At 44.8% G+C, this 144,179-nt stretch overlaps 1 protein-coding gene across 3 annotated transcripts; it reads right to left on the reverse strand.

Annotated features, from left to right (window-relative positions):
- Positions 1–45,063: 45,063 nt before the first annotated feature.
- On the reverse strand, positions 45,064–109,005 carry tfap2c (transcription factor AP-2 gamma). Of its 3 annotated transcripts, none has more exons than XM_033041982.1 (7): positions 108,880–109,005; positions 96,786–97,229; positions 94,427–94,478; positions 65,126–65,351; positions 51,175–51,293; positions 49,007–49,148; positions 45,064–48,192 (listed from the first exon to the last, which is right to left on the reverse strand). In XM_033041982.1, exons 1-7 carry the CDS (start codon positions 108,910–108,912, stop codon positions 47,901–47,903), a joined length of 1,308 nt encoding a protein of 435 aa, XP_032897873.1. In that variant the 5' UTR covers positions 108,913–109,005; the 3' UTR covers positions 45,064–47,900. The 3 variants fall into 3 exon arrangements, with proteins under 3 accessions (XP_032897873.1, XP_032897871.1, XP_032897872.1); XM_033041980.1 differs by lacking the exon at positions 108,880–109,005 and adding an exon at positions 107,389–107,552; XM_033041981.1 differs by lacking the exon at positions 108,880–109,005 and adding an exon at positions 100,201–100,408.
- Positions 109,006–144,179: the final 35,174 nt, after the last annotated feature.

The following is a 144,179-nucleotide window of genomic DNA, read 5'->3' on the forward strand; positions in this document are numbered from 1 at the left end:
TGCGAGGATTTTGTTTGTTGATTTTAGCTCTGCATTCAACACCATTGTGCCAGAGCTACTACACTCCAAACTTACCAAGTTGGCTGTGCCTGAACCCCTCTGTCGGTGGATCACTAGCTTCCTGACAGACAGGAAGCAGCATGTGAGGCTCGGAAAGCACATCTCAGATCTGTATCTCATGTGCTAAGGATGAAATCCTGACCTTGTTTGCGGTCCCTGCACTTTGTTGTTATCTGTACTTTCCCTGTAGCAGAGACACTATATTCTGTGCTCGTGTTTATTTTCTCATTTGCACTAACTGATGTACCTATTTATGGCATGATTTGTCGGCATAGCACACAAAACAAAATTTGTAATTGTATCTCGTACACAGGGCCGGATTTACCTATAAGTTAGACAAGCTTAAGCTTAGGGCCTCGAGGTCCAGGGGGGCCTCGCAGAGCCGGATTTACCACTTGACTTCGTAGGCTGAAGCCTAGGGCCTCGGAATCTAGGGGGCCTCCGGCCAGGGCAGGACATCTGGCGTTCAACTCTGGGCGGGCCCCCCTCTCTATCTCTCTCTCTCCATCTCCCCCCGCTATCCGTGTCCGGGCCGCCAGGCTCCGCTCGCTCCTCATCCGCCGGCACGGCAGGCCGCCTTGCACATGCGCATTGCTGCGGCCTGCACGTCCTCCCCCTGCACATGTGCACAACCATGGCCAGCACATCATCAGTCGACCTGTGCATGCGCACTGCAACGGCAACTGGTCGGCGCTGGGCACTTTCTCCCTCGCTTTGAATTGTGGGAGATTTGGCCGCCATGGCTGTCCTGTCGCTGCCTCGCCGCCAGCGCTGAAAACCAACGCGGAGGGAGGGGGCCTCACAAGTGGAACAGCTTAGGGCTTCTCTTCATCTAAATCCGGCCCTGCTCGTACACATGACAATACTAAACCGATCATAAACTCTGAACAGTTTACTGTTCCTCAGATCTGGGCTTATACCTGCTCTTCAGTGCTGTCTGTGTGGATTTTCATGTTCTTCCTGTGACCATGTGGGTTTCCTCCCTATGCTCTGATTTCTCGCCTCTTTACTCATCCAAAAAACCTCTTGGTTGATAAATTGCCCATAGTGTGTAAGTTGGTGGTATAATTTGGCCGAGTTAAATTGTAGAAGAATAAAACGTGACTCCTAAATTAGTATGAATGGGTACTAGATGCATGGCGCAAGCTCAATGGGCTGAAGGGCCTGTTTCCTTGCCCATTCTAAAACTATATTTTTTCTATTGCTATATCTGTACCATAGCTACTGCAGTATTCCAGAATCGCACAAATGCATTCCTTTTCATGAGCAGACAATTTTGCTTAAGGGGCTGTCCCATTTGGGTGACCTAATTGGCGAGTTTAGAAGAGTTTGAAAAAATGGCATGTTGAAGACCTCCTTCGATTATGTAGAAGACCTCCTTCTACCTCCTTCGACTACGTTGAAGACCAGCTTCGACTAGCTACGACTAGCTACGACTAACTTCGGGAAAATTGGACACCGAATAGTGGAGAGTGAAGATGACCTCCTTCGATCTCCTTCGACCTCCCTTCGACTATGATGAAGACTATCTACGACTACCTTCGACTACCCTTGATTACCTATGACTAACATGCTGACCTACTACGACCTACTAAGACTAAACCTACGAGTAAAAAAAGTATCGATTTTTTCCATGGTGATCTTCTTTTACTCGCGGGCATTTTTTAACATATTGATAAAAACACCGCGACCTAGCTGAGGCCTCGAGTGCGCGGAGCCCTCTCTCGAGCATGAAGGAGAGTTATGAAGACCTCCTACAACCTCGTGTCGACCATGCTGCGAGTATGAGTCGAGGGCACACTCGCCAGAACTCGCATATTAGGTCGCCAAAGATTTCCTGGAGTTAGGAAGGAAATGCTCTCCCTTGAGATAGCACGGAGAGGGCAGAGATTATCCTGGTTGAGGGTCAATCTCCATCACCAAGAGGGGCTCAATGGCACCACCCTGGCCCAGAGTGGCCGAGTCCCCGAGACTGGGTAAGAAAACACACGAGAGTAACTTTGCATCATCCTCACTGGCGTGCTGCATCTGAATGCAACTGTACAGATAAGAATGAACACCTCACTTTTGCTGCAAAAGCCAAGACCCATTCTGAGCATGCTTCATTGTGTGATCTGGTCATTCCATCGTGCCCAGTGAGGTAGAGTCAGAAAACACCTGCCAGTTCAAAGCGCCACATCATTGAAGTGCTACAGATTGTATTTCTGCACACAGCCTGCAACCTCATGGTCTGGTATATCCCTTGTTCTACTGCTGCTGCTCGGCAAAGGGATGTATCCTGATCCATTGATGAATATAGAAGTTAAGACCATAAGGGGCATCAGATTTAAGCAAAAACAAATGAGGTGCCAAGCTGTCGTCAGAGCTAAGCCATTCAATAACAAGGGATCTGATGAAACCCTTGACTCTTGCCAGGCCTATCATGTGTGATGGTGAAGTTACCACACTGGCAGTCAGACCTCTGATTCGTTGACCTGGAAACAAGAGTTAAAATCGCACCGGAGTACACAGGCAGTCAAAATATGATCAATTAATTAAAATAACATTAAAATTGTTCTTAAAATTAAAATAACAATGACCATGAAAATGCAGGACTATCATCTGGTTCACTGGTGCTCTTTAGGGATAGGACACCCACCTTCCTTGCCTGGTGTGACCTGCCTTAATGTGTCACCAGAATGTCAATGCATTGATTCTCAATTGGCTCCTCAGTGCAGGCATGATAGAGATAGATAACAAATATCAGTGGCATTCCCATTCCATTCCATTCCCATTCCATTCCAATTCCCATTCCACGAATAAGCAAAAATACAATAAAATGTACCCAACTGTGATGGACATTTTTAGACAATAGACAATAGACAATAGGTGCAGGAGTAGGTCATTTGGCCCTTCAAGCCAGCACCGCCATTCAACGTGATCATGGCTGATCATCCACAATCAGTACCCCGTTCCTACCTTCTCCCCATATCCCCTGACTCTGCTATTTTTAAGAGCCCTATCTAGCTCTCTCTTGAAAGCATCCAGAGAACCTGCCTCCACCGCCCTCTGAGGCAGAGAATTCCACAGACTCACCACTCTCTATGAGAAAAAGTGTTTCCTCGTCTCCGTTCTAAATAGCTTACTCCTTATTCATAAACTGTGGCTCCTGGTTCTGGACTCCCCCAACATCGGGAACATGTTTCCTGCCTCTAGCGTGTCCAAGCCCTTAACAATCTTACTTGTTTCAATGAGATCCCCTCTCATCCTTCTAAACTCCAGAGTGTACAAGCCCAGCTGCTCCATTTTCTCAGCATATGACAATCCCGCCATCCCGGGAATTAACCTTGTAAACCTACGCTGCACTCCCTCAATTTTAAATGCCTAAAGAGAGGAGAAAATGTCAAGAATATCTTCATCCTCAATGGCAGAACACAGTGGAAATGCTAAAGCACCTAAATCTGAGATTTCAAGTATAGGGTCCAGTTTGGCTTCTTTCTAAACTTATTATCGACCCAATTGCCAAACATTCTACATTTAATGAGGAAATATAGTTGGGTGCACTGGATACAGCAAAGCCAACAGGACCCAATAGCACCTTGGTTCCAGTGTCAGAGACTTTTTCACGGAGACAGAGACATTTCTAACTAATCTGTCCCAATAAATTAACAACACTGGAATCTCCCCGACAGTGTGGAAAGATGTACAGATGTGACCAGTCAGAAAAAGCCAGGGAAAATCCAATGTGGCCAGTTTGGCCTCACTCATCAGCCAACTGATAAAGGGTATCATCTCGCAGTACTTCTTCAGAAGCTCATCAATGTGACCACTTAGATTCAAAGTATTCAAAGGTTTTTATTAGTCACATTCACATACACCGAGGTGTAATGAAGTGAAATGCTTTTTGCCATTTTGCAGCACACAAAAAAAGAATACAGACATAACACCAATGAGAGTCTTAAACACAAAGAACATCCCCCCACAATGGCTCCCACCATGAGGGAAGGCACAAAGTCCAGTCCCCAACCCCAGTTCACCCATAGTCGGGCCTATTGAGGCCTCCACAGTTGCCTCTACGGAGGCCCGATGTTCCTGGCCGTTCTCGCGGGTGATGGTGCTCCGGCGTCGGGAGAGTCCTCACAGCGGCATGGGAAACCTGGAACGGCCGCCTCCGTACTGGAGGCCGCGGCTTCCGAAGCCAACAAGGCCGCGCCGGATGGAGCTCCACAACTGGCGATCTCGTCGCGAGATCCCAGGCTCCCGGTGCAAAGTTCAGCGCCGCCGCCCGCAGCTGGCCGCTCCACAGTCCCGCAGTTCCGCGATGTTGTTCCCGGCGGTCTCAGCTCACCGGAACTCCAGCGCAAGGCATCGCCCGCTCCGCGATAGCGTTCCAGCGCTGTGCCGCCGCCGAAGCCGAGGTTCTTGCGGTCCGCGACAGGAAACGCCGCTCCAGGCCCGCTGGTAGGCTGCGAGGACGGGTCGAAGCTGCAGCCCGGAGAAAAGCTGCCTCTCCGACCAGGTAGGGACCCTGAAAGGCAGTTTCCCCCCCTTCCCCCCCCCCCCCCCCCCCCCCCCACCCCCCACACAAAAAAGTCTAGACCTCCAAACAAAACACTTTAACTAACTAAAAATAATAATAAAACGGTGAAAAGACAGACAACTGCTGGCAGGGCAGCCACGCACAGGACAGCGCCCCCTCTCGAGATATCGATCTTATTGCAGTCTTGGGATAAAGAATTCCAGTGGTGAGGGGCAAGTGGCTGTCTTTGGAATCGGGGCAGCTTGTGGTTGGGTCAGAATCAAGTAGCCATGATAGGTAGCCTGGTTTCAGTCATACGTCACTCAATATGGACATCAATTATTTCAGCCACAAGGCATATCATTGCAGGGGTTCCTCAAGAAAAGACCTTGGTCCAGCCATTTTCATTTGCTTCATTAATGACTTCCCTACTATAAGGGCAGAAGGGAAGATCTTCATTAATGTTTGAATAACATTCAGCTCCATTGGCAACTACTCAGATAATGAAACAGCTCACTCCAGCAGATGAGAGATGAGAAATGACAAGTAATACTTGCACACACTAGTTCAAGGTGATGGTCTTCATCAACAATGTCAGAACGCATTTGCATCAAATGGATATCAATTGCATTTCCTCAGTTAAAAGTTTCACCATTAACATCCTGGGGATCATCATTGACCAGAAGCTGATGCACCACAGAATTGTCATGGCTACGAGATCAGGTCAGAGGTGGTGCTGCTGTGGCAAGTGACTCTGGGCTCACAACCTGAAGTCTTTCCACTATTCACAAGTCAGGATTATGATGGAATACTCTGCACAGATGAGCAGAAATCCAAAACCACTCAAGAACCTCCACACTCTCCAGGACCAAGAATTCATCTCAGTTGTCACCCCATTCAATATCCTAAACATCCACCCCTCTGCTACTGGTGCACCATCATTGTGTGCGATCTGTAGCAACTTGCTCAGGTTCCTTTGACAGCACCTCTCAAAACTGTGGTCTCTACCATCCAGAAGCAAAAGAGTAAATGCAAGGAACATCAGCAAATGTAAGCATGCTATAAGGATCCATTGACCCAATTGGAAATATCATTGTCTATGTGGATTCCCACGTTCTATGTTAACTTCCAAGACCTCCGAGCGACACAGTGGTGCAGCGGTAGAGTTGCTACAGTGTGGTTACTACCACACCTTACTGCTACCTTAGAGTGTGGTTCCTACCTTATATGTATGTATTTATGTATGTACTTAATCTATGAACCACTGTTGTATAACATTAGTACCTCCACCAATGTAAAGCACTTTGGTCAACGAGAGTTGTTTTTTAAATGTGCTATAGAAATAAAAGTGACTTGGCTTACTTGCCAGTGCCAGAGACCCGGGTTCGACCTTGACTGCAAGTGCTGTCTGAAAGTAGTTTGTACATTCTCCCTGTGATAGCGTCGGTTTTCTCCGAGTGCTCTGGTTTCCGCAAACATCCCAAAGACATGCAGGTTTATGGGTTAATTTGCTTTATAAATTATCCCTAGTGTCTAGGATAGAACTAGTGTACGGGCAATCGTTGGTTGGCGTGAACTCGATAGATCGAAGGGCCTGTTTCCACACTGAATGCCTAAACTAAACTAAACCAAACTAAATCAAACTAAAATCAAACTAAAACCAAATTAAACTAAACCAAACTAAACCAAATTAAAATAAACTAAACTAAACCCTGTATACGGGTCTGGGACGTTTTATACTCTGACAGTTACAAGCAGGCCATTTATTTCAACGCCGTGTGCACAGACATTTTCCTACTGCCCAGACTTACATCTCAACTAGCCACTATTTGCCACACACTTTCTGTACTTGCCAAACTGCCGCTGTCACTACTGATGGCTGTGATTCCTTGCCCTCCCATCCTCTTTGCCAGAATGGATTCTTAACATCCACTTGCAGAATGTGCAACCAAATACATAGGAGACACGAGGAGCTAAAATCAAAGTACACTCCCTTTATTCGTGTGAAAACCCGTATGTCCAGATTCAGAGACAGTTTCTTCCCAGCTGTTATCTGGCGACTGAACCATCCTACCAACAACTAGAGAGCAATCCTGAGCTACTATCTGCCTCATTGGAGACACTCGGACTATCTTTGATCACACTTTACTGGACTTTTGTTTTCTTTTGTCCCGTTGTTGCAGTTTATTTCGGTTTATTTAGTTGTGTATGTGTGGGGGGGTGGGTGTAACATGTTTTTTTACTCTTCCTTCGGGGGGGATGCGACCTTTTCTGCCGTTTCCCCTGTCTCCGTGTCCGTCTGCGCTGAGGCCTATCGCAGAGCTGGCGGCCTCCAACTGCGACCGACCTCGAGGCTATGGAGGCAGAGCCAGGACTTACCAACGCGAGGCTGGCCGACTTCGGGGCTGTGGTTGCGGTGCGACCCAACTTCCGACCCGACTTTGGAGCCTCGGAGGCTCGGCCGCGGGCCAGCGGACGACATCATCGGGAGCTCGCAGGTCACAGGTGGTGACCTGTTTTTACGGAGCTCCCGCAACTACAGCTGCGTCCGCTGGACTGGAGGGCGGCAGCTTCGGCAGCTTCAACCGCCCTGGGCCGCGGAGTTTGAACCAGCCCGTTTGCGGAGCACGGATTCAGCCGCGGGACTTACTTACCATCACCCGGCGGGGCCACAACATCGGAGGCTTGGATTGCCTCAGTGCAGAGGGAGAGCAAGGAGGGAAAAGACAATGACTTTGGGACTTTAAACTGTGTTGAGTGTTTGTTATTTATTCTATGCTATGACTGCAGGCTAAACCATTTTGTTGCACTGAAAAGTGCAATGACAATAAATTGAATCAAATCAAAATCAAATCAAAAATCTTACACAAACGTTATTCAAGTTATTTCCTTTATCATGTATCTCTACATTGTGAATGGCTCGATTGTAATCATGTATTGTTTTTCTGCTGGTGGACACAAAATGCTGGAGTAACTCAGAGGTAACTCAGCATTTTGTGTCTACCTTTGATATAATCCAGCATCTGCAGTTCTTTTCTACACATTGTTTTTCTGCTGACTGGTTAGCAGGCAACAAAAGCTTTTCACTGTACCTCGGTACACATGGCAATAAACTAAACTCAAACTCAAAACGTCATGGGACTGAGGGAGCAGTGAGTCACACGACATAATCCTTAAAGCAATAACATAATTAAACTAACAATTAAAGTGTCCAATTTCACATGTGCCACATTTGACAACATGTAAAGCAGTTAGTGTAGAAATCTGGCAGTGTGTAAACTTAGAGGCATCTAAATCAGAGTGTTGTAAGCTGGTGTATGTAAATTGACCAGCATGTAATTAAGGTAATATATAAACTGGTGGTGAATGAACCAAGTATAATTAAGACACGGAGTGTACAAAACTGATGTGTATGCAATATGCAATAGTATGCAATATGTGAATTGGAACATGTACGAATGAGACAGTATGATTATTTTTAAACATTGCGGCTGATCCTGCATTAAAGTAGCAATTTCCCTTTTATATTTCCCAGCTATCAGTTCCAGCATGGAATCTGGCCCAGATTGAGGGTACTATCCTGGCAATAATAACATCCGGTGCTTGTCGTGCGAATGAGATAATTGCCGATAGGATCAGCATAGAATGAATACCTGATGTGTCATATGTAAAGTCTACGCTATTTCTGAATCTCGACGACATCTCTTCAGAAAGGCTGCACAGACAGAAACATTCCCACATGATGAGTCAATGCACCCAGCCGTGGCAGTGGCCAAAACCCCTTCCAGCAAGCACTGTGTCTCTCTAATTTGGTGTAATTCGTAACATCCTTTTTTCGGATTCATAATACCCATTCATTTTTTAAATCGTAGCTGGCATTCACACAGCTGGCTCTCTACAATTTCTCCTTGATCTGAGTGGCTTGCTCATTCATTTCACAAGGCGGTTAAGAGGCCATCACATGATCTGGGGCTGCAGGTTTCTGAGTTGGTGGTGAGGGCTGTGTGCCTCAGCTCCAGCCACCAACCTGTGCATAGACAGCACTGCCCGCAGAGAACAAGGTCACCCACCCTGCACTTCCCAGTCTCCGCTTCGTTCCAGCCAGTGTGGCTGATCCAAACCAGATTTCCCAGTTTGCTGCTTACCACAGTACGGGGGAGGTCACTAGTGCTTGGTAGTCAAAGAACGGGGACTTTGTCTGTTTTCCTTGGGCAGAGGGATCCCAGCAACGCATGGGGAGCACATGGGGAGAGACAGACTGCATTTATATTCTGCCTGGGGCTCCCTGTCGGCTAATCTCCCGGCGGGTCGCAGACGGATGCCAAACCCCGATCAGCAGCGGGCCTGGCTCTCCCGCCAATGAATCATCCTACCACAACCAGAGAGCAGTTCTGAACTGTATATCTGCCTCTTTGTGACCCTCGCACTATCCTTGATCGGACGTTACTGCCTTTACTTTGCACTAAAGGTTATTCACTTATCCTGTATCCATACGCTGTGAATGGATTGATTGTAATCATGTATTGTCTTTCTGCGGACTGGATAGCACGCAACAAAAGCTTCTCACGGTACCTCGATACACGTGACAATAAACTAAACTGAATAAAGTAAACTAAAGTGAACTGGAGGAGCCGGCCTGGTATGGGTCCGCGGCTCGTCTCCTGCTCGCCCGAAGACATCGCCCGAAGACAGTCGGCAATTTTCTCACCCTCCAAACCGAGTTTAAAATTCCAGCATTTCCTACAGACTCCTTTACTTGGATACCATTAATTAATCTTGCACACCCTCGTACTCATCTCTCAGCTAACATCACACTGCATAATTTAAGCACGTAAATTGAAATGTTTAAATATAGGCTTAGGTTTAAGGCTAACTAATGTCATATGTACCAAGGCACAGTGAAAGGCTTTGTTTTGCATGTTATCCAAACAGATCATACATGAATACAGTCTAACCCAAGTACAATAGATAGAGTAAGGTGGAATATATATATTCATATTGTATATTTTTATATGTGTATATATTTATATAATGGTATATGGACACACTGATCTGTTCTGTATTCATGCCTACTATATTCTGTTGTGCTGAAGCAAAGCAAGAATTTCATTGTCCTAGCTGGGACACATGACAATAAACTCTCTTGAATCTTGAATCTTGAATCTTGAGATACAGAGTGCAGAATATAGCTCTCAGTGTTGTGGTGCATCAGTTGCATAGACTAAGTCCAATGTCCACAAAGAGGTTGAGGTGAATCGGACAGTACCCTAGCATATTGAAGGATCATTCATACGTCTGATAACAGAGGGAAGAACCTATTCCTAAGTCTGGTGGTGCACACTTACAAGCCTCTGTACCTTCTGTCGGACTGGAGCAGGGACAAGAAGGAATGACCTGGGTGGGGCAAGTGTTTGATTATGTTGACTGCTTTTCTGAGGGAAGGTGAAATGTAGTTGAAATGAATTGTACTAAGTCTGGTCTGTGTGATGGACTGGGCTGCATCTACAACTCTCTGCATTTTCTTCAGGTCTTGTGCAGGTCTGGTCTCCAAATTTGAGGAAGGACATTCTTGCTATTGAGGGAGTGCAGCGTAGGTTCACAAGGTTAATTCCCGGGATGGCGGGACTGTCATATGCTGAGAGAATGGAGTGGCTGGGCTTGTATTTACAAAATTACAAACTTACAAAATTCTTAAGGGGTTGGACAGGCTAGATGCAGGAAGATTGCTCCCGATGTTGGGGAAGTCCAGGACAAGGGGTCACAGCTTAAGGATAAGGGGGAAATCCTTTAAAACCGAGATGAGAAGAACATTTTCACACAGAGAGTGGTGAATCTCTGGAACTCCCTGCCACAGAGGGTAGTCGAGGCCAGTTCATTGGCTATATTTAAGAGGGAGTTAGATGTGGCCCTTGTGGCTAAGGGGATCAGAGGGTATGGAGAGAAGGCAGGTACGGGATACTGAGTTGGATGATCAGCCATGATCATATTGAATGGCGGTGCAGGCTCGAAGGGCCGAATGGCCTACTCCTGCACCTAATTTCTATGTTTCTATGTTTCTATGTTTCTATGTATGCTCTGGGATTTAGAAGGATGAGAGGAGATCTTATTGAAACATATAAGATTATTAAGGGTTTGGACACGCTAGAGGCAGGAAACATGTTCCCGACGTAGGGGGAGTCCAGAACCAGGAGCCACAGTTTAAGAATAAGGGGTAAGCCATTTAGAATGGAGATGAAGAAACACATTTTCACACAGAGAGTGTGAGTCTGTGGAATTCTCTGCCTCAGAGGGCGGTGGAGGCCGGCTCTCTGGATGCTTTCAAGAGAGAGCTAGATAGGGCTCTTAAAGATAGTGGAGTCAGGGGATATGGGGAGATGGGGTACTGATTGTGGATGATCAGCCATGATCACATCGAATGGCGGTGCTGGCTCGAAGGGCCGAATGGCCTACTGCACCTATTGTCTATTGTCTATTGCAGAGTTGTTCCCAAACCGAGCAATGATGCAACCCGACAGAATGCTTTCCATGAAGCAACTGTATACATTGGAGACATGCCAAATTTCATCAGTCCCAACCCGAAACATCACCTACTCCCTTTCATCAGAGATGCTGTCTGACCCGTTGAGTTACTCCAGCTTCCTGTGACTATCTCGGTGTCACAGTTCCTTTCTCTCCAATGGCGACTTATCTCAAAGGCCCCATCAGATTTTACTTGGCGCTGGGTGTCTCAAGCTCCCTTTCAGCCGTCACCAATACCACCAAAAGCAAACTAACCACCGGAGTCTTACTGTGTGAAAAATGGTTGAGGTCCATTTGACAATTACGCTGCACTTATGGGAAGTACTTTGGTGGGGCAGCATTTTGTCAGTACATCATGAGGTGCTGCCCACAAGTTCCTTCTCCGCTAGCCCCACATGAAGTTGGCAGCATGAAAACTTTCAAGCCTGGTGTCTCATGACTAAAACAGAAATCTTTCCTTTCCTTCTTATGAGCGGTAGAATTAATCTCTTTGGGGCCTTTTAATTGCAAGGCAGTTTAAATGATCTCACAGATGTGGCTTGTAGAAGACTGAATTTCATTAGTGATTCCCTTTGATCATCTTTTAAAGCAGTAAATGATGGGATTCGCTCCAACCTCCAATGATGAACAATTCCAAACCTGTTGATGAATAATGAAATAATTAAGGTGACTGCAGCCTCTTTGTCAGCATTTCCTCAGGCTCAGGCTTGCGGCAAATGTTTCTAAAAGGCAAGAGTTGACGGCCTGTTTGGCGTTACCAAGTGCTGCATGTTAATCAGACCTAATTTGCTCGTGTTTGGGACATCCCTGGTTGCTGCTGGAAGTGCAAGTGGTCATCCTCATGTCAGCTCCAGCCGGCTGCAAGGGACTAAGCTTCTCCTTGGTTTACTGGGGCTGTCCCTCAGTCAAGGATGGCTCATTCCACAGAGTTGATTTGTCTAACATCGGTGGCAGCTATATACCAACTGCCCCATGGACTTGGCCCGTTAAAAATGGAATTAGGAAAGGTTAAGAGCCCTCATGCTGTTCAAACCTAACACTTGACCTACACACAGCGCACATACACTTGCTCATTCCTCTCTCGCACACAACAACAACAGCAAAACAAAAAGAAGGCGACGAGAAGAAGAACAAAAGCATAAAGCGAGAGTAGAGAGTCAGCAGAGAGAGCAGAGAGACCAGCGCGCTCCAGCGCATGAGAGAGGATCATCAGCTATCGTCTCCATATCGCGCCTCTCCTCTCTGATAGCTATCGTAGCTCTCTCTCTACTCTCTCTCTGCTCTCTCTCCTCTTCTCTCCTCTCATCTCTCTCTCTATCTCTCATCTCTCTCTCCTCTCTCTCTCTCTCGTCATTCTCTCCTACTACATACCTGCACTCCCTCTGCCACACATACGCCGTGCACCACGTGCACATCATTGCATTGCACTTGCTTCCTTTCTTCACCACAAGTTTGTTTTTCTTACACATACAATTAACCTCTCACTCTCACACACCTGCATGGCACACCATCTTTCTCCACCACACTTTTGTTCTCTTCACCACTCACCTACTCTCTCCCTCCCACCATGCGTGTAGACACACGTGTTCTCTCAATCCACTCAGTGACATGTACATCTCTTACACTCACTCTCCGACACATCCACACGCACACTATCTCACACTCTTTCACACTGACGACCACACACACACACACACAGTGACTTAGTGGAAAGCAGTTTGAGAAAAGGGGAAGGGATTGAGAAGGAGAAAGACTGAGGGAAAAAAGATATAAAAGAAGGGGAACTGGTGAAGGAAACATAAGGGGAATGGGAAGAGTCTTGGAATGTTTTGTGTGTGTGTGTGTGTGTGTGTGTGTGTGTGTGTGTGTGTGTGTGTGTGTGTGTGTGTGTGTGTGTGCGTGCGTGCGTGCGTGCGCGTGTGCGTGTGCGTGTGCGTGTGCGTGTGTGTGTAATGTGTGAATGTAACCCATTGTCGATCAGTGATGAAGGACCAACTTGAACTGCAGGAAGCTGTCAAACAAGAGCTGGATGGGAGTTGAACTTGATGGTAGTCAGCCACAAATTTGATTGAGTAGCCCTGCTTTTTGATGATACTTTGTCACTTCTACTAATTAGATTAAAATGCTCACCATATGGATTCAGTTAAATATAGAGTGGTTAGAATGAAACGTTCTGTCCTGACAATGTATATGAGTGATTTTGGTCCACATGTTGAGACTCATGCCATTAAGATGTATCATGTTTCATCCACAGAGGCAGGGGGATTTGGTAGCATTCAGTTGCCCAGGCCCTTACTCACAGAGTGAACCCAGCACATGGATCTGTGGTAGTAAGAGGCCAAACATCTACATGCTGCCCAGATGCTGTTATACAAGATAGACAAAAGTGCTGGAGAAACTCAGCGGGTGCAGCAGCATCTATGTAGTGTAGGAAATAGGCAACGTTTTGGGCCGAAACCCAGAAGGGTTTCAGCCCGAAACGTTGCCTATTTCCTTCGCTCCATAGATGCTGCCTGAGCCACTGAGTTACTCCAGCATTTTGTGTCTATCCTCCGTGGCAGTCCATGACACGTGGCATGTGATAGCGAACCGTTATTGCGTAAAGAGCTTACAAGCCCGGATTCTACTTCCAGGAATCAAGCGTAAAAGAATGAAATGAAAACATTTTTGAACACATTTTCAGGCCACAGCCGGCGACAGAAACAGAACAAACGACAAACATTTTCCTTTTGATGAGAAATTCTGATTGGAGATTGTAAACAAGCCAGAAACTGCTGGCAACGATGCATCTCACCTGATGCAGAACGAATACTGAAACACAATGATTTCTTCACTGGATTCCCACCAATGTTTATTTCTGTGGCAATTAAAACAAGAAGGGTCTCGACCCAAAAAGTTGCCTATTTCCTTCGCTCCATAGATGCTGCTGCACCCGCTGAGTTTCTCCAGCACTTTTGTCCACTTTCGATTTTCCAGCAACTGCAGTTCCTTCTTAAACATAAAGTATTATATTGTTTTGTCTCTAAGAGTGAGGAGCTTTTCTCTTTCCTCCTCCCTTCTGAACATAGTGACAATTTATTATAATCATAGTCATAATCATACTTTATTAGCCAAGTATGTTTTGCAACATACGAGGAATTTGATTTGCCATACAGTCATACTAATAAAAAGCAACAGGACACACAAAATACATTTTAACATGAACATCCACCACAGTGACTCCTCCACATTCCTGACTGTGATGGAAGGCGGAAAAATGTTCAATCTCTTCCCTTCTTTGTCCTCCAGAGGTCGGGGGCCTCGAACCTTCCGTTGACGGGACGATCTTACTCCCGTAGCCGGTGGCGGCCTCCTCATCGGGCAATCAAGCTCCTGTATCGGGGGGAATCACAGATCCCCACGCCGGGTGATCGGCCTCGGGTCGGGGCTAGTCGATCGTCGTGCGGTTTTGGAGCTTCCCGACTCGGTCTCCGCCGGGCTCCTCGATGTTAAAGTCCGCAGGCCGTAGTTGGAGCGTCGATCCCAGGCAAGGGCTCGGCTCCGATGGGAAGTCCACACCCCGTGGTGGGACTGAAAGTCACCCCCAAGCAAGGCCTCCAGCCTTGAGCGACCGGAGATACGACCCGGAAAACAATCGCATCTCCGGCAAGGTAAGAGATAGAAAAAAGTTTCCCCCGACCCCCTCCCCCACCCCCCACATAAAACAAACTGGTGAACATGAACACAACCTTTTTAAACACACTAAAAATAACAAAAAGACAGACAGACTGTAGGCGAGGAAGGCATAAGGAAAAGGATTGTTTTTTTACAAGGTTCGACATAGCTCTCATTTTACATTGTTAGGCACTGACGTGCAATGACAATAAAAAATATATTATCATTATTGCTTGCATATGTTGAAAGGTGCGGAATGCCTGGAATGCATATATAATCTTAGATAGCACGCACAGTAAAGGGGCTGTCCCACTGCGGTGACCTAATCTGTGAGTTAAGAAGAGTGTCTTCGACCTTCAAGCTCGAGGACACTCATCTGGAAAACCTCAAGCTGGATCGACCGTCACCATTGAAACCGCGAGCTGGATCGACCGACCACACACAAACACATTGCAAAGGCAGGGGGCAAGGAAAGCGGGGGAGCGCAGTCTGAAATTCACACCCACGATGAAGAGGAAGGTAAAAGACGGCTGCACAGGGTACGGTAAGTCCTTTAGTGAGCGCGGCGGGGGGAGAGAAGGGGAGAGAAGGGGAGAGAAGGGGAGAGAAGGAGAGAGAAGGGGAGAGAAGGGGAGAGAAGGGGGGAGAAGGAGGGGAGAAGGGGGGGAGAAGGAATGGAGACACATTTAAGACACCAGACCACGTTTAATAAAGTTTAGCAGGCATTTTACTTACCGGTCGGTTTTCCTTGGTCCTGAAAACTCCAATTAGCCAATTAAAATGTGGGGTCAGCGAAGGAGATTGCCTACAGCTGCCCTCGACTGCCTGTAACTAAATAGCGACCCCACTCCACTGCACTACGAGTTAAAAAGAACCATGCCGACCAAATTTTACTCTCGGAAAAATTTTCAACATGCTGAAAATTTTCCGCGACCTAGCTGAGGCGACGAGTATTCGGGAACTTCCCTCGAGCATGAAGGAGAGTATCAGTGACCTCATAGGACCTCCTAGGACCACATGTCGAACATGCTGCATGTTTGAGTCGAGGGCAAACTCTTCTAAACTCGCAGATTAGGTCGCCGCAGTGGGACAGCCCGTTAAGTATGTATTGTTGGATGTGCGCCTTTTTAGAAAAGATACTAAACTGACAACAGTCAGTACTCTTCAGTACAGAATTCAATGGCCATGGTGTGCTTTGGTCACACCGGACAATAGCAAAGGATGACGTATTAATGAATGTTCTTTATATCTTTCTCTTTTAAAATTCAATTCAGCCTGCAAACTGTAAGGTAAACTATCTGAAGACAAGTATGTGAAGATTTTTAATTCTCTCCCTTTCCTCCTATCCTGAATTTCCATGCACTTCTGTTTAATCCTTTTGGTGCTAGAGTAGCCTGGATGGTCCAGCGTGTGTGTATGAGATTGTGTGTGAGTGTGTGTGTGTGTACTGTGTGTATGAGTGTGTGCATTTTACTGTGTATCTATGTATACTCACAACTGTTCAAATCTGTTTCTGTCCATCTGCATGGGCATATCTTTAGACGACTGTCAAAATCTTTGTGTGACTTTGTGTATCATTGTGTATGTTTTTATAAGGTTTCACAGAATATATATGGAGACAAATTTTCCAATGGCCAAGGTGCTTAGAACCAAGGGCCAAAGTGCATGTTGAAGTGGTTCCATTTTCCAATGCCATTTATCAGATCATGTGCATGTGAAACAGCTGAATCCACTGAACCAGCTAGCCTTGGTGGCCCTTGGTTGCCTTGTGAATACAAACACCCAGAGAAGAGCAAACAGGAGAACTAGCTGGGACAAGAGTGCAAGTGATGGACACCAATGTGCTAACCTAAGCCTTGTCTTTGTTCCGTGAATGTTAACTGAAGCAGGAATTGGTTTTCAGATGGCTCAGTGAAGTCCCAGTCATCTTTGAGCTGAAGATGATGGGCTGTGCAACTCCAAACTCTTCAGAATATAATCTAGGCTGACATGTCAGTGGTGCGTTGTACTGATGGATCTGCTATCAATTGAAATATATCTATTTTGAAAGTTAACTCTTGAAAGATGAGAGATGTGAAAGAGAGTGTAAGAATGGACAATAATTGTCAGGCTTGCTGCAACCATCCATACCAGAGATTATGTAGCTGCTCCACCGCCAGGCACCTTAAGAATGGATATGATACATTCGAGGTTATTTTCAGAACCGGTCTTTCAATGATCTGTAGCCATAACATAAATCACAAATAAATTTGGCAACACACCAACATTCACGCAACTCAAATTATTTAATCTTTATTCAGGGTGGAGTGCATAATTGAGGAAAAAATATGTTTCTATTGTGAAGTGTGGGAGGCATTGCTGTAGATTTAACGATTCAGCAAAAGCTTCACAATTAAATCATTGCCAACAGCCCTGGAAGTAGAAAGCTGGTTAAAATGGCACTGCTTCTTAAATATACATGAGGTTAAAAGCAACGGTTGCTAAAAGAATATAAAAGAGACAATTTAGTGAAGGCTTTTCCATGATATTCTGTAAGACCAACACTCTGCAGACCATTGGCTGAGATGTGACTAGTTTCAATGAATGGTTTCAGTGCTTTGGTCCGATTCCAGCTAAGCAGAGATCAGTCCAATTAAGATTACCCCATTCCTGTTGTGTTTGACTTTTGCAAGTTTGAAGACATCTCCACACATCAGAGCTGGCCATGTTAAACATACGATCATTTGATTGGAATGAAAATGTGAGGTTCTCACTGTATCCTTCACCCTGAGCTGCGTACAAACACAATAAAACAGATTAGCCGATCATTGATTCCCTGCTGTGTGGGAACATGTTGAGTACAAATTGGTTAGTATATTTCTTACATTACAGCAGCACAAATGTGCCCCATGAACTCAAATGCTGCAAGGAAAAGCCTGGGAACTACAGACTAGTGAGCCTCACATCTGTGGAAAGTGCGTTCTTGGAGAAGAATCTGAGAGATAGGATCTACATACATCAGGGATAGTCAGCGCGAGGGAAATCATGAGGGAAGAGTGAGGAAAATCACGTCTCACATTTGACTGCGTTTTTGAAGAGATGTCCGGGAATAATATTCTTGATTAGTATGGATGTCAGGGGTTACGGGGAGAAGGCAGGAGAATGGGGTTAGGAGGAATGGGGTTAGATAGATCAGCCATGATTGAATGGCTGAGTAGACTTGATGGGGCGAATGTCTAATTCTGCTCCTATCACTTATGACTTATGCTCCTATCACTTAGGCTAGATGCAGGAAGATTGTTCCCGATGTTGGGGAAGTCCAGAACAAGGGGTCACAGTTTAAGGATAAGGGGGAAGTCTTTTAGGACCGAGATGAGAAAAACATTTTTCACACAGAGAGTGTTGAATCTGTGGAATTCTCTGCCACAGAAAGTAGTTGAGGCCAGTTCATTGGCTATATTTAAGAGGGAGTTAGATGTGCCCTTGTGGCTAAAGGGATCAGGGGGTATGGAGAAAAGGCAGGTACAGGATACTGAGTTGGATGATCAGCCATGATCATATTGAATGGCGGTGCAGGCTCGAAGGGCCGAATGGCCTACTCCTGCACCTATTTCCTATGTTTCTACGACCTTATGAGGACAGTGTGGTAGTTGTTTTCAACATGGTTTTTAGCAAGGCCTTTGACAAAGTACCAGCTGGTCTGAAATCCATGGGATCCAGAGAGCTAACCAATTTGATACAAAATTGTTTTGAAGGCAGAAGACAGAGTAGTGGTGGAGTGTTGTTTTTCAGACTGGAGGACGGTGACAAGCGATGTACCACCAGGATCATTGCTGGGTTCACAATCTTTGTTATTTAGTGTGCGGCCCAGTGGTGCAGCAGTAGAGCTGCTGTCTCAAGCACCAGAGATCCCACAGTGACTAAGGGTGCTGTCTGCATGGAGATTGTACATTCTGTCTGTGACTATGGGAGTTACCAGGTGGTCCATTTTCCTCCCACGTTTCACAGACATGCAGGCTTGGAGGTTAATTGGCTTCAGTAAATTGTCCCTAGTGTGCAGGATGCGAAACATAGAGCTAGTGTACAGGTGATCAATGGACAGCACGGACTCAAGGGACCAAAGGTCCTGTTTTCATGCTGTATTTCTAAACTAAACCAATATTAATGTTCTGGATGTGAAAGTAGGTGGCATGGTTAGTAAGCTTGTGGATGGCACTGAAGTTGGTGGTGGTACAGTGTACAGTAAGAAAATTATCTACGCTGCCAACAAAACTGGGCCAATAAGCCAAGGAAAGGCAGATCGAGTTTAATTCAGACAGATGCAATGTGCTACGTTTTGGTATGACAAACCAGGACAGGGTTTACACAGCAATTGGCAGGCCCCTTGGGAGCATTGTAGAACTGGGAGACCAAGGGATGCAGGTACATGATTTCATGAAATTGGTGACACAGGAAGACAGAGTGGTGAGGAAAGCGTTTGGCATGCTTGCTTTTATCAGTCAGTGTACTGAGTACAGGAGTTAGGACATCATGTTACCTTTGTACAGTGTAGAAGGTTGAGGGGTGACCTTATAGAGGTCGATACAATCATGAGGGGCAGAGATAAGGTGGATGACTGCAGTCATTTCGCCAGGGTGGGGAGAGTCTAAAACTGGAGGGCGTAGGTCTAATTTGAGAGAGTTAAGATTTAAAAACGATATGAGGGACAACGTTTTCACATTGAGGTTGGAGCTTGGAACAAACTGCAAGGCAAAGTGGTAGAGGCAGGTACAATTATAACAGTTAAAAGGCACTTAGACAGATACCTGGATATGAACGATTTGGAGGAAAGGGCCAGGCACAGGCAGGTGGGATTTACTGAGTTAGTCAACTGGGTCATCATGGACAAGTTGGGCAGAAAAGCCTGTTTTGCTGCAGAATAGCTCTACAATTCCCTGATTCTAACAGCTCTTTGCAATGCTTTGAGACAAAATCAGATCTGCTTGTAACAGATTCCATCACCTCCATCTTCCTTCAGTTTGAGAAGCAGAGAATATGTTGAAATTGCTGGAGCTAATCTCAGGGAAGAATACCTCTGCCCCCTCAGATACCCGGGTTTAGAGATGCTGTGGGATTACCCACTGATACCCAGAGCCACCATCACATTGAAGCTGTAGACTCAGCTCTTGCCTAACCGAGGCGACCCCAGAGCTGGGTCAAGGCAGGGCTGGGACATAACCCACTCTCAAGAATGGCAACAGAAACATTTCACCTTAGTGTGGAGAGAGAAAGCATTTAGTCAAGAAAGTCTTTCTCCCCAAATCCAGCTGCATTGAAGCACTAATTACAGGTTACCATGGGGGAAGGTAATTACAGTTGCAGATAGACTCATTGAATAGGATTTAAAACTTGCACCAACTGGCCGGGCTGGATAGCTCCATGGTTAAAATATTCTTGTCACTGTTTCATAAAAGATTTAGAGGGGCCCTGCAGAGGGAATAGAAATAAATACAAGGATGGTACCAGAAATGCAAAATGAGTTGGCTGAGGAGTGACCATATAGAGAGCTCTAAAGAACAGCCACACAGAGTGTTTCCACTATAGGGAAGAACAAATCATGAACCCAACCATATAATATAACGGACAGGGAAATTCAAACTGTCTTTGCCCGGAGAGGAGCTAGAATGTTACTGCAGCGCCATATTGAGTGTGATGGAGGAATACAGCACAGAAACAGGCCCTTCAGCCCATCGTATCATTGCCTTTCTGAACACCATGATCTACATAACCAAGAAAGACAAGGCAATGAATGCTTGGGAACATGTAGGAAGGTGCTGCAGATGCTGGTTTACACCGGTTAGACACAAAATGCTGCAGTAACTCTTCATACTGAAACATAGAAACATAGAAACATAGAAAATAGGTGCAGAAGTAGGCCAATCGGCCCTTCGCGCCTGCACCGCCATTCAATATGATCATGGCTGATCATCCAACTCAGTATCCCATCCCTGCCTTCTCTCCATACCCCCTGATCCCTTTAGCCACAAGGGCCACATCTAACTCCCTCTTAAATATAGCCAATGAACTGGCCTCAACTACCTTCTGTGGAAGAGAAACTCCACAGATTCACCACTCTCTGTGTGAAAAATGGTTTTCTCATCTCAGTCTTAAAAGACTTCCCCCTTATCCTTAAACTGTGACCCCTTGTTCTGGACTTCCCCAACATCGGGAACAATCTTCCTGCATCTAGCCTGTCCAACCCCTTAAGAATTTTATACGTTTCTTTAAGATCCCCCCTCAATCTTCTAAATTCTAGCGAGTACAAGCCGAGTCTATCCAGTCTTTCTCCATATGAATATCCTGCCATCCCAGGAATCAGTCTGGTGAACCTTCTCTGTACTCCCTCTATGGCAAGAATGAAGTAGGGTCTCGATCTGAAACAACCCAATCTTTCTATCCAGGTATGCTGCATGAATTGCTGAGTTACTCGAGCATTTTGTGTCTATCCTGAGTGCTTTGGAGCAACAGCTGGATATTCTCCTTCAAATCACAGTCCATCTTGTCTTGCAAATATATCGCAATTCTTTTGTCAATACTGGGTTGGCCTTGAACTCCCATCATAACTGCACCATAGGGCTTCCTTGACCAGAACTAAAATGATTTTAATTCTTCGAGGCAGCTCACCCCTAACTATGCAAGGCCAATTAGAGTTAGCGATTATATGCTGATGTTGCTGCCAATGCTTGGGTTATAAATATGAATAAATTAATAACAAATCCCGACCAACAGTCCAATGTGGACTGGTTGGGTCTACGGGTCAGTAGGGTCTCTACCATACAGGAGGAATTCCACATTGATAGAGGTGCCCGCTTACAGATGAGCTATCAAAGCAGGCTGACGCACTATCCTGCATGGAAAACACATTTTGGATCATACTTCACCACTGGGTCTAAGTCCTGGAATTACCCCCACAAGAGCATTGCAGGAGAACTTCCACCGGCATGATTGCAGAGGTTCAAACAGGTGTGTCGCCACCTCAAGGGCAACTCGCGATGGGAATTAAATGCTGGCTCGACTGGCAAAAATGCAGATCCTGAAAAATAAATGAATAAATGATTAAAAAGAATGAAGAAATTCTGATGGTCCCTGGGAATCTGGTGCACTCCAAACAATAGATATTTTTGAATTATTGACTCATTGCATTGCTGACAAAGAAAGCTTTTCCAGCTGAAAAACATTGATGTGCTAGAAATGGAGGGAAATGGATCACGTGCAGGCAGAGGAGATTAACTTGGCATCATGTTTGGCACAGACATTGTGGTTGGAAGGGCTTGTCCCTGTGCTGTACTGTTATATCTTCCATGTTTTATGTTCTATTTCTATTCCTGGATTCCTGGATTCTCCATGATGTCACACTGATGAGCTGCTTCCCCCCCTCTGATTTCAAACAACTATCCATGAAATTCCAAAACCTATTTTGTCTTCTGGTGAAAATAAAAGATACATCACCTTATCTGTGAAGATTAAGGATTTGAAGATGCTGAAATCTTGCATAGAACACAACAGTGTCCTTGTTCATCAGTCACTGAAATTAAGCATGCAGGTACAGCAGGCAGTGAAGAAAGCTAATGGCATGTTGGCCTTCATAACAAGAGGAGTTGAGTATAGGAGCAAAGAGGTCCTTCTGCAGTTGTACAGGGCCCAAGTGAGACCACACCTGGAGTATTGTGTGCAGTTTTGGTCTCCAAATTTGAGGAAGGACATTCTTGCTATTGAGGGAGTGCAGCATAGGTTCACGAGGTTAATTTCCGGGATGGCGGGACTGTCATACGTTGAAAGAATGGAGCGGCTGGGCTTGTATACACTGACATTTAGAAGGATGAGAGGGTATCTTATTGAAACATATAAGATTATTAATGGATTGGACATGCTAGAGGCAGGAAACATGTTCCCGATGTTGAGGGAGTCCAGAAACAGTGGCCACAATTTAAGAATAAGGGGTGGGCTATTTAGAATGGAGATGAGGATAAACTTTTTAACCCAGAGAGTTGTGATTCAGTGGAATTCTCTGCCTCAGCAGTCAGTGGAGGCCGATTCTCTGGATGCTTTCAAGAGAGAGCTCTTAAAGATAGCAGAGTCACAGAGACATGGGGAGAAGGCCGGAATAGAGTACTGATTGTGGATGATCTGTCATGATAACATTGAATGGAGGTGCTGGCTCCAAGGGCCGAATGGCCTACTCCTGCACCTATTGTTTATGTATCTATGTATCTATGTAATGCTGGAGTAACTCAGCGGGTCAGGCAGAATCTCTGGAGGGCATGGATAGGTGACATTTTGGATCGGAACCCTTCTTCATGCTGAAGATGTCTGACATCTCCAGAGGTTCTTCAGACTTCTCCAGCACTTTGTGTTATGTCACCTTATCTGATTAGGTGACAAAATACACATCTTTGAGATCTTCTATATACAAGGCCATGCTCTCAATGGCAGTGTAAGTTTCATGAGGTATGCCACACACCCAGGTATCATTTACTGCTCCAAGGCATTATTAAACCAACATAACCAGAATACACATTAACCAGAAAGATAAGAATAATGCTGTGGTTATTACTGGAGCAGATTGAATCAACATGTTTTTTATTTAATAGACTAATTTACTGGTTGATTTGCATACTCATTGTTTGGAGAAGAGATAACATCTTTCTTAAAAACTTCTTTGTTAAGACTGCCACCTATGATAAATTGGCTTTACTAAGCTTTTCATTTCTGAATACATTTTTGGTTCATCTAGATGAAAGCCATTCGGCCCTTCAAGCCTGCTTCATATTCCATACGATCACAGCTGACCATCTCTCTCAATACCATTTTACCATGTACTTCCCAAACCCCTTGATGCCTTTTTCATCCAGAAATGTATTTATCTCTTTACTAATTTTACATGACACTGCAAATTTTTCTGGAAGACAAGAGAACTGACTTACAAGTAGTACCATTGCTGCGTCTCCTTTGCTGAGAGTTCATGTAAGTTATTGTCGTATCCCCCGACTGTGACTACTCACTGTATAGAGAAGCTTTCACTCGCTTCACCTGGACCTCTTATGATCACTTTAATTCTATATCCATTGGACTAGAGTGCTCGAGCCATATAGCATAAATACATCCTTTGGTGCATTGAATCCATGCCAACTTTCCTTAGTAACTAAACCTACACTAATCCCATTTTGTTCACTTCACATTTCCATCAGCTCCCCCAGATCTACCACTCACCTCCACACTAGAGGTAATTCACAGTGGCCAATTAACCCACTAACCTGCACATCTTTAGGATATGGGATGAAACTGGAGAAACCCACGTGGTCACTGGAGAATGTTGCAACTCTAGAGAGACAACACCTGAGGTCAGGATTGAAACTGGGGTCTTTGGCACTGTGAAACGGCAGATTTATTAGGTGTGCCACTGTGCCTTCTGCTAATTATACAGAACCAATCTAACCACACCTAGATTTTAGACATATCTATGAAATCTTCTCTGCTGCAAGAACAAAGTTAAATTTGTTACTTGTTTTACCCTGAAGAATAATGCACATAAAACAATACTTCCTATTGTTCAGTTTAGTTTATTGTCACATGTGAAAAGCCTTTTTTTTAGCAGGCTACACAGTCAGCATGATTACAATCAAGCCATCCATAGTGTACAGATACAGGATAAAGGGAATAACATTTAGTGCAAGAGAAAGTCCAGTAAAGTCTGATTAACGATAGTCCAAGGGTCTCCAAAGAGGTAAATAGAAGGTCAGGACCACACTCTAGTTGGTGATAGGAGAGTTCAGTTAGCTGATAACATCTGGGTAGAAATGTCTCTGAATCTGGAGGTATGTGTTTTTACACATCTGTACCTCTTGCCTGTTGGAAGATTGGAGAAGAGGGAGTGACCATATGAGACTCATCCTTGATTATGCTGGTGGCCTTGCCGCGGCAGCGTGAAGTGTAGATGGAGTCCATTGGAGGTTTATTTGTGATGAGGTGTAATGGTCTGGGCAATGTTCACAACTCTCTGAAATTTCTTGCGGGCTTGGTGGACCTGTTCCTGAACCATGCTGAGATGCATGCCCATAAAATGCTTTCGATGGCGCATCTATAGAGGTTGGTGGAAGCTGTTGGGGACATGCCAAATTTCCTACATGTTTTCTAAGGAAGTAGAGGTCTTGGTGTGCTTTCTTGGCCATTGCTTCAATGTGGCTGGTCCAGGACAAGTTGCTGGCGGTATTTACTCCGAAGAACTTGAAGTTTTCAACCATCTCTTCTTCAGTACTGTCCATGTATGTATGCATTAGTATGCAGCAGTATGTGGACTGCTTCGCTTTCTGAAGTTGATCACAATCTCTTTTCTCTTGCTGACATTAGGGAAAGGTTGTTGTCTGAGCACCAGGTTACAAGGTTCACAATCTCCTTCCTGTACTCCGTCTCATCATTATTTGATATCCGGCCACTGTTGTCTGTGAATTTGTAAATTGAGTTGTATTTGTATTTGGCTGCACAGTCATGGGTGTATAAGGAGTAACGAAGGGGGCTGAGAACGCACCCTTGTGGGGCACCAGTGTTGAGGATTTTTGTTGAGGATGATTTGTCCCCTATCCTCACTGACTGTGGTCTGTTGGTCAGGAAGTTGAGGATCCAGTTGCAAAGATGAGTGCTGACTACAAGTTCCATGAGTTTGAAGATGAGCTTGATGGTTTAATGGTATTGAAAGCAGAGCTGTAGTGTGTGAATAGAATTCCGACGTAGGTGTCTCTCTTATCCATGTGATTCAGGGATAAGTGGAGGGCTATGAGATGGCATCAGCCGTAGACCTGTTCTGATAGTAGGTGAACTGCAGTGGATCAAGGTTGCTTGGTTGACTGGATTTAATGCGTTCCATAACCAGCCTCTCAAATCACTTCATGACACTGGATGTAAAGGCCACTGGATGGTAGTCGTTAAGGCATGAAACCTTGCTTTCCTTCGGCACTGGGATGATAGTGGTCTTCCTGAAGCAGGTTGGCACCTCAGAACGGAGTAGGAAGAGATTCCAGATGTACCTGAACACTCCCGTTCGTTGGTCCATGCAGCTTCTCAGGACATGGTCAGGGACTCTATCCAGGCCAATTACTTTCCATGGGTTCACCCTCAGGAAGACCAATCTAATGTCGGCAACAGTGACCTTAGAAAAAGACCCATTTGAGTCTGACGGAACGGATATCATCCACCATTGGCCTTCTGCTGAAAGTGATCATAGAATGCATTAGGTTTATCAGGTAGAGCCTCACTATCACCGGCGATGTTGCCTGAATTCACTTTGCAGCCTATTATAGTATTCAGGCCTTGCCAAAGACTGCAAGTGGCTGAATGATTATACTGGGACTCAAGTTTGACCCTGTATTATCTATTTGCATTCTTGATGGCTTTGCAAAGATCATAGTGAGCTTTCTTGTACTGCTTGGGATTGTTTGACGTATGTAGCGGGCCTGGCCTCCACCTGTGAGTGTACCTCATGGTTCATTCATGGTTTTTCCTGAGGGAGCGCTCGGATTGTCTTCTTCAGCACACCTCTCCGCACTGGCTGATGAAGTCAGTCACGGGAGTGGCGTTCTCATTCAGGTTGGCTGCAGAATCCCTGAATATGGACCAGTCTACGGACTCAAAGCAGTCGCATAAGATGTCATCCGTGTCCCCCGACCAGCATTGAGCAACTTTCTGGACCAGATCCTCCTGCTTCAGTTGGTGTTTGTAGGAATGTGATGCAATGCTTCTGCAAACTCTGGGTATTGTTGCAACCTGCCATGTTTAGCCATGATTCATGCTGCGTACACAGAACCAATTCTTGGTAATGAGCTGATAGCCATGAATTCATCCGATCCACTTCTATTGAATGCAAGGACACCCACAATTGAGAGAAATTGCACTGCTGTACCACACTCCATTTGCTTTCAATGAGTGCGCTCCTTGGGAAATATTATGAATAGTTTTAAACACTGTCTGACTGCGCTTTGCTTACTAAATTTGCTTTTCATTCTTGATCGTATATTTCGTGTATTTCACAGAATGTGGACTGATGCAACATCCCTTTGAAATTAAATGGCAGTTTTTTTACTTGTTTAAAAGTCGATATATCTTTTGTTTAGTTTCGCTTACTTTATTGTCACGTGTACCAAGGTCCAGTGAAACGCTATTTTGTTGCGTGCTATCCACTCAGCGGAAAGACTATACATGATTACAATCTTGTGTAGGAAGGAACTGCAGATGCTGGTTTTTAACCGAAGATAGGCACAAAATGCTGGAGTAACTCAGCGAGTCAGGCAGCATCTCTGGAGAGAAAGGATGGGTGACATTTCGGGTCGGGACCCTACTTCATACTGAAGAACTCAGTCCGATTCTGACTCTGAAACATCACCCATCCTTTTTCTCCAGAAATGCTGCCTGACCCGCTGAGTTACTCCAGCACTTTTTGTCTGTACTTGGTATTTACCAGCATTTGCAGTTCCTTTCTACCAGATTAACTTTGGACCTGTTCTCCATGGAATCTGTAACATCTTTTAAATTTTTAAAAGAAAATGGATGGGCCTTTCCAATCATCTCTCCTGACCTAATACACTATCATCTCCAATAGAGCAAAGCAGAACTGTGCCCAAATCTTAACACTTCTGCTATCCAAGGGTCCCAGCACAAACCCAGACAGGGTGAGATGATTTAGAGACAGATGTAGGTATTATGAACGTTCTCGATATTTTTCTATATTTCTCTCTGAAGTCAAACTCTAACAAGTGGTCAGCCAACCCAGGGGAGCTATTGAGCATCCAGTGAAGAGGATGGAGTATGTGAACAGAGTGTTGTAGACATAAGGAACTGCAGTTGCTGATTTGCCAAAAAAAAAGGGCACAATGTGCTGGAGTAAGCGGGTCAGGCAGCAGATTTGGAGAACATGGACAGGTGATATTTTGGGTCTGGTCCCTTCTTCAGAGTAGGGGGAGAAAGCTGAGAACAGTCTTTCACCCTGAAATACTTTAGTGTCTGCTGCCCTCCCAGGTGTAAGTATAGGATACAATTCTATCGTACAGTTGAAAGGACCCTTAGGACAATCAGACACTCCTGCACTTTTAATTAAGGATCCACGTTATTCACATTTATTGGCAGTTGCTTGGAAACCAGCTTGTTTCAAATTCTGTTTCAATTTTGCACAAAATACAGGAAAATGACATGAGCTCACAATTTAATGCTGTGGATTAGATCGATCATGTTCTAAGTGAATGTTGGAATGCTTTGAGGTGCTGGCGAGTCCACTCTTGATTCAATGCGTTACATCTTGTTTGTGTTCCAGGGAACTATTAATTAGAATTCCAGACAAAGGTGTTCAAAACTTGTTTAACTATCCAGCTCCGACCATGTGCTCTGATAAATGATATAATGTGCACTCATTCGGTGTAGTGTAACGACCCAACGTGTGATGTGATACAAAGATAAAGTGGTATGCTTATTATTACAATTGTCTATTTATTTATTTTTACAATTGATAAAATCCCCTTTGCTCTCTTTTATTTCCATTCTTTTAACATATTTTACCTCAATTATTTATTTTATCTTTATCACATTCACCACCAAAATTCTACTCTGAAATATCCAATACGATGAAATATTACCTTTCCATTTTGTTAATTTGACTGTGGTCATTTCCGTCTGTGAGGTGTTGGTGCCTTGTTTTGATAAGGTTATGGTTAGTTATTCCTGTTACTGTAGTCGTTACAGTTCCACTGTTGTGACTCTTGATGTTTTCTGTTCCATTAGCTCTGACTTTTATGTGATCCTCTGTAATACTGACATATTGCTACTCTTCTCTCTTTAAACATCAATCCAGGACTCAGTTAATCTAACTCTCACCTTACACTTCAACGGTCCCATATGGTCTTTTGAAATATCGCTCCTTGCATTCTTTGGATCTAAAGATCTCGATCCAACTGCTCGAAAGCTAATTTCCAGTTAAATATCATCACTGATTGTCCAGTAAAATCCTGCTACTGGCTATGACTGCTCAACCTTTACCGCCTCTGTTTTCTTATTTAGAGATGCAGAATAGAAACAGGCCCTTCGGCCCACTGAGTCTGCACCGACCAGCGATCGATCCCCAAATACACATGCACTATCCTACATACGGGAGACAATTTGCAATCTTTACCAAAGCCAATTAACCTACAAACCTGTATATCCTTGTAGTGTTGGGAGCAAAAAACAAGAGCAACTGGAGAAAACTCACGTGGTCACAGGGAGAATGTACGAACTCCGCACAGGCAGCACCTATAGGCAGGATCGAACCTAGGTCTCCGGCGCTGTAAGGTAGCAACTCTACCGCTGCTCCGCCGTGCCGCCTTGTGAGTTTCTTGAAACTCACATCATGAGATCATGGCCTTTGGTAGTGAACCATCACTTTAATTTATTCTCACAGGTTATCCACGTTCTGAATGTGAGGAATGAAAGATTTTATGGTTTGGCATAGCTCAAGTAAGTTCTCCCTTGGCATTTGGTGTTTTTATCTCTACATTGGCTGGCAACTGTTTCTGAGCTTGGCTTTGCTCCATCTGGTTCATGATGCATTTATCACTTATGGTAGGTTCTCCTTAATGGTGCATTTGTCAGCTGCAGCCTTTCTTGCCCTTGAGGACTTGATACCATGGCTTGAGCTTGCCACATAATCTGTGCCTGCGAGCTCATGTCATCATCCACACTAGCTCTATGTTATCCACTTTAGCATCCACATGCCCTGTTATTCTGGCTTGTATTCTTTAGTTCCTGTTGACCATCAGCATCGACCCTCATCCCGTCCCAGGAGACAGGATGCCTGAGGGTTTGACATTTTCATCAGCCTACCTGTTATCTCGAATACCCTGGCTGCACCCACCGCTTCTGCTAAAGCAAGTACATCGCCTGATGAAGATCAACTGCACCTCTGGGAAAGTTGAGCTCAAATCCATCGATCCATTAACTTTTTTTCCATCTCCTTAAATCTGGTTGCATTTCCAAAGTGGCCCTTGAATTCATTATTCATTTTATTTCTTGGCGCAGGCTTTAGAATGTGCATCTGAAAAGCGACGACTTGATTTTGATTCAAGATCAGCCATTGAATGTTTGAAATATCACATCACGAATTTCTTACTTATTTCATATTGATTAAAAATTTCCAATCTGTCAATATAGGGCGGCACTCATACCTGAGTTTGACCCTGACCACCAACGATGGCGGTGTGAATTTGTCACTGTGACTGCATGCATTTCCTCTGGGTGCTCTGGTTTCCTTCCCCATCGCAAAGAAGTGCAGATTTGTAGGTCAATTGGCCTAGGTAACTTGTTCCTTGTGTGTAGGGAGTAAATAAGTAAGTGGAGGCATCATAGAACTATTATGAAAGGGGGTGATCAATGCGTGGACTCTGCACCTAAAGGCCTGTTTTCATGCTGGGTCTCTGATTTCTCAACTCTAATCCTTTCCCAAACAAAGGACATAGCTGACCATCCAATACATGTCTTGCCAAAAACTACAGAATGCTGCCTTTTCACTGTATCAACGTCTCTGGTGATCAGAGACCATTAAGAATGGAAAACATTTGAATAATTAGGAGATGAAAAAATATTAATAAATACTTTAAAAATAATTAATGTTAAACATAGGTTAAAGTAAATAACAAAAACAAATAATTTGCCTTCACCTTTCGGTTTAGTGATGTTCGGTGACCCATCCACCTGAATGGGGTGAATAAAGCTAAAGAGCCAGATAGGAAGTGCATCTTGCTCCTCAACTCAAGGGTTTCACCGAAAACCAATGGACTCAGTGATAGTCCACGGATAGAGCAAGAGGGCAGAAGTACCCAGGTCTGGTACCACCACCGTATTCCATACATCTGGGTTACACTAAAGAACTGGCTGTTAGCCATCAGCAGAATGAAGCCCATTGATAAAGCTGTGAGCAGAGACCACAAGAGTTATTCTACCTGTATTATAAAATGCCTGCCCATGATATGACATAGCCAACTCTCTCTTCTGCTATTTCAGTTGAACACAAGACTGGATTTGGTGCGTGATTGTTGATAAATGTCATAACATCCATTTGCCACCACCGTCCCACAGTGCATGATGATGTTACAGTGGAGCACAGGGATCATGATGAAGTTGGAAAGTTGAAACAATCACCTTTGACACAAAACTGGAAAATGCCATCCTTGAGTGAAGGCTGAGATGGTGAGACTGAGTTCGCTCGGACAAGGTGAATTGACTGGTATAGATGTAATTTGACTGTGATATTAAGGTGTCATGGCGTGTTATGTTTTCTTAAGAAAGATATGATCACCTGCCGTATAAACAAATGGCCCTTCATTCTAACCAACCAATGTATATTAAACATAACATTTAGAAATACTTAGCTTTAATTGACTTATTTTACTTTCTGATGATCTTCCCACGGAATATAATTTGAAACAAATTAAAACGTCATAAATCCATGCTAATTTGAGGAGTGGCATTTCTCCATTATATACTTTGGTGTTGCAATTTGGAAGCTATATGCCAGAAGCCATGGAGTTGATGGCACGCTAGGACAGAAAGCAACAGTTGTTGGGATGGAAGCAAAAACTGTGGAGGTTGGAAATCTGCATCAAAAATAAAAACACTGGGAACACTCAGCAGGTCAGGCAGCAATAGATCATCATGGAATCCTGATTAGGATGCATGGTGGTGCAGTGGTACAGTTGCTGCTTTACAGCGCTTGCAGCGCCAGAGACCCTGGTTTGATCCCGACCAAGGGTGCTGTCTGTACGGAGTTTGTACGTTCTCCCCGTGTCCATGCAGGTTTTTTCCGAGATCTTCGGTTCCCTCCCACACTCCAAAGATGTGCAGGTTTGTAGGTTAATTGGCTTGGTATAAGTGTGAATTGTCCCTAGTGTGTGTCGGGTAATGTTAATGTGTGGAGATCGCTGGTTGGTCTCGGTGGGCCGAAGAGCCTGTTTCCGCACTATATCTCTAAACTAAAACTAAACTAAATTATAAAACAAATTATCTTAGACTTTAGTTCGTGACATGAACTAGGGTTAATTGATGATTTCACAAGTGGTCACATTGATAGAATTTTGTCTGCAGCTTAAGAGAGACACGGAGCAGTCAGATACTGCAAATTAAAACAGGAAAACAAATAAAACAGCATTTGCTGGAAACAAAATCTGAAACAAAAATAGAATTCAGTCAACCTTTGACCCAGGACATTGATTAGTATCTGTCTCCACAAATGTTGCTTAAATAGCTCAGATCTTCCCGCATTTCTGAATTGTTTTCTGCCAAATAAAACCAACACGAGGAGTAGGTGACGTTTCGGGTCGAGACCTTTCTTCAGATTGAAACATCACCCATTCCTTCTCTCCAGAGATGCTGCCTGTCCCGCTGAGTTACTCCAGCATTTTGTGTCTATCTTCGGTTAAAAACCAGCAGTTCCTTCCTACACATGAGGAGTAGGTATACTGACCAAATAGATTGGCAAATTAGGTTTAAAGGTTTTCCTATAAATAAACCATGGCAATCATTTCATAATTTTTAACAAATGTACGTTCCAATGAAAACTCAATATTCCACAGAATTCCAGAGTATTCATAATCTTGGCAAGAAATGATGTTGGCTTTAGCAGTGAGAAAATGATGTTGGCAGCAGGAAGCAACGGCAGTAGGAATGAATTGTTGGTTTTCCGAGTGGCAGAATGTTACTGAGCCTGTGTCATGTAATTAGTCCTGGACTCTTGGCTACTGACATGTTATATTATTGGCCGAGATAAAAAGTCAGTGTGATGTATCCAAGTATATTGATCAATTAAACTTAGATGGGAAGGATAAATAACAAAGACAATGATATATCTGAAAATGGACATAATGTGCGAAAAGGTGACTCAAGGTACTGCAATGGGAAAAATAGTAATCTTGTCGAACTGGCAAGGAGCTGGCGATTGTTGGTGTAGGTGGGATCTGGGTGTGCCAGTTCATGAGGGGTGCAAGATACAGCAAGCAAAATTGAAGGCAGATGGTGTGTTTTCCCTTTGTGAAGTCTGTGCAAGGATAATGAGCTTCTCAGTTCTTCTGTCATGTATTTTCTCAGTGCATTAGTAGTTATTGAGATTAAGGGCAATTGTTTTAGTATCTGGTGCTGATCAGAGTAAGTGCACGTTTGGTGTGCTCTTTGTAGATGTCTGTTGCATCCATCTCTGTACGCAGATTTTGGCATGCACTGCCATAGTCTGGTTTAACTTGAATAATTGATAACTATTGTTAATTAATTTGTTGGGTTGTATTGTTGTGTTGTTGCATTTAATGTGGAGCTTGCAAGGATTTCATTATTCTGGTCCATTCAATCGAATTCTCTGCATCGTCCACACAGCCCCCACTTTTGTCTAACTTTGTATCACCAGCACTTACCATGTGGTGCAATAAACTGTGAACTGTTGGAACCCCAGCACTGAACCCTGTGACACCCGAAAAATAATATCTATCACTACCGATGCTGTATCTCAAATTTTATTTAATAAACTCTTGTGAGGGATCTCCATAACTGTTTCTATTGAAACTTGGGCTGTGGGTCATCAGGACCTGAGGACATTACATTTCACCCTCACTAATGACACTTATTTGAGCTCCTGATTTACTTTCAGCTTATAGCCTCCTCCAGTATAGTGGAAGATGGTGCCTTGCCTCACAACTCCAGTGACCCTGGTTCAATCCTGACTTCAGGCGCAATCTGTGTGGAGTTTGTACCTTCTCCCTGTGATTCCATGGGTTTCTCCTGAGTGCTCGGGTTTCCTCCCGCATCTGAAAGACACGAGGCTTGGTTGGTTAAGTGATCACTGTAAATTGTCCCTGTGTGCAGGCGAGTGCTACAATCTGAAGGAGTTGATGGGAACGCGAGGAGAATAGGTTACAAGGAAAGTAAGTGGGGAATGGGCTTGCTCTGTGAGCAAGCATGGATTCGACGGGCCAAATGCTCTTTCTATGTTGAGTGGAAACGCACTATTCTTGGAAGGTTTTCTGTTTCTCCTTCTGGAAGACAGTCGAAACGGTAGATTGCCAGAACCATTTTTCCAGGGTGGAAATGTCAAAGACTAGAGGGCAAAGTTTAAAGGGGATGTGCAGGGCAAGTTCGTTACCGACGTCGCAGCGGCCTCTGCAGTCTGTCTGTGTATTTTTTAATTTTTTTGTCCTGTTGAGGGTTTAGTTTGTAGCGGGTTTTTAAATGTGTATGTGTGGGGGGTGGGTGGGGGAAACTTTTTTAAATCTCTTCCCTGCATGGAGACCCGACCTTTTCCCTGTCGGATCTCCGTTGCCGTTGGGGCCTAGTGCCGTGGAGCGGCCTCGGACCGGAGCGACCTGGGGGCTGAAGTAACGGAGCCTGTGGAGCTGTGGAGCTGTGGACCTACGGACCTACCTCCGTGGAGCTGTGGAGCTGTGGAGCCGTGGAGCTGTGGAGCTGTGGACCTACCTCCGTGGAGCTAGCCAGCTTCGGAGCGTGGAGAGCTGCGGCGGCGAGCTGCTGCGACCCGACTCCGGTGGATGGTGACACCGGGAGCCCGCGGGTCCCCGGTGGGAGACCGTTTTACGGGGCACCGGCAACGGCGACTTCTCCCGCCCGAATTGCGGGGTTGAGAGTGACCTGGAGCGGGGCCTTACAACGCCTGGCGTGGCTGTAAATTGCCGCGGACTTGCTAGCGCCCGCCGGGGGCTCCAACATCAAGACCCGGGGCAGGGCCCTACATCGCCCGGCGTGGCTTTGAGTGGCCGCGGACTTGCTAGCGCCCGCCGGGGGCTTTGACCTCGACTTCGGGAGGGGGATGGAGAGCAGGGGAGAGACAAGTTTTGCCTTCCATCACAGTGAGGAGGAGACTCACTGTGATGGATGTTTATGTGAATTGAATTGTGTTGGTGTGTGTCTTGGTTCTTTTTTTGTATGGCTGCAGAAACCAAATTTCGTTTGAACCTCATGTGAGGTTCAAATGATAAATAAAAGGTATTGTATTGTATTGTATTGTATTGTACATAGTGAGTGCCTGGAACACGTTGCCAGGAGTGATTGTAGAGCATTTAAGACTTTTAGATAGACATGTGGAGATGTAGAGAATGGAGGGACATGGATCATGTGCAAGCAGCTGAGATAGGTTTATCTTGACATCATGTACGTCACAGACATCGTGTCCCAGGCGATCAATTTTACTCCCCTCCCATGCTTTCAGTTCCATTGTCCAACAATACCGGTTTGACAGCCAAACCTCTCACCAGAGAGATGTTGCGATTCTCATGTTCAGATATGATTATCGCCACAGTATGTGAAACTGGCGTTTTCAAAGAGGCAGCTCCAGAAGACAGGGACACAGAGAGATGAGACTGCAAATCAATTTATTTAATGGCGCAAGCCTCAAACGCTCATAATAATGAGGTAACAGAGAGAGGCGACATCTGCTTTTACTGCCTCAGCAGGGTATCTGCTCTGCTCTCACACCTTGTGTTAACATATGGCACACGCCTGCAGCCCATCAAACTGCCAGCCTGCATTAGGCTTTGCCTGAGAGGGAAAAATACAGGGACAATCATCAGGAAAGCCTTCACAGCCCCATAAGGCAATGCTCATCAAATGCCTGAATCTTTTCATACATCTCATTTCCCTCTCCCTGGATTCTCACTCTAAAGGAGGGTCTCGACCCGAAAGGTCACCTATTCCTTTTCTCCAGAGACGCGGCCTGAGCCTTTGAGTTACTCCAGCATTTTGTGCCTGTCTTCGGTGTAAACCAGCATCTGCAGTTGCTTCCGACTCATTAAATGCTTCCTGCATAGCTGACAGGGATAGAAAAGGGGTGAAGGAGGGGGGATGTGAATGGGGGGGGGGGGGGGGGGGTCAGAGAACACAGGTTCTCCTGATGTAGTCTCCCAAGATCAAGCGTAGACTAGGCGACCATTTCGTCCAACACACGCTCTGTCAGCCAAGGCCTGCTGACGCTCCAGGTTGCTAACCATTTTAATGCCACTTTCCATTCTCATACCAACCTTTCAGACCTTGCTTCCACCATTACCAGTGAAGGCACACGCAAACTGGAAGAGCAGTACTTCATATCCTGCTTAAGTAGCCTACAACCCAACAGGTATGAACGTTGAATCCTCCAATTCCGACATCACCCTTAAACCCTTCTCTTTCCCCTGACCCCCCCCCCACCCTGATGCACACACATGTCTCCCAACACTCCAGTCACCCTGCACTTTTCCCCTTCTGAGTCCCGCAGTTCCCTTTTATCCCTCTTCCAATTCTTCCCTCCTCTTGTCTTCTCAACTGACACTCTTTTGTTTCCTTTTCGCCTTCAGCCTTTGTCACTTTCTTTGCCCTCTGCCGATCAGCAACACCCCCCTCCCCCTCCCCCTCCGTTAACCACCCATCTTGCCAGGCTCTGCTCCATCTCCATCCCTAGTTTCCAGCTTTCCCCTCCCTCCCCTCCATCAATTTGAAGAGTTCCGAGCCATTGTCTCTCCATTTGCAGCAGAGATGCTGCCGGGCCCTATGAGTTCCACCCGGAAAGGAAGGACTCAGCTGATGTTACATAGACCTCCCTGGAGATAGGGGCAGCAGCGAATTTGGGAGAGGGGTGTGTTTAGTCGCCCACCCGCTGGAAGGTGGGGGGGGGGGAATTGTCCACCCCTTCAGATGGTTTAAAGGGCAAGTCAAGTCACATTTATTTATATAGCACATTTAAAAAACAACTCTTGTTGGCCAAAGTGCTTTACATTTGTTATAAGAATAGTATAAACAAACAAACTACATACATATATACATGTAGCCCTCGCTCAGTGAACGTCAGGAATGGCTTGGGAGTATAGATATACTTTTAGTCTTGACTTAAAGGAGTCGATGGAGGGGGCAGTTCTGATGGGAAGAGGGATGCTGTTCCACAGTCTAGGAGCTGCAACTGCAAAGGCGCAGTCGCCCCTGAGCTTATGCCTAGACCGCGGGATATTCAGCAGCCCCAAGTCGGCCGATCTGAGGGACCTGGAGGTGGAGTGGTGGATGAGAAGACTTTTAATGTAGGAGGGGGCAAGCCCATTGAGGGCTTTGTAGACATACAGGAGGGTCTTGAAATGTATACGGAACCGCACATGGAGCCAGTGGAGAGAGGCCAGGATCGGGGTGATGTGGTCCCTTTTTCGGATGCTCGTCAGGAGTCTCGCTGCGGCGTTTTGGACCAGTTGCAGGCGGGACAGGGAAGATTGGCTGATGCCAGTGTAAAGAGAGTTGCAGTAATCTAGGCGGGAGGAGATAAATGTGTGGATGATCTTTTCGAGGTCATCAAAGTGGAGGAATTGTTTTATTTTAGCTATCGTCCAAAGCTGAAAGAAGCTAGCTTTTACCACGGCATTCACTTGTTTGTCAAAGGTAGCCACCTCCGCATTGCCTTTGAATCCTATCTTTGCCTCTGACTGGCCTCCAGGGAAACAGCTTGAAGATACTCCACTTAGACACTGAATTCAGCACTTCCGTTCAACGCGGATTGTCAGAAAGACAGATGTTAGTTAAAAATAAAGCTGGCACCGTGTGCTTGGCACAGTATTTGTTTACATCTGATTTACATTTGATTGTAAATGTAATGTACACATTTATACAGAAGAAACAACACATATTTTTAAGAGACACAAGAGACTTCAGAGGCTGAGATCTTGAGCAAAATACAAAGTGCTGGTGGAACTCAGCAGGTCAGGTAGCACCCGTTGAGGACATGGATAGACAATGTTTCGGGCATCGTCAGACTGATTGGAGTAGGGGTGAGAAAGTTGGAAAAGGATGGTGGGAGTGAGACAAAGCCTGGCAAGTGACAGGTGGATACAAGTGAGGGAGAGGGCAATCAGCAGACGGGTGCAGTTAGTGACAAAGGCTAGAGGTTAAAAGGAGAGAAAAGAGTGTCAGATATGGAAAGAAGAGGAGTGAAATGCAAAGCTGGAGAGAGGGATAGGGTTGCACGCACACAGGGGGGAAGGGGAAGATAAATGGGAACCGGGGATGGGAGATGAATGTGCAAACGAGGGGAAGAACAGGTTGAATGAAGTGGTGAGAAACGGCGTGAGAAATGAGTATGAGCTGGGTGGGGGGGGGGAGGGCAGGGGAAAGAGAGAGGGGAGGTAAGGATACTAATTGAAATTGGAGAAGTTAATTTTCATATTATCGGGCTAAGCTACCAAAGCGAATGTGAGGTGCTGTCTACCAGCCTTCTATCCCCTTGCCAAAGTCCACAAGTAGGACTACCCTGGCAGACCCATTGTTTCTACCTGCTTCTACCCCACATAACTCATCTCCAAATACCTCCATTCTATCTTGTCCCCTTTCTCATCCAGTCCCATCTGAAATACAAGCGAGCCACCTCGCACCTTCTACACAACTTCAGAAACGTTCAATTTCTCAGCCAATCGCCTCTTCTTTATCCTGTACCTTTCCACTTCCTCTCTCACCTCCATCCAGAGACCCCAGTAGCCCTTCCAGGTGAGACAGGTGTTCACATGCACCTCTTCCAAACTCATCAACTGATTTGGATCTCCTGATGTAGTTTCTCTCCCAAGACCAAACGTAGACCAGGCGACCATTTCGCCCAACACTTGCACTCTGTCAACCAAGATGATTTTCAGGCCACATGATGGTGCCATTAAAAGGGTGTCTCATTTACCCTCCCTCCCCTAGCAGATTCAGTATCAAGTGACACAACTCTGCCACGAGTCACCAGCTCAATAGCCTGCACCTTGCCCGACAGGTTGCATCATGGCCTGGTATGGCAATTCCAATGCCCAAGAATGCAAAAGGCTGCAAAGATCAGTGAATCCAGCACAGCCCATCACAGGCACAGCCCTCTCTGCTATTGACAGCATTTACATGAAGGAGACATCTCTCATCAAGGATGCCCAACATCTGGGATATTCCCTCTTCTCGCTGTTACCATTGGGCAGGAGGTGCAGACACCTGAAATCCCACATGACCAGGTTCTTGAACTTGCCAGCACGGGTCAAAGGAGTTGGAGGAATTGAGTGAAATCCAGGTTAGCCGGGAAGTGGTGTTGGGTAAATTGAATGGATTAAAGGCCGATAAATCCCCAGGGCCAGATAGGCTGCATCCCAGAGTACTTAAGGAAGTAGCTCCAGAAATAGTGGATGCATTAGTAATAATCTTTAAAAACTCTTTAGATTCTGGAGTAGTTCCTGAGGATTGGCGGGTAGCAAACGTAACCCCACTTTTTAAGAAGGGAGGGAGAGAGAAAACGGGGAATTACAGACCAGTTAGTCTAACATCGGTAGTGGGGAAACTGCTAGAGTCAGTTATTAAAGATGGGATAGCAGCACATTTGGAAAGTGGTGAAATCATTGGACAAAGTCAGCATGGATTTACAAAAGGTAAATCATGTCTGATGAATCTTATAGAATTTTTCGAGGATGTAACTAGTAGCGTGGATAGGGGAGAACCAGTGGATGTGGTGTATCTGGACTTCCAGAAGGCTTTCGACAAGGTCCCACATAAGAGATTAGTATACAAACTTAAAGCACACGGCATTGGGGGTTCAGTATTGATGTGGATAGAGAACTGGCTGGCAAACAGGAAGCAAAGAGTAGGAGTAAACGGGTCCTTTTCACAATGGCAGGCAGTGACTAGTGGGGTACCGCAAGGCTCAGTGCTGGGACCCCAGCTATTTACAATATATATTAATGATCTGGATGAGGGAATTGAAGGCAATATCTCCAAGTTTGCGGATGACACTAAGCTGGGGGGCAGTGTTAGCTGTGAGGAGGATGCTAGGAGACTGCAAGGTGACTTGGATAGGCTGGGTGAGTGGGCAAATGTTTGGCAGATGCAGTATAATGTGGATAAATGTGAGGTTATCCATTTTGGTGGCAAAAACAGGAAAGCAGACTATTATCTAAATGGTGGCCGACTAGGAAAAGGGGAGATGCAGCGAGACCTGGGTGTCATGGTACACCAGTCATTGAAAGTAGGCATGCAGGTGCAGCAGGCAGTGAAGAAAGCGAATGGTATGTTAGCTTTCATAGCAAAAGGATTTGAGTATAGGAGCAGGGAGGTTCTACTGCAGTTGTACAGGGTCTTGGTGAGACCACACCTGGAGCATTGCGTACAGTTTTGGTCTCCAAATCTGAGGAAGGACATTATTGCTATAGAGGGAGTGCAGAGAAGGTTCACCAGACTGATTCCTGGGATGTCAGGACTGTCTTATTAAGAAAGACTGGATAGACTTGGTTTATACTCTCTAGAATTTAGGAGATTGAGAGGGGATCTTATAGAAACTTACAAAATTCTTAAGGGGTTGGACAGGCTAGATGCAGGATGATTGCTCCCGATGTTGGGGAAGTCCAGGACAAGGGGTCACAGCTTGAATGGCGGTGCAGGCTCGAAGGGCCGAATGGCCTTCTCCTGCACCTAATTTCTATGTTTCTATGTCTATGTTTCTAACCTTAATCATATCTCAGCAACAGACCATCCCGTACAATACCATGATATTGTCTTTTCTAATGGTGTGTTGTACTAATGTCTTGTTTGATGCACTTTCCACTGCCTTGCAGAATTTATGTTTTTGTGTGTTGTTTTAGCCATGGGTTGTGATGCTGCTACAAGCAAGGTTTTCATTGTACCTGTACCTCATTGTACCTATGAACCTGACAGTAAACCCACCTTGAGATAATTTGATGATTGCAGCCTCACTAAATCGTGTACAACTGTAACAGAAAGTCTAGCTTCTACACGCAACTCCCTAATTGATGATGGCCAACATAACAAGCCTTCTAAAACTCTCAACCTATCACTCCAAGATCCCTCTGTTCTACAACATTCCCAAAGGTCTTACATTCAATGGGAAAGTTCTGTCCTGATTTGACTTACAAAAATTTAACACCCGACTAATCTAAATTGAACCCCATTTGCCATTCGTCGGCCCACTTGCCCACTGATCAAGATCCCACTGATAAGTATCTGCACACTCTACAAAACCGCCTATTTTGTTGCCATCAGCAAACTTACTAATTATGCCTTGATCATTCTCATCCAAATTGTTGAAATAGATGACAAAAGCCTTGAAGTTGATATTGACTACATCTTTGATGTTGCCTTCATTAACTTACTTGCTCCAGCAGCAGAGAATCTATGATGGAAGGAGAGAAGATTTCCAACCAAGCTGAGCTTAATCTTTGATATTAATTAGCTACTTTGGTGTCGTTGGAGATGCACCCATCCAAACAAGTGCTGCTAATCCTATCACTATCACACGTGCCCTGTGGAGGGGGGTGTTAAGCCCCTGTCCCACTTAGGAAACCAGAACGGAAACCTCTGGAGACCTTGCACCCCACCCAAGGTTTCCGTTAGGTTCCCAGAGGTTTTGATCCCTAATGGTCGAAGGTGGTTTCCGCTTCTTCTATGTTCTGCCGATTATTTCAGAAAATTCAAAACCGGCCTCGACTAAAAATAGGTTGCCGTTTTAAAAATTGGTAATTTTTTTGTCGAAGCCGGTTGCGATGCTAGTTGAAGGTGGTTACCGGAGGTTGCAGGTAGTGGAAGGTAAGACCTCCCTGGTGGAATAAAACTGGGTTAAAAAAAGGTCTTACTTTCCACTACCAGCAACCTAGTCTAGGCCGGTTTTTAATTTTTTGAAATAATCGCCAGTACATAGAAGTTTGACTACGCGGAAACCACTTTCGACCAAAGTGTGAAATGTCAACAGTCCATTCTTTCCAGGTACTGCTTGACCTGCTGAGTCGCTCCAGCACCTTGTGTTTAGCTCAAGATTCCAGCATCTGCAGTTTCCTGTGTCTCCTTTTTTAGAGTTGTGCAATCTAGTTTATATTGTCACCTGTTCGTCCTGCAAAAATGTTACACTTCACATTAAATTTCATGCACCACCTCTGTCCTTTACTCCTTGAGACCTCCTCACATTTCATGTCTCTAAATTGTGTCATCAGCAAACCTTAGAAATTGTTACCTGTACATCCAAGTCATTAGGTGAATCAGTGATCCATGGGGAAAATTATCAGGTGACTGCAGAGGCTTTAGTTTAGTTTAGAGGTACATCATGCAAAACAGGCCCTTTGGCCTACCGTGTCCACGCCGACCAACGATCCCCATGCATTAGTTCGATCCTACACAGTAGGGACAATTTACAGAAGCCAATTAACCTACAAACCTGCACATCTTTGGAGTGTGGGAGGAAACTGGAGCACCCGGAGAAAACCCATGTTGTCACAGGGAGAACGTAGAAACTCCATCGAGATAGCACCCGTAGTCAGGATCGAACCTAGGTCTCTGGCACTGTAAGGCAGCAACTCTACTGCCATCTGCACTGTGCCGCTGTGCCTCCACTGTGCCAGCTCAGAGCACCAAACACCCACAACCTGCACTATCACATTCCTGGGATTTAACTGCACTGTGCAGTTGCCTGTTTACTATTCCAATCACCACTTCATAAAACATAATTCATTAAAGTTTAACTCACATATTTACTGTCCTTCATTTTATTTATCCTTCAGTTAGAAGTATCTTATTAACGTCTGATTTCGCAGTTATTTATAAGCTCATCTAAAGCTCCCATCATATTCTTCTGGAGGAAGAGGCCCAGCCTTTCCAGACTTTTAGTGAGTGATATCATTTCCGCACAGGAGGTCACTCCTAAACCACAAGGCCAGGCTTCCTGCTGATCTGGTTGTGGCTTTGCCTCCCATTGAGCTTTGCAAATTAGTTACATCCGAAGAGTTAAGCGGCTTCCATGCCATCTGGTCACCTTATGGATGGAGGGGACTGGAGCAGGGATGGGAGGGGTGGGAGCAGAGGGAATTCCACATCAATACTAAACAGGGTCATCGGCTCGTGGGGATTCAAAAGACAAAAATCTCCCCTTTAGTTCATGTAGTTCAATCACTTCAGTGGCCTATGCAGATGTCAGGCAGAAGGGCAAGAGACAACATAACTGGCCAGAGGAAGGAGGAAACCAAAGGTTGGACATCATTCCCGCTTGTGATTTTTTATACAATGACTCCCACTCGAAAATATGTGGTGGCCAAGTGAGGAATTCACAATCAGGCAGCACATGAGGATTACATTGGATAATGCTGAATACCATTTTTGTTTATAAGATTAAAAAATATAATCATTGAGCAACTTTTAATGGCTTTCAAATGTTTGTTTTTTGAAAATCCTTAGAGATCAAAGTTTTTGTACATCCGGGTGAGCTGGGAGAGTGGTTCAGCCTGCAGTCCACATTGTCAGTCAGTGTACTTGTGTGTGGGGGCTTGTTACTGGCCCAACTACCTGATGAGGTTTACATCCATAGCATCTATACTCCATAGGCTCTCCCCAATGGGTTGAGGGACTGATTCTGCAAACGAGGCATACAAGTGCTTGGCAGCAAGTGAGCGGCAAGTAACAGGAGGTGACGGGAGAATGGAGTCGGTAACGACGACAAACGTGATGGGAGAGGAGAGAGGCCGGTAGGACAGGAGAGGGAACCAGACTCTAGCCTAACGTGCCCTCGAGGTCGGCTGCGGGTGGCTCCCCCAGGGAACCAGGGAGGACGGGCGAGGAGAGGACACCGGTTGCTGGTCGAAGGAGGAAGGCGACGGTTGGAGGCCCTGTAGCTGCCTGGAGCTTGCCTGAATCAGGCACCGTTCTTAACAACTGGAGCGTAGACATGGCACCTCTTGCATGCAGCCTCAGTAGACTATTTCTGTACAATGTGATAATTGGGAGGGTTAATCTACTGAACTGTAAAAGTAAATAATTTGCTGTGCGTTTGCACTTTGCATACGTGACAATAACGCACCATTGAACCACACACTGATGGTAAATTCTGTGTTCTTACAGTGCTGTGTGAAATGTCACAATTGGCCCAGCTCTTAACATTTTATAACCTCTGGCATCAGAGGAAATACATTTTTTCCATTATCTACTGCATATTGAAGCGTACATTTAAAACATCTTGATTAGATCAATTAGCCAACCTTCTAAACTTTGGAAACGTCCCCTTATAAAAAAGACTAAGCAGAGGTCAAAGGTGAGAAGTTAATTAGAAACAACAGGATAAAAGCGGAATAACACATCACATGGAGAGGAAATGGTAAATATTTCCAACACTGGGAAAATCAAGAAATAAATTGCTTTTAGGTTGCAAAGGGAGAGAAAGGGTGTGGAAAATGAATGGGAGGTTTTGAAGTGGGGAGAAGAACAGAAACGATGAAATGTGAGGTGACATTGAAGGTGAAAGAGAGTGGTAATGAGACAAATAAAACAACAAAATGGCCAGTGCAAAGATGCGAGTAGGAAAAGCAGAATCCTTATCTGGAAAATAATGCAAAACATTACTGGAAATGCTAATTTTCTGTCCAGAATGTTATAAATTGTGTCTTTGTATCAAGACACTCTGTAATGTTACATTCACCAAATGGCTTAGTATAAACATCTAGCAGAACACTATTAACTGGAACTGAAATATATTGCTTCATCAACACTGGGTCAAAATTCATTAGAGTAAATTCGCCAACCCCCCCAAATGCAATGGGGCCTTGTCAATGGTGACCACATTCTATTACACACACACACAACACTTTCAAGTTTCGACATGCGAAGATGAATCAGTCACTGACGACTTTGTCATTGACTCTTTCAATTACGTCTCGGAGTTGAGTCAGAGCCGGTTACATTCCCGAGAACAGTTTGCAAATGATTAGCTGTTGCCGGGTGTACTGACAAGCATATAGGTCAATGAAATGGGGCTTAATTGATTCATCTAGAGGATAATAGGTGAAGACAGAAGGTGTTAGAACATCATTTTCCACACTACCAAAGATGATCCTGTATTTACCTTTGACAGTGGTTACCATTTTAAATGGGAACTGGTTAAAAATCACCTACCTGGTGTTCTGAGTTTTAAACCAGCCCTGCTGAGCAGGCAGTAAGAGTACTCGGGGTCAAGGTGACCTAGGCAGGCAAGTTAACAGCGTTATAGATGCAACATTTGGAAAAGTTGGAACATGTTGCACACATGTCCTTCCCAAAACCAGGAGCTTCCGAGACCACGTCATACCCAGATTGCTTTCATGCAGGAATTTGGCTGGTTGGAAGGCAAAATACCACAAAAGCCCAGGGATTTAATTTTGGAGCAGCCACTAAGTTTCCATTTCACCACTATCCATCAATACAGATAGTCGTAGTCTCTGCAATCTAACCAGCACTCGCATGATCTACCCCACCTGTCTTTGAACTGACCCAGTTCTCAGTACCACATTACTGAAGGGAAAAAACAGATATGTTGCAGAGACGGCTTTAAATTCAGAATATCATCTTTATTCTTTCTGATTTGACATTATATTACAGAACAGACACTAAATCCACATTTCAGAAACTGCATCTAGACATCCATTCGCTTAAAATTCACTGACAAGAGTTTTAAGAAAAACTGTCCCACTGGATTTATAGAAAGAAAGTACTTTACAACTCACACCGAGAATAATTATTGCTTTCCGCCCACCTCCCAAAGAGTTGGGCGAGTCTTGAGGAAGAACACACTTTCAGGCACACCGCACCTTGGACATATTTAAATACCCTGTTTTACATTACTTCCTGTTGTAATTATGCAGGAATGATAAAGGAATTTATATCTCAGCTTACCCATTACCAGGGAAACACTTCTCCATAATAATATGAAAATGGAAAGACTTAACCCTATATACAGGAGGTAAACAAGCTTTTTTTTTAAAAAAAGATTTCAATGTTGCACCATATTTACATTACCCATTAAATTACACATAAATAAATATGTACATTCAGAACAATGTTCCCTTTTTACCCTATTTACCCTGTGAAGGAAACTCTACTGAAGACTGGAAGGTGAATTGCAACCTAAATTTCAAGTAAATTTGTAACTGGACCAAGTGGAGCCTCCAGACAATAAATGATCAATTGGCGACGACAAGGATGAGGAAAATCATTCGGCAGGGTCAAGACAAGGATCGAGGGGAGTTTCGCCCACAGACTTTTCGCAGAAAGGTCACAGGTTAGTTAGTTTTGTTCAGAGCTGATGCGAGAGCGTGTACCTTGCTTCCCAAAACCAAGATCATTAGGCATCGAGCAACGTTGAGCTGCACAGCCGTTCCTGTTCATTGCTGTAAGATCGCTTGGTTTTGCAGATTTAATGGCTGAATTTAAAACTTAGCAGTAGATTGAACAGAAGTTTTTATGAATATGAGTAGCACATTATAAAATGGCAGGAAAACCCAGAAACTATTGCCAATAGCAGACACATTATATGTTTGCGCAGTTAGTTTTTCACACAAAGGCTGGTGGGAATATGGAATGGGCTGCCGGAGGAGGTAGTTGAGGCAGGTACTATTACAACGTTCAAGAAACATTTAGACAGGTACATGAATTGGACAGTTTTAGAGGGATATAGGCCAAATGCAGGCAGGTGGGACTAGTGTAGATGGGACATGTTGGCTGATATGGACAAGTTGGGTGGAAGGGCCTGTTTCCACACTATAGGACTCTGTGACTCATTTGGCTGCATTAACCAGACTGTCCTGACCAGTTTATGTAAACAGGTTAAAGCCTCACACAAATCTCTCAACTATTGCTCTTCCCTACCATTAATTCTCTCAAACATGCTGATTTTTAAAAAAAACCAAAAAAAAAAAACCATGCCTGCACTCACCTGTGGAACAAGAGTTAATTAAAAAAGATCAAACCCACCTTAAGATCCTAGCAGCAGAGCTCGAAGGAGTGACAGTAAATGAGTCAATGTCAGTGTCATCTGCCAATGGACTCCCCACTCTGGCTCGGGCAGAGATTTCAAATCATTACACTTTGTTAAAAACAATGAATGTTTTTAGTTTGTTCTGTAGGGCCTCCCCCCCCCCCCCCCCCCCCCAAGGCCAACTATAAAAGGGCTTTGTAATTAGATGGAGTGAATGTTTCTTTCTACAGCCCAAGTTTGAAAATGACAGGTGTCTGGATTGTGCCCAGGGCACAGATAAGTTGTAAGTCCCTGAATAAAGACCAGTAGTAGGTTGTCCAAAGGGCTTGTTCAAACCCAGTGGTGTGCAAGGAGAAGAGACAAGAAAGCACCAAAGAACAAAACCTTCCTTTTTGACCTTTGTGTGGAATGTAGATTCAATCTGTGCATTTATTAAGAGTTGGAATCAAACTGCTCAAAGCGCAAGTTCAACCAGCTGGGCTCCACTGCTAATGGGTGCTGGTTATTTAAGATTCTGCTTGCCACCAGCTTAATTTTGTACAGAGGCTTCCGCCTAATTAAAGCCTGATATGGAGCCCCTGTGTGTTTGCAACTCAGTGTGATCCAGTCTAATATGGTGATAACCAGCAAAGTGTGGGTGTCAAATTTCTGATTCAGAGACAGACAAGGGGGCTACTGACCATAGGTATTACTGGACGATCTGGTGACTACAAGCTTCCATGTGTTGTCTGTCAGATTTATCTTCTCATCTTCCTTAAGGCCTCCACCCTATTTCCCTGATGTAGGATATCAGCAGAGCTGGGAATCTCTCTGCTAATCTTTATCTGGACAACATCAGCACAACTACATAACTGGGAGACAGCCATGCCAGGTACAGTGCAAGTCAACAGGTTACATAAAACGAAACCACATATTGCTTCATCATAGGCTAGTAGTTTCTCCCTTTCTCTTCCCAGCTCCCTCTCACCAAGCGAACACCACAGGATGGAAGAAGTTTGGTGTCATCACTTGTGGTGCAGTGCGATGGAGCCTTCCTTGGGAGTTGGGTCTGGAGCAGAATATATCGTGTAGCTGTAGATTTCAACAAACAGTCCAAGTCCCTGATAGCCTTGGCAATGCAAGTTAGACAGTTTCATCGACTGTTACCCCGGCAAAAGAGGGCAGCGGCCCAGATACTCAGTTGGAGCCATGATGATGAGAGCGCCAGATAGGTTTGATTCTTGAAGCATGAATAAAATGGTGGATCATGTAGGCATAGTGCACATCTTCAACCCTGCAAATCACAATTAGAAGGAGGTTCAATCCAGCCCCTGGCCATCAATGCTGTTGCTGGTTTGGTGAATTTCATGTAGTCCCATATGCAAAGAAGGGGAGAGGAAGGGTAAAGTCCACGGATTCATTGCCAGCCGCTCACTTCCTGTGCTTTTCATCTTTGTCCAGGGTTTTATTGTGGTTTTCCTGGGGGCTCTGGCCGCTGCTGTTGGCCATGTACATTTTGTCCAGGGTCTTCACTGCTTCGTTCAGGTAATTCTGCAGCGAGGACATGGCAGCGCATATGGCAGGGCTCCCAAAGCCGTGCGTGATGAGACTGAAGTGGGTCAGGCAGCTCTGGATTTCGGGTTCCAGGATCGGGCCGGGGCGGGCATTGCCCAAGGGTGATCGGTCCTGGGTTAGCATGTCAGTGAACTCTTTAAAGATTTGCCTGGAAACAAACAGAAAAAGGGATAAAAGAAATTAACTCGTCCAAGAGCAACATAGTGGCTCCTTAACAATTATACAACGGAAAAGGTCATTTGGCCTAGTGGGTCTAAAGTGGAGTTCATGCTCCATAGGATTACAACCAGAAACTGTCCACCACTTTCTGCAGCCTCCTTCATTCTTGGGCATTCGAGTTACTGAACCAGACTGTGATGCAACTAATCAGTATGTTCTCTACCATACACATGATGTGGGTTCAATAGAATATTTGGTGATATATCAAATTTCCCCAATCTTCTGAGAAGTGGAGGTGTTGGTGAGCTTCCTTTGTGATCGCATCAGTGTGCTGGGCCCAGCTCAGGTCTTCAGACAAATACATATCCAGGAACTTGAAGTAATGACCGAGAGCACTGGACACAGCAAAAGGCAATAGAAAGTGGCAATGAAGGATTATGTCCCATAACTAGCTGCACCTCCAGCAAAGCCGTTCCAAGGACATTTGAAACACCTGCACCCTCTTGTCAATATGAAAATGACTCTGGCATGTCCTGTTCACAGGAAGTAGGACCGATCCAATCCAGTCAATTCCTGCCCCACTCAGCTCGGTTTCAAACTGCAGCAAAGTGATGGTAGACATCAAAGACAATGCTGTCAAGACCCACCACTTACCATAGATCTACCACTGAGACAAAACTCGGGATGTTAGCTAAGGGAATAACAATTTACTGGTCAGGATGAGCTCAGTGGTCACATTACACCCCGTGTCCTATTTCTGTCCTCCAGCCCTGCTTGTAGCAGCCACAAGAGATGACACTTACTTGGCTGCAAGGAGCATGCTCTTCCGGCTGCCGATCTCATTCCGCTCCATATGCTGTCGGGTCAGGTACTCTGCAGCTGTTTTTGCGGGGAATTCCGTCTCGCACACGTAACCAAAGTCGCGGGCAAGGTGCACAGCCTCACCTAAGAACAAGACATGAATATTAGCAACGAGCAGAACCCGAACTCAATTACTAGACTACTTGACTATAATGGGCCATGTTAGAGTGGTAACCTAGAGTGGCTTCCACGGGCCTCTTGAGTAGGATTCCTATTCTAATATGGGAGAACGTCTTCCACTTTTGAAGCAGTTTTGAGGAAGCTAGAAGAATACCCCCCCCCCCCCCCAGGAGAGGCTGAAGTCTGGGTGATCCTGCAGGGAGCCCATACCCAGCTGGGCTGCTTCGCGTGCGATCCCATTAACTCTCTCTACAACAGGAATCTAATTTAATAGTAAAATGAGAGGTCACTTTTTCACACAAAGTGTGGTGGGTATATGGCACAAGCTGCCAGAGGAGTCGGGAGAAGCAGGATCTATCCCAACATTTAAGAAACTGTTTGACAGGTACATAGATAGGACAGATTTGGAGGGATATGGACAGGTGGGACTGGTGTAGCAGGGACATGTTGGCCAGTGTGGGCAAGTTGGGCTGAAGGGCCTGTTTCCACATTGTATCAATCTATGATTCGATGATACAGAACTGCAATACGTTCATTGCAAAGATGTCTTGTGGAAGGGAAGTTCTAATCATGGCCTGTCAACTTGCAACTTCATTCTCTGCCCATCCCTTTTGAAAAGTAATATTTGCCTAAGGTTGGGACAGCTGGAGAAGATTATAGATGGTCATGGTGGTGTCCTTAAAAAGGGGGACGCACAGGGAGCAGGCCTCATGACCCCATCTCATTCCACACATTAACAACATGGTCATGGCACATTACAACTTGTACTAGCTGATTCCACCCATATAATATTGGAGCAGTTCCTTAAAATGCTTGGATGCACAAAGGGGATTTCTTGGGTGGAAAATGAAGGATCGAGAGACATGTGTACCGCAGGTGTAATCCCTCCATATGTTCTTTGATAAAAAGAACTGGTAACATTACAGCTTGTTCTTTTATAAAAGAATCGGTGAAGTTGCCTTTTACCTAATCTCCAAACCCAGCCAGGAGATCCATTTAGTGTCCTGGGGCAACATGGGAGAGGGGAGAGGTTTTCCCCCCAAAGTACCTGCTCAAATGCAATCATAGACTGGAAGTTAAGTGGAAATTCTGGACCAAAATAAATCATTTAATCAGTAACATCCCCAAGAAAAGCCCCGGGGACTGTTACTGCCTTTCCCAAACAAATCACCCAGGTTCATAAGGTCATAAGATCAAAAGTCATAGGAGTAGAATTAAGCCATTCGGCCCATCAAGTCTACCCCACCATTCAATCATCTATCTTTCCCTCCTAACCCAATTGTCCTGCCTTCTCCCCATAACCCTTGACACCCATACCAATTAAAAATATCCATCTCTGCCTTAAAAGTATCCATTGACTTGATTACTGTGGCAAATAATTCACCACTAAACAAAGGTTCTCCATTTCTAAGTAAGTACAATGGAGACTATCCTACCAACAACTAGAGGGCAGTCCTGAACTACTATCTACCCAATTGGAGACCCTCGGACTATCTTGGATCAGACTTTACTGGCTTTATCTTGCACTAAATTCACGTTATTCCCTTTATCGTGTGTCAGTACACTGTGGATGGCTCGATTATGATCATATGTTTAAGAAGGAACTGCAGATGCTGGAAAATCGAAGGTACACAAAAATGCTGGAGAAACTCAGCGGGTGCAGCAGCATCTATGGAGCGAAGGAAATAGGCAACGTTTCGTCCCGAAACGTTGCCTATTTCCTTCGCTCCATAGATGCTGCTGCACCCGCTGAGTTTCTCCAGCATTTTTGTGTACCTTCGATTATAATCATGTTTGACACAAAATGCTGGAGTAACTCAGCGGGACAGGCAGCATCTCTGGAGAGAAGAAATGGGCGGCGTTTCGGGTCAAGACCCTTCTTCAGTATGGTCCTTCTGCTGACTGGTTAGCATGCACCAAAATGGCTTTTCACTGAACCTCGGTACACGTGACAACAAACTAAAGTCAATTCAGTTCATCAACAACGTACCTTCCACCAGAGAGGTCAGCAGAGTGACATTGGCAGCTTTCCGTCTGCCAGCAGGAAGGTTTAAACCTATTTTGTCAAGCCTCTCCCGTAATGATCTTCCTCCATTTTTTGACTTTGCCCTGGAGGAAGAATAATTGTGTTAGTTTATTTTTAAAAGCGCTTAATTTATGCCATTTCATGAGTGAAAGACATTGAAGAGACGAACTTGAATTGTCCCACTCAGCACTGCCTGCCTTAAGATGTGTCTTTACATTCCTCGTCCTCCTCCCTAGCATCACAAGCCAGGCTCACTGAGCTGAAGCTCAAGTGAGTGATGATGAGAAATGCAACCATTTTAGCATTTGGCAGGTTTATCTCAGTTAAAGCCCCAGATTCTACTCACACAGAGCTAACTATTGCTTCATGATCAACAGATGTCTACTTCGACTCTTCACACTCTTACTTGACAGAATAATTAGAGATAATGGCAGGATTTGCATACTAGTTAGCCCCTAGCCCTTGTCATCTTCACGAGTGTAATCATACTTACACCCGTGATAACTAAAGCTTCTGAGCCGCCAATACTTATGAGATTAGGAAGAATATAGTAAAAACATACGAGATAGAAGCTGGTGGAGGCCATTCAGCCCATCATGCCTGCTCTGGCAACAAAATATGCACTAACACCGCGTTCATTGAAAGCTGACAGATCTACCCACAACCTCGAGGTAGGGGACATCATTCACTAAACACAAACATGGTAGCTAACATGGGCGGCACTGGGGCGCAGCGGTAGAGTTGCTGCCTTACAGTGCCAGAGACTCGGGTTCAATCCTGTACGGAGTTTGTAGATTCTCCCTGTGACCACGTGGGTTCTCTCCGGGTGATCTGGTGTCCTGCCACCCTCTAAAGATGCACAGTTTGTAGGTTAATTGGCTTCAGTCAAAAATGGAAATTGTCCCTTGTGTGCAGGATAGGGCTAGTGTATGGGGATAGCCTTTTTCCACACTGAATCTCTAAACTAAACTAAATGAGATAAAACAAAAGTGAGCCCACAAAGAGGTCTTCAACATTCCATAGAACACAGTACAGCTCAGGAAAAGGCCCTGCGACCCACCATGACTGTGCCAGCCATGATGCCAACATAACTCATTCCATCAGCATCAAGAAGATCCCTATTTTACTTCGGAGTCACGTGAGTGACTACGTGAAGAAGCCCGCCACGACGCATGCGTGTCATATCGCTTTCACGCTTGCGAAACGACAGGCGGGGTGGAGCGTTCCCCCGCAGCGGTAAGTTTGAAACCGCGCCCTGCAGGTAAGTGATTTACTCTGCGGTATTTTTTGTCCCCGCGCTGTTTTTACACGGGGGGGGGGAAGCTGGACAAAATAGTGTCCACAAGTGCTGCGAGTGAAGCTGGCTGGGGAGGACCGCGAAGTTGCGGGAGCCAGCAGCAGCTGAAGGCACAAGCCCCGTAAGGGATCTTCTGTGCCGACTTTTGGTCCCGCGCCGGCCAGAACACCACGGCCGGGCGGGAGACTATTCAAATGGGGCCATCGACTTTTTGACAAGTCGAAAATGGCAGGAGACGGGGTGGAACGACGTTCCCCCGTAGCGACAATTTAAACCTGGACCTGCGGGTAAGAGCTGCGGTCTTTTTGTGTTTTCCTATGCTGATTACAGGTGGAGAAACCAATGGGCTGCGACAAAGCTGGTGGGCTAGCAGCGGCCAGTGGCACTTGAATCACCTATAATGGGATCAGCTGTGCCCGATGTCGCCTCCGCACCGGCCAGATCCACGCGGCCGGGCAGAAAGGCTAGACACAAAAACAAACAAGGTCGTGGACTCAGAGGAGTCCGACTTTGAACAACCGCGGGCGGCCAGCGACCGAGAGCTCTGGAGCCGGATGGAGCGGTGTGTGGAGCATTTGCTCCAATGTGACAGACTCCGGGAGATGGAGTCGGGTCACTGTGGGCCCTATGATAAACCCACAGCAGTACCTCTTGAAGGGCTGCACAGTGCTTCTACCTCATCAGAGGGGAGCACTGCGGGTCAGTTCTGGGCTGACCTGGAAGAGGGGTCCGCAGAAGGAAAGACAAGTGTGCAAGGGGTGCAGGAACGAGAGAACCTACTTGACTAATAAAAGGGATTCCAACAAAAACCCACTACAGCCAAAGACAGCACCCCTACGCACCCACCAGCAGAACTGGTGAAAGCTCGAAGGCCCGGTACTCAAAACATGAGTCTATTTTTAGGCCATGGCCCAGGCCGGCCTTCTTGGAAGATGCGGGGACCTCCAACGCCAACCAAACCGAAAATCCAGACACCAGCGCAACAACAGCAGCGAAGAACCTACAAAAAGAAGTAAACCTGCCACTGGTAACTATGGAGGTAGGTGGGTCTGGTTCCCTACAAAATACAGGGAGCATGGAGGTTGGGGGGAGATTACACTCTTTTCTGAATGCATGGAGCATGTTAACAACCGATACTTACATCTTAAGCAGTATCCAGGGATATACAATAGAGTTTATACACAAGTACAGCCCTCCAGTTCAACATATACCGAACCGAATGTTCGTGCTTTCTGATAAAGAAAAATCAAAAGCGTAAGCTGAACTGGAGCGGCTTTACGTAAAAGGTGTAATTTAGAAAACTCAACACGAACCATTAGAATTCGTGTCCAATATATTTACCAAAAACAAAAAAGATGGTGGTTGTCGCATCATCATAGATCTGACAAAATGGAAACCTTTGTTACTGCTAAACAATTAATTTCCAAAGGTTACTTCATGGCCAGCATCGATTTAAAAGACGCTTACTATTCAGTGCCTATACGAGGTGACCACAGATGTTACTTAAAATTCAACTGGATGGGACAACACTGGCAGTATAAAGCACTGCCAAATGGGTTATCATCAGCCCCAGGCTGTTCACAAAATTTTGAAACCAGCCCTAGCGTTTCTACGAAAACGTAAACACATGGTCATGGCATATTTAGATGACATACTCATTGTGGGCAAAACTTTGGAATTGGCCAAACAAACTGTAACAGCCACAAAACAATTATTTGAAAAACTGGGATTTATTATCCATCCAGTTAAATCTAAACTAACGCCTTCCACTACTATGGACTATTTGGGGCTCACCATTGACTCAGTTCACATGTCGGTGACTCTGCATAAGGGAAAGGCTAGAGATTTAATAGAGGCTTGCAATAACCTCAATGACATCAGCAAACCATCCATCAGATTGGTAGCAAAAGTAATTGGCAAAATGGTGGCTGCCTTTCCAGCCACACAATTTGGACCTCTACATTACCAAAACTTACAGAGAGCAAAAATACAAGCACTCTAAATTAATGCAGGTCACTTTGACAGACCTATGAAACTACCAATCAAGCTAAAATGGAACTAAAATGGTGGATAGATAACATCTGGCTTTGTTCCAATCCAATCATTGTCAGTAACCCTTCCATGGTACTACAAACTGATGCCAGTGCACTTGGGTGGGGAGCCACCAATACCATCACCAGCTGTGGAGGTAGGTGGACTGCTCAGGAGGCATCATTATTACTCACACTGGGCATAAACTACCTGGAAATGTTGGGTGCATTCCATGGCCTAAAGTCATATTGTACTGGGTCATATCACCAGCATGTTAGACTACAGATAGACAATACCACCGTGGTAGCATACATTAACCACATGGCTGGAAACAAATCGACATCATGTGACAATCTGGCTAATACAATTTGGCAATGGTGTATCCAGAGAGATATTTGGATATCAGCCACTTACCTACCAGGAAGACTAAATTTAGTGGCAGACACCAGGTCACGCAAATTTAATGAAAACACCGAATGGATGTTGAATAAAAAAGCATTTGCTGATATTACAGCAAAATATGGAACACCAGATATCGATCTATTCGCATCCAGACTTAACCGCCAGTTATCAAATTATGTTTCATGGGAACCAGACCCTGGGGCAGCGGCGACAGATGCATTTCGCTGCATTGGGAGGAAATTGTTTATTTACGCATTCCCTCCTTTCTGCCTCATCAGTCGGGTATTAAGGAAAATACAACAAGACTCTGCGTCTGGTATTTTGGTAGTACCCGATTGGCCTACTCAACCATGGTTCCCAGTGGTATTAAACATGATATTAGAACCATGTATCACCATCTCACATAGACCAGATTTATTGCTACATCCCGTAACAAGGGATAGCCACCCATGCCATAAACATTTGAACTTATTAATTTGTAGAGTTTTAAAAACACCTCTACTACACCTGGGACTGACGGACCGAACAGTGAACATGATCTCGGCGGCTCAAAGACAGTCAACCAAAAAACAGTATCTGGTCTATATCAGGAAGTGGGCGATGCACTGCCATAAAAACAACATCACCTACAGAGACATGAACATCCCGTCTGTTCTGGAATATCTGGCAGGCCTCCACTATGATGACGGGCTCAGTTACAGTGCCATCAACTGCGCCAGAAGTGCCCAATCGACTTACCTATGGCAGGGGACAGAGCGTTACTCTTTTGGGGCTCACCCACTGGTAACAAAACTTATGAGGGGAATTTTTAATACTAATCCCCCAAGAACCAGGTACTCCCAAATATGGGATGTAAGTATTGTCCTGTAGATGCTCAGGAATTGGTCTCCAGCAACAGCTCTGTCCCTACACAGACTGACATTAAAAACAGTCATGCTAATGGCATTGGTCACGGCACAGAGGGTACAGTCACTGCATAAACTAAGACTGGACAACATGACTTCCTCAACAGAAAATATTAAGTTTCATATCTATGAGTTAGTCAAGGATCAGCAGGCCTCAATATACAATTTAGGTCATACCCAACAGATGACCGTCTGTGTAAAGTAAGACATCTGTCGTTATACATGGAGAAAACGAAAATCCTAAGAGGCAATGAGAAGGCACTTTTTGGTCAGCCACAAGCAACCACACAAAAGAGTGACGGTCCAGACCATCTCAAGATGGCTGAAACAGGTGCTAACACAGGCTGGGGTGGATACTAATATTTTTAAATCTCATTCCACCAGGGCTGCAGCTACATCGGCAGCGATACAGTTGGATATACCAATGGACCAAATCCTCAAGGCAGCAGGATGGTCTGGGGAAAAAACATTCCAATTATTTTACAATAAACCAGTAATGAAACCTGGAATGTTTGCAGAAACAATTTTAAGTTCTGTAAATTAATTTAAACCCATAAAAAGGGGTTATAAATTTGTGTTAATAAATTTTATGATTTCAATGTCGAATTCATGTCCAAATTATGTTAACACAATTCCTCCTACAGTCATCAAGGCAGACGTGATGCATGGACTCGTTTCCACGGCATGAAATCACAGAGCTTTAAAATCTTAACGTAGTCACTCACGTGACTCCGAAGTAAAATAGTAAGATTAAACGAGAACTTACCAGTTTGAAGTTTGATCTGTATTTTATGAGGAGTTACGATGAGGGATTACGTGCCCTCCGCTCCCACCCTTGATCATATACTTAACAGGTATCTCTTCTCTAATCTTACTATGTTTAGTCATTACAGTTATCTGTGATTTCACACCGCTGCTTTGAAGAATGACACGCATGCGTCGCGGCGGGGCTTCTTCACGTAATCCCTCATCGTAATTCCTCATAAAATACAGATCAAACTTCAAACTGGTAAGTTCTCGTTTAATCTTACTATTCTCTGCCCGTTCATGTGTCCATACTTCAATTGGCATTTTTCCAAACCTCACTTACTTCCAGGATGGTTCCAGAAGATTGTACAAGGGATAAATACACCAGCTGTGGAACTATATGGCAGTTACCTTTACATCTATTGTTGGCAAGACGTTGGAGTTAAAATCAAAGAAAAAACAAAACAAATTAAAGCCGAAGAAAATCAAATCTAGTCAACGTGGTTTTATAGGATGCAAATTATTTTTGACATGTTTGCTTGAATTCTTTGAGGATGTGTCAGGAAGTGTTGATAGAGGAGAACTTGTACATGTCATGTGTTTAGAATTACCAAAGACATCTGCCATTGTGACATACAAGAGGCTTGTGCTTAAATGAACACCCCAGGGTTTTGGAGAAAGTGTATTTGCATGGATTGAAAAACGCCCGCTATGTTGAAAACAAGGAGTTGAAATAAATGTTATTTTAAGGTGAAAGGCATGTAACTAGTTGAGTGCTCAAGGAATATATTAGTAGCCCTTGTTTAATATTAACATTGATGACCTGGAAGATGGAAAACATTTTAAGGTTAAAGGTTTCCAAGTTTGTTAATGATACAAAGGTAGGTGGAAGAGTCAGTTGTGATGAGGGAATAGTGATTCTACAACATGTTGAATATGATGGGTGGAGGTCAAATCATTAGGTATATTTAAGATATAGATACAACATCAATAGATTGAATGATTTGGCCCAGGCAAATGGAGTTTAATGTGGGGTAAGTGCAAGGTTCTTCAGTAAGAGAAATTATATAATTATATAAATTATATAAATGGAGATAGATTGCATATGTACAAAATTCCAAGGGACATGCTTGTTCTGTGAATGAATCTCAAGGTGATAGCAGACAGATCCAGATAGCATGACAAGACAGGTCATTATGAATGCAAAATATATTTGGTGTTTATGGCACAAGAAGTTGGGAGTTGAAGTACAGGAAAGTTTTGTTACTGTTGCAAAGGATGTTGGTGAGGTCCCACCTGGAATATTGCCCACAGTTCCTTTCCCCTTACCTACAAAGGATATAGTAGTCACAGGAGATTCGCCAGGCTAATTACTGGGATAAGAGAATTGTCCTATCAAGAGAGACTACACAGTTTGGGTCCATATTCCTTGTAAGTTCAGAGAATGAGTGGTGACATTATTGAAGCATACAAGATTGCAAGGGGAAGCTTTACCGGGTAGATGTTGGGATGTTTCCACTAGTGAAAGAGTCATGAATGGGTATATTGTTACTGGTTATAGGGTCTGGTCATTTAAAACTGATATTTGCAGAAATTTCTTCTCAAATGTTAATGAAACTCTGGAAATCACTGCCCAAGAGGATGGTGGGTGAAGGGCAGATCATTAGATATGTTTAAGATGGAGATGGATAAATATTTGAAAGATCAAGGAATTGAATGTTATTTGAAAATGGGACAGAAGAGGAGACATGGTCAGCACAGATCAGCCACGATCACATTGAATGCCAGGGTAGCTTTGTATGGCACCATCCTGCTCCTATTTTCATGGTTGGTCAGGAGGGAGGTGAGCACGTCTTAATTCAGAGTTAACAACTCTTCCCTCATTATCCAGCAGCTCTTCAGATTCTCCCCAGCATTAACCTAACCCAACCCGACCCACTGGCATCAATCATCTGAATCAAGGCTTCCCATCAACCAACCACTTGGCACAAGTTCCTCTGCTTCCACCTACCAACCTCCCCCCTGACTAACCGTCCACAGGCCGCATCCAGCACCCATCACAGCACATCCCACATCACTGTCACCATTAACCACAAGTAGACAATTCTTATCTCAACCTCTCCCTTCTGATCCATAACCTCCTCCTCACAAACCCTCAGCCCTAGCTTTACCAGCTTCCTTTCTCACACCCTGCACTGGCACAACACACAGAGGAATGGCCTTGTGCAAGGCTGATCCAGTGATGCCTGACATCCCAAGCACTATCAATATCCAAGTGGTGGGCCCCCAACCAAAGCAGGTCTTGTCCAATCACTTAGTGGCTGATTGGTACACAAAAGGCAGCGATGAAATGTGAGGCAGATTTGTTCTTAAAGCCATGACCTCTCCCTCTATCTAGTCTTCCCATAGTCATTCTTATTTCTCTTCCTGCCATAGATGAATATTCAATTGGACTCTATTTGTGAGGTACACTCTTCATAGACATCACTTTTGAAGTACCCCAATTCTCTGAAAGTAACTCCGCACCAAAGAGAATTAGAAGCTTACAATGTGTACACCGCAGCCTGCACCTCTTCCACTTGGATGAACCCATGGTAACCACAAGCCACCTTAGCACCCACTCCATCTACGTGCATCTTGTTGGGAATCCTTGCTGTCCTCTTAATTTCCACAGCTTTGACAAACTTCTCTCCCTCGGCAAAAACAGCGCAAGTTATTTATACCTCAGACACACCTTCAGCCTCCGTCCAGTGGGTCTCTTTGGCAAAAGGAAGCAAAGGAAATTACATACAATATACATCCAGGGTCTGAGCCAGTCCTGCACGGCAACACAGTTTCTCCACATTGCAGATAGACTCAAAATACTGGAGTAACTCATCGGGACAGGCAGCATCTCTGGACAGAAGGAATGCTGCCTGTCCCGCTGAGTTACTCCAGCATCTTGTGTCTATCCTCGGTTTAAACCAGCATCTGCAGTTCCTGCCTACACTTCTCCACATTGTAGTCTGGCTCCTGTCCCACCTATAATCCATCATGATTTTTCCAATGTGATGTGGGTTCAAGATTACTGAACCTTCAAACAGTAATCCCCCCCCCCCCCCCCCCCCCCCCAAATCACAAAATATGAAGAGTTGCTAATTCATTTTACTCTTTCTGGCTGCAGTGGCTTTGTAAATACCAGACGAGCCTCGTAAGAAAGTGGTCTATTGAAATAAACCACTCTGACTGGAGTGATTAAGAACATAGGAATTCAAAAGCAGGACAAGGCTTATCACTCGTACATATCAACCCCACCTATTGCTTTCCCATATACTTCAACAGCAATTGATGCGCTGTTCAGCTGTACAAACAACTTGTAATTGTGTGGTTCAACCAGCTTCCTTTGGAATGTATTTTGAATTATTAAAGATAATTCCTGACTCCAACTTTTTAATTCTTAGTTCGTGTTCCTTGGAATTTGACGCAACGACTACCGTGAATATTTTGCTCAAATCTGTTTTGGCGATGGAATTCTTGTGATTTTTCAGCACTTATGAAAAGAGTTCCACTTTGAACTCTGCAGACTCTGGGGCAATGTAGGAGAGACTGCCGATTATTCTACTCAATTTCCATCAAAACTTAAAGGGCTGTCCCACTTGGGCGTCATTTGCGCATAATTTACGCGACACCACTTAAGCGTCACGACGCGCACGTGATGCGCACATGGTGTGCATTGGGCGCGCATGGTGCAAGGTGACACATAGGCAGTGACGCGCGGCGCCCCAGGATTCACAAAATCTTCGCGCGTACCATCCACGTGACGCGCAAATGATGCCCAAGTGGCACAGGCCCTTAAGGCTTTGGTCAGTGGCTGGAAATTTCTAAAACTCTGCTCGCAGCCTATTTAAATAGTTCACCAGGACATATTCCTCAGTTGGAAAGCATAAAGTGGGAAAAATGCTAAGAACACTTTGTGTGAAGTTTGCACATCGTGCCTGTTACTCCGTGTGTTTCCCCCCATGTTCTCCATTTTCTCAAATGCACTCTCACACGTTCCGCGTGCATGCTGGTTGGAAGGTTAATTGACCAACGTAAATTGCACCAAATGTGTGTGAGTGAGTGGTAGAATCTTGGGGCAGCAGATGGGAATGTGCGGAGAATAGAATGGGATGAGTGTAAATGGGTGCTTGATGATCTACATGGACTCGCATGGTCGAGAGGCCCCAATTCCAAGCTATGTTACTCAATGACTGACTCTGACCAAGACAAAACTTGCTTAGCCAGTCTAACCCCACGATGGCAGGCTGCTTGTCTAACACCCAGTGCTGAATCAGCAAAAAATTGCTGCCAACCAAATGATGGAAAAGTGAACCCATTGTCTCAGTCTCTGCAACAAACCCATTTCCTGTTCCGTCCGCTCACTGGCATCCAGCAGAGGCTGGGCCACATTGTCAACAACCCTGGTGTTGTGAGTAACCAAGTGTTGCACTTCCAACCGCACAACACTAATTAGATTCTCGTAACATTAACTCCCTGGTCCATCAGCTGATCTGCTAAGAAGCCTCCATTGCCGAGTGATTTCTGGGTCTGACTGTTCTAAAGCTCTCCTATCTTTGGTAGACCATATCTTGACTCACTCTAAACCTCCTTCACTAAGCTTACAAAGATTGCAGTAGTCACTCAGGGGTTCAATCTTTAAAAATAATCTGATTTCCATCCCTTTTTTCACCACAATCACTCCAACCCCACCATCACCCGCTGCTTTCTTCGCAACTTTTGTAAGCATACATGCTTGATTTTTTTTTTGCTTTATCGCTCAATGGTTCAAAGGTGATTTATTGTTATGTGCATTGCACAGTGAAATTCTTCACCGAAACACAGTGAAAAGCATGTGCATAGATTACACATGCACGAGTCGCCATATTTCGGCAGCATTTACCAAAAGTTCAACTCCCCAGGTAAGCGCCAGGCTGCTACAGGGCCTCCTCCGTCTCCCTCGACCAGCTTGACCTGCAAACCAACGTCAAGAGATTCACCCGACCGCCATTGTGTCCCGGGGGTGCCTCCTGCAGCCTGGGCAGAGGGACTTCAGGCCTTGAAAGTACTGGAGCACTAGAGGCAATACCCCGGTCCCACTCCAACTGGCCCACTCCTCGAGTCTGTCATCACCAGCGGCTCAGACAGCATCTCTGGAGAAAAGGAACAGGTGACATTTTGGGTCGAGACCTTTTTTCCCCAGAAACGTCACCTATTCCTTTTATCCACAGGTGCTTTCTAACCTGCTGAGTCACTCCAGTTTTTTTGTGTCTATCTTCGGTTTAAACCAGCATCTGCAGTTCCTTCCTACACATGACCAGCGACTCCATCCCCCTTGGTTCTGCAGTCTTCAGGATTCAGCTTGACCGCTTCCAAGCCTCCCCCCCTACAGGCCGCAGCCCGCCGGGTCTTCCTTCTTCCGCCCACCTCTTCTCCTGGGTGGGTTCCCGGCTCCGCACAGCGTTCCGGGAGCCTTGGCCCCTTTCCCATTCACCACGTCAAATAACATTTCTATTGATCTGGGAACTGGATGTAGGAATGGGGCTTTCAGTTCATTGAACCAGATCCTCCATTCGTCATGGTCATGACTGATCATGTTGTAACAATTCAGTTCATTCAGTGTATCCTTTCAACTTCCCTCCCTTTTCAACTTCCGCAGAAGAGGCTTTCAAAGACTCAGAAAAGTTTGTATCAACCTTAAACCACATATCCCCTTATTTTAAAGGGATTATTTTTCAAGATTTTTCTGCAAAAAGGAAAAATTCACCCTCATTTACCATGCCAAGACTTCTCAAGATGTAATGGATATGTTACCGTCAAGGCCTCCCTCAACTCTTCTTCAAGCCTAATCTGTTCAACCGTTCCTCATATGACATTATGGCATTCAGTATATCAGGCTAGTAAATCACTGAAGTGCTTTCAACTTATTTACATCCAGTCATTTATATCTATACTCTACCTTCCTCTCTCCTTTTTAAACCTCGTCATACGCTCTTCTCAACTTATTTTCCACCAATCTATGTGCCAGCAGGAAATTTCATAACCATTCCTCGAGTGAATTAATCCAAGTCATGTAGTAAAGTAACGGCTCCAGCATCAATGCTTATTGTATTGAACCAATCTTAGCTCATTACATCTTGTCAGCCAGTAAAGGACACATTTATGCCAACTAGCTTTCCAATTAGCCAGACAAACTTCAGCCCATTATGTAACCACCTACATTTTGAGCTTTGATTTACCACAATAATTCTGAGGTTGCCTTTTATCAAATTGCCTCTGGATCTCCGAGTACATCAACCCATGCTCATTGTGTAGGAGGGAACTGCAGATGCTGGTTTAAACTGAAGAGAGACACAACATGCTGTAGTAACTCAACGGGACAGGCAGCAACTCTGGATAGAAGGAACGGGTGACGTTTTGGGTCTTCAGACTGAAGAAGGATCTCGACCCAAAACGTCACCCATTCCTTCTATCCAGAGATGCTGCCTGTCCCGTTGAATTACTCCAGCATTTTGTGATTAACCCATTCTCATTTATCCATAGCCCGTTAATTTATCAATGAACAGTAAATTGATCAGACACTATATCCCTTTTCACTGTACGATGCTGAGTTTGCCCAATTACTTTGAATTTTTCTAAGTGCCCTGCTCTAAATTATTTAATCATAGTCTCTAACTTTATTTGTTAAGCTAATGGACCTGTAGTTCCCCACTTTCTGCCTTCCTCATTTTTTAAATAAGGGAGTTACGTTTACGTTCCACCAACCATCTTGTACATCCCGACTTCCAGAACTAAGCCCGTATCTTTCTCTTTCTGCAAGAAATATCTTTCATCAACACAATTCTTTGGTCACAGGGTGGTGAATCTGTGCAATTCACTGCCCCAGGCGGCTGTGGAGGCCAAGTCAATGGATATTTTTAAGGCAGAGATAGATAGATCCTCGATTACTACAGGCATCAAAAATTATGGGGAGAAGGCAGGAGAATAGGGTTCGGATGGAGAGATGGATCAGCCATGATCGGCAAAGTATTCTTGATAGACCGAACGGCTGCTTCTTCACATAACTGTCCATCTTAAAAGTGGAAAGTACCTTCAATATTCAGATCCCCATCCATGTCTCCCAGCAGCCATGTCTCTGTTATGGCTCTCAGACCATGCTGATTTATCACATCATGGCCTTACAAGTTTCACTTGTTGAACAAAGAACCAACCAAGATTCAACAATGTCCAAGGTTCCCAGCTGTTGATCTTGGTTAGACCAACATGAAAATAAGGGACAATTCAGTTCAGAGTCCAGAATACGACTTTGCTAAACAGAAGGTTGCGGTCATTTGTTCACATTCCAACAAAGAATGCAAGATGATTTCATTTGCCTAGAGACAGGATTTTACTCTGAAATGTGCTGACTAGCTCAGTAGCTGGCTGTATTAGCATAGATCAGCATTTAATGATCGGTTGACAGTGCTGAGTGTGTAATGATGCAGTCACTGCTCCTGGTTGCAATTTGAACCTTGCTACCTTTGCCAGCATTTTTCCAGAGCAGCAAGTTCTCTCGTTTAACACCTTTCCTCCAGCAAATGCCATAAAGCCCACTGCTGCTAGACCTAGTACAGACACAAAACGGCTATGACATTCCAACGTCATGCAGTTGTCCTGCTCCCACAGTTAATGAAGCCCCAGAGAGTGAGATGCAGAATCCAAGCTCCACAACACTGACAGACTGTTGTATAGCCAGAGGTCCCATCTTCAGACTGATGGAGTAATGGGGAGGATAGCCGGTGGGAAAAAGATGTACGGAAAGGACCTCACTTCAACTCCATCAGTCCGCAGAAGGGCCTCAACCCAACACTCTACATTTCTCTCCACAGATGCTGCCTGACACACTGAATTCCTCCAGTCGATTGCTTTTTTGCTTTTTCTTTTTTTGCTTACGACTCTTGCATCCAGTCTGTTGTAACACCAAAAATGCCACCCTATGCATGGTAGTAAAGACCGTCAAATATCACTGGTTGTAAAAATGCATCTCCTTTTATTTCACGAAACATTTATCTCATGCGTCAGTCAAATCACACAATTAGTTTAGTTTAGTATAGAGATGCAGCACGGAAACAGGCCTTTGGCCCACCGAGTTCGCACTGAGCACTGATCCCCGCACACTAACACTATCCCACACACCAGGGACAATTTACAATTATACCAAGCCAATTAACCTACAAACCTCAACGTCTTTGGAGTGTGGGAGGAAACCGAAACACCCGGAGTAAGCCCAGGCAGGTCACGGGGAGAACATACAAACTCCACACGGACAGCATCCATAGTCAGGATAGAACCCTTGTTCCTGGCGCTGTGAGACAGCAACTCTACTGCTGCACCACCGTGCCGCACTTCCATTGAGATGGCGCTAGCACCATTCATGCGCCCGCCAGTCGGTGTTCTTGCAGCTTTCCGTTTTAAGGCGTTTCAACCCAACAAGAAATGAGACGGGATTTTAACACCAAAGAGAGTCTTCCCCACTCACCTTCGCAGGACGCCCCCGAGAAGGGAAGCATTCAGACACTCGGGCGGGGACAGGCGCCTCTGGACCTCCGCAACCGTCACCTTGTACTTGGACGTGGAGCTCAGGAGCGAGAGCCGGCCAGGAACCGAGCAAAACACCTCGTTGGGGTTTGTCACGTTGCTAAGCAGACCGTCCTTCTGGTAGGAGAGAGCCGACAGCGCTGTGCCTCGGGATATCGTCATTGGACCTTGAAAGGGAGAAGAGTAAATGCCAGGTTAGTGAAAGGACAAGAGTACACCTATGTGTCAAATCACAGCGTGCTGTCAAAACTGTTGTCATGTTGAAACCAAAAGCGCAACTTCTTAAAAAAAAAAATTTGAAACAGATCAATTAAAGAACACAACATATGTGGAATGATGGAGATATCGGGGCACATTCACTGGTTCGGATCAATCCAGTGCATATATCCAGCCGGGGCAAGCTTCCTGCTACACAACAGCTGGGCCAGGGGGTCAGATCATTGAGCAGGGCCTCACTTAAATTGCAATTTTACAGAATTGCACTTTTCACAGGATGAGGTCTGTGCCTTAATGTTGTGACTCTGTATATCCCTGCTGAGTTGATTCTCACATGATCACACTCACTCTCTCACACTCACCAGTATCCTCCTCTCACCATCATTCCCCCTCTCAGCTGTTCGGTTTAGCTTATCGTCACATGTACAGAGGTACAGTGAAAGGCCTTTGTTGCGTGCTAACCAGCCAGCAGAAAGACAATGCATGATTACAATCGAGCCATTCACAGTGTACAGAACTGATACATGATAAGTGAAAGCCAGTAAAGCCCCCGATCGAAGATAAACCGAGAGTCTACAGTATCTACCGAGGTAGATAGTAGTTCAGTATTGCACTCTGGTTGTGGTGGGATGGTTCAGGTGCCTGTTAACCCAAGCTGAGGTCAGCCACAGCCAGGGGGGCAGAAGGACTGAAGGGCACAGCAGACCATCTGGGGCTGTTTAGGGGTTCTTCCAGCCTGGGTGTGATGGGGAACGAAGCAGCCCCACTCTCAGCCACCGGTTGATTGCTGCCTTTCCCACGCACTCTGTTGCGGAATGAGAAAGGATCTGTGGTTCTCAGCAAAATCCAGCCAACATAATTAGTAGAAGGTGCAGCATTAAATGAATGTACAACTATAGCTGCTTCTCACCCTCAAATGAAATTTGCCTGTTGACCTCTACTAAATAGCTCACCTACTAAACAGTCGATAATATTTTCCAGTTACAGGCAACCCAGTGATGCCTGCAGATGGAGCTAACGTTACACAGCTCCAATGACCCAGGTTCAATCTTGACCTTGAATGCTGAGACTATGCACACTGTGGCCATGCAGGATTCTCCCAGGTGCTCCAGTTATCTCCCATATTCCAAGTTCATGGGTTAATGGCTGCTGTAAAGGGCACCCCACGTAGAAGTGGGTGAGTAGATGATGAAAGTATGAAATATGAGGAATACAAAGGAGATTGTTTTGAGAGCAAGTATATGGATAAATGGGCTGAATGGTCTCCATTAAACTAAAAGACAAAACAATAAATAGTTACCTCCATAAGATTAAAGGAGGAGATTTCACTCAGAAATCAAGTGTCCAACATCCCTCCCACAGAGACACAAAGAGCTGGTGTAACTCAGTGGGACAGGCAGCATCTCTGGAGAGAAGGAATGGGTGCCATTTCGGGTTGAGACCCTTCTTCAGAAGAAACATCACCCATTCACTCTCTCCAGAGATGATTGATGCCTGTCCCGCTGAGTAACTCCAGCTCTTTGTGTCTATCTTCGGTTTAAATCAGCATCTGCAGTTCCTTCCTACACATCCCCACCACAGAGTTCTGGTTGAAGGAGGAATACTGGGTAAAGCAGTGAAAAAGTCATTTGTCTTTCTTCAGACAGAGTTAGTGTTAGATCCTTCATGTACGCCCGGGTCAGTGCATGAAACACAGTTTAACGTTACAGTAGCAGGTCAGCACCGTAACTCAACGCCAATGGCTCAATGCTGCTTTTATTGTCACGTGCAAATGCACAGTGAAATTAATTTCTTACAAACAGTCCAGCAATGTACTGCCATGCCTGAGCACATCCCCGATTAGCAAAGTGTACAGAAGTACTTCTACTGATCCCGCATTCAAGAAGCGATGTGCTTATGTGGCATATTCAAAACCCAGCCCGCGCTCTAGTTGTTATGAGTGTACAATTCCACAGCGAGGGGTAACTTACATATATCTCCTCAGCTGGACACACCAGAGTGGGATAGATGGGCCACTACAAACTCTTGCTGAGAAGAAAACCATCATGCTAGCCTCACATGTACGTAAACATCCAAGGCATAATATAATATATTCATCCTTGAGTGTTTCTCTATATATAAATATCAACAAATACCAAACACCCAGAGTGCTTTTGAGAAAGGAGTTACTGTATTTAGACCTTGCTTTAAGGACCAACAAGGATGTTGGGCACCTTGATGGGGAACCTGCAGGTGGTGCTAAGCCCATGCATCTATAGTTTGTTTAGAGATACAGCACGGGAACAGGTCCTTTGGCCAACTGAGTCTGCGCCGGCCAGCGATCCCCGTACACTAGCACTACCCTACACACTAGTGCCAATTTACAATTTTATCGAAGCCAATCAACCTACAAACACGTATGTCTTTGTAATACGGGTGGAAACCGGAGCACCCGGAGAAAACCCACGTGATCATGGGGAGAACATATAAACAGCATGCAGACAGCACCCGCAGTCAGGATCGAACCCGAGTCCCTGGCGTGATAAGGCAGCAACTCCAGCGCTGTGCCACCGTGCCACTTCTGTTGCATTTCCCTTTCTTTTGGCTGAGGTTGTAGGTTTGGGAGTTGCTGCGTAGCCTGGGCAAGTTACTGCAGCAAAAGCTTGCTCTGGCAAAGAGAGAATCCATGAGCAGCCTTTGAAGAAGTCTCTTAAAATAGAGAAGTTCAATCTATCTTGCGTATCAACCCCACCTACTGCGGATAAAATGGAGAAGTTTGATGAGAGAGAGAAATCATTTACAGAACAAATAAACACAGATAAAGGGTAGTCGCTGATCAAATAAAGAGAATCACACATCATGGAGCTAATGAAAAGTGCATTGAACATCCACAATAAGGCCATTTACTGAGCCATCTAAACATGCTTTAGTCAATACTAATTGCTGGCTAATCTATTGTTCTTTCAAACACCTAATTTCCATCTCAATATCAAACCAGTGGAGACATCTTTGCTACGATTTTATACCTCTGAGCATTAAGCAATCAAACTCTAATCATTGATGACAGCATTCAGGGAGCATCTTTTAAAATTTCCTACCAAGGTGGTTAATTGGTCGGCTAATTTGTTGCTGTAAATAACACCTTGTATGATTGGGTGATGCTTATGGAAGTTGCAGAGAGATAAGTATGCGAATGAGTTGATGAGAATGGTCAGAGCCAGCATGACTAAATGGGCTGAATGGCCTCCTCCCATATCCAGAGAACATATGAGAAATTGGCTAAAATTGCTTGCACTGTTGTTTGGCAGGAAATGCAACGGTAAACTTACAGCAGAATAAAGCATATCACTGGAAAATTTGGTGTTTAAGATGATAATGCACTGCAAGAGCCAGAGACATATGGAGCTGTACAGCACAGAGTACTTTGTCCATGCTGACCAAGTTGGCATTCTGGGCTAGTCCTATTTACCTTCATTTGGCCCATAGCCCCCCCAAAGTCTATTTTGTAGTTTAGTTTAGCGATATAGCAAGGAAGCAGGCCAGTCGTCCCACCGAATCCGCACCAACCAGCGATTCCCGCACATTAACACCATCCTACACACACTAGGGATAATTTACACATACTCCAAGCCAATTACCCCTCAAACCTGTGTGTCTTTGGAATGTGGGAGGAAACCGATGGTCTCAGACAAAGCCCATGTGGTCACGGGGAATATGTACAAACTCCGTACGGACAGCGCCCGTAGTTGGGATCGGACTCTGGTTTCTGGCACTGCAAGCGCTATAAGGTAACAACTCTATCGCTGTGCCACTAAGCCACCTGTATCCATATATCTGCCCAAATGTCTTTTAAAAGTCATATTTACTGTACGTCCACTACTCTAGCTTCCTCAGGCAGTTCATTCCAGATATAGACTAACCTCAGAGTAGAAAAGTTGCTCCTGTTTATTCCCATGCCACGTAGTTTAGGTTTGTCTACCTTTGGAAATAGACTGCGAGCATTCAGTTTATCCATGGATCTCATTAAGGACACCCCTCATCCCCCTACACTCCAAAGAGAAAAGTCCCAGCCTGTCCAACAACTCAAGCCTACAAGGCCAGGTAACATCCTGGTGAATCTCTTCCACACATTGTCCAAATAAATGACGCCATTCGTGCAGCTGGATAACCAGACCTGCACACAGTATTCCAGGTGTGGCCTCACTGACTGCTGCATCGTGATGTCTAAGAGGTATACAGCACAGAAACAGGCTCCTCGGCCAAACTTTGTCCATCCTAACCAAGACATCGGAGCTGGTATCAGGGCTGTAATTACCCCATATCACTCTAAACCTTCATCTACCTATCTAAATGTATTTTAAACATTGCAAGAGCCAACAAAGATTTGATAGGAAAAATTATTTCCAATGTCTTCTGTAAATATGGGGGGGAGGAATTGATTAGAGGTGTTAAAAATAGATTTAATAGATGTAATCATATGGTGGCTCAGCAAGAATTCGTCAAAGTAGTGCATGGTAGAATGGTCAACTGGCTTTGCACAAGTTGCCCATCTTATCAGGGACCAGATAAAACAATAAGAAACAGTTTACTAATCCACACTATCCTTTTTATTGCAAGCAGAGAGTACATCTGTAAGCCATGGAGTCAAACAGCAGTCTTGCCCCACCAAGTCTGTAAAGATCATTGAGCACCCATTTAGTACTAATCTTATGCTGATCCCATTTAACTGTCCCTATATTCCCCTCTATTCACCCAAGATTCTACCACCCACCTACATACCGGGGACAATTTATTGTGGCTTAATAACCCACTAATCTGCACAACCTTATGCCCGTCCCACTTAGGAAACCTGAACGGAAACCTCTGGAGACTTTGCGCCCCACCCAAGGTTTCCGTGCGGTTCCCGGAGGTTTTTGTCAGTCTCCCTACCTGCTACTTCCGGCAACCACCTGCAACCTCCGGGAACCGCACGGAAACCTTGGGTGGGGCGCAAAGTCTCCAGAGGTTTCCATTCAGGTTTCCTAAGTGGGACAGGGGCATTAGCATGAGAGGAATCCAGAGAGAGGGTCAACATGCAAACTCCACAGAGACAACACTGGAGGTCAGCATTGAACGGGTATCAAAATGCTATAGATTCTGTGCTGTGAAGATGAATACTAACAGGCAAATTGCGCTGTTGAGCGCTAGCTGTTGAATACAGTGCAAGTCTTTTATTGGAATTTAAGCATGACAATCACCCTTTGTAAACAGTTTCCACTGAGACACCATAAGGTGAAAAGAGGAAAAAGAGAGAGAAAAAACGAGGCCCACCTGGGTGCATTAACGGCCCTGGGGTTATTCTTTAATTACTTAGGTAACAAAAGAACCACATCAGAAAAGGGAACCTCAGCAGTGGAACTGTGGGGAAATATAGATCCAAAATCACCTGCCCCTCCCAAGCATATCATGCTACTGTATTCTGTCTTCAATAACTCTGACGCTCTCCACAATGTTAATAGCAAATGCGTTCACATTAACCTTATTGCCTCACCATGTGATGAACAACATCACATATTTCAGCATTAAAGGTGGAAGCATACACTGGTTGGGGAAGACCCTCAACATTATTTTATGTTGACATCTACAAATAACAGCAAAGATGCAAAGAAAAGGGAAAACAACATTGAAATTAAACATAAAGCAGCAAGCTGGAGGAACTCAACATTTGCAGATAGCGTTTGCGGAGGGAAATGATGTTTTGGATTAGGAACCTTCTTCACACTGTCCATTTCTCTCCACAGATGCGGCCTTCCCCAAGTTCCTCCAGCAGTTTGTTTTTTGTTTGATTTCAGTTTCTGTCTCTCTTGTGTTTCCAGTATTATAATTAACTTGATTATAGTAACTGTAGTCAGGCTGTTAACATCCATTTTGGGGTCTACAATACCTCTTCGAAGGAGATTGATAGCCAGCGGCTAAACACAGCCACAAAAGATATTTGTACTTACAGCCATTTAACAAGAAAGTTTGCTTTGGAAAGAATTGATAAGTGCAGAAGGTTAGGTTAATTGCACTTTAACGAGGTGCTAAAAACTTCATAAAAAGAGTCTTTATGGAATAGACAGCACTCGTTATGTGCCATTAGTCGCATCTTATGCTGTAATGAAGTGGACGTAATTAACAGTTGCTTATACCCTGCACTTGGCAGATAAACAGGGCATTGGACTGTAACCAAAACTTTTATTTTCTGAAAGAAATCCTCTCTTATTTACATTTGTATATCAGTATTAACTGAACCTATCATCTCCTAATGTCCCTGTCCCACTTAGGAAACCGGAACGGAAACCTCTGGTGACTTTGCGCCCCACCCAAGGTTTCCGTGCAGTTCCCGGAGGTTGCCAGTAGTGGAAGCAGGTAGGGAGACTGACAAAAACCTCCGGGAACGCACGGAAACCTTGGGTGGGGCACAAAGTCTCCAGAGGTTTCCGTTCAGGTTTCCTAAGTGGGACAGGGGCATTAGCGAGTCTCATCCCGTACTGACCAGACTAACTCAGTGATATTGCATTTCCCTATTAGTTTTAAACCTTCAAGTTCCTTCCCCAGCTCTGGTTAATGCAAGGAGCTCACCTTTGCCAAGAAAGACAAGCATTTGGATTCATCACGATAGGATATCAAATGGCAGACAAAGGACGAGTTTCATGGAACTCCATAAACAAGCCTCCTTGAAAGCATGAAACATCAGCAATTTGCTGCAATCTGCCCACTGACTCCACTCTGGGTCAAAGCCTTGGTGACCTCCACATCCAGACATAAAACTGTCAAAGGAAATAAACAGAAAGGATGCCACATGTTGGAGTTTTAACATCAGCCTGGAGTGTGGAGAGCAAAGGAATTAGAACTGAAAGTGTTACTGTAAACTAGACACTTGAAAGACATCATCTCCGTTGAATTTAGATCAGAAGGACAATGAACAAAGTGTCCACATGTTATAGTCGTGCTTTTATAAGTTGCAAATTAGGTCTGCTACAAATTAACTGCCCAAATGGGAAGAAACGCAAGCTGTGTGATAGTCTAAGGCAGGCAGACAAACCTAGGTCACTGGCTTGTGTGTTCATGAGGCCAACTCAGGAATAGATCAGAGAATACGTTCAGTGTGGGAGTGACCCTCAAGAGGTTAGTAAGATCCTGCCTACAACCCCAGTTAGAGGTCAAGTGGGAAAGATTTAGTTTAGTTGAGATAGTGTGGAAACAGGCCCTTCAACCCACACTGACCAGCAATCGTTCTACACACTGGGGACAATTTAAAGAACCCAATCAATCTACAAACCTATATATCTTTGGAATGTGGGAGGAAACCAGAGCACCCGCAGAAAATCCACAGGTCACAGGGAAACATACGAAAACCCACGCGGTCACAGGAAGAAAATACAAACTCCATGCAGACAGCACCTTTATCAGGATCGAACCCGGATCTCTGGCGCTGCAGGGCATCAACTCTCCCGCTGCACCACTGTACCACCCCACTATGGCCGACAACTGCAAGCAGCTACAGCGCTTTGGGGTGAAGGCCATGAATTCACCACGGCAGATAGAGGGGTGAGAACTGGATTAATTATGGTTACAATCCGCAGTGAGTTTTAATGACCCAATGAAAGCTCACCATTTGGTAAATAATGGCCATGCTCAAGATGCACTGCTGTTCCCTGTTCTTTTTGCATTTCAACACTTCAACAAGGAATACATTTCTTCAAGAGCAAAGAGCCAATAAAACAAGTAGAATCCTTTCTGGGAAGTGCTGCTCTTGCTACTGGACCCAGATGAGATTGTAAACTCATTAGACGATGGATACAGAGGCGAGTGAAGGATACGGTTTAGAATTGTGCACATTCACTGAGAAAGAACTCAAATCGGAGCCTCAACAATCCAGCAAAACTCTCCATTTTGAACATTAACTAAAATATATTTCAATAACAGATGAAATGATTGGGACACAAAACTCTGGGGGGAACCAGGAACAAAACCTCAAATCTTACAAGCAGTGCAGAGATTAAAAAAAACCAGAAGGCTTCATATCAGACTGACACAAGGTGCAGAAACCCAATAGTGCAAATTCTGATCAATACAACAACTTCCATCTGTGGGGCAGCTAATAGAGTTGCTGCCTGACAACACCAGTGACCCGGTTCATCCCTGCCCCTCTGGGAAGTTTGCATGTTCTCCGTAATACTCCGTCATCGGGTGGCGCCGTGTATGGCAGCCTCGCCAGCAGTCTGTCCGTCCTTTCACCCTTTTTGTTATTTTTGTCTGTTTGAATTATGTTCCTGTGGGGATGTTCATGTTAAACTCTATCGTGTATTGCATTCTTTTCATTGTATGGCTGTATGGTAATTCAAATCTCACTGTACCAATTGCTGCATGTGACAATAAATGTAACTTGAACTTGAGTGTATCCGGATGCTCCAGTTTCTTCCCACATCCAGAAGACATTGGCCATTCCAAAGTTCCCCTAGTGCCCAGTTGTGGGAATGCAGGGAACATAATTATATGCTTATAGAAACTTACAAAACCTTATAGAAACTTACAAAATACAAAATTCTTAAGGGGTTGGACAGGCTAGATGCAGGAAGATTATTCCCAATGTTGGGGAAGTCCAGAACTAGGGGTCATAGTTTAAGGATAAGAGGGAATTCCGTCTTTTAGGACCGAGATGAGAAAATCATTTTTTACACAGAGAGTGGTGAATCTGTGGAATTCTCTGCCACAGAAGGTAGTTGAGGCCAGTTCATTGGCTATATTTAAGAGGGAGTTAGATGTGGCCCTTGTGGCTAAAGGGATCAGGGGGTATGGAGAGAAGGCAGGGATGGGATACTGAGTTGAATAATCAGCCATGATCATATCGAATGGCGGTGCAGGCTCGAAGGGCCGAATGGCCTACTCCTGCACCTATTTTCTATGTTTCTATGTTTCTATGTTTCTATAATGTGATAACAGTGTAAATGTGTGCTTGTTTGTCAGTGTGGACTTGGTGGGCTGAAGAACTTGTTTCATGCTATCTTTCTCCAAGACTGAGTGTGAAGTGATTCCGTTTGGAACTAAAAGTGAGCAGTAACAACCTAAACTAAATAAATCACATTTGATAAAGATGTTTGGGCTTCAGAACCGAAGGAGAGGATCATAGAATGTTTGTGGGGCTAACGGACAGTTATGCGAGCAGACTGAAAAGGTCAAAAAACACTGATATTTTTTAATCTGTTGCATCTAATGATTAGTGATGCTCTCACAGTGATTATCACTTGATGAAATAGACTAAAGATTAATCAAAAGAGAGAACCACAGGAGTGGTGAGGAGTACAGTGGGTGACATGGTGGCGAAGCGCTAGAGTTGCTGCCTGACAGTGCCTGTCCCACTTTCACGACCTTTACAGGCAACTGCCAGCACCTGTGATAGATCGCCTAAATTTTCAACATGTTGAAAAATCAACGGCGACCAGTAAGAAGCTATGACTCTTTGGAGACCTCTCACGACCATAGGAGACCTCTCACGACCATAGGAGACCTCACACGACCATACAGCCTATGGTCGTGGGAGGTCTCCAAAGAGTCGTAGCGTCTTTCTGATCGCCGCTGAATTTCCAACATGTTGAAAATTTCGGCGACCTATGACGTGTGCCGGCAGTCTCCTGTAAAGTTCGCGTGAGTGGGACAGGCCCTTTACAGTGCCAGAGATTTGGGTTTAATCCTAACATCAGGTGCTGTCTGTATGGAGTTTGTACATTTTCCCGGTGACCGCGTGGGTTTCCTCCAGATGCTCGGGGGTAGAGAATTCCAGGGATTTTCACTATTCTCTTGAAAATAAATTTCTATGTGCTTCTGTTTTAAATGGCAGGCCCCTTATCCTGTAACTTTGTATACTTGCAGAGGAAGGAACTGAATATGCTGGTTTAAACCGAAGATAGACACAAAATGCTGGAGTAACTCAGCGGGACAGGCAACATCTCTGGAGAGAAGGAATGGGTGATGTTTTGGGTCAAGACCATTCTTCAAACTAGTAAAGGAGAACTTCTTCAAAGTCTGTATACTTGCTTGATACTGTCACGCCAGGTTTGTAGGTTAATTGGCTTTGGTGAGTTAACATAGAAAATAGGTGCAGGAGTAGGTCAATTGGCCCCTTGAACCAGCTGATCATCCAAAATCAGTACCCCGTTCCTGCTTTCTTCCCATATCCCTGTATTCCGTTTGCTCTAAGAGCTGTATCGAACTCAATCTTGAATACATCCAAATTGGCCTCCACTGCCTTCTGTGGTAGAGAATTCCACGTAAAATTGTAAAAGGTTGTAAAATGTTCCCTGTTGTGTAGGATAGTGTACGGGGATGCTGGTCGGACAAACTTGGAGGACCAAAGAGCCTGTACACACACTGTTTCTCTAAAGTAAACCAAAACATCGCCTCATTCCTGGAAGCAAGGTGCAGGTGCTGAAAGTATGATTTACACAAAATTCCACGTATTGGATTGAAACATCTTGGGAGGTCTGTGATAAATGTAACAATGCGAAGCCAGAAGTTGTGTCTTTTAACAGGTTTTACCAGCTGCAAACACTAAGCACACAACAGCAAATACTTATCCTCCAGCCTATCTCAATGGTCTTCCTCCTAAAATTCAGACATGCAGCACTGTTAGTTTCACATTACAATCATGGGGAAGAAATGTTGTGGAACACAGTATGAACACTTCCAATCTGATTGTGTCACTCACTACTCTCTTGCACACTAGGTTTGTCTTCCAGAATTGTGACATATACAATCCGGCACCCTCTATCTGGGAGATTATAGTCCTATAGTTCAGAAATGGTCCTCTCAGTCCATGCCATTTTTTTTGCCTGTGTACATTAAATCATTTGCCCACATTAGGACCATATCCTTCAATGCCTTGCCTATTTAAATGTCTGAATAATTCTTCTTAAAAATAGTGATTGTATCTCACCTCCTCTGGCAGCGAGTCTAGACATGAACAATCTCTACAAAATCTTACCTCTCCGATCCCCTTTAAAACTCCATACACTCATTTTAAACCTATGCCCTCTAGTTTTTGAAAGCCATGCTGTCCATGAGCAAATGATTGTGATTATCAATCGTATCTCGGCCGTACATAAGTTTCTGGACCTCTCTCAGGTCATCCCCGACTCCTTCACTCCAGACATAACAAGCCTAGTGAATAAACTGCTCTCCATTATCAAATCCTCCAATTCAGGCAATACAAGGCGTTTGTGATTGACTTCAGGAAGCAAAGTGGCACACATACACTTTGACAGTACTGAAGTGGAGATGGTTGAAAGTTCCAATATTCTGAGTAAACATCACCTGTAATTTATCCTGAGCCAGCCATGTCAAAGCAATGGCCAAGAAAGCACACCACCGCATCTACTTCCTTAGAAGGCTGAGGAAGAACAGCATGTCCCCAACAATTCTCACCAACTTCTACAGATGCGCCATAGACAGCGTGGTTTGGAAGCAGCTCCATCCAAGACCACAAACAATTGCAGAGAATTGTCGGCATAGCCCAGAACATCATGTAAACCAACCTCCCTTCCATTGACTCCATCTACACTTCACGCTGCCTCGGCACAGCCGCCAGGATAATCAAGGACACCTACAGACAGGAAGTGACACAGCTGGCAGCCTGGTGCCATCGCAACAATCTGGAGCTCAATGCTCTTAAGACAACGGAATTGATAGTAGACTTTAGGAGAGCTCACCCCACACACCATCAATAACAGCACAGTCACATCTGTGGAGTCTTTTAAGTTCCTAGGAACCATCATCTCCAAGGACCTTAAATGGGAGGCTTCCAACAACTCCACAGTCAAAAAGGCACAACAGAGGATGTACTTCCTGCGGCAGCTGAGGAAGCACAATGTGCCACAGGCAATGATGGTCCAATTCTATACGGCCATCATAGAGTCTGTCACCTTCTCCATCATGGTCTGGTTTGGCTCAGCCACCAAGCACGACATCCGGAGGCTGCAGCGAATCGTCTGATCATTGGATGCAACCTTCCCTCCATTGATGAACTGTACACTGCAAGGGGCAGGAAGCGAGTGGGCAAGATCATCTCTGACCCCTCTCACCCTGGCCACAAACTATTTGAATCACTTCCCTCTGGAAGGCGACTCCGGACTGTCAAAGCTGCCACAGCCAGACATAAAAACAGTTTTCTTCCACGAGTAGTAGTTCTACTCAATAACCAAAAATCTGTAGCCTCCTTTTGCTCTGGTATTTTATTTAATTCACATGTTTAATCAATAATGATTTATTATTAATGTTTAATGCTTTATGTGTCATTCCTAACTGTCACTGTATGTCATGTTGTCACTTGCGGGCGGAGCAGCAAGGCAAATTCCTTGTATGTGAATACTTGGTCAATAAACTTATTCATTCATTCATCTCACCCTGGTCACCCCCTCTTCTCCCCTCTCCCATCAGGCAAGATGTGCAGGGGTGTGAAAACGCAAACCTCCAGATTCAGGGACAGTTTCTTCCCACCTGTTATCAAGCAGCCTAACCATCATATTCCCAACGAGAGAGCTGTCCTGACCTACTATATTACTTCATGGGAGATGCTTGGACTATCTTTAATTGAACTTTACTCGCATTAAATGTTATCCCCTTTTTCCTGCATGTGTACACTGTGGGCAGCTTGATTGTAATCATGCAAGATCTTTTCACTGACTGGATAGCACACAACTAAAAATCTTTTCACTGTATTTCGGTACACATGACAATAATAAACTAAACTAAATGACTGTGAATCTTCTGAGCATTCTCTCCTGAGCACTTGCATTCCAAGGACATATTGTCCCAAGAGGGGTGGCAGAACAACATGCTCTCATAGCAGTATCATCTACAACAGCACCATTTAGAGTGTCCTTCTAGTAGAGCTCGCAGATCCAAGATACATCCAAATCCCTTGATCTTGGAACTTAACTATGCTTGCTTGTTCCCAACTTCTCCCCTCCCGTCCTCCACCTCCAAGCTCCATTCTCAGGGCATCCTCCTACTCTTACCCCAAAAATCTCTGCATCCAGAGATTCTCCATTAGGTGGTGTGCATCAATCAATTGCTCACAAGACCAGAATGTCATACACAGGGAAACCGGCACTTCATCCCATCGAGTCTGCACTGACCATCAAATACACATTTACACTTATCTCATGCCAATACCATTGATTTGATTCACAACTTCCTCCATTTTCCACTAATCATTTAAACACCGTGGTCAATTTACAGAGGTCAATTAACTTACTAACATGCAAGTGTTTTGGAAAAAACTGGCATGCCTGAAGGAAACCCACACTGTCACAGGGAGAACGTGCAAACTCCACACAGATAACACTCAAGGACAGAATTGAACCCAGATCACTGGTGATTTGATGCAACGATTCCACTAGACATGCCACTGTGCCACCCCTGGTCTTAGACTTTGGACATTCCTGAATTTTGAACAGTGTCCATGATTGAAGGAGTCGTGGGCAATGTTCTGAAGTGTCCCTATTGACTTAAAGGTTGCAGGCACCTGGAGGGTTTCTGATGAGCAAGCTTTGACAATGAGCTCTGGGTTACTTAACTGCAGCAGCATCGCAGAGCGCAACCCTTACTCTGTGGCAGTCATGTAAAGCACACTTTACAGCAGGGGTCTCGGAGTGACAAACAAGGACAGGACCCCAGGCATGCCTGCAGAACTGACAGATGAAGTTTCTGGTTGGGATCCTTCTTTTGAGCGATTGCTGATACTCAAAATAAACTGCTGCAGAAACTCAGTGGGTCAGTCAGCGTCTGTGAGTGAGAAAACCAAACTGCTGGAGATTGGAGGAGGGTCCCATCCTGAAATGTCATCTGTTCATTTCTCCCACAGATGCAGTCTGAGTTACTGCAGCAGTTTGTTTTTATTCAATAATCCAGCATCTCCAGTATGTTGCTCCACCGTCTTAATGCAATTTGACGGTTCTTACTGCTGAGAACGCTGAAGTTTATTACTCAGAAAAGCCCCAGAAACAGCAATGAGAAAAATTATGATGTCTTGTTTCTAGAGTTGCGTTCGGCTAAAGTGTGATCAGTAAGACAGTGGGAGAATTACCCTGCAATTCTGCAAACAATGTCCATTTACACACAGGGCACGGATTGCATCTTCAGTCCTTGATTCCTGGTAACCTGGAAATCAGTGACCTTTTGTGTCTATAGCAGATAAGATCAGGTAACGATTCATCCTTGATTTTCTACATCATAGGTTCATCCTACAATTTAGATTTCAATTGAAAATCTCACCAACATGCCTTTTTTTTTTTAAATACTGCAGATGCTGGGATCAGGCAGTGAATGTGAAAAGAGAAACAGTTAATGTTTCAGAATCTCTGGTTTCAGAATTTGTAATGTTTCTCTTTCAACAGATACTGCCTGAACTGCTGCATATTTCCAGCATTTTCTGTTTTATCGTTGCATTTAGCTTTGCTGTCTAATACCAAATAGAGCAAGCTGAGATATGATGAAAGGAAAAGTTGAAGACCTGAAACATTGCCTATCCATTCCCTCCACGGATGCTGCCTAGCCCACTGAGTTACTCCAGCACTTTACGTTTTGCCTGAGACAGGAATTGGCGTATTATCTGAGATGCAGGGGTTCCATGCCACATATTCAATGATCCAATAAACAAAGGGAAGATAGACACAAAATGCTGGAGTAACAGGCAGCATCGCTGGAGAGAAGGAATGGGTGACTGGTTTCGGGTCGAGACTGAAGTTTAAAGAAGGGTCTTGACCCGAAACGTCACCCATTCCTTCTCTCCAGAGATGCTGCCCGCCCCAATAAACAAAGGGCTTGGCTAGTTAACAAATATGTAAGTTACAAAAGCTATTCAGTACTCATAAGGGTTAACCTGTGCTGCTTTAGTTCAGAGTATGCCTCAGCCTGCAAGGTATACAGCACACCAGCAGTGGCTTTGTGATGTTAATTAGGAGTTAAAGCCTGACCCAAGACGAGAGCTGCTGACCCAGAAGGCGTACCTCACCCAACACAATGATCTCAGACAAAAGTATAAACACAACACAGCAAACCAACTATCTATAATAACCACTCCATCAGCAGCAGCAAGGCAAGGTACAGAAAAGTCCTAGATAAGCTGATAGGGTTCATGGCCTATGTTTGATCAATAATACAGGTAGAATGGAAGGAGCTGGGCAAGATATCAAGAGTATTGGGACCCGTCACGACAGATCACATCTCTACAGAAGCAGTACTCCAGGCACGGGGAGTTCTCCAACACTGTGGGGGAGAAGAGGGAACTCAGGGGATAACAGCAGGAAGAAGAAAATGTGCAAAAACAATTGACTAAGACAAGTTGTGAACTATTAGATTCAGACCAAGTGGACTACCAAGAGCTGCTGGGTGCTGCTGGTGAAGTTGTGAAATAAGGTCGCAGAGTTGTGATTAGAGGTTGTGATGTGGTGAATGGAGATTTTAAGTGGACACACGGAGGGGGTCTGGGACAGAACCCTGAACTCTTGCCTTTCTGAACTCGGTTTCCTTTCACTTTCTGCACTACCCGTTGGATCACCCTCATGAATGGGTTGATTCTACTCTTATATGGTACGATTTGCACTCAAAACTGTATCTCGATACGTGCAACAGTAATACCAATACTAAACTCAATATCAATGGTAGACAAAAACGCTGGAGAAACTCAGTGGGTGCAGCAGCATCTATGGAGCGAAGGAAATAGGCAACGTTTCGGGCCGAAACCCTTCTTTCGACTGATGTGAAGGTGGGTGGGGAGTGGGAAGAAGAAAGGAAGAGGAGGGGCCAGAGGGCTGTGGGAGAGCTGAGAAGGGGAGGAGACAGTAAGGACTACCTGAAATTAGAGAAGCAAATGTTCATACCGCTGGGGTACAAACTGCCCAATCGGAATATGAGGTGCTGCTCCTCCAATTTCCGGTGGTCCTCACTCTGGCCGTGGAGGAGGCCCAGGACAGAAAGGTAGTATTCGGAATGGAAGAGGGAGTTGAAGTGCTGAGCCACCAGGAGATCAGGTTGGTTATTGCGAGTGGAGGTGTTCGGTGAAGCGATTGTCAAGCCTATCCCAACCTGATCTCCCGGTCTTCCAGTCTATGTGATTCCATAGTTTATGTATAGAGTGCGCACCTCTGCTGTCTGTACTTGCTGAGTCGATCACTGGCCAGTTCTTGGAAAGGGACATACGGTCAAAACACAAATGACAGCCCCTAATCTAACACTTTTGTAGTCCTCGGTCTCATATAATCAGACTCATTACGTAAATGTTATATTTGGCTGGGTAAAAGCAACAGCATAACAGAGATCACAGCTCTTTGGTGCAGGATCCTCTCCGTTTGTCCTGCACCTTTGTACTGAAAGTAATACTACAATGAGCGGGGCAGTTCGGCTGTTTATATCAGAATGCATACAAGAGATGGAGAGCAGCAGGGGGGGGTCAACATTGTGGATGGAGGTTGGCATTGTAGATGAAGATTGCAGCTGCTACAATGGTTCAGGGTTTCAACCCAACAGCACCTCAAGAACAACAGCTACGGTTCAGCAATGTTAGTCCTGCCTTTGGTTAGAAAGGTTTACTTTAGTTTCATTTACTGTCACGTGTAACAAGGTACAGTGGAAAGCTTCCTTGTTGCATGCTATCCAGTCAGCAGAAAGACAATACTTACAATCACGTTGTCCAGTGTACATCTACAGGGTCATAATGGAAGATCAAAGTGGAAACAAGTCATCAGAACTGATGGGGAATGGATTAGTGTGGGCATTTTAAATAGCTGTTTTGTTTTCATTATTTCTCTTTGAGTTGGCAATCTTGTTACACCGCTTCAAGGAATAACAAGGCCACTTCTAAAGAAAGAGCAGTCTGACAAAATGTCGTGAACTATTTCGCTGGGTGCACGTTTAAACATTGGGATATGGAAGAGTTCTTCACCAGGGAAAAAGTATCCTCTACAAATCTAGCCTTTCCTTCGAGAAGCCTCTAATAATCAGTGGTTATCAATATTGCAGATCTGATCCCAACTATCATTAACTTGGAAACTTCCCATCTTTTATTCAAGTATAAAGCCCGTGCTGCAAACACAAAGAACACCCCAGCAATTACAGTCCACACAACTTCATTGCTCCAACCTCCCTCTTTCCAAAGCTGCCCACTTTGTTGGGCTACTGGAAACGATTTTTACTAACCTGGACCAGGGCAGAGCTGTGTATATACGAGACAGGTCAGGTAATGTAAACACAGAGTCCGGTACCCAAACATGTCAGGAGTGCAGGTACTCAATCCTGAACCACACTGGATTGTCCTTTCACACTGCGGGGATGTGTAACATTAGGAGTGTTCAATGGGGTGAATATTTGCCGTTCTACAACTGTGTTGGTTAGCTAGACCATAAATCTCTCTTCCTGCTTTAGGTCCCATAAAAGAGTAAACATGTGGACTTCCACAAATTTAATCACTTGGTGTTAACTTGGTATTTTATACGCTTGTGAAATATCGATTTCGTACAGCACAGGGTGTACCTAGTGGTAGTGACTGTTTTAAACATTTACTGGAGAGAGGGAGGGGGGGGGGGGGGTGCTGAGAGATGCACACAGATGAGGTGTCAATGAAACAAGACCAGTATTGGAGCAGTCCTGACCCAAAATGTCACCTATCCATGTCCTCCAGGGATGCTACCTGACCTGTTGAGTTACTCCAACATTATGCATCTTTCATTGCAAATCTTCATCTTGTTTGATGCCATTAATTCAGAAGAAACATTCCAACACTATGGACGTGTAGGTTAAAAGATTGAAAAGAATGAGGGGGGGGGGGGGGGGGTTAAATGGCTACATGAGGGTTTGTGACAAAGAAGGATGCTTGGTGGTTAGCACAGACATGATGGACCTAAAGACCTGATTCCAAGCTGTATAACTTTATAAGAAACTGCTTCAAGTGGCTAATTTAAACTTCATAAAGGCTGGTGAGGCATTTTGGGTTGTAATGCAGCGCAAAGACTTCCCAACGTTGAAGAGACAGAATGAGAGTGTGATAATTAATGTCAGAGAAAGCGCTGATAAGCATCAGGACCAGACCACAGTGCAAATACTCTAGCGTGATTGAACTATGGGAGGGAAGTATTTCATGAAACAAAACTGTCCTCATTCTTTGGGAAGGTGTGGAAATGCAGAAAGAGCAACAGCTTTGCATAGAAATGCCGTGGTAAACAACAGTCTGTGCACAGGCATCGAGCAAGAGAAGATAAACCAAGGACAAAAATAAGTCTTTGTCATCAAAGTCAGTATGGATGACTTCCAATGTGTTACATTAAGCAGGTGTCTGAGAGCTCCTAAAGATATCAATTAAAATGAATGCACATGGCAAAGTAGTTAAACTCCAACGATACCCGATGCAAGCAAACAAAGTTTAAAATGCAGTGATTTTAGCTAGACTTCCCATCAGAAGATATTCAAATGTAGAGGTATGCTGAACCTTTAAGATTATGAATGCAATATTCTACAACCACTGCTGGGTAAAAAGAACTGCATGGGCATTGACATTAGGTACTGGAGTAATAGAACACAGGCAATTACCTCAAGGTACTAACCAAGGAGTGTTCAATACTGAAGCATCCAAATCTTCAGTGACATGTTTAGACAAGTTGAGGGAGTGCTTTGAATCATATTCAGCAAGGCAGTAAATCCACTCCAACACATTCCATACCCCAGCAGCTTGAAGGAAACCTTGGTTTGCCTGGCCTGACAGAACATAACCCCTGTAAGAACACTGATCATAACTGAAAACGATCCTGGAGTATCCCAGCCTGTCAAGCAACATCTCTGGAAAACATGGATAGGTGACATTTTGGATCGGGACCCTTCTTCAGATGGAAGAGGGGTGCAGTCCGAAGAAGGATTCCAACCCAAAACGTTGGCAATGGTAGACCCAATTCTGAAGTCATGTCCTCAAACAAGAGGACATGACTTCAGAATTAAGGGACAGAAGTTTAGGGGTAACAGGAGGGGGAACTTCTTTACTCAGAGAGTGGTAACGGTGTGGAATGAGCTTCCAGTGGAAGTGGTGGAGGCAGGTTCGTTGGTATCATTTAAAAATACATTGGATAGGCATATGGATGAGAAGGGAATGGAGGGTTATGGTATGAGTGCAGGCAGGTGGGACTAAGGGTAAAAAGTTGTTCGGCACGGACTTGTAGGGCCGATATGGCCTGTTTCCGTGCTGTAATTGTTATATGGTTATATTCTATGGTTACCTATCCATGTTCGATTATGCTGCCTGACCCGCTGAGTTACTGCAGCACTCTGTGTCCATTTATCTGTGCAAACCAGCATCTGCAGTTCCTTGTTTCCATCTCATGGATAATACTGAGCCGTGAAAATACTACACCACAGATCCGAGAAACAAACAATTCTACCATTGCCAAGAATTGTAGATATAGCCACAGGTCTACATTACGCAATGGTCCACAACTTTCAAAGCCCAAGATGGATTCCACTGTGTGTTCCCACAAACATCTAATTATAGATAATGCTTTGCACACTTTTTGAACTAGGGTGCTGCAAGTGTTACCATTCAGAATCAGGACAGGAAGCATAGTTTTCCAACAGGTGTTTCAGCTGATGGGAGGATCGGGAGGAGTAGGATCACTGCACAGATTCTGTGATGTGGCGTTTTGAAGAGACTGAGAGCAAAGATTTGAGATTACAATTTTATGGAAACCTTGAAGCCTGCAATAATCATGGAATTCTGCTAAATTTGAATACAGCAAAACTTTGACGACAAGAAATATATCTCTGATGGGCATGTTACCATGACGAGATGATTTTGATTTCAATCCAAGCAAAGTTTAATAGCTTTGGAGATTCTGGCACAGACTGATACAGCAGGGATCAAGGAACTGCTCACTCAGTATTGGACAGACTTACTGTCACATCTGTCAGATGTAGAGAAAACATTCAGAGTTTGTGCAAGAGTCTGAGTGGTGAGGAGAGAGCCGGCAACAAATATCAAAAGTATTGATGCTGCCGTGACTAAGCAAGCAGTCACAGTCACACCAGTTCAAGGGGGAGGTTGCTCCACAATGCAATTTGTTTAGAGCAGAGTGGATAAAAGGACATTGCAAAAATCAGTGATGACAATTAGTACAGGATACCCCAAGTTTCTAGCTAGTAATAAAAGTTGCCAGATATTGAAACTGATTGATGTTTGTGGGAATCAATTATTCTCAAACCACCAAATATTATCATTTTCATAGGATGTTGTTAGTATTTTTTTTAAAATGCAGTTTAGCAAATACTGGCCCCAGCAGCCACAAACCAGCAGTACATTCCTGCAAAACATTAATGCACATACGGGCTGGAAAAATTAATCCCCAGGATTTCTACCAGGATGCACTCGAACGGGCAGGTAGCTGTGGGTGAGCTGGTTCAGAAGCAGGATTATCATTCAGCAGCCTGTCCTAAGATCACATCAGACTTGCCAAACTGCCTACACTCCTGCTCTGACTTCTGAGGTAACTAATTATCCGAGCGTAATTGATATTCAAAGGAGAACAAATGATTGTCAACCGCTCATCCAACATACCTCAATGTAGAAAGTCGCATCTGTGGGATCTGGCAGCTTGCACTTGTGCTGGGTGCCAGGAATTTTAAAAATGCATCGCAATGTGTTAATTCCTTCCAGACAGTGCCACTAAATGTGCAACATGGTTGCATTAGGGTATTATACACTACCTATGAAAATAATGTCATTGAATTTCTAATCAGGTCTGTTCGGCTCATTGTAGATCAATTAAAAACCATGACAGGGACACAAAATTGTGAATGGGTTCCGACCAAAGGTTAATACTGACCTTGTATGATACAAAGTTCTCAATCATTTAAACTATCTTCAGTTAAAAGCAAATAGCATCAACTGCAACAATCTCACATCTGGAAGAAACCATCTACACTAAATGCCATTGCTTTAGTACGCTGCACTCCCGCAATAGCAATAATTAGGAGACCAGAATTGCACACAATACTCCAGGTGTAGTCTCACCAGGGCCCTGCACAACTGCAGTAGGACCTCCTTACTCCTAAACTCAAATCCTCTTGCAATGAATGCCAACAAACCATTAGCTTTCTTCACTACCTGCTGTACGTGCATGCTTACTTTCAGTGACTGATGCACAAGGACACCCAGATCTTATTGCACCTCTCCTTTTCCCAATCTGACACAATTCAGATAATAATCTACCTTCCTGTTCTTGCCACCAAAGTGGATAACCTCACATATGTCCACATTTTACTTCGGAGTCACGTGAGTGACTTCGTGAAGAACCCCGCCTACGGCGCATGCGTGTCATATCGCATACACGCATTGAACGTGTCGGACCTGGGGAGGACGTCCCCTTGAACGGGAGAGTTAAAAAGCCGGTCGACGGCAGGTAAGTGATTCTGCATTTTCACCGTTTTTTAGGAATGGATAGAGGACGCAGAAAGGCTGTGAAGAAGCTGCAGGATGTCGGCGGTAAAGGTGCCGGGGACCCGCAGCAGCAGCCGACGGCACAGGCAGTTTGCGTTGAGCCAGCTGTGCCAGATTCAAACCCCGCGCCGGGAAAAACTAATTCTAGACCGGGCGGGAAGGCGAAACGCAAAACGAACCGCTGGGAAAGTGAGCCCGAAAAATCGCCGGTAAATACTTACTTGTATAGCAGTGATGATGACCAGCTGCAGGGCATAGAGCAGCCGGCAGCGATCGCATCTGCAGAGCTCGGAAAACAGTACGAGTGGCTGCAGCATGTGGGGCCGTCATCTATCTGTTTGGAGGAGTACCGGGACGGCGAAAAACGGCGTTTGCAGCGGCCGGGAGCAACCAGAGCCGGTAGGCATGGCGACGAGTTGCGATTTAAACCGCGTGCGACTAGTGCCCGAGGGCACGAAAGTCGGCAGGAGCGGTGGGCTAAAAAGAAACACCCGCGAGCGACTAGTGCGGGAGAGCACGAAAGTCGGCTGGAGCGGTTGTGGGAGGAACATCTCCATAGTGTCAGGCTCCAGAAAATGGATAAAAGCCGCACACATACAGGTGTAAGTCCCTCAGAGCATGGCCAGAAAAGGCTGCTGGACATATCATCCTCATCTGAAGAGGGTGTTCAAGGGCTGCCTGACTCGGACTCTGAACAAGAGTCAGAGCCACGTTCCCATATGGAGGATGAGGGAACACAGTTGCTGGACATGGTGCACACATATTTCCAGCAAGAAGAAACTGGAAAAGACCTAGAGGCCAGGATGGCGGCCAGCATTGATTATATGACGACCCATCACCTCAAAACTGATACCTTAGCTGAGGTATGGGCAAGACATTTACCTCCGCGAAATTGTGCGGCTCTGAATGTACCCAAGGTGAACCGAAGCATTTGGAGACACGTGGGGCAGGATATTCGGAGTCTGGATATAAAAATACAGAATGCTAGTAAAGGACTCTCGGCGGGTATAACAGCTTTGGCCCGTAGGCTGGAAAATGTGGATATGTCCAATGACATGAAAGACGCTTTAGCACTGTTTTGCAATGTTCAATTTGAACTGAACAACATCAGGAAAGGGGCTATTCAGCCAACGTTAGACCCAAAATTTGCAATCCTGTGCAAACAGAAAGCCATAAAACCTCAAAATTTGTTGTTTGGGGGTGACCTATCAAAACAGGTCAAAGATTTGGAGGAAGAGGCCAAAACGTTGGGCCTAATAAAAGCGACCAAAGGATATGTCGGAACACGGTATCATCCTTATGGGACGACTAAAAAAGCAAGTACTAGTATGTATAGTACGAAAAATTGGAGAGAGGCCAGAGGAAACCAGCAACAGCGTCCTTTTTTAGGGGTTGGCCCGGGACGCCCACAATGGAAAATGCGGAAGCCTCCACTTCAACATTTACCCCACTTTCAACCTCAAGGCCCTCCGCAACCTCGGTTAAGACCAAGAAAGTAACACCACCGATAACCATGGAGGTAGGTGGGTCTGTGCCTCAAAAATTAATAAGGAGCACAGAACTTGGAGGGAGGTTGCAATTTCATTTGGAAGCATGGTGTAAGTTAACTGTGGATAGGTATATCCTTAGCAGTATTAAGGGATATCTTATAGAGTTTATACACATACAAGAACCTCCAGTACAACATACACCGGACAGAACTTATATGCTTACCAAATTAGACAGAGCTAAAGCAAAAATTGAAATACAAAGGTTGTTCACGAAAGGAGTAATTGGAAAAACCAAACATGAACAACAGGAATTTGTCTCAAATATATTCATTAGACATAAGAAAGATGGGGGTTGCCGGATAATTATTGATTTATCAACACTTAATAAGTTTGTACAATATGCTCATTTTAAAATGGATACTTTTAGTACTGCTACAGAGCTAGTGTCGGCAGGCTACTTTATGGCAAGTATTGATCTGCAAGATGCTTACTATACGGTACCCATCAGAGAAGAACACAGACGGTTTTTGAAATTTAATTGGATGGGTCAGCTTTGGCAATACAAGGCGCTACCAAACGGGCTAACGTCAGCCCCTAGATTATTCACAAAAATTCTTAAACCAGCTTTGGCATTTCTTAGACAACAAAACTATAGAGTGATGGCATATTTGGATGATATCTTGATTGTGGGGAAAACTTATGAATTGGCTAGTAGAGCAGTGGTTGCCACAAGAAAATTGATGGAACAGCTGGGATTCATTATCCATCCAATTAAGTCAAGATTAACACCTGCAACTAATATTGATTACTTGGGGTTCACTATTAACACACTTGATATGTTAGTGACTTTACCTATAGGGAAAGCCACTGAGTTCCAAAAGGATTGCACAGAGCTTATTAATACCGTTAAACCATCCATTAGACGGGTAGCCAGGATTATTGGGAAAATTATAGCCACGTTTCCTGCCATTCAATTTGGACGATTGCATTACCAAAATTTACAGAGAGAAAAAATTAGAGCACTAAAAATTAATAGAGGCCATTTTGATAGGCCTATGGAGCTAACAATTAGAGCTATAAAAGAACTACAATGGTGGGAACAAAATGTTATATATAGCTCCAACCCAATAGTTATTCCAAACCCAGCTGTGGTATTACAAACAGATGCCAGTGCACTGGGTTGGGGAGCAACGGATACCATCTCGAGCTCTGGAGGGAGATGGAATATACAGGAAACTAACCTACTTACCACAAAGGGTATAAATTACTTAGAAATGTTGAGTGCTTTTTATGGTTTACAATCTTATTGCTCGGGAATGATTAACCAGCATGTTAGATTGCAGATAGACAATACCACGGTGGTGGCATATATAAATCATATGGGTGGAAATATATCAATATCCTGTGATGAATTGGCAAACCATATTTGGGAATGGTGTATCCAAAGGAATATTTGGTTATCGGCTACGTATCTACCAGGGATACTTAATTCAGTGGCAGACGCCAGGTCACGAAAATTTAATGAAAATACGGAATGGATGTTAGACAGAAAGATATTTGCTGATATCACAGCAAAGTACGGAAGGCCGGATATTGATCTTTTTGCATCCAGGTTAAATCATCAGTTACCTAGGTATATATCATGGGAACCAGATCCTGAGGCAGAAGCTACAGATGCATTCTCTTTGCACTGGGGGAAATGGTTCATTTATGCATTTCCTCCTTTCTGCCTCATCAATCGGGTACTACGGAAAATTCAGCTAGACTCGGCATCTGGGATTCTCATAGTACCTGATTGGCCTACCCAACCATGGTTCTCGGTGCTGCAGGATTTGGTGCTTACACCATATATTACTTTAAAACATAGTCCTCAGTTGCTGGTGCATCCGGTGACTGGGGACAGCCATCCTTGCCATAATTATCTAAATTTATTGGTTTGTAGACTCTGAAGGAACCATTTCGGCATATGGGTTTATCTGATAGAACTGTGGACATGATCACAGCAGCACAGAGACTTTCCACTCAAAAACAATATTTATGTCATGTCAAGAAATGGACTAAATACTGCCTGGACAACAATCTAGACCACAGAAAGGTGGATATTCCAGCTGTCCTAGAATTCCTCACAAGCCTGCACTTTGAAGGACTCAGTTACAGCACGGTCAATAGTGCTAGGAGTGCCTTGTCCAGTTATTTATGGGAAGGCACAGAAAGACAGGGTGTCGGCTCACATCCTCTAGTAATAAAACTGCTACGAGGCATCTTTAACACTAACCCACCAAGGGCTAGATATAGCCAAATCTGGGATGTGAGCGTAGTCCTAAAAATGTTACGGAATTGGTCACCGGCTACGGCATTACCGCTAAACTATCTAACTATGAAAATGGTTATGCTTATGCCGCTGGTCACAGCGCAAAGGGTCCAGTCATTACAGAAGTTAAGATTGGATAACTTGACGGAGGCGACAGGAAGGCTGATTTTCGTGATCCAGGGCCTTATTAAGCAAAATAGACCAGGATCAGCGGGTCAGGTGATAGAGTTCATAGCCTATCCACAGGATGAACGTCTCTGTGTAGTAAAACACATCATGTTATATATGGACAGAACGAAGGCTATCAGAGGCAATGAAAAGGCTCTTTTAATTAGCCATAAGAAGCCATACCATAAAGTCTCGACTCAGACCATTTCACGGTGGCTGAGATATTGCTTAGTTCAGGCAGGAGTGGACACTAATGTATTCAAATCTCACTCCACCAGGGCTGCATCTACATCAGCAGCTAATCGCCTGGAGGTACCGATGGACAATATCCTCAGAACTGCAGGATGGTCATCAGAGAAAACGTTTCGCACATATTACAACAAACCAGTTAGAAAAGAAGAAACGTTTTCGGGCAAAATTTTGAGTTCTATTTAATTTACACCTGAAGCTTATAAGGTTTATAAATTGATTTAATAAATATTATTTACAATTTTTGCTTAAAAATGTTGGTATCATTGTGTTTTTTTTTTTTAAATACCAGTAACAATTTCTCCCAAACTACCAAGGCAGTTGTGAAGATTGGACTCGTTCCACGGCATGAGGTCACAGAGCTTTGAAGTCTTCACGAAGTCACTCACGTGACTCCGAAGTAAAATAGTAAGATTAAACGAGAACTTACCAGTTTGAAGTTTGATCTTTATTTTATGAGGAGGAACGTTGAGGGAATACGTGCCCTCCGCTCCCACCCTTATATGGTCATATCTTAAACTGGTATCTCTTTAATAATCTTACTATCTTAGGTCATTATTTTCTATCTGTGACCTCACACCGCTGCTTTGAAGAATGACACGCATGCGCCGTAGGCGGGGTTCTTCACGTATTCCCTCAACGTTCCTCCTCATAAAATAAAGATCAAACTTCAAACTGGTAAGTTCTCGTTTAATCTTACTATTATACTGCATCTGCCATGCATCTTCCCACTCACCAAACCTATTCAAGTCACCCTGCAGCCTCATAGCATCCTCATCGCAGCTCACACTGCCACCCAGCTTGTGTTATCCACAAACTTGGAGATGTCATAATTAATTCCCTCGTCTAAATCGCTAATATATATTGTAAATAACTGAGGTCCCAACACCGAGCCTTGCGGAAAATCGAAGGTAGACAAAAGTGCTGGAGAAACTCAGCCAGTGTAGCAGCATCTATGGAGCGAAGGAAAAGGGTTTCGGCCCGAAACGTTGCCTATTTCCTTCGCTGCATAGATGCTGCTGCGCCCGTTGAGTTTCTCCAGCATTTTTGTCTATCTTCAATAAACTTGTAGAATTGTCCAGCACAGAAACTGGTCCTTCGGCCCACTGCATCCTTGCCGACATTTATGCCCATTACGTTAATCCTATTTGCCTTCATTAACACTAGATCCTTCCATGCCTTGCCTATGTAAATGTCTATCTAAATGCCTTTTAAACATGGTAATTGTACCTGATTCGACCACCTCCCCTGGCAATGCTTTCAAGTTATCAATACTGTGTTTAACTTTCACTTTTCACATCCCCTTTTAGAATTCCTACTTCTCTCCTTCACCCTTAACTTACAAGCTCTATACAGGCAGCACCCATGGTCAGGATCGAACCCAGGTCCCTGACGCTGTAAGATAGCAACTCTGCCACTGCACCACTGTGCTGCCCATATATAAAATATTTGGACTATTTACCTGTTTGTGTTGCTCATTGTCTGACATGCTTCTATCAGGTCACTCCTCAACCTCCCACTCCAGGGAAAACAGCTCCAGTCTATACAATCACTCCTCATAACTAACGCTCTCCAATCCAGGCGACATTCTGGTGAATCTCCTCTGCACCCTCTGCAGTGCATTCACATTGGTCCTTTAGAGTGGTGACCGGAAGTGCATACAATACTCAAGTGTGGCTCAATCAGTGCGTTGTAACATAATGCCCCAACTTTTATATTCTAGATAAACAAGTTAACATTGATGCTATTAATGAAGTAGTGATACCTCCTATTCAAAGAGGCATTAATACCATCGCAGTCAGAGAAATATGGAAACAAAGGTTGCAAAGTGACAGCATAAATCTGCTGTACTTCAGCAAACGAACAAGGTCCATAGACTGTAAAGTATTTTGCAACGTCCCTAAAATAACAGAACTTTATTGCTCACGTTGACAGAATCATGATCCCACCTCGTAACACTGACACTAAAATGAAGTATAAATGATCCATCCATTGGTTTAACAGCTGAGAGGAAGAATTGATTAGAGGCAATTTGAAACCATATTTGATATCTCCTACAACCAGTCCGCCACACTAAATTATTTTTAAATTACACACTAAATTACCCCTGAAAGTGTCAACATACAGTTAGGCACTGTTACCATCTTATAACAGATTAAGCATTTTCCTATATTCTACTATACTATCCGATTCTGACTAGTAAGACTAAGGCAAGTACTTGGTTGACAGTTTCCAGAGATTTCAACAGGAAAATCCCACAGCCACACTCTCACCATTGGTTACCTGGGGAGTATATTGTCTCAGTTTACCATATTCCTGCACCACTGTGAAAACTCTTCAACATTGATTAACTAATTCTACACACACAGCCACAATTAGAAACTCAGAAATGCCAAATTCAACACCTTTCTTTTATTCCAGGCTTGCTCTCAGCGGCGTCCTATTAAAGCCAGTGGCCTCTAGGTTCACCCGGATGGATGGACAAGTTGCAGAGGCTGAGAGGACGCTTTGCTCTTTGCAGTATGCCATTGGAATTTATTTAACCAAACTAAACCTCAATCTTGTATTGGAGAAAAATCAAGCAGGATCCTCACACAAACCAGACCCCTACTAAAGCTGTGCAAAAAAGCCCTGACTCCAACAGGCAAACTGTGCAAAGTCGGGCTGGCAGAGCACAACACCGAAAGGAAAGCAAAATCACAGGAAGACCTCAGCAGGTCAGGCTGCATCTGTGGAAGGAATGGACAGAGGGCATTTTTAGGGTTGGGGCCCTTCAGTCTGAAGAAGAGTCTCCATCCCCTACCTCGACGGTCTATTTCCCTCCACTGATGCTACCTGACCAGTTGGGTTCCTCCGCAAGTTTGTTTGCATCTCTCGTGTCTCAATGTCCCATATTTGGGTTGTGGGAGAGAAAAATGCTTGCGGTCACAAGGAGAACATACAAACACCACATAGGCAGCAGTCCAGGTCAGGACCGAACCCGGGACTCTGGGGCTGTGAGGCAGCAGCTCCACTCCCTGCGCCATTTGGCCACCTGTAGGGTCCTCATCCAACTTTTGGGAAGAGGGCGAATCTAAATATAATGTAAAACTAGTCAACTTCCAGGAAACGAGCCACGGTCAGACCAGGTCCAGGATCAGGTCCAGGACTGAGCAAGGCAATTCCTGTCCGTCCGGATCCAACTGGATCCCTCAATGTGGTGAATTGCTCATTAACGCTGCCTGGCAAACGCTGGGGTAATGAGTGGAGCTGGAGTGTTGGTTGTCCCGCGTGTCTGTACCGCCTGCCCGGAGCCAGGCTGGAGTTTGGAATGAAGCTGGCGGCGGCCACTCTTACCTTTCCTGATCACCCCTTGGTCTTGTATGAGCATGCTATGGTCCTCGGCGTGCTGTAAATAAACAAAAATCACCGTGTAAAGGGCGGCTCCAAGCTGCGAACACCCCCCGCTGCCCGGAACCTGGCGGCCTGTGTCTGATCCAGCCTTTCCCCCTTTAGGGTGGTTGCACGAAAGGTCACTGGGTCATAGGGCTCGACACACGGAGCCGCTAAATCCAACTGGAAGACATCCGTCACTTCCGGTATATGTTATTAATGCTAGAAACGCATACTTTCCTACCTGTTAAAAACCGCCAAAATGTTGAATTTTTGCGCTGAAAAAAATTGTGGGAGTCGGGGTAAGTGTGAGAGACATGTACCCAACTTCAGAATTCCAAACGTGAAGCGAAATGAAGGTATAGAGAAGCAAGAACTGAAGGGACTACAGCAGCTAAAGTGCTTGGTAAACATTGAAAATATTGGGAATTATCGCGTTTGCTCACTGCATTTCATCAACAGTAAGGCATTATTTGTGTTTTTTCTTGATTCCTTTGGCATCTAAAAATTCTCAGAAGTGATAAATCTGGCTGTAAATTTTTCTTCAGATGCGTTTTCATTTTGTATGTAAAAACCCACGAGAACCATGAGCGATTTAAAAAAATTACAGCCAGATTAATCACTTCTGAAACTTTTTAGATGCCAAAGGAATCAAGAAAAAACACAAATAATGCCTTAGTTGATGAAATGCAGTGAGCAAACGGCCAATGTTCGCCAAGCATTCTGGCGTGTTCTGGTATTTAAATCATTAAGAATAAGATATAAAAGGGTATATATATGGGGTATGGAGTGAATACTGTTAATTGACCGTTCGCAGCCAGAAATGTGGGTACTTGGCGCAGTACTGGGTGACACCAGGCCGCCCAGTGTTTCCACACCACCCTCCTCACACCCCACACGTGAGGGGTGATAAAAGTGCGCTCCACCTTCCGCCCAGCCCCCCAGACCCTCTCCCCTGCATGGAGCAAACCCCTTTTTTCCCAGCCCGCCCACCGGCCTTTAACAACTTCCAGTCCGTCACTGCCTCGCGTTTAACTGTTGCATCTCGTGTTAATATATATATTATGATCAACCACGGCTGGGTCGCCTGGGTGAGGTTGTCTGATGTTGAAAGACCGAAACACCCAATGACCCCAGGTTACATCACTGATGATGTGTTCAGGAGCATCTAGCGATGTATTTGTATCTATCGATGTATTTGTATCAATATATATATAATGCTGCTGTTAAATTAATTCTGTGTGTGGAGGCAGGTGGTTTCACACCTGACTGGGATGTATGGATATATATATATATATATATATATATATATGGATATATATATATATATCCATACATCCATACATCCATATATATATATATATATATCCATACATCCCAGTCAGGTGTGAAACCACCTGCCTCCACACACAGAATTAATTTAACAGTAGCATTTAACAAATGTTGTGTCTTAAAGCGAGAAGATTAGAATGGGGATTAGAATGGGCCATTTAGAACGGAGATTAGGAAACACTTTTTCTCACAGAGAGTGGCGAGTCTGTGGAATTCTCTGCCTCAGGTGGAGGCAGGTTCTCTGGATGCTTTCAAGAGAGAGCTAGATAGGGCTCTTAAAATAGCGGAGTCAGGGGATATGGGGAGAAGGCAGGAACGGGGAACTGATTGGGGATGATCAGCCATGATCACATTGAATGGCGGTGCTGGCTCGAAGGGCCGAATGGCCGACTCCTGCACCTATTGTCTATTGTCTATAAAATGACGGTCATTTCATGATCAATTATGTCAAAATAGATATAAGCCATTGCTGTTAATATTGGCTGTTATGGGTGTTAAATTGTAGTCTGGAAAGGCAGATTTGGTACAGTTGATGTGGTAAACGTTAGAATTTGCTGTTCTAGTGATTTGAGGATTTACTTCACTTTCGTGATTTGTCATTGAGACCCGTTTCATTCACTCTGTCAGAGGTTCGTTTGCCTTTGATTTAATGGGAGCTCTATGCTTTTTAATGCGTGTTCCGAGGGGGAACAGCCCGATTGTGCAGTCTCTCTCTCTCTGACCCATCCCTCAATCCTCATCACACCGCCATCGCCAAATCAACCAGCCCTCGTTCTACCGGGAGGACTATCTTTGCATTCCAAATCGAGAACGGGACTTCAGTGTCTTTCGCTGAGAATGTCTGAGCCCTTCTACCGAAGCCGCCCTGTAGTCGTTGCAATGAATAATTATCGCCGAATTTGAAACGATTCCCTTTCGGGAATAACCGGAAAATCTTGTTCAGATGTTCTCATAGATACTTCAAAGGCCATTACTTAAGCAGAAAGTTTACCTGCACTTCCTCCATCGTGTGAACTGCGTCGTGCATGGTGAGGTTTTCCACCAGCGCCGTGTCCATGTGGTGAGTGCCCGGGATGAGGATGTCTGGGCGGCGGATGTCCCTCCGGGGTTCCAGCGCCGAGAGGTGTGCGGCCGCGCTGACCCGCTGGTGATGAGAGAGCACCGTCTCCTGTCCCTGGCGCGCCGGCCAGCCCGATTGCTGCTGCTGCTGCGGGTGGTGGTGGAGCACGTTGAGGGAGTAGGGGTCGCTTAGGTGAGAGTAGTGGTCCGGGGACTGGGTATAGGCCAGGGGCTGGTACGGAGGGGGGAAGTAGGGCGGCCCGAAGTCGGAGCTCGGGGTGTGAGACAGAGGAGGGGCGGCGGAGTACAAGTGCTGGGTGACAGTCCCGAGCTGCGGCAGGCGAGGGGTCCCGTTGCTGCTGCCATCGTGTTGGTCCTGTGGGAGAGAGACAAATAGAACTCCGGTTACCGACCATCCTGCACCCCGGGAAAACAAGGAACTGCAGATACAGGGTTGATTCAAAATAACAAGCACAAAGTGCTGGAGTAATTCGGCGGGTCAGGCAGCATCTCTGGAGAACACGGAGAGGTGCCGTTTGAAGTCGGGACCTTCTTCACGCTCACCTGAACCCTGCTACTTGTACAAAGGCACAGTCCCTGTGTCCGCATCTATTGCTGCGCTGGTTCAAATGTTTCATCTGATCCTCTGGTAGACAAAAGTGCTGGAGAAACTCAGCGGGTGCGGCAGCATCTATGGAGCGAGGGAAATGGGCAATTGCCTATTTCCCTCGCTTTTACCTTCGATTTTCCCGCATCTGCAGTTCCTTCTTAAACACAATCATCCGATCCTCTCCCCGCAGACGCTGCATAACCTCCATTTTATCCGACACTTCCTGTTCTTAGTTTAGATTTCCCGCTGTCTACATGACTACTTTTGATTTACATTCCTGGGCACCGTTGATAATTAAGAGGTAGAAAGGTTGCTCGGGGTCGTTCATTTTAACTGTTGTACCTCTAAATATTGTGAGTTAATTAACTCTAATTTAGACCTGGGAACGACGGGATGTTGTGTGGCATCTCTGCGGATGGGAATAAGGATTACAGCGAGGAATATAGCATCGATGATATTAACCAGGACTGAAGATTCTAATAACAAAATTAAAAATCTCCCAAAACAAAATAACACGCCTGCTCCCCACTCATGTCACAACTCGGAACTTTAATGGTCCTGCGTTTAATAATAATGCATAGCACAATAATATTCACATTGTAACAGCCTCCATTACAGTGTGCCACGGAGACCGAAATGGCCTGTTACCGTGTTAGTCATAGTTAATGATTCTACTACCTGTGATCACAAGAAATTCGCGAACACTGACTGATCATTTCTAATCGGCTTTCGTAGATCACTGCTGATTTCCACAACCAAGCATCCAATTAGTTTCCATTCCAAGCCGAATTTTAGCAACAAGAACCATTAACCAGGGATATTTATTATTGCAGTCTATGTTTCTATGTTGTGCAACTACTGAATTCTACGGCGAAATAAAAATGTCCAAGATATTTCCCGAGAGAAAAATCGAAGCACTAATTCCATATTCTCGAATGTTTATATTTGAACCATGAAGGTAAAAAGAAAAGAAAGTTGTAAATTTGTACCAGAATGTGAAACCAGGTGCTGATAGTAGACCGTGTACACATTCTCAATCAATGTAAGCATAGGCGCACTTTCTGTACAGGGGTTCAAATACATAGAGCTGAAATAGTGTTTAAGAAGGAACTGCAGATGCTGGAAAATCGAAAGTACAAAAAAAATGCTGGAGAAACTCAGCGGGTGCAGTATCATATATGGAGCGAAGGAAATAGGCAACGTTTCGGAACGAAACGTTGCCTATTTCCTTCGCTCCATAGATGTTGCTGCACCCGCTGAGTTTCTCCAGCATTTTTTTTGTACCTTCGAGCTGAAATAGTGGCCGGTTCCACTAGACAGCAGTTCCATGTCAAGCACCATAAGAGTCCCGTGGGTTTCGACAAGACTATGAGAGTCAATGCAAACACAATGCTGCAAGGACAGTGTGTGGAGAATGTGTTCGACATGCCGAGCAGGATGGAGGTCTGTAACGTCCACATTATGTGGCACTACCTTGAGTTAATGGGAGCAGGGAGGGAGGGGGGGGGGGGCTACAATGCCAACCTGGCTGCTCCACGTCGCACGACCGACCCACAGTCATGGACTGTTTAGTGCCGTCGGCTTTTAAACGAAGAACATAAAGCGCCGAGGAGAGAAAGGAGACCAGGTCGGGCCCAGGACACACGCCGCGTGGTTGGGTTCTGGAGGAAGTCTCGCTTCGTTGAAATTGCGCAAATGCTTCCAGATAAAAGTTCTAACCAAACAGGACGATTTCCTGATGTGAAGATACAAGCCCTACTAACTGACAAGTGGATGTGCATTGCATTCGAGCGACTGCGTAAAACTAGATAGGCGAGCATTAAAATCCCCTCTCTCCGCTGTACGTTCGCGTGTAGTCCTGTCACAGCACTCTGAACCATGACGTCTGCCAGGAAACAAAACGGGTCAAGCAGCATCCGTGGAGGCAAAAAGGTCGACACTTCAGGTCGAGACTCCGATCCTGAACGCCGTCACAGATGCTGCTTGACCCGCTGAGTTCTCGCAGCTTTTTGATGTTTTGTGCCGGATTCCAGCATCTCAATCTCTTTTGTTTGAAGTCGGTCTGTTTTGCGAATCTCCACTTCAGCGATGCACCTTCCTGTCCCCCGGAGAGGAGCCGGGTGTCATTTCTGGCCTTTGCTTCCTTGCACAGGTATCACCAGAGTGAATCCCCACAGAGCCGTCAGGTAGCGCTCTCGGCACTCAGACCCCAGATCCAAAAATAACGTTACCGGGTCCAGTCGCCAATGCCCGTTTGCAGCTTCATTCAGTGTATCATTATCTCAGAATTATCCACGATCTCCCCTGGAGCAGCTCGGGATTTGTAACTACGCGAACGAGTCCAACCCCAATCTCTAGTTAAGCAAGAGTGGTTGACTAATGTAAACCACAAAGTCTACGGACACTAGTTAATACAGGGGCATGAATTGGGGGCACGGACGATGAAGGGGGGTTAGGGAAAGGTGATGTAAACTTCTCAAATAGTTCCTGGCGTTTCTTTACTTAACAGGATAACCCTGGTTCAGCGGACTTGAGTAACGAAATTTACTTCGGCACTTGTCTAGTGCTAAAGGGAAGAGGTCTCTCCAAAGTTAAAAGATAGACACGAAACGCTGGAGTAACTTGGCGGAACAGGCAGCATCTCTGGAGAGAAGGAATGGGTGGAAACCCTTCTTCAGACCAAGATTTAAAGAGCATTCAAACCCCGCAAGTTGCAGCAGCGAGCCGCCGCTCTCACCTCGCAATCGTCTTCGTACTTGACGTTGTCAGCTAGTTTCCACAACATGTTTGCTCCGACGTCAGATCAACTGAGAGGCAGCGCTGGGTGAGGTGCACCGTCCCGCCGCTCGCTGCCCGCCTGCCTGCCTTCCCTGTGTGTGCCGAGAGCCGCCGACCGCTGCTCCCCCTCTAATGGTCAGCGGGGCTCGGCCCACCCTCCAATGAGTGCGCCGATCGGCAGGCGGATCAGCGGATGCCGCCGCCTTGCTCCGCCTCTGGGCGGGACTCTGGCCCGATATTGCCCGCCTGTTGCCGGTGGGTGGCTCTGTGGGGCCGGAGCCCCGTGCACTGCAAATATACTAGAGGAGCCTCTAGTATCTTTGATGCAGTGTGAGAGAGCCGGTCAATGGCTCGCTGCCGGCGCCAGGTTCGCATCCAGTCCCCAATCCCCCCCCACCACCACCCCCTTAACGTGATCCTACTTTTCACAGCAACCACTCCATGCGCTAAAACAACGTCTCCAATCCGCCCCCGTGGTTGCAAATGCCTCCCCGCTTACACAAAGCTTATCCACAGAGTATTACTGATCTGTGTTGTGTAGGAAGGAACTGCAGATGCTGGTTTACACCGAAGATAGACACAAAATGCTGGAGTAACTCAGCGGGACAGGCAGCGTCTGTGGAGAGAATGAATGGGTGACGTTTCGGGTCGAGACCCTTCTTCAGACCCTGTGTCTGGCCGCTGGTGGCCTGGAGCCCTTTGGGCAGTTGTCACCGACAGCGAGAGTGGAGCTCGCTGCCCGTGTGGAGTCAATTCCCGTCCGACACTCGCTCATTGCAGCCGGTGACTCGGGATTGCTGCGGTTAGAAGTCACAACACTTTGGTTCCGGAAATCTCAGCTCAGCATCCTGTCGGTGCACGTTGACAGATCCTGGGCCACGGGTAGAACCGGTTTACAATGAAAAAATATAGTGAGTCACTGAACGCCTACCTCCCACTCTGAAGATATTTGAAGTGGTCAGGGAAATCGCCGGCCCTACTCACACCTCACCCCCCTCGACATCCGTGGACAGAGGCATGTCCGGAATGTGTAGCAGCAATCCAGTAGTACAGACCAGGTCAGAGCTGCCTACCCCTTGGCAAATGGGGATGTCCAATAGAGCCGCCCCATGCAGTTGATTTCAAAGTCACCGGTCTATCAGTAGTCGCATTAAGCTGCCTGCGAGCAGTCGACCGAAGGAGTGATCGCGACCCTTGGATCCCATCTTCCACCAGCCTACGCCTGACAATCCAAGAGCTCGACATTGAACCAAATTCACAAATAGATAGTTATGTGCCTTAAAACGCTATTTGTAAATCCGTTCGTGTTGCAGAACCCGCCGGCGGTAAGGCCATGAACAGAACGTGTCTTTGCTGCAAATGTGCTCTTTCAGTCCATGCAAATATTAAACGATTGTCCGCAAGAATTCGCCGTGTTACTCTGTTCGGCGCCGCCTTTGCTTTGTGCTCTATAGTTTTAGTTATTATTATTATTATTATTATTATATATAAAGATTGTCACCGCAGTAACGTGTTTTAATATCCAACAATGTTCTGTTGTTGGAATATTACACTCTCTCCTGCAGGCAGGGATTAATGTGCCGATTGTCGCTGCCCGATCTGCAACTGGAGATGTAATCATGTGTTATGGTCACGAAAATCGAAGGTACACAAAATTGCTGGAGAAACTCAGCGGGTGCAGCAGCATCTATGGAGCGAAGGAAATAGGCAACGTTTCGGGACGAAACGTTGCCTATTTCCTTCGCTCCATAGATGCTGCTGCACCGGAGATTGAATCGTGTTTACCGCTTTCGTATTTTACCTTGCGACCATCAATTACGTGATTTAAAATTAAATTAAGACCGCCTGCTGCGAGAAAAAAAATTATTTTCCCTTCCAGAGACTCATCAACCGTCCGAAGTAAGAATTCGCCACGAAGCAAATTTTCGCCACGAAACATTATGTTTGGATCTTCCCTTAAACTCCAATGTTCCTGAGAGAACTGCCAACATTTCAGCTTGCCTGCAAGAGTGTATAGAACTTCTTTTCCCTGCGCCCGTGCTTCAGTTGGGAACAGCGTCGGAAATATTGTGGATTCTCACTGGAACTGGTGTTTCCAATAACTATACTGCGTATTAGTACCGTACATTTTAAGCTGTATTATATTATATTATACAAATTAATTGTGCACTGTGGTTTATTATGTAAGATGCGTATACATTGCATTTTAATACACTGCGTTATATTTCATTACATTGAAATACATTCAATTCATAATCGTATGATTGATCTGTAATATAATCTGCATTTTATCTTGCTGTACAAGATATCTCTGGGATTATATACTGTATTGTGCCCACTTTTATTAAACCGTACTATGGCATATTCCATTACATTTTTGCATTGTGTTATATATGGGACTGTATCCGTGTTTGCACAGTGTAGCATCAGTTGTATTGTACAATACCCTGTTATATCACGCTTTATGTTAAGTGCATGATATTTTATTGTACTACATCGAAGGTAGACTCAAAAAGATGGAGTAACTCAGCGGGACAGGCAGCATCTCTGGCGAGAAGGAATGGGAGACGTTTCGGGTGGGGATCCTTCTTCAGACCCTATACATTAGTGTCTGGCCGCTGGTGTTCGGGGAGGCCAGCCCTATGGGCAGTTGTCACCGACAGCTCACTGTCCGCTACACATTTTATGGTACTGTTCAGTTTTATCTATAATAAATGGCATCGCTCTGCGTTGTTTTGCAACATTGTCGTATGGTATTAGACAACACCATTACGGCACGAAATCGTTATTATACTCTGTACTGTGTTTTGTATGACCAGTGTTATAGCGCGATCTCACTGTGCCAAAAGAAGCGCTACATTTACACCTATTAATGTTGACTTTCCGTTGTCTTTTTGTACTTTGAAGGGGGTGATTGGTGAGGCACGGCAAAATAACAGCTGTGCTTCCATAAAACGGGCGTTAGGCAGAGATGCGAGTGATTCGACATCATCAGGCTGCTAATGTTCAAGAACCCGGCGAGATATGTACCGCCGAGCCAACAGCCTAGCGGGTGGTAAATGTTCTCTGTACACTGACTCCACCGAGGCGAGAATCCAGTCCCCCGCTTGCTGGTGGCCGGCGACTCTCTCGGACAATAGTCTCGTTAGCATTTTTGGTGGGGTCCATTATAAACGGAGCTGTTAACAAGTGGCATTGTCCCGACTGGGAATCACAGGAGGAATGCAAGATAGCAGCCTCCAATTTCAAAGACCCCCAATCGGCTACTTAGGCAATGGAATTAGCGAAGCTAGCGGCCCTGTTGATGAGACTGAAAGTCCACCTTAGAGTTATAAGTTATAGTGTGTAACTATTCCTGGCTATTTGTTGCAGGAATGTCGGCATAACTGCCCATAGCGGCTCGGCTGCCATGAAGACTTTTGGTAGTTGGCGTCTGGAATAGTGGGAGCGGCTTTTGTATTCCTTTGAAATCGGAATAGTGCATCTTCCCCGGTGACTCGGGTTGTTAATGATTCAATGGGAAAATAACCAGTCCAGTTAAAAACAGCAAAGGTACACAAAAATGCTGGAGAAACTCAGCGGGTGCAGCAGCATCTATGGAGCGAAGGAAATAGGCAACGTTTCGGGCCGAAACGTTGCCTATTTCCTTCGCTCCATAGATGCTGCTGCACCCGCTGATTTTCTCTAGCATTTTTGTGTACCTTTGCTGTTTTTAACTGGACTGGTTATTTTCCCATTGAATCATTAACAACCCGAGTCATCGGGCCGAAACGTTGCCTATTTCCTTCGCTCCATAGATGCTGCTGCACCCGCTGATTTTCTCTAGCATTTTTGTGTACCTTCGATTTTCCAGCATCTGCAGTTCCTTCTTAAACAGTTAAAAACAGCCACTGACTCAAGGTTCCCTCATGTATCCGGACTGATTGCATTCTGGCATTCAAATCCAATGCAGCGTCTGCAGGGTGTGATAGACTCAGGCCAGTCCATCACGGGTACAGTCGTTCCCTCCTTCAAAAGCATCTACATGAGGCGCTATCTCAAGAAATGCGGCACCTATCATCAAGGATCCTCATCAAGGTCCAATGCCTCATCTCGCTGCTACCATCGGGCAGCAGGTACAGAAAGGTCTCGACCTGAAACGTCTCCCATTCCTTCTTTTCAGAGATGCTGCTTGTCCTGCTGAGTCACTCCAGTATTCCGTGTCTAACGATAAACCATCTCTTGCACTAGCGTAAATTGTGTTTTTTCCACTGAAGATCCTTTCACAGGGACTTGTTTGCGTGTAATGTGTTTCTGTGTGTTTGTCCGTGTCTATGTGCCTGTGATGCTGCTGCAAGCAAGATTGTCATTGTACCTATTCCTCACAGTACTTATGCATATAACAATAAACTCGACTTGATTTGCCTTCTATGAGTGAAACTAAATTATGACATAGGAAATTATTTATATCCGGCTCTGAAATTGGGACTGTACTTCCTGCTTGCATTTTCAATTATGGAAGCAAACCAATTGAAATCGCCCTTCTCTCTAATAACTGCAGCACATTTATCGCATTTTTAATACAACAACCTTTAAAACAACAGTTTTAAGGTAGACCCTTCTCCAGACTGGACGCCACACGAGAAAGGAGTATTAAAGCATTTGGCACAAAGGGATTAAATATACACAGATAGTTCTAAATTCTCGAGAGTGTCATAGAATGAAAGGTGATCTATTGATGTATTTAAAAATGTGAGAGATAAGAACGGGGAAGAGAGAGAGAGAGATAACGGGCGGCTCGGAGGCACATCGTCCACTTAACCACAGGTGAAATCCTCCCCTCAAAATGCAGCCCAGACCAAGGCGGGTTAATTAAAGACTTCAGATGTCAGAAATCTGAAATAGGTCGAAAATACTAGAAACACTCGGCGAATCAGAAGGTTACGTTTCTGGTATTTTCTGTTTTTAGTTTTGGTCAATGTAACATTTTGAAGCAGACCAGGTGTGATTGATAAAGGTACACAAAAATGCTGGAGAAACTCAGCGGGTGCAGCAGCATCTATGGAGCGAAGGGAATAGGCAACGTTTCGGGCCGAAACGTTGCCTATTCCCTTCGCTCCATAGATGCTGCTGCACCCGCTGAGTTTCTCCAGCATTTTTGTGTACCTTCGATGTTCCAGCATCTGCAGTTCCTTCTTAAACATGCTTGATAAAGAGTCAGTGAATCTATACCCGGGCTGAAGACTTCATTGTGGTCATAAAGTCTTTACAGCGTGGAAACAGGCCATTCGGCCCAACTTCCTCACACTCGTCCCACCAGTCTGCGTTTGGCCCATATCACTCTAGGCCCGTCCCATCCGTGTACCTGTCTATTTTTTGTTAAAGGTAGCGATAGTACCTGCCTCAACTACTCGTTCCAACACCTACCACTCTTGCATGAAAAGTTACCCCTCATGTTCTTAGTTAATCGTGCCCTCCCTCACCTTAAACCTATGCCCTCTGGTTATTGATTCCCATACTCTGGGCAAGAGACTTATTCGGTCTATTCCTCTCACAGTTCCCACATTCCTCCGTGTCTATATCAAACAACAAAGGCTATTAGGCCTGTTTTGCTTTTGGGGGGTTCTTTGAAACAAGCGATCTATTTCGGCCCACCCCCGTTTTTCCTTCTGCCGCCCAGCAAAGATATCCTTTCACAATTAATTATCCATTACCCTTTGAAATGTATCGTTGAATCATCTCACCCCCCACCTCCCCCCTCCCCCCTCAACCCACTCTCAATGACAACAGCGTATCCAGTAAGTAAGCCCTCAACGAGTATCTTGCCTTTTAGGAATGAATAACGCCGCAGTCCCAATTACAATTATCGCATAATGTTTACCGCAAGGGCGTTAACTTATCAAAGTTGTTTAGATGGTGTGCCGAATTGCCCCAGTAATTCTACGGTGCTGTGAGCCACTGCTAAGCTTCTGGCGGTTTGTTCACCGATGAGCTAGATAAACTGACCTGAAATTACAGGAATGGGTTATACTGTCACACCGGCTGGATCTCGCCAGAGGGCCCGCAAACAGAAGCTGAGGGGTAACTTGTCATACAAAGAGTGGTAGATGTTGGAACGAGTAGTTGAGGCAGGTACTATCGCTACGTTAAAAAAAAAAAAAGACAGGTACATGGATGGGAGGGATATGGCCAAAGGCAGGCGGGTGGGACGACTGCAGTAGGGACATGTTGGCCGGTGTGGGGAAGTTGGGCCGAATGGCCTGTTTCCACGCTGTTAGACTCTATGACCATAATGAGGTCTTCAATCCAGGTAGAAATTCGCTGACTCTTTATCAATCATATATGTTCTGCTTCCAAATGTTACATTAACCAAAAATAATTGGTGGGTAGGGGGGGGGGGGTTAACGAAAACCCCCCCCCCCCCCTCCCACTCTTCAGCCCCGTCTCTCAATGTAACACTGGTGATATTAACCACTACACAGGAAAAGCGCCCCATCTCCTTCAGAACTCTCTCGTTTCCAAAACGCATCAACTTAAAACTTAAAACTATCCCTCGTCAATATCACAGCTCTCCCAATAACTCATTAATTTCCTCCTCATTAACTTCTAACGAAAGAACCTGGGCAGTTAAAGTCCCGGCTATAACCGGACCCCAGCTGAGGCGACTGAAACGCAGAGCCGGTCATCTGGTGCCTATTAATCACAAAAAATACAATTCAGACTGACCTTTAACGAATGATCGTTGGACAGGCGCACCGTCGCCTCCAAAAACACCCCGTGCACTAGTCAAATTTAACCCCGTCAGCAAAACTTTGTGCCAAGCGGTTTTAAACAGAGCAAACCCCGCAGTAAATATGGATTGAAACATTATGATTTTACAACCGTGCTACCACTTCCATGTAACTATTTCACCAAACTCGCACCAGCCTGATTATTCAGTTCACCCCCGACCCCGTCCCTAGACTACACTAAGATGTATTTTTTCTTCAGCAAGTAGAAATCTCATAGTTCCGTTCGTGGTGAATCTGACAATTAACTCTCTGAGCACAATCCTCGTGACTGCTGGAGGCCAGGATTTGAATCCCCCGTCCTTTTTCCATGTGTTCCGGTACTGGACGAAATCCATGACAAACTAACTGCGAAGTAGAGTAGAACCATAAGAACTCACTGGCCGAGTAGGTGGGTGGCAAAGTACTCTCATTGGTTTCAAAATATATCTGGTCGAGCGCTGGAATCGCCAATACATTGGAGGCCTTCGACAGTACTGGTAAATGAGATTGGTGGAGACATGTAGCTGACTATCACGGCATGGACATAGTGGGCCAAAGGGTCAGTTTCTGTGCTAGATGGCACTGCTAGGAATCTCAGGATAAAATTCGAGAACGTTTCAGTCCTGTCCCTGCAGACAAGGCCTTTGGCTAACACGCACACACACTCACGCCTTATTCAGTATAGCAACAACAAAAATGTTGCAGGGTTTCTGTGGGTCAGGCAGCATCTGTGGTGGGAAATGGACAGACAACTTTTCGGGTCCGGACCCTTCGTCAGACTGTCTTCAGCCTGAAGGTCTCGAGTCGAAAAGCCGCCTGCCCACTTCCTCCACAGATGTTCCCTGATCCGCCTCATTCTCCCAGCCTTCGGATTTTTTTCTCCCAAGTTTCCAGCGTCTGCAGTTTCTTGTGTCTCCGTGCACTCTGTATCAATTGGTTACTCCTGTTTAACGAATACTTCGTCAGTGAGTGCAAATGGTCCTTAAAACTATTAAGAGCTGATCGATGAACCCTGATCCCACACAGCCAAAGTCATAACCTCCGTCTGAATCGACACCGTGAGATAATTCGGTACATCACGGTTCGTTTACAGGTAATAGTTTTTTTCTGATTAGTTGGTCGAGTATTGCAAGTTACCTCCAGAAGCAGCGGTTACATCGGAATCACCCTGCGAGGCAGGTTGGGGTTTGAACCGGACCATCCAGTTGCTACTATCTCCACAACGACTGCTTCTCTCTGCACGTTTGTTACCTGTGTTTGTTTTAAGTAACGTTGTTCGCGTTGCGGGGACATGATTTAATTGCACCCTCGGGAGGAACAGGAGAAATATTCTTCGCCTCTGACAAGCTGCGGCACGAGTCGCTGGTTAGGCGGGCCGGGGAACCGCCGCTTGTTTCCAAAGCCAACTCCAAAGTGTCAGGGAGTACCGCACCTCCGTTGGGCAACGGGGAGCCTCGGTGTCCGAGATACAACGCAGCCCCCGCTGCCCACAACTAGGGAGCGGGAGGTGTGCGCGCGTCTGGAGCGGGACGGAGGATTTTGGTTGCGAGCCAGCCACCTTGCCCCGGGACCCCGGGGGTGGCGAGCGCCGCCGACAGGTTGCCCCGGTCCGGTGTGATCCAACCCCTCCTGTTTTACATTAGCGCCCCGATTCTCCCCCAGCGCTGTTGGAGCTCACTGCGCTTCCCTGCCCTCCCCTCCGCTCAGTACGCGGCCCCCCTGCCCTGGAGGTTAGCTGGGGCAGGTGAGTGTGTGCAGTTGTCAGCAAGCCCTCCCCTCGCCCGTCTTGTGCTACACGCTTGCTGCACAAGCCCTACCTCCCCTGTAGCGTACAGCTGTTCTCCCCCCCTCCCCTCCCACACGCGAGCGAGGGATCGGAGACCACGTACCTGCCAGCTGCCCATTTTCCCCATCAGCGACATGTTGGGAGCACAAGCGGAATGACTGCGGGAAGTATTTTGCCTCCTGCGAGCCCGCAGGACTGGAGTGGTGGCGCGCCGCGCCTGCGCACCTCGGCCAGACGCACCTCAGTAATTTACCTGAGGGAGAGAAAGAGAAAGAGAAAAAGAGAGAGAGAGAGAGAGGCAGGGAGAGGGAGACGCCAGACTCCAAGCCCACAGACTTGGCTCCTCTCCCCTGGTGCTCGGTCTATTGTTTCTGCCCCTTGTCATGCAGCCCAATTGATGGGCCGTTAAGAAGGCTATCGCCCACCTTTGTTCTGGCCGGGCTAATGTATTCCTCGCGAACTCGCACCAATTCAGCTCAATAGGTCCCCTATCAAAGCAGTAAACGTGCAAAGAGCCAACTGCCCAATGAACCTTCAATAGAAAATAGGGAGGGGGTGGGGGTGGCGGGGGCTGAATATCAGATTAAATAAAGACAGGATTATTTCAGTGGGGGGGGGGAAACGTACTCTTGGCGTGGGTGCCTGTGACAATATTTCCGTTTTTCCCTCACTTTGTAGTGGGTCTGTAGATTTTCCCTCCTGAAATTATCACTCTCATGACATGAAATTATCCATCTCTGATATGAAAATCCGAGCAAACCTGTCGGAGATGCCAGAAATGTCTAATGTGTCTGAAGAAGGGTTTCGGCCCGAAACGTTGCCTATTTCCTTCGCTCCATAGATGCTGCTGCACCCGCTGAGTTTCTCCAGCATTTTTGTGTACCTTCGATTTTCCAGCATCTGCAGTTCCTTCTTAAACACGAAGTGAGCTGCGGGTCAGGCAGCATCTCCGGAGAATATGGACAGGTGACGTTTCAGGAAGGGTCCCGACCCAAACTCGCCTATCCATGCCCTCCACAGATGCTGCCTGGTCCACAGTTACTTCCAGCACGTGTGTGTGTGATATTTTAATCACACATCAAAATTGATTGACTTTCAACGGTGCTTCTTTCCCTCAGCCGTTCCCTCCGCAGATGTTTCATGGCTTGCTGAGTATTTCCTGCGTTTCCTAGTTTTGATTTCGATTGCGCCAGTTTTTAATTCTTGGCTTTTCATTTAACTTAATCACTGAGTGTCCCACTTACTTACTTTCATCCACATCATTACTCGGCCCGCTCAGCATCACTTCTCCCTGCAACTCACCTGAACTCTCTGGCGCTCCGCAAACATCAGCTTCTTGGCAACAACGACCGCCGCCGCTCTGCTGCCCGGTGATGCCCTGGCTATGACTCGGGGCCAGAGGGCATCTAGAAGATAAAGCTCCTACTGAATGAACCGCTGCTTGGTAACATTGCTTTTGAGTAGCACCTTACTTGAAGCGAAACCAAGCAGCACCACGTCCTAGGAGGGAAGCGAAAGGTGAGGAGGTGAAACCCGTTTGAGAAGGGGCTGTGTTCCTGTTTATTTCAGGATAGTCCCCGTGTCGGACAAGATGCAGGGGATCTGTAGAGGATGTTGCTATTAGATGCCACGAATAGACACCACCTACCACTGTGGGAAGTCCCTGGACTATAATGTCCACAGATAATCCAATAGATCATTTTGCGCTGGAGCAGTAAAGTTCAGATTCAGATTCAGATTCAGATTCAATTTTAATTGTCATTGTCAGTGTACAGTACAGAGACAACGAAATGCATTTAGCATCTCCCTGGAAGAGCGACATAGCAAATGATTTAAATAAATAATAATAAGTGATAATAAGTGTCCGGGGGGTGGGGGGGTGATTGGCAGTCACCGAGGTACGTTGTTGAGTAGAGTGACAGCCGCCGGGAAGAAGCTGTTCCTGGACCTGCTGGTTCGGCAACGGAGAGACCTGTAGCGCCTCCCGGATGGTAGGAGGGTAAACAGTCCATGGTTGGGGTGAGAGCAGTCCTTGGCGATGCTGAGCGCCCTCCGCAGATAACGCTTGCTTTGGACAGACTCAATGGAGGGGAGCGAGGAACCGGTGATGCGTTGGGCAATTTTCACCACCCTCTGCAATGCCTTCCGGTCGGAGACAGAGCAGTTGCCATACCATACTGTGATGCAGTTGGTAAGGATGCTCTCAATGGTGCAGCGGTAGAAGTTCACCAGGATCTGAGGAGACAGATGGACCTTCTTCAGTCTCCTCAGGAAGAAGAGACGCTGGTGAGCCTTCTTGATCAGAGTTGAGGTATTGTGGGTCCAAGAGAGGTCATCGGAGATGTTGACTCCCAGGAACCTGAAGCTAGAAACACGTTCCACCTCCGTCCCGTTAATGTGGATGGGGGTGTGCGTGCCGCCCCTGGACTTCCTGAAGTCTACAATGAGCTCCTTGGTCTTCTTGGAGTTAAGGGCCAGGTTGTTGTCAGTTTCAACTCTCAGCATGACACAGGAACAGCTTCTTCGCCATTGTTATCAGACTACCGAAAATATTTCAGTAAGTTGGGATACTGGCCGATTCAACTCTATATTATGGACATTGGACCTTGTTCAAGGAACAGCGGCAATGTTGAGATCTATATGATGCACTTTGTACCCTCCCCTTTGCTCTATCTATCGTACTTGAGTCTCGTTTGAATGTGTCTATGTATGATATATCTGATCCGTTCGTTAACATGCAAAATAAAGCTTCATGTTGGCGATGCTTTATTGTCACATGTGCCTGTGAACTTAGGCACAGCGAACATATTTGTTTTGCATACAATCCAGTAAAATCAGACAATCGATAAGAACAATCATAGATAAGTACAACATTGCAACGACTGTAGTGTAATAGTAGACTTCATCGAGACGGTACACAGAGTGTTGTATTGTCATATGTCTCAGATAAAACAGTGAAATTCTTACTTGCACAACCCATGTTTCTGTCGCTCACAAAGTTTCAAAGTTCTTAAGAGCTTTTCACTGAACCCAGGTACAGGTAGAGGCAATATACCTAAATATATTCACTGACCATCTTGGGAAAGCGGGTGGTGGGAAGGCATGAGTTAGCAAATAGATGGCAGCAGGGGAAGATTTCTGTGCGGGGCTCCTCCACACATTGGTTCCATAGATATCGGTCGTAACGCCGGGAACGAGGACGGTGTCACTCGGTGTCAAACTGGGACCAATGGCCGTTTCATGAGCTGGAAGTGAAGTGCCGAGATGTTTCATAAAGTAACTTCTGTTGTAAACTGAAGTACAACCTGAAAAAGATTGGAGTTCCTCATCAGCGGTGGGGAAGCGGTTTTGTTTCCAAATGTTAGCCGTGACTTGTCTAGAGTTTGGGGTCTGAATTATCCTCTGACCGTTCAAATGCTAATAATTCAATTATGAGCAAATGGAAAGTATTGAATCTCATTTTAGTTATCTCCTATTCTCCATCACACATACGCCATTTCGTATGTTATAGTGTATGCGAAGTGTATTTAGTTCACATATCCGGCTGCTTGAGCGACTCGGATTAAATTAAACAATTTGCCACAACAGAAGCCATTTGAATTCGGCGGAAGACCGAGAGATTGATTAACATCCAGTGATAATTCACAGTCCTTGCCGAGCGAGCTTCACATACTTTTCGTTCCTCTAATAACTCATTAAATAATGTCCTTTCAATATGTTTTGGCGAATTTGTTCGCGAAACGAATTAAAGTGAAGCCTTAAATTAATTACACTTGATCTCAGCAAAAGTAAATTGGAACAAAAAGTAAAGATCTTCAATAATTGGCGGGCGTTAACAGTCACCCTATTATTAATAGTCGCCCAGAAACGTCACCCATTCCTTCTCTCCAGAGATGCTGCCTGTCCCATTGAGTTACTCCAGCATTTTGTGTCTATTTTCGGTGTAAACCAGCATCTGCAGTTCCTTCCTCCACGATTAATAGTTGTGGTGGGGACGTGATAATGAGCTAACATTTAATAAATATAATGGATGAGGTAATAGGACTCCCTTACTGTAACATGCTGGGGTTTGAACTGAAAGCATAAATTACTTGCAACATTCAGCAAGCCAGGCAACATCTGATCTTTCATCTGATCTCTCACAGAGCGGAGGTCATAAGTCATAAGGTCATAAACGATAGGAGCAGAATTAGGCCACTCGGTCCACCAAGTCTACTCCGTTATTCGATCATGGCTGATCTATCTCTCCCTCCTAACACCATTCTCCTGCCTTCTCCCCATAACCCCGAACTAATCAAGAATCTAACCATCTTTGCCTTAAAATATATCTGTTGACGGCACCCACCGCCTTCTGCGGCAATGAATGCCACTGGTTCGCCACCCTCTGAGGTGGTGTACAGTTGGGAGGGGTGTACAGGTGTACAGTAGACAGCATGTTGACTGGTTGCATCACGGCCTGGTTCGGTAACGTGAACGTCCAGGAGCGAAGAAGACTGCAAAAAGTTGTGAACACTGCCCAGTCCATCACCGCTTCTGACTTCCCCACCATCGAAGGGATTTACCAGAGTCGCTGCCTCAAAAAGGCAGCCAGCATCATCAAAGACCCACATCACCCTGGCCACAGAGAAGCTACAGGAGCCTGAAAACTGTAACGTCCAGGTTCAGGAACAGCTTCTTCCCTCCAGCCATTCGACTATTAAACACTACAGCTCAAATAAACTCTGAACTACATAGACACCCAGCGTACTATGGTTACTTAGTCTGTTGTGCTGCTGCAAATAAGAATTTCATTCTTCTATCTGGGACATATGACAATAAAAACTCTCTTGACTCTGAAGAAGGGTCTCGACCCGAAACGTCACCCCAGATGGATCAACACAGACACAAAATGATGGAGTAACTCAGCGTGTCAGACAGCGCGTGTCCAGAGACGCTGCCTGTCCCGTTGATTTACGGCAGCTTTTTGTGTCTATCTTCGGTTCCTTTTTACACCCTTGACTCTTGCCTTGACTAAAGCAAATCCTCCTCGTCTTCCGAAATGAATGTCATTGGAGAGCACTCAGTGAGCAATCGTTCACCTCGCGTCCTTCAATAACACACGAGACGCTCCCTGGACTCTCTCCACAGGTGCTGCCCGGGCAACCCCCTCGCGTCAGAAGGAAGCGGCCCCCGGTGTGACTTGTTGCATCTGTTTCAGTCGATACTTGTCTCACTCGCAGATGACAACTGAGTGGAATTTAGCGGGGTCACAAGCTCATTCTCACGAAGGGCGATGATCCTATTAGGAAATCTGGGTCAAAGCAAAGCTAAGGCTTTAAACGAATCCAGCCAACTAAAGAGGCTGTGTTTGCAAACGTGCAAACAATTAAGTACACATTAGAAGCGAGGACCGATTAATAGCAGCACGTTGACTTTTACAATCGAGCAGCCTGAAGAATCACAGTAGAATTATAAGTAAATCAGAAGTGGAAAAATAAATGACACTTAATAAATAAATGAGTACAGTGGAACGTGCTATATATATACGATGCAATTTAATATGTTTGAATAACAATATAAAATACATTTGGTAAGATTACGCGTGAATATTTTCGTTAAAAAAAATAAATATATATATATATATATATATTAATTGCAATAATTTCATTACCCGTGTATTTTAATGCATATACTACATATATATACATTACAATATATATGTAGTATATAATTATCTACTTTTAAATATATTGGTGAGAATTACATCAATTGTGTATATAATAACAAACTTATTTCACTTGATGTTTTAGATCTGCGTTAAATTAATTCGCCATAATATATTTATCCTTCTAAATTCCAGTGAATACAAGCCCAGTCGACCCATTTCTTCATCATATGTCAGTCCCGCCATCCCGGGAATTAACCTGGTGAACCTACGCTGCACTCCCTCAATAGTAATAATGTTCTTCCTCAAATTAGGAGACCAAAATTGCACACAATACTCCAGGTGCGGTCCTGTACAACAGCAGAAGGACATCCTTGCTCCGAAACTCAAATTATTTCGCAATGTAAGCCAATGCAAGCTCTTCACTGCCTGCTGTACCTGCATGCTCACTTTCAGTGACTGATGTAATGCAGAAAACATAAAACATAAAGGAGCAGATGCTGGAAATCTGAAACACTAATAAAACAGTCAATGCTGGAAACACCCAGGGCGGACAGAAACTGTGAAGAAAGAAACAGGAATTATCATTCAAACCATTTCTTAATCTCTCCCGATCGATCTGAAACGGCATCTCTTTTTCGCTCTCCACCGAGGAGGGTGTTTGACCTCCCGATTATTCCAGCATTGTCTATTTTTATATTACATTCCGTATTATTCACTTTATATAGAATTGTTGACTTGCAATAATTTCATATATTTATATTTACCCTTCATTGTAAATATTAAAAGTTTATGTCCGCATTAAATTCACACATTGTGTCAGTACAGAATTAATTTATTTTGCATTACATTAACATGAGCTTTCTTTTGTTTGTATATTCTGGCCGCTTTACTACGGATTCCACATCTGATTATGTCCAGGCTTAAAGAGTGACTAAATGGATGGTCAATTACTAAGCTGAATTTGCTGCACAGATACAGCTTTCGGGTGAAATATTGCTCCGGTAACTTGTAGCAATGATTCCCGTACTTGTTGAATTCCTCGCAATTCGATGGCTTGGTGCGCGCAGCCCCCGTGCTTTCAACTGACCGTAACCCGCGGGCGCCCCTCATTTGTAGTCTGCAGCTTCCGAGTCGGCGAGTCCCGCCACCTTTACCCAACCACCGCCACTAACTCTAGTCGCCAAGTTTCACATTCTCCTGTATCCAGTACAAACCGGGACACTCGATGTATATTAAACGAATATTTACACGTCATATGTTTAGGAAGGAACTGTAGATGCTGGTTTAATCCGAAGATAGATACTAAAGGCTGGAGTAACTCAGCGGGTCAGACAGCATCTCTGGAGAGAAGGGATATACTTGAATGAGAAATTTCTGGCCCGCGGAGTTTTTTGTGTCTATCTTCTAAATTACACGTCGTATATTCGTTCAGTTATTTAGATTGTCCAAATACATTTCTTTGCAACGTGAATATACCATGAATGTTTATTAGCCTGATATGTAACCGTTTTTACAAATATATCATTTACATTTTATGAAAAATGGTATTTAACGTGTATAGACATTGCAATGCATTTAGTCTACTTTTCCCGACTTTAGAATGTGTTACCCAATGAATTAACCATATTGATGTCAGATCGCATTGAATAAGTTGTCCAACTCGATAGATATTTAGAATATAGTCCTGCACTCTGGATGCTATAAATAAATGTGCTCGGTATATACTTTTAATTGAATATATAAAATGTGATATGCACGCAAGATAGATATATAATCTAATAGGAGCAGGGAGGTTCTACTGCAGTTGTACAGGGTCTTGGTGAGACCACACCTGGAGTATTGCGTACAGTTTTGGTCTCCAAATCTGAGGAAGGACATTATTGCCATAGAGGGAGTGCAGAGAAGGTTCACCAGACTGATTCCTGGGATGTCAGGACTTTCATATGAAGAAAGACTGGATAGACTCGGCTTGTACTCGCTAAAATTTAGGAGATTGAGGGGGGATCTTATTGAAACTTACAAAATTCTTAAGGCTAGATGCAGGAAGATTGTTCCCGATGTTGGGGAAGTCCAGGACACGGGGTTACAGCTTAAGGATAGAGGGGAAATCCTTTAAGACCGAGATGAGAAAAAACATTTTTCACACAGAGAGTGGGGAATCTCTGGAACTCTCTGCCACAGAAGGTAGTTGAGGCCAGTTCATTGGCTATATTTAAGAGGGAGTTAGATGTGGCCCTTGTGGCTAAAGGGATCAGGGGGTATGGAGAGAAGGCAGGTACAGGATACTGAGTTGGATGATCAGCCATGATCATATTGAATGGCGGTGCAGGCTCGAAGGGCCGAACGGCCTAATCTTGCACCTATTTTCTATGTATCTATGTATATTTTTAATACTGACTACATTTGATGACCCGGTGGTTGCTACGTTAGACTTAGACTTCCATAGACTTTGAGCTCCCACTACCATTCACCTTCTTCCCGGACTGCCCCTTCCTGGAGAGGCGTCTGGGCAACGACACAGCCCCGCGATGTGGGCGGCAAGGTGACGCAGCGGTAGAGATGCTGCCTTTTACAGCGCCAGGGACCCGGGTTCGATCCCGACTACGGGTGCTGTCTGTGCGGGAGTTTATACGTTCTCACTGTAACCGCGTAGGTTTTCCCCCACTCTCCAAAGATGTTCAGGTTTTTAGGTTAATTTACTTCCGTAAAATTGTAAATTGGCCCTGTCGTGTGTAGGATAGTGTTTGTGTGCGGAGTGGTCGCTGTTGGTGCGGACTCGGTGGGCGGAAGGACATTCGTCCAAGTGAATTTGACAGTCGGCTGGGGAAACCATCCTAAAGCATCCACAATGTCCGGCTCAGCGGCCACTGCCTGAAGAATCTGTGGGTAATGGTGTCTGCAGAAACTCACCTGCAAGGGACAGGTGGTGTGGCTGAATGGAGTGTTCCATAGCAATGAGGTTGGGTCCATCCTTTGCAACAATGAGGCAGATAGAGCTGAGGTGATTGATGGCCGATGCAGCGGAGTACTAGATGGCTGTGTCCATCACAATATTTTAGAAGTTGCTATAATCGTAACCAAATCGGGGCCCAGTGTTGATGAACCCACTCTTGGCAGCAGTAAGTTCAGACATTGCTCCAAATACAGAAGAGAGATCGAGCAACTGTCCATATGGTGCCAGCGCAATAACCTGGCCCTCAACACCAGCAAAACCAAGGAACTGATTGTGGACTTTGAAATGAGTAGGAGGGGGACCCACAGCCCCATTTATATCAACGGGTCGATGGTTGAAAGGGTCAAGAACTTCAAATTCCTGGGCGTGCACATCTCTGAAGATCTTTCCTGGTCCGAGAACACTAACGCAATTATCAAAAATGCTCATCAGCGCCTCTACTTCCTGAAAAGATTACGGAGAGTCGGATTGTCAAGGAAGACTCTCTCTAACTTCTACAGGTGCACAGTCGAGAGCATGCTGACCGGTTGCATCATGGCTTGGTTCGGCAATTTGAGCGCCCTGGAGAGGAAAAGACTACAAAAAGTAGTAAACACTGCCCAGTCCATCATCGGCTCTGACCTTCCTTCCATCGAGGGGATTTATCGCAGTCGCTGCCTCAAAAAGGCTGGCAGTATCATCAAAGACCCACACCATCCTGGCCACACACTCATCTCCCTGCTACCTTCAGGTAGAAGGTACAGGAGCCTGAAGACTGCAACAACCATGTTCAGGAATAGCTACTTCCCCTCAGCCATCAGGCTATTAAACCTGGCTCGGACAAAACTCTGATTATTAACAACCACTTTCTGTTATTTGCACTTTACCAGTTTATTTATTCATGTGTGTATATATTTATATCATGGTATATGGACACATTTATCTGTTTTGTAGTAAATGCCTACTATTTTCTGTGTGCTTAAGCAAAGCAAGAATTTCATTGTCCTATACAGGGACACATGACAATAAACTCACTTGAACTTGAAGCCCAACTCTGGATAGCTCCGTTAAATTTCCTATGCTATCTAACCCAGCGATACAGCATCTGAAATGTAAATTAAATGGAAATATGTTCAGTCAACCAATGAGTTGGAGATGGGTCAGGAAATGACTCACAGCAAAAGCAAAGACATTTCCCAGGCAATAATCAATGAATGTAAGATAGTTCTGTACTTAGTGGCATACAACAATACAGACAGAACATTAGATATGTGTAGGAAAGAACTGCAGATGCTGGTTTAAATTGATGGTAGACATAAAAAGCTGGAGCAACTCAGCGGGACAGGCAGCATCTCTGGAGAATAGAAATGGATGATGTTTCGGGTCGAGACCCTTCTTCATACTCGGGTGATTCAGACAGCAAAGTAGTTAGGCTGGGCCAATCATCTACTCTCTGCCAAGTATGAGCAACTCCGTTCTAGATTGCAAGATAGCGACCAAGTAATCTCTTCCAGCCACAGAAAGCTGGAGGTGAGGAAGAGTTACTCTATAAACTAGTATTTAACTTTCCAAGGAGCAATTGATGTGTTGGTAGATTTGCAGCGCCGGAGACCCGGGTTCGATCCCGATTACGGGTGCTGTCTGTACGGAGTTTGTACGTTCTCCGCGTGATCTGCGTGGGTTTTCTCCGAGATCTTCGGTTTCCTCCCACATTCCAAAGACGTATAGGTTAGTAGGTTAATTGGCTTGGTAAATGTAAGAATTGTCCCTAGTGTTAATTAATGTGTGGGGAACGCTGGTCGGCGCGTACCCGGTGGTCCGAAGGGCCTGTTTCCGTGCTGCAGATGCTGGTTTACGCTGAAGATAGACATGAAACGCTGGAGTAACTCAGCGGGAGATGAAGACGAAGAAGATCTCTGCAGACTGTAGAAGAGTCTCGACCTGAAACATCACCCGTTCCTTCTCTCCATAGAGGCTGCGTGTCGCGCTGAGTTACTCCTGCGCTTTGTATCTCTCAATGGAGCAATTTGTCTTGGGAATCACACCCGGTAATGTTAATTCTCCTAACTCTGCAAAATAGGTTCCCATAAATGTATTTTTTAAGACATTTTGAAATGTTACCCAAGGCTTTCAAGAAGAGAGTTAGATAGGGCTCTTAAAGATAGCAGAGCCAGGGGATATGGGGGGGAGGCAGGAACGGGGTACTGATTGTGGATGATCAGCCATAATCACATTGAATGGTGGTGCTAGCTTGAAGGGCCGAATGGCCTACTCCTGCACCTATTGACTATTGTCTATTGTAGGCAGGATTATAGATCTGAGGTTACATTCAGAGCAGGAATAACTTTGTTAAACATATGGATCTAGGAGGCGGAATGGTTCACTTCTACTATTCATTCATGTTTCTTTGTTTTGGCATTCATGAATCTTCAATCCATTTTACAGTAATTAATAGATCTCCAAACTGTTTCACTTCCTCGCTTCGTTGAAACCTGTTCCTCCAAGGCAATATTCCACCCCTCACCCATAGTCCCCAACTGTGCAAGGGCTGTCATTTCGCCTTATTCACTCGCCCTCCTTTTGAACTATAAAATAAAATGCAATTGCACTTGGTTGCAGGTCTCGGTGTCCTGGGATAGCAACATTGTTGCGAGCAGGGCTACATTCCCATTGTGACGTCATAGCTGCAAGTCCCGGTGTAGAGGGAAGACATTTTTTATATAATTTTGTTATCAAATCGGAGTTTTGTGATTTAAAAAATGTGAATAACTGGTAAAATATAACATCAATCTGAACGAAACTTGCGACACCACACCACAGGGCAATTGTGAGTAAGGTGGTGGTAAGTAATTGTAGCGCTATCGTGTGCCGTTTTAGCGTTCCGGAATCACATGGGCACACACACAGACAGACACGCATAGAAACAAACAAGATGAGAGTTTCAGCTATATAGAGGTGTGTGTGTGTGTGTGGGTGTGTGTGGGGGTGTCCGTTTCCGTGTGTCCAAGTGCAGACCCGTTGGGTCTGTTTTTTCGCCAACGGCGTTTGCGGGGGGGGGGGGGCATCACACTCACATTAACCACCCCCCAAACACACAGGTGGGGGGAGGGGAGAGGAGGAGGAGGAAACGGGACCGATTTGGGAGGGAAAGGAGAGCGGGGTAGGGGGTGAGGGAGGGGGATGGGGAGAGAGATGTGGGGGAGGGGGGGATGGGGAGGGAGGGAGGGAGGGGGGTAGGGGTGGGGGGAGAGAGGGGAAAGAGTGGGGAGGTGAGTGGAGGAGGAAGGGGGAGAGAAGTGGAAGAGTGGGGAGGGAGGGGTAGGGGCAGTGGTGGAAGAGGGACAGAGGGGAAGGGGGCGGGGGGAGAGGGAAGGGGGTCGGGTAGAGAGTGAAGGGGGGTGGGGGAGAGAGGGATGGGTGGGAGAGGGAGAGGGGTGAGGAGAGGGAAACAGAAACATAAGATTCTATAAGATCCCCCCTCAATCTTCTAAATTCTAGCGAGTACAAACCGAGTCTATCCAGTCTTTCTTCATATGAAAGTCCTGACATCCCAGGAATCAGTCTGGTTAACCTTCTCTGTACTCCCTCTGTGGCAAGAATGTCTTTGGGCATTGGGCATTGTGACATCACACGATGGAACGTTCACCAGGGGCTGGGGCTGGGGCTGGTGCAAAGGCATATGTAAATGGATCCATTCCGATTGGACATCTGCGAGCATTGGGCATTGTTTAATATTTCACATTTACTCAGATATAGAGAAAGTTAGAAATCCAGTTCTATGCTGCAGAGAAGGGAGGGGTGGAGATCACAGAGGAAATATGTTGGATAGGGTGGAGGACAAGTGTTCGCAGCGAGCCCTTGATCTACAGCAGCCGCTGAAACCATCCCAGTCTTTCTATTTTGCCTGCTGCATTGTCCTGTACAATACCACTGTTATTATTCATCACATCTGACGTGGCAAAGTGGCACATGAGACTGTTCTTAGCCTTTTCATATCTCTAGTCATTCCCTCCCCTCTGACTCTCGGTCTGAAGAAGATTTTCAACCCAAAACGTCACCTATTACTTTTCTCCAGAGATGCTGCCTGACTTGCTGAGTTACTCCAGCATTTTGGGTCTATCTTTGGGTCACAAGACTACCGGATGTGGAGCCGGGACACTGAGGCAGAGTTCGTTTCTGCATTTGCGCACACTCTACAAAGGCATGAAAGCAGACTACCGACACAAGTTAATGGATACGTTGGTCTGTGCTCTATCACCACAATGGGTGCTGGCATACGCACTATAGTTAGTCTTATACCTTTAGCAACAGAAGGAGGCCACTTTCAACCCCAGAAGTCTAGATACAACTTGACCCTGGGCGTTCTCACATACACTTTGTAGCTATGTGGATGCTCTCCAGGTGCTCCAATTTCTTTCTTGTTCTCAAAGACTTGTTGTAAGATTATTGTGACTGTCAAAAGAATCAGAAAATGAGTTAAATAGTGGAGGGCATAACCTTATGGTAATGTACTAGAGGGCACAGCTTTAAGTTGACATACTAGAGGGTATAACTTTAAGGTGAGAGGAGGGAAGTTAAAAGGATATTTATGAGGCAGGTTTTTAACACAGATAGTGATGGGTGACTGAACCTGCTGCAGAACTGAAGCACCTATGATAGTAATGTTAAAGAGGCATTTAGATAACAATATGAACAGTTAGGGAATGGAGGCATATGGACTAAGTGCAAGCTTATGGGATTAGATTAATTTGACATCATAGTCAGCACAGATATTGTATGCCAAAGGGCATGTTCCTGCGCTGTACAGTTCCAATTCTCTATTCTAATGGGCATGGATTCACGAGAAACAGAGGAAAAAGAGGAAAGTGTCTAATGGTATTGCTCCCGAGGGAGTTGGAATGACCTGTTGGGATGAACAGCCTTCGTCTGCGTCATGCATTTAGGTTCTGCACATCACAGCCATCAGCAGTGAATGACAAAGATCAGATCAGATCGGATGTGGGTTAGTACCTGATGTTGAAAGACCCAAAACACCCAATGACCCCAGGTTACATCACTGATGATGTGTTCAGGAGCACCTTTAGATGTATTTGTATCAACCTGAGTTTCCTCACGTTGCAAAGATCTCAATAGGTGGAGATTTCAATTGGCGGGAGGCAACTTCTTCTTCTTCTTGCGTATGGCGTGCACAGCCTAAAGTTGTAGGACAACTTATTCTATTTGATCTTACTTGATTGTGCACGCCAGGATGATTATATTTGTCAAAACAGGGCGGACCATGTGAAGGTTGCAATCTTCCACCCCTTGGGAGGCAAGAGCCTGCATGAGTTCAAGGAACTAATATGCAGAGGCCCAGAGCATAAGGTCAGAGAAGACTGCTTTCACATTTGAGGAAAAGGTTAAGAGGCTCTTTACATAAGATATGTCCCAGAAGATGAGGTTGCCTTCTTTGATATAGAATAGAGAAACTTCTTAGCACTGCAAAAACCATTGACAAGATTTCTCAAGGGGTATTGAATGATGATTGCTGGGGTTTTGCAGTTTTATACATACTTTCCCCCTCTCGAAATGGGAATCATACTAGAAGTGGCACTTCACCAACCTTGGTCCAGTTTGTAATCAGCACCATTAAGTTAATTTTAAAACCACAATTGATTTCTATTTTAGTTTGCATGCAAAATCTAATCAAGGAGGTAAAATTGTTTGGTAGCAATTATTCAAAAGCAGAGACACTGAAGTTCACATGAAGTGGATAGTGAGTTGTGTGAGACCCATCCATCTGAAGGTGAAAAGGCCACTGAAGATCATAGAACAGAATTCTCATTTTGGGTAGATTAAGGAATTTGAGTATAATCTCTGTTTAAACTGTGCTAATTTGTGATGAGTTAACTCTTCACTCAAACTTATTTCGCAACAGGAAACAAAATCTGCTGTATACCACCATTGGTCATAATAACAGAAAGTATTTATTTATTTTTTGTTTATCATTGGTAACCTAGTAAGTTTTGCAAAGCAGCTAAAATGGGGAGCATCAGGTATAAGGAATTGGAAATGAATCATTAATGTAGATACAAAGCATCGGAATTTACATCATCGTTTGATGTATCATGCACCTGCACATCTAAACTGCCGCCAGTAAATTATAAAGGTCAGTTCATAAAAATGTAAGTTTTACCCCTCTAGCCAGAAATAATGTTCTTCAATAACAGGCAGTAAGTTTAAAAATAGAATCATTTACTAGTTTCATTACAACATGCCAATTAACTTAATTGTTATTTAAACATTTTTTAATTTTCAACATTTTTTATCCACGATTTCAACTGAGAAGAGTATATTTATCCAGAAACTGGGGAGTTTCTATTGAATCTATTCAAATGTTTCAGGTGCTGCATTCCAGGAAATTATAACTCACTGCCTTTACACGCTCTTTGGTTACATATCCAATCTCTACCAAAGTTGGTTTTCTGATGCATAACTTTGAACATCTTACCAAGTTCTCCCTTTCACCTTAATTCTCGGGAAAATGATCTCGTGTTTTACCAGTCTCTTGTTACTGCGGATTCGATGAAGAAAATGTGAACAGGTTGGGCTGGGCTTTTCCAGACTATTCATATTTTCTTCAGTTCTCTGAACCATAGGCAGCCCGGTGGCGTGGCAGAAGAGTTGCTGCCTGACAGCGCTTACAGCACTTGCGGCGCCGGAGACCCAGGTTCAATCCCGACTACGGGTGCTGTCCATACAGAGTTTTGTACATTCTCCCCATAACCACGTGGGTTTTCCCCAAGATCTTCGGTTTCCGCCCACACTCCAAAGACGTACAGGTTTGTAGGTTAATAGGCTTGGTATAAGTGTAAATTTTCCCTCGTGTGTGTAGTATAGTACTAATGTCAGTGCGGATTCGAAGGGCCGAAGGGCCTGTTTCCGCGCTGTATCTATAAACTAAACTAAACCAATATATTCACCTACTAATTGAAAAAGATCCCATTTTCCAACACCGGGTCCACAGCCTTGTAATTCTTATGCTTAAACACGTCCAAGTATTGCTTAAGCTTGATGAGGATACCTGCCTCTTACTTCCACCACCATCTGGCTGAAAATATTTTCCCTCATCTCCCCTCGAATACTTCCATCATTCTAATCTTTACTCCCTAGTTTTTGACCTCTCTGTTAAAAGAAATATAATCGATCCTATTTACTTATTAAGTTAGATAAAAATGCTGGAGAAACTCAGTAGGTGAGGCAGCCACTATGGAGCGAAGGAATAGATGACGTTTCAGGTCATCCTGCAATCCTTGTCATACCTTACTAGCCTGTTCTGTTACCTTGAGGAGTCTGAAGAAGGGTCTTGACCCGATACGTCACCTATTCCTTCGCTCCATAGATGCAGCCTCACCCGCTGAGTTTCTCAAGCATTTTTGTCTACCATCGATTTTTCCAGCATCTGCAGTTCTTTCTTGAATACTTATTGAGTTATTTAACTTACCTTTAATGTTTGAACCAGAGTAAAGTCTCCCATTAGTCTCCTCTATCACAAAGAAAATAATCCTAGTTTATCGAGTCTTTCATCATGGTTATAATTTTCCAACCCTGGCTACATAAATCTCCTCTGCACCTTCTCCTTTACAATCATATCTTTCCCAGAACGTGGTGACCAGAACCATACCTAGTACTCAAGCTGTGGCCTAACTAGTGTTGCATTTAGTTCTAGGCAAATGTCCCTGTTTTTGTATTCTATTCTTTGGCCGATGAAGGAATGCATCCTGCAATCCTTTTCATACCTTACTCGCCTGTTCTGTTACCTTGAAGAGTCTGAAGAAGGGTCTCGACCCGAAACGTCACTCTTTCCTTTTCTCCAGAGATGCTGCCTGTCTCGCTGAGTTACTCCAGCTTTTTGTGTCTATGTTCTGTTACCTTTCTGTTATGTCACTTGTGGACATACCCGTAAGAATCCGTTTATTCCTCCACCACGTAACTCATTGTGCTAATTATTGTATATTCCTTTGCCTCGTTGCATTTCCTCAAATGCATCAGTTCACACTCTCCGGATTAAATTCCATTTGCCACTTCTCTGCCCAAGTATCCAGACCATCAATATCTTCCTGTGCTCTAAAGCCTCTCTCAGCGCTGTCGGCCACACATTTGCATAATCTGCAATCTTCTTCATCATGCCTCATACATTTAGATGTCAGTCACTAAGTATTGAGCTCAGTAGAACCCCAGGGTAACACAAGTCCTATCACAAAAACACATATCAACCATTACTTTTTTGCTTACCGCCTCGGAGATATTTTTTAATCCAGTCTCTCTTCAATTCCATTTGTTTTTTTTCATTTTTTTCATTTTAGTCTTTATTGCTTTTATGCATATACAAATAAACACAAATATAACAACGAAACATACAACAATGCAGTGACATGTACAACAGTACAACAATTAATGATGCAGTATACAGAACTATTTTCTTATTAAAACATTTTCCAATAACTTACATTATTGTCAATAAAATTATACAGTGTTGATGTCTTTATTTCTATACCTAATCCATTTTTCCCATTTTCTGTTAAACTCGTCTTCTTTCACTCTCTTTAATTCCATTTACTTTTTGATCAGTCTGCACGTAAGATCTAGTCAAAAACCTTGCAAAATTTGTTGCAGACCACATCAACACATTTGCCTGAAGAAGGGTCTCGACCTGAAACGTCAGCCATTCCATTCATCCAGAGATGCTGCCTGTCCCGCTGAGTTACTCCAGTATTTTGTGTCTATTAGTTTAGTTTAGTTTAGTTTAGAGATACAGATTGGAAACAGGCCCTCTGACCCGCTGAGTCTACACCAACCAGTGATCCCCACACACCAACATGATCTTACACACACTGGGGACAATTTACAATTTTACCAAAGCCAATTAACCTACAAACCTGTACATCTTTGAGTGTGGGAGGAAACCGGAGCACCTGGATAAAACCCACGCAGGTCACGGGGAGAACGTACAAACTTCATACAGACAGCACCCGTGATCAGGATCATACCCGGGTATCAAGCGCATGCCACCATGCCACGCTCACCATCTTGCCTTCAGCATCTTGAATAATGAGCATCTACATCCTTCTGGTCTTAAGAACTCCAAAGAATCAGAACCCTCTGAGGTAAGGAATTTCTTCACAAAGATGCAGTTGGTGGAGGTTCAATTCTGTCCACAGGTGCTGTCTGAGCCGAGTTTGCACATTCCCCCTAATATTGCGCGTGTTTCCTCCGGGTGCTCCAGTCTCCTCCCACATCCCAAAGACGTGCAGGTTTTGTTGATTAATTGACCTCTGTAAATTGCCCCTAGTATGTTAGGAGTGAATAATATTGAATGAATGTGAATAGATGATCATTGGTCAGCATGGACTCGATGGGCCGAAGGCTATATTTCTAAACTAAAGTAAAGGCTTAATCCTAAGTGGTTGATTCCCTATCCTGGCTGGGGTCCTTATCTTTAGATCAAGATGCCAATATTTTAAGAATATTTCGAATTTTCAACCAGAACCACTCTAATATTTCTAAACTCGAGCACATATTGGTTAATGTTACTTCACCTATGCTCATAATGGTTTTTACTCCAGGAAACTCCCTGTGAGGCATGCTGTAACCGCTTCTGGGGCCGGAGAGTGTATTCAAGTAATGAGATTAAACCTAAACAGAACATTCAGGTGTGGCCACATCAAAGGCTTATGCAAATACACCCAGATTTTCTTAATCATACCCTTCAATTTCTTTGTAAAAATTTCCAACATATCATTTGCTTTTTTAATTGCTTACTTACCTACAGGATAATCATCTGGAATTGGATAGCATGACAACCATTCTTCTAAATACCAACATCTATCAGTCATGTAGCTCCTAAGAAATGATTTGAATTCTCTTTCCACCAATCTGGATCATTTTGCACAGCCTCACGTTCCAACTCTCATGCTGAATCACTTACCTGACCTTGTTTGTTTTTTGTCAATCTCACCGTTTATATTCCCATCTGAATTTACATTAAGTCGGAAAACTTGCATTATTAAAACACAAGCAAATAGGAGCAGGTGCAGCCTGCCAAGCCACACGAGGCTCTCGCCACTCAATATGATCATGGTTCATCTATGTTGGCCCCAACTCTTTTTCTTGTGCGGGTTCCCCATAAGCATCAATTCCTCGATCTTTCAAATATCTATCTCCGTCCTCCTTAAATATATCTAATAATCTGGCCCCCATCACCCTTGGGGCAGAAGATTCACCACAACTGCACCAGTTTTAAATGGCTGTAGCCATGTCCCCTCTCATTCATACGAACGTTTGTAATGTCACCTTGGAATATTGTACGATTGAACAAGGTCGCCCCTCATTTGTCTAAACACCAAGGAAAACTAGCACAACCCTCTCACCCCAGTAATAAGCATGTGGACATTGTTAGTTTTACCTTCTTTAAACCAAAACTGGACGCAATATTTCAGCAGTGGCCTCACCAACACTACTGTAAGAAAACATCCCAGTATTAAACTCCAACCCCTTCGCAAGAAAACGCCACTTGGGATTTGCCTTCGTACTTATGTGTTGGACCTGCCTGCCAGCCTTTGTGATTCATTCACAAGAACATCTCGATCCATATTATCAAAGTGCATGACCTCACACTTAACCACATTAACTCTATTTGCCAGGTCCTCAAAGTATATCCGACTGCAGAATCACAATGTTCTAATAATAACATGCCCTTCCACTGATTTTCACCTCACCAGAAACCGTGTAAACCTTACATTTTGATCCCTCTTCTGGGTGATTAAAATAAATAGTAAACAGTTCAGGGCCAAAGACCGACCCCTGGGATACTCCACTCATCACATCTCCCCAGCCTACAAAGGAGCCATTTATTCTGACTGTGTGACAGCCAGTTTTCTGTCCATGCTAACACAGTTCCTCCATTGCTCTAGGCTCTTGCTTTATGCACCGCCTCATCAAAATGCCTGGTGGAAATCTACATTTATCATATCTGTAGGTTGCCTTCTGTCAAGATTCCCTTTCACAATTCAAAGGATTCAAGCAAATTTGTCAAGCATGATTTACCCTTCATAAAATTATGTTGATCAGGTTTTGTTCTATTGAGCCTTCTCAAATAATTGGGTATTTCTTCCTTGATTATTGATTCCAGCACATTGGCAAAAATAGGTTAAACTGTATTTTCCTGTATTCTGCCCTCCTCCTTTTTTGAACAAGGGAATAACACTGCCTGCTCTCCAATCATTTGATAACCTCCCAGAATTTAGTAAGTTTTGAAAAAAAGTAAATCAGTCTCTGTATCCATTCTTTTAAACCACGTGGGTGCAGGCCATTCACTCTTGGCAATTTGTTTGTCTTCAGCCCCATAAGTGTCTTTAGAAACATAAAAACATTGAAACATAGAAAATAGGTGCAGGAGTAGGCCATTCGGCCCTTCGAGCCTGCACCGCCATTCAATATGATCAAGGCTGATCATCCAACTCAGTATCCTATACCTGCCTTCTCTCCATACCCCCTGATCCCTTTAGCCACAAGGGCCACATCTAACTCCCTCTTAAATATAGCCAATGAACTGGCCTCAACTGCCTTCTGTGGCAGAGAATTCCAAAGATTCACCACTCTCTGTGTGAAAAATGTTTTTCTCATCTCGGTCCTAAAAGATTTCCCCCTTATCTTTAAACTGTGACCCCTTATTCTGGACTTCCCCAACATCGGGAATAATCTTCCTGCATCTAGCCTGTCCAACCCCTTAAGAATTTTGTAAGTTTCTATAAGATCTCCCCTCAATCTTCTAAATTCTAGCAAGTACAAGCCGAGTCTATCCAGTCTTTCTTCATGTAAAAGTCCTGACATCCCAGGAATCAGTCTGGTGAACCTTCTCTGTACTCCCTCTATGGCAAGAATGTATTTCCTCAGATTTAATATTCTATATCTTATGATTGGGATTTTTTTAAGTGCCTCCATGTTATTTTATATTCTGTCATCATAGAGATACCTGCAGTGCCATGCATGCTGAAGAGTGATGCAAAGAATTGATTCAACATATCTGCCATTTCTTTGTTTCCCGTTATTAATTCACCAGCCTCATTCTCTGGAGGTCCTACACCCATCGTACCTGTCGCCTTGTTATTTGTCTATCCATAAAAACTATTACCACTTCATTTGATATCATACATTTTTCTTCTCAAAATCATTTTCCCTTTTTATGAGCCTTTTGGCCTTCTGGTGCTAGATCCTAAAAAAAATCCCATTCACTGGTCTACCACAAGCCTTTGAATGTCCTACATTATAATCTAATGTCCTACTTGACTTCCTTTGTCAACCATAGATTGTGCTGGGATTCTCATGGAATTGCTCTGTCTAACTGGGATCAATTCCTGCTGTGTTTTATGGGCCAATGGCTTGAATATCTGCCCCTGTTCATTTACTGGACTGTCCCTTGGCTTATTTTCCCAGCTCAATTTAGACAACACCTTCATAACATTGTAAGTACTCGCACTTAAGTTGAAGATGGTGGATTCGGTCCTGAGGTGTTCACTCTCAAACTGCATTCCTCCCAAGTCTCCTCAAACAAGTTATTGTCATTGCAGGGGTACATCACTTCACACTGGTTAGGAGAAGTCATTCAAAATTATTTAATTATTCCTCCCATTAATTGCTGTCCATTAACCAAGCCTCGTTTTATGCTGATTATTATCCCCAATCCCACAAACCCTGCAGACATCATTACAAGGTAAGAATGTTCCTAGTCGTGAATTGGTTTCAAATTATATCCTACCTTGACTTTCTTTTGGGAATCATGGAGGCCACTTTGGGACTTGAATAACTTTTATCACAGAAGTTGGCTTTGGGGGTTTAGTTTTGGATGCAATCCATCTGTTGGTATTGTTTTCATTATTATCTGAAGTAAAAAGTGCTGATCTGTAAAGGACTGGAAAGTGAAAAAATACATAAATGCAAGATCGTGACAATTAGTTTTGAATTAATTAATTAGAATTTATATCCCAAACAGCAAGCACCCGAAATATCCGTGAATGACTGGCAAAGCTCCAAATGCTACTGGCTTTCTGCTTTTTGCAAAGGTTACCTCGTAGTCATGGCTGGAGATCAGAAGAATTGTGAAAGTGCCAATGGCCAAGGGTGTGTTTTTTGGCTCATTCATCAATGACAGGATTACTGAACCAGCTTCAACGAGGATATCGAACCTTAAAGAGAAGCAGCAGCCTGGATGTTCCTGCACACCCCAGCCATGTGATGCCACTCTGTCTCTGAGCTTGAGGAGAGCCCATGGAGAACATGTTTTAAATCGAGTGACATGTGAAGTATAAGTATTTAGCTTCTCGATCAGGGATGCCCAACCTATGGCTCATGCGCCAAAAGTGGCGCATTGAATGATTAGAAATGGTGCATTGCACCCCAGTGATAATAATAAAACAGCAAGCCTACTCATGCAAATATGAACCCAGTGCTCTTCAACCTGGGCGGTATCGCTCACTAGTGGGCCATTTAAGCGTTCAGGTGGGCGGCAGAATAGTTACATGCCCAGGGGGCCCAACGACAGCCAATGGAAAAGGCATGAGGCACAGCGGACGGTCTGTAGCAGAGTCAGGCAACGTGCCGTCTTCATCGTGGAGGGTGGAGATTGTGGGCCTGGTGCTACACCTGGAACTCTGGTGAGGTGAGTGTCGGCTCTGGCCTGCTGGTGAGTGGCCGGTGAAGAGGCGATGGTCGGTGGAGTCGCTGGTGGAGGCCCGTGAGTAGAGATATGGGTCGGCCGACTCGGTGGCAGCAGCATCGGTGTGCGGGGAGACAGCTTACAGCTGGAAATGGGTTTTACTGAGAATAAATCTAAAAGTTAGCAATTATTCTTGGCGATTTTATGATTTCATGCACATCTTTTAGCGAATGTCATCTTCTTTCACGTGAATCTGTTTTCAGTCACAAAATATTCAGTGAGTCAAACTAGGAAAAAAGGACTTTTGTTCTGAAGTCGTTCCATAACTGTTCACGTGTGATACTAGTTTGATATTGAGGCGCCAGGCGTCTGCGGTTTGTTGCAGGTTTTTGTCAGTCATTTTACAATTGACACTCGTGCGGTACACACGGGTACAGAGTTGTGCTTCAGCCTTTGTGAACAATTAAAGTTTTGTACTTTTCGAAAATTAACCTTTGTTTTTACAGTCAGTTACCCTTCACAGTGCAAAAGAAAATGAGCAAAAGAAAAAGAAATGCAGAAAGTGATAGCAAGCGCCAATTCAATGAACAGTGGGAAAATGAGTTCTTATTTATTGCGGGTCGGTCAGGAAAGCCGTTGTGCATCGTTTGTGAAAACACTCTCTCACGAAATAGAAAACATGATCTTAAATCTAGATTTATTTCTGGATTTTTCAGTGACAGGGCTAGACACTGCGTTAGGGAGACACAGTGGGACAGCAGTAGGGTTGCTGCCTTACAGCCCAGAGACGCGGTGGCAGCAGCATCGGTGTGCGGGGAGACAGCTTACAGCTGGAAATGGGTTTTACTGAGAATAAATCTAAAAGTTAGCAATTATTCTTGGCGATTTTATGATTTCGTGCACATCTTTTAGCGAATGTCATCTTCTTTCACGTGAATCTGTTTTCAGTTACAAAATATTAAGTGAGTCAAACTAGGAAAAAAGGACTTTTGTTCTGAAGTCGTTCCATAACTGTTCACGTGTGATACTAGTTTGATATTGAGGCCATGGGTGCTGTATGTATGGTTGGTATGTTCTCCCTGTGACCTGCGTGGGTCTTATCCGGGTGCTCCAATTTCTATCCACATTTCAAAGACGTACAAGTTTGCAGGTTAATTGGCTTTGGTAAAATTGTAAATTGTCCGTAGTGTGTGTAGGATAGTATGAGTGTGCGGGAATCGCTGGTTAGCATGGACACGTTGGGCTGAAGGGCCTGTTTCCACGCTGTGTCACTAAACTAAATTAAACTGTATTTGTTCACACCATCTTTATATTATAAATGTAGTCATGTCTCCTCTGAACTCTTTCTTTCCTCCTACAGTCCAAATATGACATCCTTTATGATTTGTCCTCACCATCTCTGACATTCCTGTCAGGTTTACCAGCTGAATATGGCGGCTCTCTATGTTCTGGCTTCTTTTGTTCCTCCAGTACCCTCTACTGCATGCTTGCTATTGCTTTCTTTCTTCGCACCATGAGACTGGGTGACCTTTTGCACTGTGGCTCTTTATGACATTTACATCATTGGTCTCAGTGGCATTTTATACCAGGTATCTTGAAGTTATTTTGTACCATGCATAACCCATGATGGCATTTTATACCTTGGAACACAGTGGCATTTGGGAGCATAGATTATGGTTATATTTTCTACCAAGGGCCTTGATGCTATTTTGCACCATAAATCTTTAAGTTGTTCTGCACAATAGGTGTGATAACAATAGGTGCAGGAGTAGGCCATTCGGCCCTTCGAGCCAGCACCGCCATTCAATGTGATCATGGCTGAACATCCACAATCAGTATCTCGTTCCTGCCTTCTCCCATATCCCTTGACTCCGCTACCTTTAAGAGTATCTAACTCTCTCTTGAAAGCATCCAGAGAATCAGCCTCTACTGCTTTCTGAGGCAGAGAATTCCACAGATTCACAACTCTCTGGGTGAAAAAGATTTTCCTCATCTCCGTTCTAAATGGCCTACCTCTTATTCTTAAACTATGGCCCCTGGTTTTGAACTCCCCCAACATCGAAAACATGTTTCCTGCCTCTAGCGTGTCCAATCCCTTAATAATCTTATAAATTTCAACATGATCTCTTCGCATCCTTCTAAATTCCAGTGTATACAAGCCCAGTCACTCCATTCTTTCAACATATGACAGTCCCGCCATCCCATCTCAATAGCTAGAATGTCTTTCCTCAGATTTGGAGACCGAAACTCCAAACAATACTCCAGGTGTGGTCTCACCAGGGCCCTGTACAACTGCAGAAGGATCTCTTTGCTCCTATACTCAACTCCTCTTGTTATGAAGGCCAACATGTCATTAGCTTTCTTCACTGCCTGCTGTACCTGCATGCTTACTTTCAGTGACTGATGTACAAGGACACACAGATCTCGTTGTACTTCCCCTTTTCCTAACTTGACACCATTCAGGTAATAATCTGCCTTCCTGTTCTTGCCATCAAAGTGGATAACCTCACATTTATCCACATTAAACTGCATCTGCCATGCATCTGCCCACTCACCCAACCTGTCCAAGTCACCCTGCATCCTCATAGCATCCTCCTCACAGTTTACACTGCCACCCAGCTTTGTGTCATCTGTAAATTTGCTAATGTAACTTTTAATCCCTCATCTATATCATTAATGTATATTGTAGCTGCGGTCCCAGCACAGAGCCTTGCGGCACCTCACTAGTCACTGTGATGTTGTTTTACAACAGGGTTTTGAGGTTATTTTCCACTGTGATCTTTGATGGAATTTTGTGTAATGGGGATTGGTGTATTCTTACACGAATGAACTTTCCTCCACCAGGAGTCTAGTCACATATTCTGGGTCTTGGGTCTTGGGACTGCGTGAGGGAGGGGGGACGAACAAAGGAGGAACTGGCGGGGTTACTTTGTATGTAGGGAGGAACTGCAGATGCTGGTTTACACCAATGATAGACACAAAAACCTGGAGCAACTCAACGGGACAGGCAGCATCTCTGGAGAGAAGGAATGGGTGATGTTTAGGGTCGAGACCCTTCTTCAGACTTGTAAGCGCCGTATATGGCCGCTATTTGCATACCCTGGGTACGCAGGCAAAGAATCTCACTGTGCCTTGTCACATGTGACAATATAGTATCCATTCCATGCAGATGGGATGAGAGTGTCACTCAAATGCAGCCCTGTCCCCACATCAGTGTTGCGGAGAGCTGAGGTGGTGATGCAAGCTATATCGACCACCGGTATATCACCAACAAACCTACTTTGTAAAAACAGTCCAGCAACCGTGACACAATTTACTCAATCTGATATAAGGCTTCAGCATGACATTCTACTTCATTCAGAAAACATGTACCTTGCCCTCACCACCCCATGGAACTGGTTATCATAAACCTTAAAGAGAGACGAAACATGGAACTGCAAGGGACAATGAACTGTGAAAGATGTTGGTTTCTCTGCATCTTTCGTCATTTTGAACACCCTATGCCTCAGAAGAAATGTATGCAGGATTCTGCCAAGGACATGCTTTAGGCAACGTGTAGTAAATGTGAGTGTACTTTTAGGAACTGAGTCTATTGCTATTAGTTGAGTGTTGACAGTCTTCAGTTAAATATGTGGTATTGTTGCTGGCAATAAGAACTGCCCGACAGGTTTGGACGGCACTTCAATGGAAATGTGTAGGAAGGAACTGCAGATGCTTGTTTACACCGAAGATAGACAGAAAATGCTTGAGTAACTCAACGGGCCAGGCAGCATCTCTGGATAGAAGGAATGGGTGACATCTGAAGACTCCAGTCTGAAGAAGGGTCTCAACCCGAAATGTCACGCATTCCTATCCAGAGATGCTGCTTGGCCCGCTGAGTTATTCCAGCATTTTGTGTTTAACTTCAATAGGAATCTTTAACAGGTTTGGATGGCACTCCAATGGGACTGTTTGACATATTTTCCCCCTTGCACGTTCTGGTCCAAAAATAAAATTAAACACTTTCTAGCAACCTGTGTTCTCTGTTTCTTTCAGAATTGTCCATTTCCACTGTATAATATCCATCTGTAGTGTAAAGGAGTCCAGTCTGACACACTGTAACTTTACTGAGTCTTTAATAAAGGCACATGTCAAACACGTCCCAGTACTGACTGCATCTAGTCTTCAGGCGTACTGGAACCAAGGGAGGAGCAAGGGGAAGATATCACAGTTATACTGAGATGACTGTGCGTGGTTAGTGGTATTGAGGTAGCTACATTATAGGTTGCATGCATAAACCATCTACATCCTTTCCCTTAGAAATCTAAAATTGAAGTTAGAACGGTGGCAGTGTGATTATACAACAGATGCAAATTTAAACGAAATCACCGTAGCGGACAGGAGGTTTGACAACCCGACCAGAGCGTGTGCGTATGGCACCATCACCCTCCCCACCAGATAGAAGAGGAGGCGGAGCAGTAGCAGCCGGGAAGGAGAAAGTCGGCGGAGACCCAACCGGGAATGCGGAAGGTGACCCAACCGGCACAGGTGATCCAGGAGAAGGAGACGGGGGACAAGGAGGAGAAGGAGAAGGAGCAGGGGAGGAGATCATCTGCCCGAACCCAGGAAGCGCAGAAGGAGGAGAACGCGGCAAGCGAACTGACCGGGGCATGCAGGGAGCTGTGGGGTAATTAGTAATGACAGGCTCGAAACGCAACGGAGGAGCGTAGGGATCCGCAGGAGGAGGCGGAGGCTCGTTAACGGCCAACAGGTGCTGGCGGCTCCGACGGTAGACAGTTCCATCAAAGTCCACCAGGTAAGATCTCGGGGAATTGTCCACACCAACAACGGTTGCGAGTCGGGAGAATCCGGTGGCTGTCTGCATGCGGACGACCTGGCCAGGCAGTAGTGGTGAGAGCGGGCGGCAGGACTTGTCGTGAGAGCGGCGCTGTACCTCATGCTTGTGGGCAATCCGTTGCTGGACGGCGGCAGGCTGGAGGACCTTGGGCACCAAGGATTGTTGGGCGATCGGCATCGGTGGGCGAAGCATGCGGGACATCAGACGCTGGGCAGGGGATCGCATGGTAGGGTCCCGTGAGATGTTGCGAAGGTTTAGTAGACCCAGGTAGAAGTCACCATTGGAGAGACGAGACTGCTCGAGCAAATTCTTGGCACTGCGGACAGCTCGCTCGGCCAGGCCGTTGCTCTGCGGGTATTCGGGGCTGCTGGTATAGTGAGTGAAGTTCCACTTCACAGCGAAAGCCTGGAATTCTGCACTGGTGAACTGACGGCCGTTGTCGGTCTGCAAGCGGACCGGGGACCCAAAGGTAGCAAAGTGTCTGCGCAGCTTACTGATAACCATTTCAGAGGTGATAGCAGGGAGAAGATCCACTTCGAACCAGTTGGAGTATGAATCAACCAACACCAGGTAGTGCTTGCCTCGCCATTCGAATATGTCAGCAGCCAGCGAGGTCCAGGGCATGGCAGGCGCAGGCTGCTGCAGAAGTGGCTGGCGCTGCTGATGTGGGGCAAGAGTGTTACAATCAGGACAGGAGGCTACTCGGGCTTTAATGTACTTGGCCATGCCGGGCCAATAGTATTGTTCTTGGGCATGTGAGACAGTGGCATCGGCTCCGGGATGCCCCATGTGAGCAGCGTTGTAGTACAAGTCGTATAGGGAGGCAGGGACGACCACCTTGTGACCCTTGATGATGATGCCGTCCCGGAGCACAAGCTCGTCGCGGACCAGAAAGAAAGGGTGGGTACCCGCAGGCAGTGAGGTGCGTCTGCTGGGCCACCCCCGCTGGATGACAGCTGCAAGCTGTTGCAGGTCGGGGTCGTTGGCGGTGTGCTCAACCAGGCACTGCAGCTGCTTAGAGGGAACAAAGTTGACATTTAGTACCTGCAGATCCTCCTGCTCATAGGGGTGCCTGTCACAGGAGGACGGGGGGCCCGGGACAGCGCGTCGGCCACATGCATCTCGGTGCCCCTCTTGTACTCGATCAGAAAGTCGAACCGCTGGAGCTGTAACATCATGCGCTGGAGTCTAGCTGGAACGATATGGATAGGCTTATTGTGGATGGTCACCAAGGGTTGGTGATCCATCTCGACGGTGAACCTGGTACCGAAAAGGAAGTCCTTGAACTTGGAGCAGGCGAATACAACCGCAAGAAGCTCCTTCTCGCCGAGAATATTCATTTTACTCACCAGTACATAAAACTTACTCAAGGATAGACTATTTTTTAGTAGATTCAAAACTTATCCCATTTACCTATAACTCACAATATCATAACATCATAATCTCAGACCACGCTCCATTAACATTTATGATCAAAGTAAACGGAATGGCAGAGACACAGTCACAATGGAGATTTAATCCCCAAATCTTAAAAGATAAGTCATGTAATGAATACCTAGTAAAACAGATTAAAATGTTTTTTGAGGCTAACGATAGCCCTGAAATCTCTGCTTCCCTTCTTTGGGAAACATTTAAAGCATTTGTACGAGGAGCATTAATTTCTTCCCAATCATTTTTTAATAAAGAGAATAGGGCCAAACAACAGAAACTGGAAATGGAAATAAAGCAATTAGACACAGAAAATGCAGCAGCACCATCCACGATAAAACACAATAAAATTGCAGTATTGAAATATAAATTAAACAAGATTTATTCAGACCAAGTTATAAAACTTTATCAACATACAAAACAATTAAATTTTGAATTTGGTGACAAACCACAAAAACTATTAGCGCGTCAACTTCGCAAATTGGATGGGGAAAAAACAATATACAAAATTAGAACAGACAAGGGAGAAACATTAACACTGCCTAAAGATATTAATGATAGATTTCTACAATACTACCAAAAATTGTATTCATCTAAAATAACAGAACAATCAACGGGAATGGAAACATTTTTACAGAATTGTAAGTTTGCGGGTCTAGATCAGAAAGAGAGAGAATTGCTAGGGGCTGAAATTACGATAAAAGACATTGAAGAATCAATAAAATCCTTAAAAAACGGAAAGTCTGCAGGACCCGATGGTCTAAATTCTGAATTTTATTAAAAAAATTATGATTTGCTTTCCCCACGCCTACAGACAATGTACAAATACGCATATACTCAACAGAAACTCCCAGAAACTCTAAATGAATCTACAATCATACTTATACCAAAAACGGACAACGATCTTGAAGACCCAGGTTCATACAGAGCTATAGCCCTCTTAAATACTGATCAGAAAATATTAACTAAAATTCTATCTAATAGGTTGAACTTAGTGATCAGCAAATTAATACATCCCGACCAAACAGGGTTTATCCCCAAACGGTATTCATTTTATAATCTGAGAAGATTATTTAATATTATATACTCCAATAGAATCCCTAACGCAGAGCTAGCAATTATCTCGTTAGATGCTGAAAAAGCATTTGACCAGGTAGAATGGCCATATTTATTTTCGGTGATGGAAAAATTTCAACTAGGAGAGAAGTACTGTACATGGGTTAAATTGTTATATTCTAATCCAACAGCTAGAATATTAACAAACAAAATGTTATCAACTAAATTTAATCTCTCTAGAGGCTGTAGACAAGGATGCTCACTATCCTCACTATTAATTGCTCTTGCAATCGTACCCCTAGCAGAAAGCGTTAGAAACCATCCAGGAATATTTGGATACAATACTAGAGACACAAGGAATAAAATCTCCTTATATGCAGATGATATACTAATATATATTACAAAATTAGAAACTAGTATTCCAAACCTATTAAATCTAATAACTCAATTTGGTCAGTTTTCGGGATATAGAATTAATTGGAATAAAAGCGAAATCATGCCAATAACAAAATTCAATTTACATACAATACAACAATCCCCTTTTAAAATAGTTAAAGATAAATTTAAATACTTAGGAATCTATGTAACTAAGACATATACCTCTTTATTTAAACTAAATTTCCCACCCTTACTGAATAAACTACATAAGAATATTCAATACTGGAAAACACTCCCCATTTCTATGCTTGGGAGAATTAATGCTATAAAAATGATTTTTTTACCGCAACTGCTGTACCTATTTCAATTAATTCCGATATATATCCCAAAAACTTTTTTCAAAAAAGTCGATTCCATTGTTACAAGTTTTGTCTGGGATTATAAGAATCATAGAATAAGTAAAAAACATTTATGTAAATCAAAGATAAATGGAGGTTTGGCTTTGCCAAATTTCTTATTTTATTTTTGGGCAGTCCATATTAAAAACATGAATTTCTGGCTGGAAGAAATGGATCAACAACCAGATTGGCTAATGATGGAAAAGGAAGACTGTCTACCTTTTGAAATTGGACCGATCATATTTGCCCCCACAAAACTGCACAAAAAAACCTATAAAGAAAACCCCATAATACATAGTGGAATACGAATTTGGAAACAAATAAAAAAAGATTTAAAATTGAATAATATACCACTCTGCCTTCCCATTGTAAATAATCCTTTATTCAAATCATCCTTTATGGACAAAGGTTTCACACAATGGAAAAATTATGGAATCAAAAATATAGGACATCATTATGGGAAAGGATTATGGACTGCACTCAAATAATTTCTTCAGATATCTACAAATTAGAGATTATGTTAAATCTAATACACAAGTCTACAGAAATAGGGAATCAGAAATTCTTGTGGAATGTCTGAACAAGCATCCTAATACTGAAAAACTAATAGCTTATATTTATAACACCCTACTAAACAACGAGGTACCACCGACCGAACCATATAGATACAAATGGGAAAATGAAATAGGTCACCCTATCACGAAAGATATGTGGGACGAAAGTTTACAACAAATACATCAATGTTCATTAAATGCCAGACATACTTTAATACAATTCAAGGTCTTACATAGACTACACTACTCTAAAATAAAACTAAATAGAATCTTCCCACAAATCTCTCCTAGTTGTGATAAATGTCTAGAGGCTAATTTAACACATACGTTTGCAAACTGTATAAAACTTAAACATTTCTGGACTGATATTTTTGAAAAAACTTCAGAAGTTATTAATACAAAACTGGACCCAGACACAAAATTAATAATACTTGGAATATCAGAACAAAGCTTAACACTCACAACAAACCAAAGAAATTTCCTCAACTACAGTATAATAACCGGGAAAAAATTAATATTAAAATTTTGGAAAGGCCCTACAACCCCCACAATTAAAATGTGGATTACGGAAATGTCGGAGACCCTATACTTAGAAAGAATTAGACTTGTCTTAATGGACAAACAAGATCTTTTCCATAAAATTTGGGCTCCATTCATTAACTATCTGAAGGGATAGATTGGCACAGCACGAGGACCCAACTGAAACTTGAACTCAGGAACAGATGAAAAGTTATACTTTATAACCTACGAACCTATCTCCATTGACGTATTACAGGTAACCCATTCCACCTCCCTTGTTTTTCTGTTGTGTTTTTTTTCTTCTTTCTTTTTTATTTGTAACTTTCTACCCTCTCTTTTTCCCTCTTTCTATAAAAAATAAAAACACTAGAAGCAGAAGCAATTGATAATGGAAAATTTTAATAATGTATGACTGATGTATATGAAAAGTTTTTTTTTAACTATAATATGTAACTACATTTTATAATATGTCTACTTCTAATAAATAAATAAAAAATAAAATAAAAAAAGAAGCTCCTTCTCGATTTGTGCATATCGCTGCTCAGTGTCTGTCATGGTACACGAGGCATAAGAAATGGGCTGCAGCGAGCCGTCATCATGGAGTTGCAGGCAGGCAGCACCGAGTCCGAAGCGGGAAGCATCACACGTAACTACAATTGGACGTTGCAGATCGAAGAACTTGAGAGTCGGTGTGCTAATCAGCTTTGTTTTGAGAAGGTCAAAAGCCTGCTGGTGTTGGGGAAACCAGGACCAGGCAATGTCTTTTTTCGTCAGTTGCCTCAGGGGTGCGCTCAACTCGCTGAGGTCGGGGATGAACTTTCCCAAATAGTTGACCATGCCCAGGAAACGCTGCAGGCTGGTCACGTCGGTCGGGGCAGGCAACTCGGAGATAGCGTTGGTCTTCTGCGGATCAGGTTTCAGCCCATGGGCTGTGAAGATTGGCCAACATAGGGTACTTCAGCTACACGGAACCTGCACTTTGACAGGTTAAGTTTTAAGTTGATCTGGCGAGCGCGGTCTAGAATCCGTCGGAGGTTGTGTTCGTGCTCAGCAGCGTCTTTCCCATAAACCAGGATGTCATCCACGATAATGGCACACGGCAGACCAGCAAACAGCTGCTCCATGGAGCGTTGAAACACTTCGCTAGCAGAGTTGATGCCGAACGGCATCCGCAAAAATTTGAATCTTCCGAAGGGGGTGCCAAAAGTGGTTAAGTCTGAGGAGTGTTTGTCTAGAGGTATTTGCCAGAATGAGCTCCTGGCATCAAGGACAGAGAACACCGTGGCCTAACCGACCTGGGCAGCAACATCTTCTACAGTCCTCATGGGGTAATGAGGACGCCTTATTGCCAGATTTAAGTCTTTGGGGTTGATGCACACCCGTATCTCGCTCTTACCCTTCTTCACGGTGGCGACCATGGTGGAGACCCACTCGGTGGGTTCGCTGACAGCTTCAAGCTCTCCCATGTCAACCATGTTCTTCAGCATGGCTTCGACCTTGCCCTTCATGGCAAACGACACTTTTTATTTTTTTTTTTTTTTTTTTTTTTTTTTTAAAAAAAAATTTTTAAAAAAATATTAAAATTGTATTTACAATACAATAAAACAAAACACCACCATAATACAAGATGAACAAATATGCTAATCAACTGCTAAACAACTATATTACAATCCTTGTCAAGGATACATTCAACCCCCCTCGGTGCCCAGCGGTCGCGGAACTCCCTCAGGGTGCCCGTAGACAGGGCGTATTCCCTTTCCATCCGCACCCGGGCACGGACGTAACCCCGGAAAAGGGGCAGGCAGCCGGCTCGGGTAGAGCCCTCCACCGTCTGGCGCCGTGACTCGCGGATGGCCAGCTTGGCCAGGCCCAGGAGCAACCCAACCAGGACATCTTCAGCCCTACCCTCTCCCCTACGCACAGGGTGTCCAAAGATGAGGATGGTGGGTGGAAAATGCAGCCAGAAGGCAAGGAGCAGCCCCTTTAGGTATTGAAACAGTGGCTGCAGCCTCACGCACTCCATGTACACGTGGTACACAGATTCTTCCAGCCCGCAAAAGTGGCAGGCGGCTGGCGAGTCTGTGAACCGCGAGAGAAACAGGTTGCAGGGAACACCTCGGTGCAATACCCTCCACCCCATGTCCCCAATGTAGAGGGGGAGAATCCCTGCGTAGAGGGACCCCCACCGGGGGCCCCCCTCGCGACCGGAAGGGAACACCGACCGCCACTTGGTGTCCGGACGGTGGACCAGGGCGAGGAAGTGCAGGGTGTGGAGGAGGAGCCTGTACAGGACACGCCTCCCTGCGTCTCGGAGGGAGACGAAGGGTGTCGAGGAAAGGCAGCTCAAATTGTGTGGGACCGGCTCCCGGGATGGATTACGGCGCCTTGGTCCGATGAGTACTTCCGGCTGAGCGGGGGCTTGCTCAACCACCAGTACTCCACACGTTTGAGCCCCCCGGTCACCCGATGGGGCGGGACAAGGACCGGCTGCTCTCAAGCCCGGGCCGTCACCCTCCGCCAGTGGAGGTGGGGCCTGGTCAACGGCAACCAGGTTCCAGACTCTCAACAAGTCCCTGTAGAAGCCGGGCATCCCCATCAGGACCGCACGGCTGACCCCCACCATCGGGATCCGCGTACCTCCTTGAAGGCAGCGGCTCCGTTGGAAAAAGTGCGTTGCCAGCACGTGCCACCTGGGAGGATGCCCTGAGTACAGGTATCTCTGCAAGGTCCTGAGGCGGAGAGCCGCCACCTTGGTGCGAATGCACACCAGCGACTGACCGCCCTCCTCGATCGGGAGACTCAGGACCGCTGCAGAGACCCAGTGCTTTCCGTTGCCCCAGAAGAAGTCCACCAACTTCTTCTGGATGATCCCAGCAAAGGTGGCTGATGGGACCAATGTGGTCAATCTGTACCAGAGCATGGAGGCCACGAGTTGGTTAATGACCAACACCCTGCCCCGGTACGAAAGCACTCTGAGGAGACCCGCCCAGCGCCCCAGCCGGGTGCAAACGACACCTTGTGTGGAGCACGGACCACTGGTACAACCGACGGGTCAGTTGCGATCTTGTATACAAGGGGCAGCTTACCCAGATCATCATCGAATAGGTCAGGGTACTCGGAGAGTGGATTCAGCATCACCCGCACTTCGTGGACAGTACGGTCAAAGGACACCAGCCCGAGATCCTGACATGCCTGATTGCTCAACAGAGTCACACAGTCACAGTCAAGAATGAAAAACGACAGGTCACGCGAAGATTTCTTCAGCACACAGTGGAAGGTAGCCCTCCCCACAGGTTTTAGCTCCTCTCCCCCATAAGCACGCAATATGGAGTGATCAGCAGTTAACAGCTCATTATTTCTTATCTTCCTGAACAGGGATGTTGACATAACATTCACTTTCGCCCCTGTGTCCAGCTTAGCAGTGAAGGACTTGTTGTTGACAGTGACAAGCACAGAAGGATCGGGGAGGCAAGATTGATTATGAAGGAGAGAATAAACACTGGCATCTCCCATGGAAATACTGGGCTCAGAGTCGAGGGCAGTGTCGTCAGAAGACTGGGAACTGAATTCGTTATCAACTTGTTGAAGGTTGTTTAAAACTTGTCTGGGAGCTGGAGGAATGTTCCCACGGGAGCGACAGGCAGCTGAGAAATGGTTCATCTTCTTACAGAAATTACAAGTTTTACCAAATGCTGGGCACTGCGACTGCATAGAGTGGACATAATTGCAGTTGGGGCACTTCTTGACAAGCGGGACCCGAGCGGCATAAGTCAGCCGCGGTGCAGGGCGAACGTTGTCTTGCTTGCGACGGGGCATAGCAACACCAGTCAGATTAATAGCCCGATTGTCAGATCCCCTCTGCCCATGTAGCGGGGCAACCACCTCAGCTATTCGGCATGCATGCATAGCCTCAGTCAGGGTGAGATCCGGTCTTCGCAGCAGCTCTGCTCGTAGCTTCTGA

This window comes from Amblyraja radiata, chromosome 23, assembly GCF_010909765.2.
Source record: "Amblyraja radiata isolate CabotCenter1 chromosome 23, sAmbRad1.1.pri, whole genome shotgun sequence".
Classification (NCBI taxonomy): Eukaryota; Metazoa; Chordata; class Chondrichthyes; order Rajiformes; family Rajidae; genus Amblyraja; species Amblyraja radiata.

Bases quoted from the DNA above. Each gene is read 5' to 3' on its own strand.
- tfap2c (XM_033041980.1), bottom strand. From the start codon at position 107,466: ATGTATTGGCGATTCCAGCGCTCGACCAGATATATTTTGAAACCAATG. The intron at 51,294-65,125 runs GTGAGTGGGGAA...TTCTTCCTCCAG, and splicing joins CTCGGGGGCGTCCTGCGAAG to GGCAAAGTCAAAAAATGGAG. The intron at 48,193-49,006 runs GTAAGTGTCATC...GTTTGTTTCCAG, and splicing joins AGCATGCTCCTTGCAGCCAA to GCAAATCTTTAAAGAGTTCA.